This window comes from Thermobia domestica, chromosome 14 (genome assembly GCF_964235325.1).
Source record: "Thermobia domestica chromosome 14, izTheDome1.hap1.1, whole genome shotgun sequence".
Lineage (NCBI taxonomy): Eukaryota > Metazoa > Arthropoda > Insecta > Zygentoma > Lepismatidae > Thermobia > Thermobia domestica.
This window is the reverse complement of record NC_137467.1, coordinates 64,990,144-65,128,245: the sequence shown is the minus strand read 5'-3', so window position 1 is coordinate 65,128,245 and position 138,102 is coordinate 64,990,144. Positions and strand designations below refer to the sequence as shown.

Sequence of the window (138,102 nt, the reverse complement as noted above, 5' to 3'; positions counted from 1 at the left end):
CCACTAAACGAAGTTATGAAATGGTAGGAAAAATGTCGACGAATTGGAGATGATAAACGAAGTGAAAGTTTAAAAAAAAGCGATATACAAATACATGAATAATATGAAAGGAGCGCGGGGAGAAATACAACTGAATTTGTATCATGCTTCTACTGCACATACGACAATTAGAATATTTATAAACAGAAAGAATACCAATACTTCGATGGGTATGCAGTCTGTACTGTCTGACGTGGAGATAGTTACGATTGTCAAGCTAGAGCATGGAGAATGGAGTAACTGTAAAGACGATGGTGTTTTAAAATGCTAAAAAAACACGGCATGTTTCTGACCTGTGGAGACTGCAGGAAGAATGTTCCAGAAACCTACCTTGTGTACGCAGAGATATATCTGGCATGAATCACGACAACTTTTGGAAGCTCTTTGTGAAATTAAACGATATCGGAGGTGTAACACCGCGACAAAATGCGTGGATCCAGTCGGTTACAGGTGAGGAGTGTGCAACAAATATTTCAGCTGGTGTTGGAGTGAATCCACACCTAGATCCTTGATATTGCCAGGCGCGGTGACACGAGGCAGTCATAGGTCCATGTATCACGAACTACATGGGAATGATTTTGTGAAATGATTTCGGTCTTGCTCATGAGTGTTACGACAAAACATTCCAAATTTTTCTTGTATCCTATTTATGAATGAGGCAACTTTTACCAATCATGGAACCGTTAACCTAAGGAATATGCATTATTGGTCTATAAGAGATCCACATTGGCTTTGACAAGCGGAACGCCAACCCGCATGGAATGTTAATATCTGGTGTGAAATAGAACTGGTGTGTTAAACATGTGCTTGAACATGCTTTTTTCATATGGGAGACACTCAACTCTGACCGATACATATACTTCCTAGAACTTCCAACATTATCAAGGGACATGCTACTTCAGATACGGAGTGCAGTGTGGTACCAACATGACAGGTGTCAAGCTCACAGGGTACGACGTATTACAGCATGTTTGAATAATAATTCTTAGAAGCAGTGGAGAATGCTGGGATGACCTGTTAAAGGGTCGACTTGTTCTCCAGACTTAACGCTATTAGAATTTGTTCTCTGTAGAAACTACCAGAACATTGTCTACCAGGACGTGCCAACAACATCAGACGATATACAAGAACATATTACTGCAGAATGTAGGGCCAATCCACGTGGAGTACTACATTTTGTGAAGTGATCTTTGCGTATACTTCTCGAAAACTATGTCGCAGAGGACGGCCACCTTTTTCAACTTGCACTTTGACAGAATATTTTAACGCCCATTGCACGTTTCAGCCTCTATGTTTCTTCGACATAGAGTTAAACTCATTTTCAGTACATTCTGCAAACCATCAAATAAATTTTGGTGACGAGGTCTCAAGTTTGTTACTTCCCTCCCGAATGCTATATGTTCATGTTTGTCTTCTCCAATGATTTCTGACAGTTCACACATACCGCAATACTGGCGGCGAAGTGGGTGACTTGTCTTTCTGTTTACAACCAATACTTTGGTCATATCCCAGTTACTACGTACAGTAGATGCATCACACAACCGTCGTTGTATTTTTCTGCAGTACCCTTTCATGTTATTCGTATACCGTTTGATTTAAAAATAACTTTTTTTCTTGATGCCTCATTTGCCGATTTTTTCCTACTAGACACGCCTGTTTGAGAAGCCCCATATTGCTGTTTACCTGAAACGTGTATCGCTAGCGTTGTCTCTTTCTTCAATATTTCAGATGATTTTTTTAGATGTCTCACCACATACACACACAATACACCCCCCAGCCCCCATATATATATATATATATATATATATATATATATATATATATGTGTGTGTGTGTGTATGTTCCATTGTCTAACGAGCATCTTATATAAATGCATAATACATGCAAAAACATTATAATTTTGTTGTATGTATACACTCCATTATTTCATTGCACATATCATGTGAGAAAAATAATTTTAAGAAAAACTGATCGTGTATGAGTTATAAATATGAAATCAAGAACAATTGAAAGATAAAATTTGTGTATGTCTCTATTCTTCAGGCTATACGAGTTCATTGCCTTCATTCTTTTCTTTCTCCACAAAAGAAGCGTTTGCTTATCATACATTGATTTTTTTTAGTTTTTGCTCTGCATGTATTGGTATGTAAATTGTAGCAAATTAAAAATATCACAAACAAAGATTTGAACCCTGGTCTAATAAGTAGAAAAACATTGTATATGGGTCTACGAAAATACAGTAGATACGGATATATAGTATATGGATATACAGTAGAAATACGTTGTATATGGGAAGAAATCTAGTGTTTAATTATTCGTCACATACTCAGTCACATCTGACTCTAAATGAAGCTTAGTGTGGAAAAGAAATGCATTTTACGCTTAGAGCCGGGTTTGAAGTAGGTTATGAAATATTTGGGCAAACTGGGCAAATAACTTATGAATCGCCTTTTCAAACCCAGGAACATGTTTTACCTCCTGCTATCTTACCCCATACACTGACAACATTTCTTTGAATAATCTTTTGGTAACTTCCTTCTTTTCATATTTTATTAGGAAACAGTATTATACGAGTTGTGAAAGTGAAATACCATAACTAGAAATAAAAGTTAGAAAGTATTTTCATTGCTGTATTATTATCCTTTTAAGCGCACTACTGTATTATTAGTTTCGTTTTTCGATAGAAGTTCATCTGCTTCTGATTGCACGTTACATTATGTGTTCAGGTCTCATACAGGTTTGCTGGTGAAAGAAACGCTAACATGCAATTTAGCAATTATTGTCATGTGATTCGTACAAAAAACAATTTCGTAAGTATTTTTGAAATCAGAATACTTCATTTGTTAAAAGGTATATAGATTTTAAAATGACAAAATAAAGAAGTAATACTTACATTGCTCTCTTATAACTAAGTATTTGATTATTTTTGCGGGGGAAAGTTTGTTAACTTGAATTAACACTCGATTACCTTTACGTATTGCATTGTAAATTAAGTCTCATCTTCATAAAAAACTGGTGTTTTAAAGTGACATCAAGTGAAAACAATTAACCCATCAATGAATGTAATAAAGTGAAAAATACGACAGAAATAGTATTAAAATGCAATTAATATCCAATATACTTAACTACTGAACTTGGTAATAGGAAGATGTCCAAAACATTGAGATTTAAAGGCTAAAGCACACTTAGTGTCGTGTTTTTAACATTTTCGTTTCAAAATAAGTTAACAGCTTCGTGAAAATCTGCAGAGACCAAAACAAATGGTAGTTTGATGCAGCCAAATTCGGAATAAGCAGTGAGTTCATAAAATTAACACGACTGAGTTTTTTTCACTTTCTGAAGGATAATTTAAATCAATTGCTTGAGACGCTGCCATCGAGGAACTTGACACTCTTTCTTTTGAATAGTATTCGCAGTTTCCTGGAATTACTAGATACAATCGCACTAGTTCTTGACAGTCCACGTCAGCGTCTATCATACAACCCAGCGAGAGTAGATTGTGATATGTCGTGTCCTTTCAATTCCACTAGATGTAAAGCATAAGTTCCCAGGATGTCAGCGTAAGATTTGCCACGGACTGTGAGGATTCTTCTTAATTACTAGGTAATAAACCTCATTTCTAGCACACATTTCTACCTCATACATTTTGGATATGAAATTTCGCATAGTTACAGAACTAAGTGGTTGTACATTTTCCAAATGGATCTCTGTTTTAGAGAACCCTTTACATATGTTTTCTAATGTCATTTTATTTTCACTGTATACGGAAAGCGCATATTAATTTTGATATATATCACCATAAAAACTCATATTTAAAACTACATCTACTTATCTTCTTTCTTATAATGACTCCATGTCAGGGTATTTATCCAATCTTTCAAAACACATCTTTTATCATCTGTGCAACTTAATGCTAACTTACTTATTTCTGTACTAAATATATCATACTTAGAGCTCCTAATTTGGTTCATCTTATAATACTCATTTTGCTACAATAAACAGTCTATATGTTCATTACATGTGAGTTCTTTATATGCAATATTTTTCCTAATATCTTTCTTTTCATCGAACTTGTCTTTAACGTCTTTTTCTGTTAAATCGATTTGAGGTGCTTTTGCTGAGTACATCTTAAATCTTAAACCTAAAACATCCTCTAAAATTGTACATGTTTGTTCATCTTTTACCTTGCCAAGTATTTTCTTGTTTGTCAGTGGTATAGTATATATTATTTAGTTGATATTCACTTGTGTCGAGGAAATCAATATAATTTTCCGTATCTTGGTATACATTGTTTGTTTGATTATGATAAATATAGCTATCTGTATGTGTATAATATATTTCAAATTTATTATTATATTAGTGTTTCATCACATTATAATGGAAATCGTACATTAAATATCTTCATAGATCTAATATACTCATTCCAATATGAAATCGGCTTCTTAGAAGGTAATTGGGTTTTGTTCGTCATTATTGCAAATACAATCTAAGTATAACAATTCTATTTTTAAAATTTGTTTGAGCAATTAATTTCTCTACTCTTGCTGGGTTACATTCTATTTTTATAAGCTTACATCTTTTCCTTATATTTCCGTTTTCCAAAGACTGCTCACGAGCTTATAGAAGTCTTTCTCAAAATCATTTGTTGCTTTAGTTCTCATCTGTGTGTTTAAATCTATATAATTCTTTAACTAATCTGATTGCTCAAATTCTATTACTCGGTGTACTTTCTTTAATTTTAATCCAAGTCATAAACATTGTTTTAAGTTTCGATAGCAATTACATATTTTCTTTATCATATTCGGTTGTTAGTAGCTTGGATTATTTTCAGCCAAGTGGACACATATTTTCAGGATCTAATGGACAGCCTTTGTGATAGTCATGTAATTCTTTTGGATGTTTAAGATCTATTTCTAGTGCATAATCAGTATTGGAATGATCGAGTATATTTGTAAATTCTATTTCTTCTCTTGATTCCTTATTTAACCACTTAAATTCCTTATGCTGTAAATATTGATTCATTACCCACCCAAATAGATTATTTGCCTCTAAGTGCATAATGTCAGAATCTTCTTTATTCTCATCATCTTCCATATACCGGTATTTACTGTTTGCTTTTAAATATCTTTAGGAGCGTTGACTAATTCCACATCTTATACCAACCTAGATCAAAACCATATGCCTTAAGACACGTTTCTCCAAAATTCTCAAATACATTTACTAATGCTAATACATCACCTTTTAAATATAGCTCATGATAATGTCCGACATTAATAATTTTCAATGTTCCACACACTTCCTTTGCGCTTTCGTAGCCCTTATAACTAATACGTTTGTTAGTGAGCTTCTTGAAAAATGTATTCTTTACGCTAATTTCCTATTTCCAAACTTTTTCCAATCATTAACATCATCACATTGATAAACACCTTTTCTTATTACAAGTTAAAATTTTTCATCATCAGAATGGAAGTGTTGTGTATGTGTCATTTGTTCTCTTGTTAGGTTTGATTATAATTTGTCTAAACTACATGCCATAAATCTAAATGAATTTAAATTTTTTATTTGATAGTCCGAACTTTTTTCCGAACGTTATGTATATCGTTGCTCACTGTTAGATATTAAATCTATTTTTATTTATTACATACTAGCTTTTTGATAAGCAAGTGAGAATCATATGCTGTTAAGTTAGGTATAATCACTGGTACACATTTAGGTACTTTAAATTTTAAATTACAATTATTACATAATGTAGCTAGGAATTTTCCAGTTATATGATCAGGATGGTTAACTTTATGATTTTTTCAGTATACTGTACACTGCAGTAAGAATAGTGTTCAGATTTATTGAATTTTTAATCTGTTCATGTGCTAAAGGTAATTTGATATGTTTTATATGTGTTTGATATTTGTTTGGCTTCTTTCTTTGTTATAAATTTTTAGCTGCACTTTTGCTTCTATATATCTGTATCTGTTTTAGTTTCATCAGTTTTTACAACATAATAACAGAATCGGGATGGCTTATGCTGTTGAAACTTTTCGTATATGATTTACTTTTCCCGGATAACATTCTTTACAACCCATAGCTTTATGCAGTAAACATTCAAGATCTGCAGAACTCAGAAATGGCATTCTCATCATATATTGATATATATTGAATTCAACATAGGTATCTATTTGTACCATTCCTATTTTAACAGTTTCGTGACTATAAAAATATTTTTCGTGTTTATATAAGGCATGTTGTGAGTAAAAATATAATAAACGTCTATCACATAAGTATTTTCGAACTTTTTCATTTAGTCATTTCGCTGCTAACTAATCTGCTTAAATCTACAATACAACAATATAGTTTCATTTTCTTCGTTTTATATAACACATTCAAATGGATGTCTTTTTATTTTGAGTGTGATACAAATGTACACCATATATTTTTCGTTGTATCTATACACATTAATTGATATATCCAACCTTTTTCCAATCAGTTTTACTGGAAAGTAATATCTTTTACTTTTTCTTTCAAGTCTGTAAAAACATGCTTGTATTTTGATGGTCGCTGTGGATCTTTTTTAACAGGATGTAATACAAAAGCAATTGAATATAAAAACGTTTTCATCCTTGTTTTTTACACTAATAACATCTTTCCTCTTTCTAATTTTATCTGGTAGATATACGTATGATAATCCTCTATATCGTGCATATGTTATAAGTGCTAATTCTAAGTATTCAATATTCATTAGAGCCCAACCATAACCTGTAGGTTGAAACTCATGCATTCTTGTTCTTAATATTTTTTAGCATTAGGTATGAATTCTTTTGGGTTTGTAGATTGGTATACGTTGTTGTTATTAGTGTTAAAGTTCTGTTTCTTTTCCTTTCTTATATTGAAAGTTTATGAAAATATTAACCTTAAACAAACCATGTTTCTTTAAGGTGATATTTAGTCTATTTTTTTTCTTGAAGTAATATATTCTAGAGGATCATGTGCTTTATAAAGTGTTTTAAATTTCCATCTTTCTAATCTTGATTTAAATTCTGAATCTTGGAGCTTTACATCTATTGATAGCGATCCAGGTTTTATTGTTGGTTCTTCAAATATTTCTTTTTAAAAATGGAAATAAGTTTGGCAGTTGTGATCTTTTATATTCATCTTAATATTGTTTAATTATGTCAATCAATTCCGCTTTCCTTAGTCGATGATATCTTCTTAATCCTCTTTCATTGCATATTATTCTTAATTCTACTGCAGTATACTTACTTAAATCTTTCCTTTTCTGGTTTTCTATTTTCACCGCTTCATTTAATTTCATTTTAAACACTAATAAAACAGCTAATATTCATGCGACCAGTCAAAATCCTTATGTTTACTACCTGTTATATTAGAAATTCAACTATTATGGGAATATTCTAACAAAATCACAAATTCTTATATAAAAAATTTCAGTTTTCCTTTATTCAAATATACTATATCATGTACGGTATCTCGTACGACCTTATCGTTACATGCTTTATCTATTCCAATATAATATTCTTCTAGGGTGTCATTAGTATTATTTCTTTTTCATCGTGAGAATCATTATCACTATTTTCTCTTGAAACATTTCTACATGAAGGACAAGAATTATTTTCTCTCAACCAACAAACTATACATTCAACACAAAATATATGATTGCAGCTAATTTATATATTTCAGATTTCGATTTCTACATATCGAACATTAACTTTCACTCTTTACAAAATCGAAACGGCCCACAATGAATATCAATTTATCGTTAGAAGATTCACTTAACTCATTATTTACTCATAAGAATCTAAATACATATTTTTGTCTTTAATTTTCATTATTAAGTCTTCATAAAATTTTCTACCAAACACTGTATTGTCGAATTTAGGCCTATACCTTTATGATGATATTTAATAATGAATTTTTCGCTATTATCATGAAAACTAACATTTGATCAAATAACATTATCCTGATAGTTCTCAATCAGAGATACATCGAACAAAAAGCAACAGGCTCCTAATTTATTAAATCACTAAACTCGTTTAAAAAGTTCGCGTGTTCATATCCTCTAAATCTGTAATTCATTTAAACCAGACCACAATCTAATTAGTGTTTAACCTTTATTTTACGGCTGTCAGTACACTGCCAGAATAGTAAATCCCTTCTTTCCCGCGTGGCACTGTACTGACACAGGCGAAATGTTTACTTTGACCCGCGAGCACACATTTTTTTAACTGATGTGCCTTATTGTATGAAGAGATAGTCCATAGTGAAAGGAACCAAAAACGTTGGTTCTCAACCGGTGTGCTCGCGGGTCAAAGTAGACCTTTCGCCTGTGTCAGTAAAGTGCCACGCGGGAAAGAACTTATTTACTATTCTGGCAGTGTACTGACAAGCCGTAAAATAAAGGATAAACTTTCTAAAAATGAGGTCTTAAATAAAATTGTCTAGGAGAGGTAACATTCCAGTCTAATAAATCTTTAAACTCATTAAGAAAATCAAGCGGCATATGTTGAGCGTGTTTAATTTTATATTGTGACAAATTAATGTGTTCTTTACATAACTTTTATATTCGAATACAAGCGGAAATATAATGTGAAAATATTGCCTGAAACAGTACGTATTTTGTTCAAGTATTCTTTTTCCAGTTTAACTTATTTTCATGCATTTTATGACATAGTAATGAAGCATTAAATTTCTATTACAAGATACGGCTTCCCAATTTATATAATTGTTAAAATGCTTAACGAAGGAAAGCGTAAGTGGACGTTGATACGAAATGCGCCTACAATTTGTTTTTTCTCTAATGTAATAAATAAACTTTTAAAGAAGCATTGTGTAATTTAAAATCCTGTTTTCATGTTTTATTGTCTGATACATTAAGCACTTCAATAGAAATATGTCTTCAAATCGGGTTTTCCAAATATTCTACTACATGTTTAGGATCAAATTTACTAATCATATCTTTCATAATATCATCTTTACTTTTGGCTTTCAATTTTCATCTTGACGTTGTTCAATAAGATCGATTAATTCTGCTTTTCTTAGTCGGGAATATCCTTTCTCTCCCTTTCCCTTACATATTGTTCTTAATCCTACTGTAGTATATATATTTCTCCGATTGATTATAGAAATACTAAAATAATAAATTTCATTTTTAAATAGAAAACTTTTATGGGATAACCCATCAAACTCATTAATAATTACATTTTAGAATATATATTTAAGAATCTACTTCATCATGACTTCTAGTATAGTATTTGATGTCAATTTATTAAATTTTTATGATTATTATTCATTAATTTACACAGATCTGTGCTTGTTAAAATATTTAAGCACATAATCAACTATATAAGTACTCAAAGTTTTTAATCAAGTATGCTTCTAATAATGGTGCCCTAAACTCATTACCCTTATCTTTAATAATATCAGGTTCTTGTTGCATTACATTAAATACCTTAATGCAGCTACGATCTCTAAACTATCGGTATATTATCTTGAGGTTAGGATATTTATCGTATGCATCAGTAAGGATTTTACATAGACTTCTCTTTTCACATTGAATAGCATAATAAGGAAAATAATAATTTCGTTTAGGGTTGCCAATTCAGGTACTTTCTGGCTAGGTCTCGCCACTTTGAGAAGCTGGCTAGCCACAAATTAAAAAAAAACATTGGTAGCTTTTCTAGTTTTAGCCATTTCTAGCTATTTTATGAGATAATTCACTTGGTATATATTCTGTGTGTTATTTGTCTATTTTCTAAGTATTTAAGATTCGTTCTCTAGGAAGTACCATTTTAAACCTACTGCTAGAATTGGCCCAACAGAAGGTAACCTTGATGGTCATATTGGTTCCTCCCCCAAGTCTTGCATATAAAGTAGAGGAGCTCGAAGCTTGTAACTTACCAGTAGACGTAGAGAAAAGTTCTCGGAGAAATTTAATTGTGAGTAAAGAAAAACGCCTTAAAGAAATTCAGAATACTTCCTGATTATATACACGTCCTGCAGACACGTCCTTTTCAGTGTCAATGAGGATTTCAAGTCTGTGAAATAGCCTTTTACTGACTTAGCTTTAGGTTTTACTTTCGAATCTCCAGATAAGGTCGATAAAATTGAAAATCAATGGAGAACATAAATTTCATGAAATAGATAAATAGCATCAGGGTATTGTATTACCACATCTTTTCGAATATTTGTCAAATGGTAAATATTTGGTCAATACTTGATCGGTTTCAACTAAATCAACAGTGCGTATGAGGTCATCCTTGCTAATAGAATGTTTGAAAGAATTTTATAGGACGCTGACAGAAGAGAAATGCATCGATAATTATTACAGTCTCTTTTGTCTCCTTTCTTGTGAATTGGAACATTGATTGATTCTTTCCACTCTTGTGGCAATTCTTCCTTGTTTTGTATGAGGAGAATGAGTGTGTATCTTTTTCCAGAACATTTCGTCTCCAGCTAAAATTATCGTTTAAATACATAAGTGATTGTTAGGTTTAAAATACAACATATGAGATGTGACAGGTGTTAACACATCTCAGTATATTATTTGTGAATTTTTAATACAAATTAAGTAAAACGTATAATGGTAATACGTAAGTGTCTGTAGTATATTTGTCTGTACCTATTTACTTCTCAATATTCAGATTACAGTATGGGAGTTACGTTCTTATAGATAATATTATAATCGTAAATAGGAGACATTTGCATCTGGCGTTTATTTAAGTTATTATTAAAGTTGAGTATTATTATAAATGCACTGTATTCGTCTAATTCATAACCTAAGTTACATTAAGTAAATCGATGTGTTCTACTCTTTTGAAATTATTAGCATTTCTAGTCTCACTTTACTCGATATACTGAAGCATATGCAATTATTTTTTATTTAACACACCCAATCTGGGGTATAGTAACATATCTTGTGCAAGAACCAGTGATGGTCGAATAGGTAACATTAGGAAGTAATTAATCCAATTTTCTAATTCCGCAATATGGAAATTTCTTTATTTGGGAATTTCGCTATTCTAGAAAATGAAAATCCCATAATCGAAAATATAAAATCTATTAATAAAAACTTGACAGGATTGTAGAGAAAGAAACAAACAAATGCAAACTTTCACAAATTGAGCAGTGGAAGTAATTTAGAATATGTTCATTGTCATTTGTTGTTTAACATGTTCATTCATTCGCTACACCGAGTCTACGACGTTATGGAATATCTTAAGTTCAATAATATATTTTCAAAGGATATGAGTATTCTTGTCGTTGAAAAGCAGTAATTCAAAATCAAGTGTTATTTTTACAATGCATTTAGACGCTCATTTGTAGAGGGCTGGATTCCGAATTGCCAAGTTTGGAGTTTAAATCCAAACGATGCCTTTTCTTTGTAAGTAGAATTACAGGGACAAATAATACAAGGAAGGGTAACTAAGAGAGAAAAAAATCAGAAAATTACTGGTAGTTCTAAAGTGGTCTTCTGGGAGTTAGAGTGGTGACACTAATACTGTATTCATGAAAGACTCTCATTCATGAAGACTCTTATGCATTTATAACACTTTCGATTCTTGTTGACGTAGAATAATTAGATGGCCAACAAATATATTCCCTTTTTCTAGCTGCAGTCTTGTCCTGGAAACAAAATCCTACAGATCATCCCGTGCTCTTGATTAACCTGCCTCAGCCCAGCTGTGCTTTAACCCACGATATTTCTCATGGGGTTGATCTCTGCTACACGAGGCGGCAAGTGAATTAAAATCAATCTCAGACTACTCTGCGAATTATTCCTTAATTAGAGGATATATATATTGGCAACTGGTCTATTTGCAACGTAATGACTCCGTAAGGATGAAGTCCTCGTACTTCATTACGTTTAAGTACTGACCACTGTTCAAGTATCGATCAATTCCGTGAAGCACGCGGCTGGAAATCATATCCCACAACAATATATATATATATATATATATATATATATATATATATATATATATATATATATATATATATTGTCTCTGCGAATACAGGAAGCCCATATTCAGTGTCATAAACGTTACACCTTTGACTATACCTAGGTGCTAAAACGGTGCCTCTCATTCGATTTTGTGAATATCGAGTCCTCTTAGAAAACTACATTTTCCAGTTGCGATCCTAAACGGCATTTGCAGATATTTTGTTCGTCTGAGAAATCTTCCTTCACCTCAGCAACACAGCTACCTAACTGAGCATGACAAAAGCTTCAAATCGCTCTCTGGTGTTACCAGGTAAGTGAGAAGCTTCACTTAGATCTCAAGATCTCTCGTGTGTTTAACCGGGTTTCTTATACAAAGTTCACACCTTTCATGATAGAAACATGAGGACTACCAGGAGATCGTGAAAGAAACAGTCTGATCGTAGTACGATATTGCCGAAGTCAACGCGGGACTGTAGATTCCGGAGTAGACATTCGTCTGCCAGCTCCAGTTGCAGCATAGGCCTCCAACTCCAATAAGGTTATAAGGACTAACTATCTATGCATGAACAGCAATGCTTTGACCTGTAAGACACAAAAAGTCTAATCGAGAGAACAATAAGTATGATGCTTCTTATTGTTCTGTATATATGTATGCATGTTTCAGTATACTAAGTACGATGTAATATGGTGGTTAAGGTTATGAATTTTTAGTCTCAGGGAAACTACCATTTGTTTTTTAAGTTATATTGTTGCGTCAGTATCATATTATGTTAATGAAATGCAAATCATTTTAGAATCGAGAGAATAATAAGTATGTATGTTTATTACTTGTTCCGTATCTATGCATGTGTGTTACAATGTAATTATTCCATGAACAACGTATTGATTTTCATTTTACTTCAAATTCTTCAATTCTTAAATCCTACGGTGTTTGTGTTTTCCTTTAGTTTTGTTTTCCTCTGTGTCTTCATTTGTTTATAATAAAATAGATAGAGAGCGTACTAGTAAAAGTGAAGAGAGAGAGATAGAGGACAGGGAAAAGAGAGGCAAAGAGGAAATGGAACCTCTCCTTTTTGTTTTGTTTTCTCTCTCCCTCTGCATTGATGTATATAACTATGTGTGGCGCGTAAAGAAAGACGATTTACAGCATGGAACAGGGGATATACAATGTAATAACATAAATATTATCTTCGAAATAACTATTATAGTTCAACTGCAAATTAAAATTGAATTGTTAACACATTTCGTTTAAATGATTTAGATTCGCAAATGCGATAACTATTGTTAGTCTGTAATATTTAACGACGCATTTTATATAGGAAGATATTCTAAATCTTTTTCTAACGTAATTGTAAAAACTGGTTCTGGTATTGTTAACCTATTATTGACATTCTGCAAACATGTAGAATTAGGTAAAGAAAAGAAGGAAAATTAGGTAAGTGAATGTGATTTAATCAAACAGAAAATGATTTCAATAAACTATAATAAATGTAAAGTGGAAGTAGGAATTGGATAATAAACAGAGACCAAGTCACATTACACCAAAATCTTTTAACTGTGGAAGAGACAATGTTGTGTAATGTCAGGAAGCAGAATATCACCACACACACACACACACACACACACACACACATATATATATATATATATATATATATATATATATATATATATATATATATATATATATATATATATATATACAGGGTTTTTCAAACCAACACCGGCAACGTTCGGGAGGTGTTTTCTGACAGCAAGATAAGACAAAAAGTATAGACCAACTTTGGTGCACAAACACTTCCTTTCCGAATTATAGGCTACCGAAATCATGAAACTCTTTATGTCAAGTCATGAATGTAACGATGCATTATGAGACGTACTTTTATAGTAGTCTTAAACAGAGTTTTCAGAAGAAAGTAAAGATTGATTAATTCACAGCTATAACTTGAGTTTCTGATCAAAGAGTAACATATTCTTACCTTCCGCGAAAAAATAGAAATCAACGTTAGAAGAAACGCAGTAGAAGATAGAAATTACAAACACAGCGTACATGCTTTGCCGAGCTGGGAGCGGTCCGCCAACATTTTGCTCATAATAAACGTTTCATAAAGGTCATAAGTAATTTCAAACTTCTATCAGTATGGATTATGACAGTGTCTGGTTCGATTACCATGAATTCCCGTGTGGGATAAGCTATTCTAAGACGGTATCGGGTTTTATGTACAGATGAGGGAAGAATACACTATCACGGTCTATAGGTTCGGGTGCTATCGGATCAATAAAGAGAGACTTAGTCGTGTACCCACCGTTGCTGACGGGCCAATCGCACTGCAGAAGAAGGGTTAGAACATTTGTTATCAATAGTCTTATATGAATTATTTTTATATTTTTGATCTTCAGACTATTATTTTCTAGAAGGCAACTCATGACTAAGTACAAAAGTAAAATAAGCACTGGATTGTTGCAGAGAAGACAAACCTTGCACTGCGCTACGTTAAACCATTATCAATACGGTAAAAATGAAATATTAAAAGATGCATTTAGTATATGATAATACTTATCCTGTTAAATAAAAAATATCACTATGATATACGCATAAATTGCACTATTGTGTTATCAGTTGATTTAAACATCAACACTCATAATAAATAATTTTAAGCAATATATTTTATTCTTTAAGAAATCACAAACACATTTATATATATAGCACAAACAACCATGTATTCTCGTAACGAAATAGTGGCCCAAGATTCCGGCTTTAGCGAACGCGAATACGATGTCGGTAAGGACGCAAGCATGTTACGACTTCACTGATTTATTGAAATACGCAATAATTCTTGAAGACAAAGTACGTATTCTTCTTTCATAGTTGTTCGGAAAACCAATTCCTTTAGGAGGGTCTTTGGACGCTCTTCCATTGTTATATGGCTTTTCACGTCGCTGAACGAAAAAGTTTATTCACTTTTCTTTTTCAAATGGCTTTTAGTTTCACTTATACATTTTAACTCTAATTGTAATTAAAATTTTTGAATACTACTTGGAATATATACTTCTACACTTCCGATAACGAGTTTTAATATTCTAAACATATTTGCAATTTTGTGAGACAGTTGAGGCATTGCATGTTTTGCTGTGTATTTCCAGGGTGTTACTTCTTACGCCTCTTCTGCGTGTTACGCCTCATGGTCGCTCTGAAGGCGTGTGGATACACTAGTATAATAAAAAATAGTTCCCACACAACACTTAATTTTTAAGCAATTTCTTTCCTGATAAAAGTTAATTGAATATTGCCCCATTGGGAACAAATTAATCACATTAAAACACATAATAATATAAGTAATAACTAATTATTGTAAAAAACTACACATTATGACGTATAGTTCACCACTGCCTTTTAGCTTCGAAATTCAGCTTTGGGTAGGAGGGAGAAGAATGTTAAGTTGAGTTGAATGTTTTGTCCATATTTGCTCAGACGAAGAGGAAAGTAAGTGGGTGGATGCACACACACACACATAGAATGTATGAGCAAAGGAATTCGCAGAATCTCGGTTTCTGAGAATTTTTGTTCTGGTGCGCAGCAGTTCCAACAAATCTTCTTTGAATACGAGAGCTGATTGAGAAGTATATAAGGATAAAGTTATAGGATAAAATCTTAGATGATGCCTGTGTAGAGCAATAGTGGCTCAATGGTAGAGTTCAACTCTGGTGCTATAGATCATCGGTTCGACCTCTGCTCATGGCATGTGGACTTTGTGAACACCATGTGTTTATTAGAGGTTCTCCTGATTCCACCCATTCTCTTCACACCTCAAATTAATCGCCCCAATTTTCAATCCTTTGAAACTTTGTTCACACGACGCGAAATTGTCAGATCAAAGTTGTAGTATTCGAGTTACTGTATATTTCCGCTGTGCAATAATATAACCGTTTCACTTTCATTATCAGTGTCTGTTGACGATTCCAAAAGTGGGTCTTCACAGACTTCTGTGATATTCTGGAGTCATTAGTTTACACCATTACATAAGTGTCTTTATAAATTTCCGTTTTATATGTAGTTTTGAAATAAGTATTAAATCACATTGACACATTATTATCCAAGTCCTACTTTCGCTTTACATTTATTATAGTTTATTGAAATCATTTTCTGTTTGATTAAATCTCATTCACTTACTTAATTTTCCTTCTTTTCTTTACCTAATTCTACATGTTTGCAGAATGTCAATAATAGGTTAACAATACCAGAACCAGTTTTTACAATTAGGTTAGAAAGGGATTTAGATATTATTCCTATATAAAATGCGTTGTTAAATATTACAGACTAATAATAGTTATCGCATTTGCGAATCAAACTCATTTAAACGAAATGCGTTAACAATTCAATTTTAATTTGCAGTTGAACTATAATAGTTATTTCGAAGTTAATATTTATGTTATTACATTGTATATCCCCTGTTCCATGCTGTAAATCTTCTTTCTTTACGCGCCACACATAGTTATATACATCAATGCAGAGGGAGAGAGAAAAAAACAAAAAGGAGAGGTTCCATTTCCTCTTTGCCTCTCGTTTCCCTGTCCTCTATCTCTCTTCACTTTTATTCGTACGCTCTCTATCTATTTTATTAGAAACAAATGGAGACACAGAGGAAAACAAAACTAAAGGAAAACACAAACACCGTAGGATTTAAGAATTGAAGAATTTGAAGTAAAATGAAAATCAATACGTTGTTCATGGAATAATTACATTGTAATACACATGCATAGATACGGAACAAGTAATAAACATACATACTTATTATTCTCTCGATTCTAAAATGATTTGCATTTCGTTAACAGAATATGATACTGACACAACAATATAACTTAAAAAACAAATGGTAGTTTCCCTGAGACTAAAAATTCATAACCTAAACCACCATATTACATCGTACTTAGTATACTGAAACATGCATACATATATACAGAACAATAAGAAGCATCATACTTATTGTTCTCTCGATTAGACTTTTTGTGTCTTACAGGTCAAAGCATTGCTGTTCATGCATAGATAGTTAGTCCTTATAACCTTATTGGAGTTGGAGGCCTATGCTGCAACTGGAGCTGGCAGACAAATGTCTATCCGGACTCTACAGTCCCGCGTTGACTTCGGCAATATCATACTACGATCAGACTGTTTCTTTCACGATCTCCTGGTAGTCCTCATGTTTCTAACATGAAAGGTGTGAACTTTGTGTAAGAAACCCGGTTAAACACACGAAAGATCTAGAGATCTAAGTGAAGCTTCTCACTTTCCTGGTAACACCCAGAGAACGATTTGGAGCTTTTGTCATGCTCGGTTAGGTAGCTGTGTTGCTGAGGTGAAGAAAGATTTCTCAGACGAACAAAAAATCTGCAAATGCTCATTTGGATCGCAACTGGGAAATGTAGTTTCCTAAGAGGACTCCATATTCACAACATCGAATGAGAGGCACCGTGTTTGCACCTAGGTATAGTCCAAAGTATAACGTTTATGACAAAGAATATGGGCTTCCTGTATTCGCAGAGAAAATATTACATACATACATACATACATATATATATATATATATATATATATATATTGTGGTGGGATATGATTTCCAGCCGCGTGCTTCACGGAATTGATCGATACTTGAACAGTGGTCAGTACTTAAAGGTAATGAAGTACGAGGACTTCATCCTTACGAAGTCATTACGTTGCAAATAGACCAGTTGCCAATATACATATCCTCTAATTAAGGAATAATTCGCAGAGTAGTCTAAGATTGATTTTAATTCACTTGCCGCCTCGTGTAGCAGAGATCAACCCCATGAGAAATATCTGAGCAGATGAATATCGTGGTTTAAAGCACAGCTGGGCTGAGGCAGTTCAATCAAGAGCACGGAATGATCTGTAGGATTTTGTTTCCAGGACAAGACTGCAGCTAGAAAAAGGGAATATATTTGTTGGCCATCTAATTATTCTACGTCAACAAGAATCGAAAGTGTTATAAATGCATAAGAGTCTTCATGAATGAGAGTCTTTCATGAATACAGTATTAGTGTCACCACTCTAACTCCCAGAAGACCACTTTAGAACTACCAGTACTTTTCTGATTTTTTCTCTCTTAGTAACCCTTCCTTGTATTATTTGTCTCTGTAATTCTACTTACAAAGAAAAGGCATCTTTTGGATTTAAACTCCAAACTTGGCAATTCGGATTCCAGCCCTCTACAAATGAGCGTCTAAATGCATTGTAAAAATAACACTTGATTTTGAATTACTGCTTTTCAACGACAAGAATACTCATATCCTTTGAAAATATATTATTGAACTTAAGATATTCCATAACGTCGTAGACTCGGTGTAGCGAATGAATGAACATCTTAAACAACAAATGACAATGAACATATTCTAAATTACTTCCACTGCTCAATTTGTGAAAGTATGCATTTGTTTGTTTCTTTCTCTACAATCCTGTCAAGTTTTTATTAATAGATTTTATATTTTCGATTATGGGATTTTCATTTTCTAGAATAGTGAAATTCCCAAATAAACAAAAATTTCGACATTGCGGAATTAGAAAATTGGATTAATGACTTCCTAATGTTACCTATTCGACCATCACTGGTTCTTGCACAAGATATGTTACTATACCCCAGATTGGGTGGGTTAAATGAAAAATAATTGCATATGCTTCAGTATATCGAGTAAAGTGAGACTAGAAATGCTAATAATTTCAAAAGAGTAGAACACATCGATTTACTTAATGTAACTTAGGTTATGAATTAGACGAATACAGTGCATTTATAATAATACTTAACTTTAATAGTAACTTAAATAAACGCCAGATGCAAATGTCTCCTATTTACAGATTATAATATTATCTATAAGAACGTAACTCCCATACTGTAATGGGAATATTGAGAAGTAAATGGGTACAGACAAATACACTACATACACTTACGTATTAAAATTATATGTTTTACTCAATTTGTATTTAATGTTCACAAATAATATACTGAGATGTGTTAAAACCTGCCACATCTCATATGTATTTTAAACCTAACAATCACTTATGTATTTAAACGATAATTTTAGCTGGAGACGAAATTTTCTGGAAAAAGATACACACTCATTCTCCTCATACAAAACAAGGAAGAATTGCCACAAGAGTGGAAAGAATCAATCAATGTTCCAATTCACAAGAAAGGAGACAAAAGAGACTGTAATAATTATCGAGGCCTTTCTCTTCTGTCAACGTTCTATAAGATCCTTTCAAACATTCTATTAGCAAGGATGACGCATTGTTGATTTAGATGAAACCGATCAATTATTGATCAAATATTACCATTCGACAAATATTCGAAAAGAAGTGGTGATACAATACCCCGATACATAAACTATTTATTTATTTTAGAAATGCTTACGACTCAGTTAGGAGAGGAACATTGTACAGCATTCTTACAGAATTTGGAATACCGAAAAACCCAATTAGATTAATTAAGATATGTTTAAATGAATCCCAAGGTAATGTCTGGGTAGAGAAATTTTTGTCCATGAGCATTCACGTCGAGAATGGCCTAAAACAATGAGATGTATGATCACCCTTGTTATTCAACTTAGTCCTGGAATACCCCATATGGAAAATCAAAGGTAGCAAAAACAGCCAGTATCCAATATTTAAGCGTAATCTGATAATGTAAATTTAATAAGGGATGATAAGAGAATAATAGAAATAAATGCATAGGTTTTAATAAACTCTTGCAGGAACATGGGTTTAGAACTAAATGTAGATAAAACTAAATACATGGAAGGTCGTCGGGATCATAATACGGCAAAAAATTAACTGTCGACTAAAATCAGGAAATTCAGTTATTATTCAATCCAAAATTTCTTTTAGTTGCGATTTCTGTCGAGACATTTGAAGCTTAAATTATGTATTATGATAATCATTCCTGTTGTTCCGTATAGTTGCAAAACGTGTTCGCTTATTCTGAGGGGAGAACATAGACTGAAAGTATTTGAGAACAAGTTCTTGAGGCGAATATTGGGACCCAAGAGGAACGGGAATGAGGTGGAAACTTCATAACGAGGAACTATATAATTTATACGGTTTTCCAAACATTGTTAGAATCACTAAGTCTAGGAGGCTCAGTTTTGCAGATCATGTAGCCATCATAGAAGGAAGTAGAAATGAAATGAAATCTTTGAGTTTTACGTCCCACGGTTATGCCGGTTAGGCTGAAGGAGACGGTGATGATGAGAGATGAGTGAAATGGTGGAATGAAGAAAGTGGGAGGAAACGGGAGAACCCCGAGAAAACCCACGAGCACGGTGTTTGTCCACCACAAAGTTCACGTGGCGGGGGCTGAGATCGAACCCGGGACCCCAAGCACCAGAGGTGAACGCTCTACCACTGAGCCACCGCGCCCCCACTAGAAGGAAGTATTAACACTTTCAAAGTCTTATCTGGAAGATCAATCGAGAAACAACCATTAGCAAGACCTAGGCGCAGATGGGAGGACATTATTAACATGTTTCTCTGAGAAATAGGAATAGAAAGTAGAAACTGGACCTAGTTGCCTAAGGATAGAAGTCAGTGAATCGAAGTCATGATCTTACAATTAGAAATCCCTGAGTAACATGAACATCACTTCGGCATTCCTTTTGAAAAAAAGAATGACATTTATAACCGTCGTAAATGCTGTGGTTTTCTTTTTGGTCTTTTTCATTCTACTATGGATGCGAGACTTATGTCCCTGTATTCCTTTCCAGTAGATATGTCCGTTCATGTATGGAAGCCTAGGTGACAAAACCAATAAGTATTAAGAGTATGTATAATTTCGAAATACTGTATCATTACTTCTTTCAATGAATGTTATTTCTTCTACAATTAACATTTCAATATGTCTTATTACGTTTAAAATATATAAACTATATTTGCACAAATCCATTCCCAATTACAAAGCTTTTGTTGAAAACTCGAACCTGGCACTTTTGGTTTACTATTTCCTAAGATACTCGAAGTTGGACTTAGAGGATTTTTAGTTCAAGACAACTATAATCAGTGTAGTCATTCTTTTTGGAATAGTTGTACAAAATGTTTCGGTTATTCGTTTTATTCTGATATGTAATAGAAAACTCACTGGTTATATTCTCAGTAACTGCTTTGGTATAAATCGATGGACATTTACAGTTTTAGAAATTTGAATTTCTATAAGATTCTATAGTGTACGTAAATAAAATGTTCGTAGACATGTATACTTGTAATGTTTCTAAAATATATTATCAACAACGTATCTGTAATGTATTACTTTCAGCAACAATTATTTAAAAATATATTTACCTTTTAACCTTTCATCGTCCTGTACAAACCTCCTATTTCTAGACTTTCTTCCTCCACATTCCGCATTCGTAAGTATGTAGTATACCAATAAAATTTGCACAAAAAACATTCGATTCATCCTTGCTGGAATAAGTATGAAACGAAATTACAGTATATAATTAGAACTATTTTATTACAACTCTTACACACACACACACACACACACACATATATATATATATATATATATATATATATATATATATATATATATATATATATATATTGGTATTTTGAATTATATTTAGTAGCAGGAAAGTGTAAATAGTTAATTATACTTTTATTGATGATGACTAAGGATATACGATTCTTAATTTTAAAGTAAGAGAATACGTATTGAAGTTCGGAACATTTGTAACGTGAAGGCAATCATACTGAATTTACTACAAATGATCACGTTGAACGATGGACATTTCACAAGTGACGACAGAGCTGTACGCTATAACCTGAGTATTGTATCTTACTTTAAACATCCGGAATTCAACACAAAATATTTCATATTTTTCTTAATGCTACGAATATAAGCTTAAAAATATGTTGTACCACTTTTCAATATGAATGGCCTATACTCATTACAAATTACAAGAAATATGTAAGGACACTCTTCATTTTAATTGTAGAAAACTCTTTATGACTAAGTTTTTTTTTGAAAGCAACAAATTATTATACTTTTTCTGAGTGATTCATCTCTGTTGAGGCAACAATAAGAATGATAATTTCTAAAAATGTCATAGACGAAACTATGGTGGTTGTAAAAGGAGTATGACACCATCACTGTATCGTGAACAATATTTCTTAGTGTACACTTGACTCTTCACAAGTAGCCTTGACTATTAACTTTTCATGAGGAGGACTCTTGAGGATATGTCTTACATAGACTAAAAATTTCACGATAATAAAATCGTATGACACCCTCATTACTCTAAGCACAAGTATGTTAAATATTATATAGTTACTACAAGTTATTGTGAACAACACTTGATAACATTTCGCATTCTTAGTTACAATAGGTCATTATAAAATATTAAACTGTAGTTAATGAACGAAGCAAGTTGTTTCACTGTATATTTAAACTACAAACAAATAATACGTAAGTCAGTTTATACCTCATTGCTAGACAATTCATTATAGCTGCAATGATTATACATTAAGTAACTAACGCAAATTAAACAATCTTGGCATTGTTCAATAAAAATCCAATTTTAATAAAACCTAAAGCTAAATTATTAAAACTAAAAAAAACACGAAGAAGTGATGACATATATATATATAATGCTTCTCATTTCAACAATATATTATTTTTCCTTTCAACATGTTACATTTTTCACAACTCAGTGTTTTGTAAAGAGAAATATGACGAAGCTTACGGATCAATGAAAATTGCTATGGGATTTTACATTGATTATCAACTAATTTTCCTTGTAAATATTTAATTATTTGTTGTTAGTGTCTTCTAATTTGAAGCACATCCACTCACTGGGGAAGAACTACGCGTCGTTTAGGACAAGGACAGATTTGGTACCTCCCTTCTGAGCAGAAGACAGAGTTTCATATTTTTCATTCATTACAAGTGAGTCTTTTGGTTGAATACTGAGTCAGTTTCTTTACAATGTTTGTTTGATATAATGTTAATTCTATTGAATTTAGGAAACCATTTATAATTTAGAGGACCAACACATTGACTACAAATTTATAATACAAGTAATTATATTTTCTATGTTCTTAATTTTTTATGGTAAACTATTTACAAAGAAAAGAGTAATGTGTTTTTTTAGTTTAGTGCTGTGTTAAAATGTAACCTTTTTGCAATGTGTTTAAAGATCCTGTTGTTCATTGGACAGTCATGCTTTTTACGTCAACACTGTGTCGTAATTCGGTTTGTGGAACACGTGTTACCTGTATTTAAATGGTTTTCTGGATTTACGGATTACTCCAATCTTTTATTCAGTTTGTGGTATTGTAGTAATGGTTCATGTCAGAAGAAAAAATATATTGTTTGGAGTCAACTTAACCTCAGATATTATTGGTATAAAGAGATATATTCATGTGGTTCCGCTTCATTTCTAGCTTCAAGTAACGTTTGTTTTTTTTTTCACATTTGAGGCACTTTCTTTATCTTGAAATATTCTCGCAATATTAACACCTTATGTTGTTCTAAAGACCAGTTCTCAACATTGTTTGGTGACTTAATAATGACTGATTGAGAATAAGAATTTACTTGGAGAATTATTATTATTATTATTATTATTATTAGTATTACTTTGCATTTTCAGAGTTAGGTAGTAAACTAATTTGACATCTCGTGAGGATAATAAAAGGATTCTGAAGCAAATAAGGCTTATGATACCAGTGGTTTTTGGTGCTGTCTACTCCACGAGGATCCTATGAAATTTAAGATGTCAACCTAAAATCTCGCAACATAATATAACAGGTAAGTAATTGATATCCGATAACAAATTCCGCTTTTTGATCTAACAGTAAGCTGTACGCTCTACAAGTCTATTAGTGTATCTGACATAAAACGGGTATGTTTCGGTTTTAGGTTGAGAAAGCAGAGTCCTGGCTTGGTGAGCTTTCATTATTGTAGTATATATTACTAGTTACACCAAATGGAACATAGTGGCTCACGTTACTAAAGTCATATCTAGATCGAACTGATGTATCAGAAAGATAGAGAGGGAAGTGGAAGGAAGGAAACATGTTTATTCACGTTCTTCTTAATATGGAACCAGCTACTGGTGTTTTGCAAATCGTTATTTATATGAAATTGTAGGTATTAGTTCACTGCTTCTATTTTAGTAGTGCTACCTAAATAAGTCGTGTATTGCTTGCAAAGTTATAATTTTCAAATTGTCGTGCCAATTCGGAAATCCCAGTCCACTCTATTTCGTCGCCTTCGCAAACTTCGGTAAACCAGAAGGAAATATCGTATTGAGCCACATGAGTTGTTGACCCCAGCTCAGGTACAGAGGAGAATGGATATATAGAGGCAAGTGCTGCATCATTAGTGGAATGTTTGTTTCTTGATACACCTTATAAAATGCGATGAAAACTAGGTGTTTTTTTCGAAATCAAAATGCACATAAAGAGTGGTTGAGCAAGGGTCAACGTAGAGAACCAGTCGTCAAAGAGAAGCGTTTTGAGTGAGAAGTGTGTGCGTGGTGAAATAACGAACACCCACTTCATTTCGTTCCTGATGGTTCTAGATCAATGGTGACTTTCCTTCGAGTAGTTGCCGTGAATGTATGCTTTAGTATCTTATAGTGGTAAGCCGTGAGTGTGCTCTTGCGCAACAGGATAAGATATATTCTGTCTCAGCTTCAGAAACCAAATAAACATTGAAGGAAATAACAACATCGAATTGATATCATACGCAGAATATAGTGTAGGTACGACTAATAAACTGATGATGTGAAAGATGTTAAGCAAATGTGCTCCGTATTATCTGTGTTTTATATCTGTTAACGTAAACAGGAGATATTGCAAGGGATGTATAACAGACAGTAAGTAACAGTGGTATATATTTTGTTATTAGAATTGAGTTTGTTGAATATAAAATAATGAAACAAATTGTTTATTGCAAATTGTGGACTAGTGGTAACGTAATCAAAGTAGAATTTCACCAAGAAAGATGTATTAGCAATAGTACCAGTCACCTTAGTATATTCGGAGTTGACAATTTATATGTAAAATTAATTGGGATATAAACACTAGATAATTTGATTTAATTGAAATCGACAAGAAATATAGTTAAGGAAGCTAGAAGTTTCATAATTGCCAGTTCTGGTAGAGGAAGAATCTAAGTAATAACATTAAATAATCATGAGTGTTTGTTTTTAGAGTGTAATAAATCAGTTACGCAACAGGATGTGTTGAAAATACAGTATGTGAAGTACCTAATTATGCGAACTTAAAGTGTGTTAATTTGAAAGAAGATGTGATGTTAATGAGAAATGGCGATGTAATAATTGTTCGAAATTAAGACGTAAGACTGTTAGAAAAAACTGTATCCAAGATTTAAATAGGAGATCGAAAGCTTCTGAACTTACTGCACGAGTTAACCTTCGAGTAGTCGCGCCGCGGTCAAAAGCACCGCAGGGAAATTATTTTTTATTGTGTGCCCATTCTGTTTGTGCGGCAGACTCCACCGTCTAGCTAATCTTACCCCTCACTTTCCCAAATATTCCTGCTCAATCACTCCGTTATCCGTTTAGTTTAACTACTAGTGATTGTTTAGTGACTCTGCGGTGCTTTCCACCGCACAAGACTAACCGTGTAATGTTTTCTCTCAGTGTTTCGCTCTGCATGTGACCTTTGGTTTGGAAATGTTTTAAGCTTTATAAACATAAATATTATTTTAATGGACGGAAGAGAGATCGACAGAGTTAACAAACTGATACCAAGTGTGAAAAAAGAGGAAATTAGAAATGAACAGCTTAAAAGAACGGAGGGAAATGATAGGAAGGGACTATTTGGATAAATCACCTGAGATGATCTCGTGGAAGCTTTGTCTGAGGAAGATCATAACAAAGAAAATGTAGAAGTAAGTGAACACGAAAGATGAAATGAGGAGTCTGCGAGCGAGTCATAAGATCTTAAACCCAGAAATGACCAGCGATTCCCCGAATGTAGTCAGAGCAGGAGAGGACGTAATAAACGACGACGAAGCGAAGATCAGTGTAAATTTGAAGATAACCTACAATAATTCAATGTAGTGCTGTACAGATGTTGAAGTTTCAAAATACCAGGAAAGTAAAATAATTCAATGTAAATTTGATTTGATTTGATTTCAATTTAACGCCCCTTTCAGCATCAAGCCTATGTAAGACGTGGACTTACTGCTTAACGTGAGATCCGAACCACATGACCTCCCACCGGGAATCGAACCCGAAAATCCCACGCCAAAAGCGCTTATGCTAACCGCTTAGCTACGAATGAGCTCGAATTGAATGTAAAATGCAATGTGAAGCTTTGTTTTATTGTTATGTTTATATAGTATTTATTTTACTAATTTACTATTGCATTTTTAGTTTTAGACGAACCAAAGAGTTGAAAAAACAAAAGATCGTCATCAGATTTAGAATTTTCAATAAAACCAGTGCGTAGTTATCTATCTAAAGAGATATGTAACGAAAAAAAAACATTTTATTCCAAATAAGAAATAAAAAAACAGTACATGTCTAATTGTAGGTTCCGCTAATAGTTATTACTGTAAAACTTATAATAATAATAAAAAAAATATTCCCTCTTAATCAGAAAATATACAAAATTACGTTTCTAATACAAGAAAAATGTTAAGAACGATATTTGCAACACATTATGATGGTGCGGTCCTTTTGACCGCGCGCGACTCCTCACTTACTTTTTCAGCGCGACTTCTCGAGGGTTAAATGAAGAAATAGCATATTTAGGAAGACAGAAAAGAGAAACTGAACGTATCTTAGGAATCGCTGAATATTTCTCATGGGAAGTTAGATGAATCTTCCCATTAGAAACTTAATGAAGAAACAATGAGAGAAAGTTGAATTTATGTGTAGAAAAAAAATAAGTTTAGGGAGTGAAGTCGCAATATTAAAGAAGCAATTATCTGAAACCCATTAACAATTAGATTAGATTGGTTAACACAATAGACATAATTCTATTGAAATTTATAGCGTACCAAAATCCTATTCTTAAAATACTGTTGCAGTTGTTAGGAACGTCTGCAAAGCTTCGGAGATTGATGTCAGGGAGGAACATCTCAGATTTTGAATGCAAAAGTGCCGAATCTAAAAGAGAGGTATAATTGCTATATTTGTTCGGAAGAAAATTTAATAAAAAGTTATTCAAAGGCTTAAGGTAAAGAGAGATTTAAACACAACTCGTTTTGGTTTGAATGTTATGCAGAAAATCTATGTTATATTTTGATGAACACAATGTTATGCACACATAAAATGAAATGAAATCTTTAAGTTTTACATCCCACGGTTATTCCGGTTAGGCTAAAGGAGACGGTGATGATGAGAGATGAGTGAAATGGTGGAATGAAGAAAGTGGGAGGAAACGGGAGAACCCCGAGAAAACCCACGAGCACGATGTTTGTCCACCACAAAGTTCACTTAGCGGGGGCTGGGATCGAACCTGGGACCTCAAGCACCAGATGTGAACGCTCTACCACTGAGCCACCGCGCCCCCGTTATGCACACATAGTATAACTAATTTGGACTATTTTGGGACAAGCAAGGAAAGTAAACAAGAAAAAGATTTTGCGTTTTTTAAGGTTGATAATGCTGGAGTGGCAAAATTAAAGAAAAGATACAGTGATAGAGATATTGTATTATTAAAGACAGTGGATTTTTTTTTAATTTTAAAATGCACACTTCTCAGACACGAGTTTGGTAACACATACTAATGAAAAAAACGATAGTAGTATTTTAATATACTTCCAAAATATTAGGGGACTAAGAACAAATTAAACGAATTTTATGTTAATAGTGTCGGTGCTATGTATGATAATGATACAAAGTTGTCAGCATAGTTATGTTCATAGTCGTCGAATTTACTTTTTTATAGAGATGTGAGAATGAATAGGGTTAGGGAGTCGTATCGGTGATTAGTTAAGTGTCTTATGGACATATAAGGATGGATAGGACTAAGGAGGCCAATTGGTGGTTATTAACATTATTATATGTGTAATGACATAGAGTTTAAATGTAACACAAATAGCCTATTAGTCAAGGTAAATATAAATTGTGACATTTGTACTATATTATTACTCGTACAGCCATCAGCAAAGTATGTCCCCCTAAGTGCTCTAATTCCATTACTTGGGTCCAGAAATTTTTCAGTTTGCAAAACGCCTGGGCAGATGCAAACCAAATTACACGAAAATTTTCTCGGCATTGACAGCAGTTGGTACCACTGAATCAGGTCTTTATGCATGCAAAATTGTGAGTAGACGTCGCATGAAACATTTCTCCATTCTGAGATGAATCTCCATGGTTCAGAGCGTGTTTTACAATGAACACCATATATTATTCTCATCTCAATATTACTGTGTATTAATGTATTATTTCATTATATACTGTATGTTCAAAGAAATAAAAACACTGACTACGCATGAATCAAAAACTGCTTGAAAGTCGGTAAAAATATCAAATCTAGAGCAACTGCTGAAAATAAATTTGTAAATCAATGTTTCCATTAACAGAATTTCAATTCTCACCTATCCCAAAATATTTTTCTTTCTGATATTCATTGTCACATTAAATATGTATTGAAATTGAATTTAAAGCATTTTAAAAAGTTGAACCTGACAAGGATTTAAACCTGGGTCCGCCGAATAGAAGTTCAATGCGCTAACCACTTACCTACCGCGTCATTGTATCTATTATCTAAACTTTTAGCTAGTTAAAATTGTTGCATGTAATACTATACAAAATACTAATGCTCGCATAAGAAGAGGTTCCTTACTCGAAATTTCCTTCTTTAACTCAAAAACAAGTTATATAGCCATTCGTGAATCAGGAATATATCAAAACATTTTTCAAATTGAAGCTACCTCATCGTTTTTAACGATGGTATCGATTTGCATTACTATTCTTTGTCACTGTAACTTCTAATTTCCAAAGAAGGAAAGACAGCAGACATTATTTTCGCATTCATTGAATTGTATCAAAACGTGTAGAAATAGAACGTTCTATTTGTATCTTCCGTAACTACTAGCTTAATTTCTCATCTTTGTATGACGAATTCGTGGCATATTACTGACGATTGAGAGGTGAAGCCCTTTGGGGTTCGAATCACTCTGAAGAGCAAGGTCCGAACTTAAAATATGCTTGATATTTCTGTGTTTGTATCCCTGTCGTGTTTGGAATAAGTCGAAAGGACCTGAGGTGCCACTGGTGAACAATACAACGATAGGGACGAATTTAAAAAATAACAAAGCATTAAACTCGTAAGGCAGAGACACGGGTTCGAATCCCATTGTGGGAATTATTGTTTCTTTATTGCAAGGTACTGTTTACGTAATTGGTATTGTGTTATTTGTTTATTATTATTATTATTATTATTATATTACTATTATTTTAATAATAGAAAGTAGAGGGGACTACATATTTTATATTATATGGAGTCTTTGATTATTCAATTCCAAGTCTTTTTATAATATAGAATTTATCTGAAATAATGAATTGCTTTAAATATTAATATTTCAAGCACTAGTAGTAGAATAAGAAATAGTAGAAACATAAGGAATTGCTGCCAAACAGTAACTTTTGTTTTTGATCAGTCATATTTTTTACCCATACTAACGATATGCCTCACGTATTCATCAATTTTTCGGTAAGCACGTTATGTTTCCAAACAGTGTGAATCAAAGTTGATAAGGCTGACGCCATCTTACGTAGTCCACTCTTTTATTGCACGTGGACTGAAGAAAGTTGTCTCAACACTAAGACCGAGAGAAATTGAATAATTTTCATGTTATCTTACATTGCAAGTATCAACATTACAAATGATAAAAATTTCCATTAATTACCGAACGGGAATCGAACCTAGGACCTCCGGGATATAAAACCAACGCTTATTCTACCACTCTAAGATATCGCAGTTAAGGGGGGGGGAGACGGATTGAAGTGTTTTCAGCAAATTGAACACTTTTACTATTTTAACGTCGTAAAACCCATGTTTCGGTCATAATAAAGTGAAAAATGTTATGCACAAACAATAGTCAAGAACGTTTTATTCTAAATTGTCAAAGTAAATTGTTTGAAATGAATGATAGAAGTAATATTAGTGGATGTTGTTGTAACATTTAGACATGACGAAGTTTAACGCTTTGCTTGAGCATAGAGGCTAATGTTATATTAAACTACAGTTTAAATGTATCTCTTGGAGTATTTCTTTAAAATTATATTCTTTTACGAGCCATTAATATACATTGTAGATGTCGAGTCAACATTTTATCCAGTTTACTCGATATTGCGAAAATAGAAGTCTCTAACCATTGGCTGTGAAGATATGATGTGTGGGCCGAGCACTCAAACGTACTTTCTATATATACATATATTTTCTGTTTATTAGGTTATTTTCTATGGAAGTTTTGTTTTTGTTAAAGGTAGAAAAAGAAAACTAATAATGTAAACAACCTGAAACACAAGCTCATGTCGAAAGCGTCGGTGGACCAACGATGAGCAACCCGCGACCTCTCGGCAAAAATTGGATGCCGCGGAGCGACTATCATCTGTAGACTCACTTCCGTGTTGAAAAGTACACCACTAGGTTTCTACCAGCGGCAGAGAGGCGACGAAACACTAATGTCCCATAAAATTACTCCCCCAAAATGTTAAATTGGCTACATGTGTGCAAGGGCGCCGATTTCTCTGTAAATTTGGGGAGGGCCATTCAGATGCAGAAGACATATATATATATATATATATATATATATATATATATATATATATATTAGGGTGGTCCTTACTTATATGGGGAAAAATAAATTTAAGAATTTCCTTGGACGAGCCCCCTAAAATGGTTAAATGATTCTATATGGGAATAAATTAAGCCAGAAGAAAAATTAGATCCATTAAATAATTTTAAATGGTGCCTGAAGCGACCTAAAATTTTGAATTCGATTACAATACATAGTAAAGGGGAAAATCTGGAAGAAACCTTTGTAATTTAGAAATGGCTTAAGAAAATGGGGGAATACATTGGATAATGGAACTAGATAAAGAGACCAATGTAATCTTGTATAACGTTATCATGGCGGCCATCTTGAAGTTCGCAATCTTAAATTCAGGTAAAAATTTTCACATAAGGAGAGGTTGATGTGGCATATCGTTTTGACGTAGCATTTCACCAGCAGCATAAATCTGGCCTTGTTTTCAAGTTACCTATAATCATGTAATAGTTATTACTTGAGAAAAACGAATTCCTTCGCTTTAATGTTATTTTATTGTTGTTATGAACATCAGTTTTGTAAGAATGTATGAAGTTTTATACATGAACTGAAAGAAACTGCTAGAGAAAGCTAAATCTTTGTTTCGCTATGAACTGCAAATAAGTTTTCATCAAGATGATTCACAGCTAGGGATGCACACGAGACGAGTCGAGATAGGATTTTTTCTGACAAAATCGAGTCGAGATACGGCTCTTCCAATAGAGAAATATACATTTTTCAAGTCGATACATCACTTTTACAGCACATTTTGGAGAAGAGACAGCCATAAATCTTGTCTCGTGCGCAATCCACTTCATAGTCCATTATAACATAAGAGAAGAATTATAACTTGGAAGAAATTGAAATATCTCTTATTTGTGTTCTAGGTTTATGGTAAATTTTCAATCTTATTTGCTACATAGTTCACTTTTGTAACATTTAGGAAAATATTGTCTGTTGGCCTTCACTATCTGCAAAAGAAACGGTTTCTGCTCCTCATTTTTTGTAAGAACGTTGTAATATATTAGTTTCACTCCTATTTCTGCTGCATCGTTTGTTACGTGAATAAATTTAACTATTGCCTTTCCTTGAAGATAGTCATTATTAACTGAAAAGGAAATTGATTCAAACTTAAGAAACCCTTTGGGTATTTTAAGTTTCTCGATTAAAATTTCTGTGTTTGTTGTAACGAAATCACTGATTTCTCTTTTCACAAGACTTTTTATCATATCACCTCTTGCGTCAAGCTTCTTTGCTGTTTCAAGGTCTCCCGTTACAGTTTTAATTCTTTCGATTATTTTTTTTCCATAATGCTAACTTCATAAAACAAACGCTACGTGTTCCTCCACCAAGTACCAGAGATGGCGAGAAAATTTAGAAAGAGCCACTTCAGACAATTTAACATCTATTTGTCTATAACTGTACAAACCTTTCAAAAATTACAGGTCTTGTAATGGTGAATGGAATGCTGGATCACATTTAAACCAACCTTCCACATATATCAGAAAAATGCATACTCTCCGAAGATCCGTTTCTATTTGCTTTGATAACAAAATTGTTGGCGAAAGGGAAATGTTTCTAAACAGTAGATTGCTTTTCCCATTAACCGTGCATGGTGAATTGCTCCAGACAAACGAAAGAAAACGCCTCCGCAACGTATGCCACTCAAGAATATGATGACCAGTCCTAAAAAAATCCCTGTAATCTTCTTTGCGGTGTCCTGCTTCTACAAGTTTGATAGCAAAATTCAACACTTCATTTCTTACATAGGAAATATTGTTCCTTACATCATCATCACCAATTCCTGGAATAAAGTTAGTGCAATCTATTTTAGACCACTCTCTCTGAAAACGCTTAAATAGAGGAACGCCTGGTCCAGCTACAAACCAAACACAACACTTATCAAACCAATTCATAAATGGGGTGTCTTCAGGGAAGGAATATATTTTTTTTGGAGCTTCTTCTCTAGCAGAACGCAAGCACCGTTGACATGACCCATATTGCACGGAGTAGTGTGACAACAAACTGTCTGCATGAACTTTACCAAGTTCCATTCTTCAAGTGAATGAACTATAATAGAAACAATGTGTTCTCTTGATGATGACAAAATGGGAACAGTAATTAGACTCTCATGACGATGCTGTAATAATTATTGATAACCTTTCGACAGTGTCTTTTGTAGTCAATTTCGGTAGTAGTTTTCCGTCCCAATGCACAAATAACGCACTTTGTGCACTCTGAAATTGTTTCTTGTAGTCATGTGCAACTCGCTACGGATTTTCTATCGGCATTAGTGAATGGAAGACGTATTTATTTTAGCTTCTATACATCATGGCCAAATGCTTCTGCCACCACCGTCAGATCTATCAGTGACCTTGTATCCATCAAGAACAGCAACCAGTCTTGGAGTAATAAAATTAGTTTTTCCCTTTTACATCTCTTAGAGGGTCCGGGCACACATGCATCCATTTTTATATCTTCTCTAACATTCTCAGGTGGGTTTTTCTCTTCATTACTTGAACTGTTCACCTCCATGTCTTTTGGTGTGTAAAGTTCAAACAAATCATTTTCAGAAGTGGCTTTTGTTTTGCGTTTCTCTTTCTTTTAAAGCCGTGCATATCTCTTTGGTTCTTTTCGTGCCAAACTCATGTCTTTACCAAATATGTTACCATTTCGTCCCTCCTGTCTTTGATAACTCTCTATCTGTCTTGATTTCAATAATGCCTAGAGCATTAGCGTGTACTATATCAAATAAATCAAGCAAGATTTTTGACAAAGCTTCTTATTTTTTGCCTTTGCACTTCACTCGATATTTCATTGTTCTTCTGTAATGCTCACTATTTCTCATACAATACAATCAGTTTGTCAGCACTGCGTTGGGTATTCTTTACTGGGATCCTTGACTTTTACAAAAGTACCTCAGTTTCTTTAACAGCTTATCGTGCACTTTCCCTAACTGTCAGATTTACTGTTCACAAGTTGTACAAAAGGGCCATCAACACTTACTTGATTGACGGTAATTTACTTTCCAGAATCTGTTCATTGGCACTACGAATTAAATAAATTCTCTTCCGATACATATTGTATCCGCAGCTTGCATTTTTCCATTAAAATTCGCTAGAAAATTGAAATATCCAACTGTTAATCCTGACATTTGAACTAAAATAACTTTAAGAAAAAAACAAGTTTCATTCCCATCCGAACATGGGTGGGCCGTAAAAGGCAATACCTTCTCTGTGACCAGAGTTCAATCCTTTCCTCTGTAGCTTACAAATACTAAAATAGATATAAAATATTTTGATGAGCTTCAATTTAATATTAAAAATCGAATGTCAGGCAGCAAAACTACTGCGGGCAAACTAAACTTTTTGAGTACAAAATTATAATTAAAATATTTTCTATATTTATGCATTTGCATTTTAAAAAACTTACAAAATACAAACACATCATTTGCTACTGCCATATATTGACCAACTAAAAAACCAAATTAAGTAGGAAGTAATTACATTGTATTTGATATGACGGAAACAAATATGCTAGTCCAATAATTAAATGCATGAATCCAATTATGATTGTTACGGTATTTACTAAAATTAATATAAGATTGAATAATAGTGCCAGAAGCACAACTTTGGCAATTATCTGTGAAAAGGAGAAATCTTTTCATTGGTAATAATTCTTACAGGACTAAAGCTATCTTTAAAATAGTGCCAGATTTGTGCTTGTGTTGAAACGCTACCTCAAAATGACATGTCACATGCGTCATGTGACATGACCCCAGTAGTATTCCCCCGTATATTAAACCGACTCAGCAAAATTTTTGTGACGTCATAAGTCAAAGGTCAATGACCCCGGGGTACTTAGACCACCCCTCTAAGTTTTGGCAGGTTTTTTTTGGCCCATTCTCTAAATTTTGTCATGAGTACATAGGACCACCACACAGATTTTGGAAACTGCAAAAAATCTAAAACTTTGGTGTGGTAGCCTATGACCATGGCTTGTACCTCTATCAGTATTGGAGCTCTATCTCGTTCTCTTTTGTGCGTAGAAAAATTGCAAAAAAAGTCATTTTTTGACAATTTATCCAATTTGATTAGGTATAATGAACTTATAAAGTTATATGGGCGAATAAGGGGGTCATTCCCGTTCATAAGACATGGAAATATTAATGCACCCCTTTAAAATTTTGGGAGGGTTAATTTGTCCCACCCCTTCAGTTTCGCAAATTGCCCAATTTAAACGATTGGTGTCATAGTACAGGACCTTAATATATGTTATAAATTTGAGTGGTCAACCTCGTTCCCTTTTAGGGGTACAAAACTGCCAAAATATAAACTTAAGCAATACGTTGCACCACGTGTTTCGTTTACGGCCCATTTTATCACCCTTGATGAGGTCGTACTACCTTATAAGGTTATATGGTCATGTCTAGGGGTCCATTCTCTATCATAAAACATAGGTACCTTGGTGCACCCCTTTTAAAATTTGGGAGGGGTACCTTGTCCCACCCCTTCAATTTTGGAAGTTGTTTAATTTAAACTTTTGGTATAATAGTACTGGACAGTAATATGTATCACTATTAATTACGTGGTCCACCTCCTTACCTTTCATGGATAAAAAATTGGTAAAATATAAACGTAAGCAATACGTTGTACCACGTTTTTGGTTTTGTCCTAAGTTATCACCTTTTATGCGGTTTTATTATTGTATATGTTTATATGGGTATGTATAGGGGTCAATTAACTTACATAAGACATAGGTATATTAGTGCACACTTCTTAAAATTTTGAGGGGTACCTTGAGCCACTCCTTAAATTTTCGAATTTGTTTAATTTAAAAATTCGGTATCATAGTATAGGACCTCAATATGAATTACTATAAATCTGGGTAATCCAGTCCGTTCTCTTTTATGGTAAGAAAAATTGCTAAAAATCAAATTTCGGAGGTTATTGATGCCCTTTGATGAGGTCTTATTACCTTATATAATTATATGGAAATGTATAGGAGTCTATTCTATTTCTTAAGAATTTCTTAAGAATATTTCTTAAGATGCAATAGATACCTTGGTGCATCCGTTGAAACATTTGAAGGAGTACATTGGCCCCACCTAAAATTTGGACACTAATAATATTAGTATAAATTTGGGTGGTACATTTTCTTCCCTTTTATGGATAAAAATGTTAAAACTTCAAATTTCCGAGGTTATTGACCCTTTGATGCGGTTTAATTATCTCTTATAAATATATGAATGTTTTAGGGGTTTATTTTCTTTACAAGACATGAGTACATTGATGCTTGCATCTTAAAATTTAGTAGAGGAACATTGGCTCACCCTTAAGATTAGGAAATTGCCCAATTTGGTATAATGATATAGGTTCTTAATATATACCATTATAAATCTCGTACCCTTTCATGGGTAAAAATTACCAGAAATTAGTATGACCACGTGTTAGATTATTGACTCAATTTATTCTCTTTGATAGGGATTTAGCACGTTATATGGGTACGTACAGAGGTTTGTTACCTTTATATTTTTATGTTCTCTTCTAAATTTGGTTGGGGTTCATAGGACGATTTTCTATGTGGAAATTACCAAATAAAATTCGGTAATCGTTCTCTAGGACCCATTGTAAATTTTTGTGTCCCTCTTATGGCCAAAGATTTAAGTTAGAAGGTTATTGACCTTTCTTGATACGACTTTATTATTGAATGAGTACAGGATCTATTACTTTTTCATAAGACACAGATGTATTAGTGTACTAATCTTAAATTTTGGGAGGGGCACATTTCTTATTGTTAAATCAATAATTGGTAATTGTTCTTAGAACTCAGTGGTATCTCATTCTTTGGGTAAATTATTGTCAAATATTAGTCTGGTGATGTGATCAGTTATTAACCCATGATAGGATTATGGGTCCAGGACATTAGTACATTTATTCTTTGTAGGATAATTTGAGAATTGTCAAAATGAAATTACGTGATTGGTCTTGAATATTCCCGCCTATGGACTAAAATATAATCGTAAGCAATACGTTGTACCACGTGATTGTCCTTGATAAAGTAGTGTACAGCAAAACCGTATAATTGTTAATCGAATAGTTAAAAACGGCATAAAGTTTGACGGTTAACCGTGAAATTTTTAAGTTTGAACATTTTGTTTTCAAAAATTTTAGTTTGAAAAATTTTGTTTGAAAATTTTTTGCTTGAACTTTTTTGTATTTTTATTTTTTTAAAATATTGTTTGAAAACTTTCGTTTGGTAATGTTTTCCTTTGAAAATTTGGTATATTAACGACTCAGTATATTTAAAAGTGAAGTAATACATGCAATCAAAGACGTGCAAAGCAGAAAAGTCACTGGAGACGACGACGTACCAGTAGATTTGATCAAGGGATTAGTAGAGAATGCAGAGAAAATACTGACTTTCCTGAATGGAGAACGGCCAAAGAATTTTCTTGATAATACAATAATTTAATTACTAAAAGAAAAAGCAAGTACAGGCGTGCAGCGATTACAGAACCATTAGCCTGATTTCCCACACTGGAAAGATTATTGTACGCATACTGAATAGGAGGTTGGAAAATAAAATAGATGAGAGGTTAGAAGATCAATTTGGAATTCGCAAAGGAAAAGGCACCAGAAATGCTTTTGGATTGATAAGAATTATATCAGAAAGAATGCTTGATGTAAAGGAAGAGTTAGTTGTGTTTGTGTTTCATCGACTGGCGAAAACATTTCCACCAATTAAATTGGAGGAAACTTCTGAAAATACTTACAGAAATTGCAGTCAACTGGAGAGATCGACGAATCATTCAAAACCTGTACATAGAACAACGAGTGAAGTTGTGTTTGTATGAAGCAGAAACCAATACCGTTAAGATTGAAAGAGAAGTCAGACAAGGATGTAGTATGTCGCCCCAATTATTCAACATTTACGGTGAATGTTTAATGGAGGAAGCATTAATGGGAATTGGAGATTCAAGATTGGAGGGCAGATCATTAACAAGATCAGGTATGCAGATGATACGGTTATAATAGCTAAAACCGATGAAGAACTACAGGTGATGATTGACAAACTATTTGACACATGAAAACTATATGGAATGGAATCAACATCGTAAAGTCGAAAGCAGTGACGACGCCAGATTTAAGTTCTTAGGGGGAAAGGAGGGGGAGATACATTTTCGAGGGGCTGCTATTTGCATACCAAAAATGACATATTTGTTACGTTTGACTTATTTTACATTACATTGTGTATTTCGTTGCTGTTTTTATATTAGACCTATATGATTATAAATTAAACTTATCTCAAGTAAAATTTGTAACTAACAAATAAGTAACGTCTGCACATGAAATATTTTTTCAATGAAACTTTTGAAGCCTAAACATAAATTGAATTACTTCGCGTCTGCTAAAGTAACACATTCGTCTAGTAGTATATGATACGTAGATCTCTCTGTCTTTCTTTCTCTCTCTCTCTCTCTCTCTCTCTCTACACATACATACATACATAGAGAGAGAGAGAGAGATAATTTACGAGGAGCTGCTGAAAATGTCCTAGTTCAATCCAGAAGGAGTGTAGGTACTAGGTAGGAAAATGAAACCGTAGTTTAGAAAAACATATCTCTGTATGTACAAATACAAATTTTCATAATAATGAAATTCTTATTGTTTGTCAGGCCTCTGAAGTGATTATGTGTGCCCAAACAGCGAATTTCACGAACATCAGATTCTAACTGTTATAACATTTTTGTTCCAGCAAGGAAAGTCACCGAAGTAAATAAAGTAGGAAATCAGTGAAACATCACGGGACTCTCCTCCGTTATATACAGTGGTGAAGATGTAAGTGGCTTAGTATAAACGTGGCGATTTCTCAACAAATTATGCTTTACATCCAAGGTGATTAAAAGCAATGAATCTTCCCGAAATCATGGATGCAATTTCTGACATTATTTTTGAAAATTGCAGCATTTCAGCCAGTGGTGGATATAGCCCGGTGCCGGAAGGCCTAGGCCACCCCAGTTTTTGAATGACAAAAATAATTTAAGATATTATTTACATAGTTTTTAAAATGTATAGTAAACTCACGATATACTTAGTATAGGCTGAGGTCTGGCTGCAGCCTGCTTTCTCAGTTTTTACCTTGTCAGCAAAACTTGTGTCAGGGATACTGGGCATTTCTTTGGAACTCGTCGATAGCATAATTCAGAATGGCATAGGTGTGCGCCAATTCTAGGCATAATGGGTTCACAAAATGTCTGTCAGGAGAATAAAAGAGTGACGGCATTAAGAGAATTCTTCCAATTTGACCGTAATGCTGATCAATTTCGCTCACAAATAGTAACCATAGACGAAACATGGTTGTACCACTATAATTCTGAATCGAAACAACAGTCAATGGAGTAATAACACTCATTTCTCCATCACCTCAAAAAGTTCAAGTACAGAAGTAGGTTGAAAAACTGTTTGCAATGTTCTTCTGGGATAAGTGTGGAGTCGTACTCATAGACTACCTCTTCAACGGTCAGATATTTAATCCAGAATCTCTACATTACTTACAAAACTGGAAGAAGAATTCAAAGTTCAACGCCGCGGAAAATGAAAAGGAAGGAATTCTGTTCCTTCAGGATAATAACCTGTCCATCAAGCCCCTGCGAACACAACTGACATTGCATAATCTAGGATTTCAATGTCTAGATAACCATTCTTATTCCGCAGATTTAGCTCCTTCTAACTATTACGTGTACTTATATCCCAAACTTAAATAGCACTTGAAAGGACGCCATTTTAGATCTGATAGAGGTAGTGCTACGAACAGTGGTTCGAGGAAATCTTCAGATTTTTTAACTTTTCTGCAAAAACTGGAGCACTGCACAATGTAGTATATTGACTCTCTGGGGAAGTGTAGAAGTACAACTTCACCATTCCACGTGCACTCCTTCTGGGTTGGGCTACGAATTTTTCAGCGGTTCCTAGTCAATATGGTAAACGTCACGCCAATACTTTGAAACAAAATAAGTAAGGGAGCACTAGTATATACTAATTACTAACCAAAGATCAGCACTCTGACAATACGTGTCATTGGGAATCAATTTAATTCCATAAATTTATTATTATCATTTCCAGGAAGGGAAAACAACTCTTTTTATCCCCTTCAAAAAATTAAACCCTGGTAATTGCAAACTAAGCTGTTATAAGAGCATCCTCTGAATATTGAAAGCCGAGAATGTTTCAGAAAAAAGAAGTATAGAACCTGTAAATAAAACAAAATATGAAACTGAAAACTTCAAACCTGGATAAATACAAACAAGATACGTAACTGGTTTTACCTTTCTATTGTTTCCAATCGAAGTTGATCCAATGAGAAGAAAACAAGTCGATCAAATCTACTATTGTTCGCTAGGCACACTAATTAAAAATTATAAAAAAGAAGTATAACTAAAAATTACCTGAAAAGGCGGTAAATTAGAAAACAGAAATATGGGTGCATACCCAGACGCTCAAAGAAGTAAGCTTGAGGACTGATCTGCCACATAGTAAAAGCATGGAAAGTATACTACAATTTGACAATGAGATTGCTTATGACATTGATATAAAATACTACACGTAGAATGTTTAAAGATTGTAGGAGTCTGTGGGGCAGTCTAGGTGGCAGTCAGCGGGACAGAAGTAGCAACTAGGGGGGGCACTAGCGCCCCTTGCCTCCCCTCTGGTGTCGTCACTGGTCGAAAGTCATGAGAATACTTCCATGAGAATACTCGTGGAAACATGCCATTATGGATCAGAGTAGAACAAAGAGAGCTTGAAGAGTTCGATAATTTCAAATATCTGGGGAGTATTTTGACGAGAAATGCTTACTGCACCAAAGAGATCAGGTACGCAATTCCCATGGCTAAAGAGGCATTCAACAACAAAAGATCACTCTTAACTAGCAGGCTCAATATTGGACTTAAGAAGAAATCGGTCAAGTCCCATATATGGAGCATTGGAATTCTATGGTTCAGAGACTTGCATATTACGGAAGTTAGAGAAGAAATATTTGGAGAGCTTCGAAATGTGGTGTTAGAGGTAAATGTAAAAGATAAAATGGACAGAGAGAGTAACAAACTTTGATGTTTTAAACCAGAGAGGAGAGAAGATGACACTTCTATGAAGTATCCTTGATAGGAAAGCCAATTAGATTGGACACATCTTGCGAAGAAATTGTCTTCTTCACACCGCCATAGAAGGAAAGATGGAAGGGAAGCGAGGTATAGGAAGAGGAAGAACACAGCTGGTGTGATTGAAAAATGGAAGAAAATATTGGAAGTTAAGAGATGAAGCTGAAAATCGAGAAACATGGAAGAAATATTTCCAGGGCCAAATCGAAAAAATTAAAAAATAACTCTCATTATTCCTTGACCTGCCGAAAGGCATGCTTAATAATAGTAATACACCATTGTTATATTGTTCTCATTATACAGTAATAAATTATTTGGTAAGAACATCATTTTTTTAAAAAAAATATAATAAGTAAAGGTCTCCTATTATTGTTTAATATATTTCATATTCAGAAATCATGGAACCTGAAAATGTATTCAGTAATATTATCAGATAAATTTTATCACAAATCAATAGAAAATGGTGGAATTGTCGTTACTATATGCAGGAAAAGTATATATGAAGACTTTCAACGAAGCGGAAACGATATCATAATTCTTAAATGCTTCTTTACTACTGTCCTTGAAGTAATATTAGAGCTTACTGAATACCCTCCCACTCGAACCCATCTATTGTTTTAATCATGTCTTAACCAATCCTAGCTAATAGGTATCTCACAGTAGTAAGAGAGATCTTAATGCATTTTTGAGTGCATAGCAAATGATTTTCCCCATATTTGAGAGAATCTAATGCATTGCTTCCTTATACGTTCGACGGATATTGGTCACATGATAAAGGGATCTGATTTCTGTATGAGAAGTGTGTCGATATCGCAGTCATAACATCCAAACGTGAATCGTATGCTGCAACCAACAGATGTTCGTGTTCATACGGTCATTAAAGGACACTGGAAGAAGTTACAGAGATACTTTATTTTCAGGCCAGTCCGAAAGGTAACGTTTAGAATATAGAATTGCCACTTGTAATAAAAGTTATGAAGCTAAAAGCTACTCTCGAAAGCATTTAAAATATTTTCGAGTGTTTGATCTTTCCTTCTTGATCTAAAGGCTGTAGATTAAAATAAGAGCCTGAAACAATATGTGAATGAAATGGAAATAGACAATATTAATCAACAGATAAGTGGTATAAGCCTACTCCGAATACGAAAAGGAGTGTGATGTGAAATTATTATTTTCTTTTTCTACAACAAGTAAATCCAACACCAGAAATGCTAGAAAGTTCATACAAGTCCAACTGTCAAAATTAGACGTGTGCTAAGTGTGAATAACTACTTAAATAAAATCAAAATACCACTTGTTTCAAGTAAAAAAAAAATGTGTAGATAAATTGCGAAGTGGAAACAATAACAGAGCGTCTTCTGCCTTAATGATTGTATTTCAACAGAATAGTTTTCGTACAAGATATACTTCGGTATGCGGGACAGTTATTCAGTTACTTTACATATCTTTTGAAAACATACACTTTAGTAAACATTTCTAAATATATACACATGCTACAGTTTATTTAACACAAAAATGATGATAAACCATCTTTAATTAATTTATTTTGACCTTGCTTTGTTACATATCAAGACAATCCGATTTACATTATTCGGTAATTAAACATTATAGAAACTTGTTTAAAATAGACCAAAATTTAGTGACATTTCAACTCTAATCATTTATGAAAATATAATTTATTGGAATATAATTAAAATTATTTAATAGTTTTATTTATGTTTAAACAAATAAATAAATAATCGTAGCAATCATGCTACTATTTATATTGTCAGGGACATTGTGAAGGTATTCTGCCGTCACAACGAAGTGTTTATAACAATAGCAATAATAATTATAAATGTTGGGCACGACAGGTTGGACTTAAATTTTGCAAAATTGATAAATATTATTTACTTCAAATTATGGACAGAAATGATCAGATTAATATTGAAGTTATATTTTAGTTTCCACTTGCTTCCAGTGCGACAGAGTTGATTTATATTGCAGAGAAAGAAGAATTTGTATTTTCTCTTAACTGGTTGTTGTGTATGTATTTCTCAGTCAATAATATTGTACATTGTTTCCTTTGTTCACGCGTTAGCAATCACCTAATATAACGTTAATCTACATAACTTGGATTTTCATCAACCACATAGAGATCCATTGAACTGTAAGCCGAATAACCAAAGAGACCAAACAAAATCGACTGAATGATGTGGAGACAAGAGAGTTAAAGACTAGATTTGCTACGACAGGATATAGTCTTGCCGTCCACGATTTAGAGTTTAGAACTCCCAATCTTACCCCTGTCAAGAAGGGGTAATATCTGTTTCTTACGTAGTTGAATGTCTTACAAGGATGTGTCAAAACTGGGGAGAGTGTTCGTATTTCGATAAAGTTCATCGTCGATGAAACGCCAGTTTTTCTATATATCAGCGTTTGACTTCTATTCGAGTCTTCTGACGAACAACTATGTAGACGAGATGTGTCAAAGGGAGAATAATAACCCATCAGATGAGTCATTATTTAAGGACTGCCGAGAACGCCATGCAAGTGCCGAGAGGATTAATCCTATCCTATCCTTACTTTGTCTTTCTCTTTATCGCTCCTAAACGTCACATTGTGCTTATAATTTAAGTGTTCTGTTTCACTTACAAAGCAACCCAGGTCTCCATTTCACAACTTTTGCTCTACCAATTTTAGTTTAGAAAACTCCTGGAACAGCTCGTCAGTTCTAGTCCCCAACATTGGTAATTTGAGCTACCCGAACTGACTACTGTACTGCACAGTAACTGCGAGTTTCGGAGTAAAACGAGTTTTAAAAATGTCTATGTATTGTGATAAGAACTGACATTTTACGCACAAATTTATATTTCAAGTTGTAAAATCTATATTATTAATAAATTATTATTATTATATTTGCTGGAAATAAAGCACATATTTTACTTTTGGTCAGGACAGTGTCAGTAATTAGATTCAAGTAGGTAACAACTCATGATGAAAACAATAAACACGATATGAAAGTTATAAATATAATAGTTTGTGCTCTGCAATATGAATTTTCTTTCATGTATGAGAATAACACATTTAAAACCTCGTTTTCATTTAATATTTTGCTCTACAAGAGTTTTTTCAATCTCATCTTTTAAATTGTTCCAAATCAGAACCGAAAACCTCATGAGAAACTTGCTACAATTACATAATATTAAACGGTAACTCAAGTTTCTTTATAGAATAGTTAACAGTATATAATATGAGAAAAAGACACCAATAAAAATTTGTAAGTTTTGACCGGCTGACACGATTTAATAAGTTAATTTGAATGTGAGTAATTGAGGTATCATTATGATGTTATCTTCAAGTCCATTATTTTTAATACAGGTTCACTTTTTTGATAGGAAGAAGTCATGTTAAACATTATTTTGGAATGACCCAAATTATAAGGACGCTTTTGGCCATGGCCGTACGCAAGGGGGCCCTCACGTATACATCTGTTCGCATAGAATTAGTTCTACTTTAGTGGTAGTATGTGATAATAATAATAGTAATAATAATAATAATAATAATAAGTTATATTTGTAATAATAATGATTATTATTACTAACTCAAGGGATTCAGGCTGGAATCCCCGCCTTTCCGCCCGGGCCAGTCCGCTCATGGCACTCAGAACTTCATTTTGGCCGCACTCCTTCGATTCATCTCGAAGAATCAAGAGGGGCCAAAACGAATTATTGCCAGTCATGCGCATGCGGTTATTGTTATATATTATTTTTTACAGACGACTTGTTTCTAAAGTCAGCTCCGTGGGTCAAGAGTAACCCCTGCCTCTACATCTTGAAGTCAAAGATCTTGAGATGAGTACGTATAATTCTATGAATTTGGATGGCGACTGTCCCCGATCATTAGAAAGTGAATATGGGAGAACAATGAAATAAGCTAAATAGTTTCCCGTAATTTAATTACAAAATTACAAGGCAAACGCATTTTACCTGATCCCAAACAGATAGCGACGAATATAGAGGATAAGAGGAGCACACTGATGGGCCAAATTATAAAGACCTTCACTATTTATCCCTGTATGAGCAACGTTTCCTTCATTGGCTCCCTGGCGAAGTCGGAAGAACACGAGCCTACGGATCATAAGATTGGTGGTTCACGCTCACCGTAGGATATTTTTTTAGTGTTTCTTAGACTCAAATAAGACACTGTTCTGACCAGAGCAGAATGAAATATATTAAAAACTATACTTACAATGTGTTACAGCTTCAAGGACCTAACGTCCTTTTCATCAGACACACCGTTAGGTCCTTGAAACTGTAACACATTGTAAGTATAGTTTTTAATATATTTCATTCTGCTCTGGTCAGAACAGTGTTTTATTTGTTACTCTACTTATCCAGAGCCATGGAGTTTGTTCTTAGACTCACTTTAATGTAAACAAATCGCACATGCAAGGACGCAGATCCTGGGGGGCCGAAGGGTCCCGGGCCGCCCATAGCTCATGTCGGCCCCCCTAGTTTATTTGTGAATATACAATATTTGGCATAATTTGAGTGCATTTTGTCTTAAAATCTTCATATATATATATATATATATATATATATATATATATATATATATATATATATATATATATATATAGTATTAGGTTGGTCTTTAATTTTCCACTTCCAAATTTATTTGGACGAAGCCCCCAGAATGGTTCCGTATGGGACTAAATTAAGCCAGGAGAAAAATTAAATCCATTGAATAATATTAAATGGTGGCTCAAGCGACATAAATTTTGAATCCGATTACAATACATAGTATGTGGGAAAAATCTGGAAGAAACTTATGTAATTTAGAAACGCCTTAAGGGAATGCGAAGATACCATGGATAGTCATTTAGAGGAAGACACATGCCTAATGTTGTATATTATTGGTATGGCGGCCATCTTGAAGTCCGCCATCCTGGATTCAGATCAACATTTTTAAATAAGAAGAGAGTAGTAGTACTGTCCCCGTATATTGAGCCGAGTCAGCAAAAAATTTGTGACGTCATAGGTCAAAGGTCAATGACCTTGGCCGGGGTCAATGACCTAGGACCACTCCCTTAGATTTTGGAAATTGCCAAATCTAAAAATTTGATGTGGTAGCCTAGGACCATGGTATGTACCTCTATCAGTGTTGGGGCTCTATGTCGTTCCCTTTTATGGGTAAAAAATTGCCGAAAAGTCAAATTTTTGGGCGTTTTGACCAAATTTATCCTCTTTGATGAGGTTTAAATACCTTATATAGTTATATGGGCGTATACAGGAGTTCATTCTCTTTCATAAGACATGGGTATATTAATGCACGCTTTTAAAATAATGGGAGGGGTAATTTGGCCCACCCCTTCAATTTTGGAAATTGATCAATTTAAGCATTTGGTATAATAGCACAGGACATCAATATGTATCATGATAAATTTTGGTGGTCCATATCATTCGCTTTCATGGGTACAAAATTGTCGAAAATTAGTACGACAACGTGTTTAGTTTTTGGCCCAATTTATCTCCTTTGATGAGTTCCTATTACCTTATATGATTATATGGATATGTATACGTGTCCATTTTTTACATACGATATGGTTATATTGGTGCACCCCTTTAAAAATTTGGGAGGAGTACCTTGTTCTACTCTTTCAATTTTGGAAATTATTTAATTTAAACTTTTGGTATAATAGTATTGGACCTTAATATGTATCACTACTAATTAGATAGTCCATCTCCTTTCCTTTCATAGGTAAAAAATTGCCAAAATACAGCGGACTCTTTTTAATTCGAACTTGGATAATTCGAATTATTCGATAATTCGAACATAAGCTTATTCCCCTTGAAAACTGTATTAAAAACAATGGTTAAAAAATCGTGGGTAAATCGAACATTTGAACTTTCTGTTTGGATAATTCGAAGTATTTACAGTGGAAAATTTGCAGTGTTCGACAAACTGCAAATAGAACAATGTAATTTCAACTTGTTTTTATTTATATGTTATTTTATCCAGAAGTGACCATGGAAAAGATACATTTTTTTGATACCACCTCAGCTGGACTCCGTCCCGCTATAGAGAATCCGGCAGAAGATGGTACGCATCTCTCCACCTCCTCAATAACCTGGAAGTGTCCATCCCTTCTGTATAAATGTCAATGACCTTAAGCCCTGTCCTCCAGCAGCAAATGACTTGCAAGAACGAGATATTTGTGATATTATTTTTAACTGAACTAAAAGAGTGACAAAAAGGTATGTAGATTCGTTTGTGATCTACCGGTGTGCATTATGGTAAATGTCAAATAGCGGCGCCTATCCTTACGAAAATGTGGTGCTTTATAGGTAAGGTGCATTGCATGTTAAGTAGTTTTTCATATACAGTACAGTTATTTTGTTCCCTTGATTTTACTTTAAAATGAGAGTTTTTTGTTCATTCGAAGTTTTGATAATTCGAATTTTTTCTTGTCCCCTTGAACTTCAAATTGAAGAGACTCCACTGTATAAAGGTAAGTAATACGTTGTACCACGTGTTTGGTTTTGACCTAAGTTATTCCCTTTTATTTGGTTTTATTATCTTATATGATTATACGAGTATGCAAAGGGGTCTATTCTATTTCTTAAGATATAGATACATTGGTGCATCCGTTGAAACATTTGAAGGAGTACATTGACCCCACCTAAAATTTGGACCCTAATAATATTAGTATAAATTTGGGTGGTACATTTTGTTCCCTTTTTCGGATAAAAAATGATACAATTCAAATTTCGGACCTCTTTGAAGCGGTTTTACTATTTCTTATGAATATATGAATGTTTTTAGGGATTTATTTTCTTTACAAGACATGAGTACATTGATGCTTTCATCTTAAAATTTGGTAGAGGTATATTGGCTTACCCTTAACGTTAGGAAACTGCCAGGTTTGATATAATGATATAGGTTCTTAATATATACCATTATAAATCTCGCACCCTTTCATGGGTAAAAATTACCAGAAATTAGTATGACCACGTGTTCGATTATTGACTCAATTTATTCCCTTTGATAAGGATTTAGCACGTTTTGTGGTTATGTACATAGGTTTATTACTTTTATATTCTTATGTTCCTTTTAAGTTTTGTTAGGGTTTATAGGTTTTGATCATATTTATCAGTGAATGCAAAATGTTGAACGAGTGTTCAAACCAAGATTTTTAAACAGTAATCAATAAATGTTAAACAAAACTTAAAACTGAATGCAGCAAAGATTTGAAAATCATCCGTCAATCAGATTGCATGAAAGATACCTATCAACCAATCAGATTGCATGAAGGAGAGTGATCAGCCAATCTAATTGCATGAACAATAACTTTACTAGTGGTCAGACTACGACACTTTAGTAGTTATGATTAAATTTCAAAGTGTTGTAGCATGTATTATGTCTATGAGTCTATGAGTCATTGATTCAGTCTATGAGTCATAAGATTCAGTAACGTTACCTATCAGATTTCTGAAAGCTCAAGGTAAAAGCCAACCACCAACAATGACCTTAGACTGTGAGTTGTGACTACTGTTCAAAGTATTGTTTTATATCGATTGATTATTGAACGTTCAAATTTCGAGCCCCATACTAAAATTCTGTTTATCACAACTCCCAAATTTAAAAGAATGGTTCTACGTACGTCTCTCGTTATACCTAAATCTTAGAATTAACCATTTCATTATATCGATATTGCAATAGACCTTAGAAGACTTCAATTGGAATTAAAAGTATACGATAAAAACAAACTAGTACAAGAAGTTATAAGTACATTACATCGACAATGTCCAGATCTTTTATCTGATATGGACGTATGCGATTATCCAGTAAAGTGTAATAAAATGATCCATTTCAATGATTTGTGTTTTTCATTTCAAGTACAACCCCATGTTCTAACGTGTATTATTGCATCATGATAAACAGCGTTCCCAGATGTTTTTATTCTAAACATTTCCGGTTCTTTACCAAAGAGTCCACAAATTTTAAAAAAATTCAAACCCAAATTTTCCAAGCAAATATTAAACAAAAAATTTTCAAACTAAAAATTTTAAGAAAAATTTTCCACAAAAAATTTTCAAACAAACTTTGGAATTTTTGAAACGAAAAAATTTTCAAACAAAAAGTTTCAAAAAAATTCAAACGAGATTTTTCAATCTAAAAATTTCAAAAAAATTCGAAACAAAAATTTCAAACGTAAACATTTTCGGTTTTGAAAAAAAAAACAAAGTTTCAAATTTCAAACTAATATTTTTGAAAACAAAATTTTCACGGTTAACCCTCAAACTTTATCCGGTTTCTTACTATTCGATTAACAAATATACGGTTTCGCTGTTCACTATCTCATGAAGAACAATCACATGGTGCAACGTATTGCTTACGTTTTTATTTTGGCCCATAGGCGAGAATATTAGAGACCAATCATGTAATTTCATTTTGACAATTCTCAAATTATCCTACAGAGTTTAAATGTACCAATGTCCTGGACCCATAATCCTTTCATATGTCAATAACTGATCAGATGAACATACTAATATTTGACAAATAATTTACCCAAAGAATGAGATACCACCCAATTCTAAAAACAATTAAAAATTTTTGATTTAACAATAAGAAATGTGCCCCTCCCAAAATTTAAAATTGGTAAACTAATACACTTGTGTCTTATGAAAAAGTAATAAATCATGTACTCGTTCAACAATAAAGCCGTATCAAAAGAAAGGTCAATGACCTTCTAATTTAAATCTTTGGCCATAAGAGGGTCACAAAAATTTACAATGGGTCCTAGATCTCAATTACGAATCTTATTTGGTAATTCCCAAATAAAAGAATATCCTATAAACCCTAACAAAACTTAAAAGGAACATAAGAATATAAAAGTAATAAACCTATGTACATAACCACAAAACGTGCTAAATCCTTATCAAAGGGAATAAATTGAGTCAATAATCGAACACGTGGTCATACTAATTTCTGGTAATTTTTACCCATGAAAGGGTGCGAGATTTATAATGGTATATATTAAGAACCTATATCATTATATCAAACCTGGCAGTTTCCTAACGTTAAGGGTAAGCCAATATACCTCTACCAAATTTTAAGATGAAAGCATCAATGTACTCATGTCTTGTAAAGAAAATAAATCCCTAAAAACATTCATATATTCATAAGAAATAGTAAAACCGCTTCAAAGAGGTCCGAAATTTGAATTGTATCATTTTTTATCCGAAAAAGGGAACAAAATGTACCACCCAAATTTATACTAATATTATTAGGGTCCAAATTTTAGGTGGGGTCAATGTACTCCTTCAAATGTTTCAACGGATGCACCAATGTATCTATATCTTAAGAAATAGAATAGACCCCTTTGCATACTCGTATAATCATATAAGATAATAAAACCAAATAAAAGGGAATAACTTAGGTCAAAACCAAACACGTGGTACAACGTATTACTTACCTTTATACAGTGGAGTCTCTTCAATTTGAAGTCCAAGGGGACAAGAAAAAATTCGAATTATCAAAACTTCGAATGAACAAAAAACTCTCATTTTAAAGTAAAATCAAGGGAACAAAATAACTGTACTGTATATGAAAAACTACTTAACATGCAATGCACCTTACCTATAAAGCACCACATTTTCGTAAGGATAGGCGCCGCTATTTGACATTTACCATAATGCACACCGGTAGATCACAAACGAATCTACATACCTTTTTGTCACTCTTTTAGTTCAGTTAAAAATAATATCACAAATATCTCGTTCTTGCAAGTCATTTGCTGCTGGAGGACAGGGCTTAAGGTCATTGACATTTATACAGAAGGGATGGACACTTCCAGGTTATTGAGGAGGTGGAGAGATGCGTACCATCTTCTGCCGGATTCTCTATAGCGGGACGGAGTCCAGCTGAGGTGGTATCAAAAAAATGTATCTTTTCCATGGTCACTTCTGGATAAAATAACATATAAATAAAAACAAGTTGAAATTACATTGTTCTATTTGCAGTTTGTCGAACACTGCAAATTTTCCACTGTAAATACTTCGAATTATCCAAACAGAAAGTTCAAATGTTCGATTTACCCACGATTTTTTAACCATTGTTTTTAATACAGTTTTCAAGGGGAATAAGCTTATGTTCGAATTATCGAATAATTCGAATTATCCAAGTTCGAATTAAAAAGAGTCCGCTGTATTTTGGCAATTTTTTACCTATGAAAGGAAAGGAGATGGACTATCTAATTAGTAGTGATACATATTAAGGTCCAATACTATTATACCAAAAGTTTAAATTAAATAATTTCCAAAATTGAAAGAGTAGAACAAGGTACTCCTCCCAAATTTTTAAAGGGGTGCACCAATATAACCATATCGTATGTAAAAAATGGACACGTATACATATCCATATAATCATATAAGGTAATAGGAACTCATCAAAGGAGATAAATTGGGCCAAAAACTAAACACGTGGTCGTACTAATTTTCGACAATTTTGTACCCATGAAAGCGAATGATATGGACCACCAAAATTTATCATGATACATATTGATGTCCTGTGCTATTATACCAAATGCTTAAATTGATCAATTTCCAAAATTGAAGGGGTGGGCCAAATTACCCCTCCCATTATTTTAAAAGCGTGCATTAATATACCCATGTCTTATGAAAGAGAATGAACTCCTGTATACGCCCATATAACTATATAAGGTATTTAAACCTCATCAAAGAGGATAAATTTGGTCAAAACGCCCAAAAATTTGACTTTTCGGCAATTTTTTACCCATAAAAGGGAACGACATAGAGCCCCAACACTGATAGAGGTACATACCATGGTCCTAGGCTACTACATCAAATTTTTAGATTTGGCAATTTCCAAAATCTAAGGGAGTGGTCCTAGGTCATTGACCCCGGCCAAGGTCATTGACCTTTGACCTATGACGTCACAAATTTTTTGCTGACTCGGCTCAATATACGGGGACAGTACTACTACTCTCTTCTTATTTAAAAATGTTGATCTGAATCCAGGATGGCGGACTTCAAGATGGCCGCCATACCAATAATATACAACATTAGGCATGTGTCTTCCTCTAAATGACTATCCATGGTATCTTCGCATTCCCTTAAGGCGTTTCTAAATTACATAAGTTTCTTCCAGATTTTTCCCACATACTATGTATTGTAATCGGATTCAAAATTTATGTCGCTTGAGCCACCATTTAATATTATTCAATGGATTTAATTTTTCTCCTGGCTTAATTTAGTCCCATACGGAACCATTCTGGGGGCTTCGTCCAAATAAATTTGGAAGTGGAAAATTAAAGACCAACCTAATACTATATATATATATATATATATATATATGAAGATTTTAAGACAAAATGCACTCAAATTATGCCAAATATTGTATATTCACAAATAAACTAGGGGGGCCGACATGAGCTATGGGCGGCCCGGGACCCTTCGGCCCCCCAGGATCTGCGTCCTTGCATGTGCGATTTGTTTACATTAAAGTGAGTCTAAGAACAAACTCCATGGCTCTGGATAAGTAGAGTAACAAATAAAACACTGTTCTGACCAGAGCAGAATGAAATATATTAAAAACTATACTTACAATTTGTTACAGTTTCAAGGACCTAACGGTGTGTCTGATGAAAAGGACGTTAGGTCCTTGAAGCTGTAACACATTGTAAGTATAGTTTTTAATATATTTCATTCTGCTCTGGTCAGAACAGTGTCTTATTTGAGTCTAAGAAACACTAAAAAAATATCCTACGGTGAGCGTGAACCACCAATCTTATGATCCGTAGGCTCGTGTTCTTCCGACTTCGCCAGGGAGCCAATGAAGGAAACGTTGCTCATACAGGGATAAATAGTGAAGGTCTTTATAATTTGGCCCATCAGTGTGCTCCTCTTATCCTCTATATTCGTCGCTATCTGTTTGGGATCAGGTAAAATGCGTTTGCCTTGTAATTTTGTAATTAAATTACGGGAATCTATTTAGCTTATTTCATTGTTCTCCCATATTCACTTTCTAATGATCGGGGACAGTCGCCATCCAAATTCATAGAATTATACGTACTCATCTCAAGATCTTTGACTTCAAGATGTAGAGGCAGGGGTTACTCTTGACCCACGGAGCTGACTTTAGAAACAAGTCGTCTGTAAAAAATAATATATAACAATAACCGCATGCGCATGACTGGCAATAATTCGTTTTGGCCCCTCTTGATTCTTCGAGATGAATCGAAGGAGTGCGGCCAAAATGAAGTTCTGAGTGCCATGAGCGGACTGGCCCGGGCGGAAAGGCGGGGATTCCAGCCTGAATCCCTTGAGTTAGTAATAATAATCATTATTATTACAAATATAACTTATTATTATTATTATTATTATTACTATTATTATTATCACATACTACCACTAAAGTAGAACTAATTCTATGCGAACAGATGTATACGTGAGGGCCCCCTTGCGTACGGCCATGGCCAAAAGCGTCCTTATAATTTGGGTCATTCCAAAATAATGTTTAACATGACTTCTTCCTATCAAAAAAGTGAACCTGTATTAAAGATAATGGACTTGAAGATAACATCATAATGATACCTCAATTACTCACATTCAAATTAACTTATTAAATCGTGTCAGCCGGTCAAAACTTACAAATTTTTATTGGTGTCTTTTTCTCATATTATATACTGTTAACTATTCTATAAAGAAACTTGAGTTACCGTTTAATATTATGTAATTGTAGCAAGTTTCTCATGAGATTTTCGGTTCTGATTTGGAACAATTTAAAAGATTAGATTGAAAAAACTCTTGTAGAGCAAAATATTAAATGAAAACGAGGTTTTAAATGTGTTATTCTCATACATGAAAGAAAATTCATATTGCAGAGCACAAACTATTATATTTATAACTTTCATATCGTGTTTATTGTTTTCATCATGAGTTGTTACCTACTTGAATCTAATTACTGACACTGTCCTGACCAAAAGTAAAATATGTGCTTTATTTCCAGCAAATATAATAATAATAATTTATTAATAATATAGATTTTACAACTTGAAATATAAATTTGTGCGTAAAATGTCAGTTCTTATCACAATACATAGACATTTTTAAAACTCGTTTTACTCCGAAACTCGCAGTTACTGTGCAGTACAGTAGTCAGTTCGGGTAGCTCAAATTACCAATTTTGGGGACTAGAACTGACGAGCTGTTCCAGGAGTTTTGTAAACTAAAATTGGTAGAGCAAAAGTTGTGAAATGGAGACCTGGGTTGCTTTGTAAGTGAAACAGAACACTTAAATTATAAGCACAATGTGACGTTTAGGAGCGATAAAGAGAAAGACAAAGTAAGGATAGGATAGGATTAATCCTCTCGGCACTTGCATGGCGTTCTCGGCAGTCCTTAAATAATGACTCATCTGATGGGTTATTATTCTCCCTTTGACACATCTCGTCTACATAGTTGTTCGTCAGAAGACTCGAATAGAAGTCAAACACTGATATATAGAAAAACTGGCGTTTCATCGACGATGAACTTTATCGAAATACGAACACTCTCCCCAGTTTTGACACATCCTTGTAAGACATTCAACTACGTAAGAAACAGATATTACCCCTTCTTGACAGGGGTAAGATTGGGAGTTCTAAACTCTAAATCGTGGACGGCAAGACTATATCCTGTCGTAGCAAATCTAGTCTTTAACTCTCTTGTCTCCACATCATTCAGTCGATTTTGTTTGGTCTCTTTGGTTATTCGGCTTACAGTTCAATGGATCTCTATGTGGTTGATGAAAATCCAAGTTATGTAGATTAACGTTATATTAGGTGATTGCTAACGCGTGAACAAAGGAAACAATGTACAATATTATTGACTGAGAAATACATACACAACAACCAGTTAAGAGAAAATACAAATTCTTCTTTCTCTGCAATATAAATCAACTCTGTCGCACTGGAAGCAAGTGGAAACTAAAATATAACTTCAATATTAATCTGATCATTTCTGTCCATAATTTGAAGTAAATAATATTTATCAATTTTGCAAAATTTAAGTCCAACCTGTCGTGCCCAACATTTATAATTATTATTGCTATTGTTATAAACACTTCGTTGTGACGGCAGAATACCTTCACAATGTCCCTGACAATATAAATAGTAGCATGATTGCTACGATTATTTATTTATTTGTTTAAACATAAATAAAACTATTAAATAATTTTAATTATATTCCAATAAATTATATTTTCATAAATGATTAGAGTTGAAATGTCACTAAATTTTGGTCTATTTTAAACAAGTTTCTATAATGTTTAATTACCGAATAATGTAAATCGGATTGTCTTGATATGTAACAAAGCAAGGTCAAAATAAATTAATTAAAGATGGTTTATCATCATTTTTGTGTTAAATAAACTGTAGCATGTGTATATATTTAGAAATGTTTACTAAAGTGTATGTTTTCAAAAGATATGTAAAGTAACTGAATAACTGTCCCGCATACCGAAGTATATCTTGTACGAAAACTATTCTGTTGAAATACAATCATTAAGGCAGAAGACGCTCTGTTATTGTTTCCACTTCGCAATTTATCTACACATTTTTTTTTACTTGAAACAAGTGGTATTTTGATTTTATTTAAGTAGTTATTCACACTTAGCACACGTCTAATTTTGACAGTTGGACTTGTATGAACTTTCTAGCATTTCTGGTGTTGGATTTACTTGTTGTAGAAAAAGAAAATAATAATTTCACATCACACTCCTTTTCGTATTCGGAGTAGGCTTATACCACTTATCTGTTGATTAATATTGTCTATTTCCATTTCATTCACATATTGTTTCAGGCTCTTATTTTAATCTACAGCCTTTAGATCAAGAAGGAAAGATCAAACACTCGAAAATATTTTAAATGCTTTCGAGAGTAGCTTTTAGCTTCATAACTTTTATTACAAGTGGCAATTCTATATTCTTAACGTTACCTTTCGGACTGGCCTGAAAATAAAGTATCTCTGTAACTTCTTCCAGTGTCCTTTAATGACCGTATGAACACGAACATCTGTTGGTTGCAGCATACGATTCACGTTTGGATGTTATGACTGCGATATCGACACACTTCTCATACAGAAATCAGATCCCTTTATCATGTGACCAATATCCGTCGAACGTATAAGGAAGCAATGCATTAGATTCTCTCAAATATGGGGAAAATCATTTGCTATGCACTCAAAAATGCATTAAGATCTCTCTTACTACTGTGAGATACCTATTAGCTAGGATTGGTTAAGACATGATTAAAACAATAGATGGGTTCGAGTGGGAGGGTATTCAGTAAGCTCTAATATTACTTCAAGGACAGTAGTAAAGAAGCATTTAAGAATTATGATATCGTTTCCGCTTCGTTGAAAGTCTTCATATATACTTTTCCTGCATATAGTAACGACAATTCCACCATTTTCTATTGATTTGTGATAAAATTTATCTGATAATATTACTGAATACATTTTCAGGTTCCATGATTTCTGAATATGAAATATATTAAACAATAATAGGAGACCTTTACTTATTATATTTTTTTTAAAAAAATGATGTTCTTACCAAATAATTTATTACTGTATAATGAGAACAATATAACAATGGTGTATTACTATTATTAAGCATGCCTTTCGGCAGGTCAAGGAATAATGAGAGTTATTTTTTAATTTTTTCGATTTGGCCCTGGAAATATTTCTTCCATGTTTCTCGATTTTCAGCTTCATCTCTTAACTTCCAATATTTTCTTCCATTTTTCAATCACACCAGCTGTGTTCTTCCTCTTCCTATACCTCGCTTCCCTTCCATCTTTCCTTCTATGGCGGTGTGAAGAAGACAATTTCTTCGCAAGATGTGTCCAATCTAATTGGCTTTCCTATCAAGGATACTTCATAGAAGTGTCATCTTCTCTCCTCTCTGGTTTAAAACATCAAAGTTTGTTACTCTCTCTGTCCATTTTATCTTTTACATTTACCTCTAACACCACATTTCGAAGCTCTCCAAATATTTCTTCTCTAACTTCCGTAATATGCAAGTCTCTGAACCATAGAATTCCAATGCTCCATATATGGGACTTGACCGATTTCTTCTTAAGTCCAATATTGAGCCTGCTAGTTAAGAGTGATCTTTTGTTGTTGAATGCCTCTTTAGCCATGGGAATTGCGTACCTGATCTCTTTGGTGCAGTAAGCATTTCTCGTCAAAATACTCCCCAGATATTTGAAATTATCGAACTCTTCAAGCTCTCTTTGTTCTACTCTGATCCATAATGGCATGTTTCCACGAGTATTCTCATGGAAGTATTCTCATGACTTTCGACCAGTGACGACACCAGAGGGGAGGCAAGGGGCGCTAGTGCCCCCCCTAGTTGCTACTTCTGTCCCGCTGACTGCCACCTAGACTGCCCCACAGACTCCTACAATCTTTAAACATTCTACGTGTAGTATTTTATATCAATGTCATAAGCAATCTCATTGTCAAATTGTAGTATACTTTCCATGCTTTTACTATGTGGCAGATCAGTCCTCAAGCTTACTTCTTTGAGCGTCTGGGTATGCACCCATATTTCTGTTTTCTAATTTACCGCCTTTTCAGGTAATTTTTAGTTATACTTCTTTTTTATAATTTTTAATTAGTGTGCCTAGCGAACAATAGTAGATTTGATCGACTTGTTTTCTTCTCATTGGATCAACTTCGATTGGAAACAATAGAAAGGTAAAACCAGTTACGTATCTTGTTTGTATTTATCCAGGTTTGAAGTTTTCAGTTTCATATTTTGTTTTATTTACAGGTTCTATACTTCTTTTTTCTGAAACATTCTCGGCTTTCAATATTCAGAGGATGCTCTTATAACAGCTTAGTTTGCAATTACCAGGGTTTAATTTTTTGTAGGGGATAAAAAGAGTTGTTTTCCCTTCCTGCAAATGATAATAATAAATTTATGGAATTAAATTGATTCCCAATGACACGTATTGTCAGAGTGCTGATCTTTGGTTAGTAATTAGTATATACTAGTGCTCCCTTACTTATTTTGTTTCAAAGTATTGGCGTGACGTTTACCATATTGACTAGGAACCGCTGAAAAATTCGTAGCCCAACCCAGAAGGAGTGCACGTGGAATGGTGAAGTTGTACTTCTACACTTCCCCAGAGAGTCAATATACTACATTGTGCAGTGCTCCAGTTTTTGCAGAAAAGTTAAAAAATCTGAAGATTTCCTCGAACCACTGTTCGTAGCACTACCTCTATCAGATCTAAAATGGCGTCCTTTCAAGTGCTATTTAAGTTTGGGATATAAGTACACGTAATAGTTAGAAGGAGCTAAATCTGCGGAGTAAGAATGATTATCTAGACATTGAAATCCTAGATTATGCAATGTCAGTTGTGTTCGCAGGGGCTTGATGGACAGGTTATTATCCTGAAGGAACAGAATTCCTTCCTTTTCATTTTCCGCGGCGTTGAACTTTGAATTCTTCTTCCAGTTTTGTAAGTAACGTAGAGATTCTGGATTAAATATCTGACCGTTGAAGAGGTAGTCTATGAGTACGACTCCACACTTATCCCAGAAGAACATTGCAAACAGTTTTTCAACCTACTTCTGTACTTGAACTTTTTGAGGTGATGGAGAAATGAGTGTTATTACTCCATTGACTGTTGTTTCGATTCAGAATTATAGTGGTACAACCATGTTTCGTCTATGGTTACTATTTGTGAGCGAAATTGATCAGCATTACGGTCAAATTGGAAGAATTCTCTTAATGCCGTCACTCTTTTATTCTCCTGACAGACATTTTGTGAACCCATTATGCCTAGAATTGGCGCACACCTATGCCATTCTGAATTATGCTATCGACGAGTTCCAAAGAAATGCCCAGTATCCCTGACACAAGTTTTGCTGACAAGGTAAAAACTGAGAAAGCAGGCTGCAGCCAGACCTCAGCCTATACTAAGTATATCGTGAGTTTACTATACATTTTAAAAACTATGTAAATAATATCTTAAATTATTTTTGTCATTCAAAAACTGGGGTGGCCTAGGCCCTCCGGCACCGGGCTATATCCACCACTGGCTGAAATGCTGCAATTTTCAAAAATAATGTCAGAAATTGCATCCATGATTTCGGGAAGATTCATTGCTTTTAATCACCTTGGATGTAAAGCATAATTTGTTGAGAAATCGCCACGTTTATACTAAGCCACTTACATCTTCACCACTGTATATAACGGAGGAGAGTCCCGTGATGTTTCACTGATTTCCTACTTTATTTACTTCGGTGACTTTCCTTGCTGGAACAAAAATGTTATAACAGTTAGAATCTGATGTTCGTGAAATTCGCTGTTTGGGCACACATAATCACTTCAGAGGCCTGACAAACAATAAGAATTTCATTATTATGAAAATTTGTATTTGTACATACAGAGATATGTTTTTCTAAACTACGGTTTCATTTTCCTACCTAGTACCTACACTCCTTCTGGATTGAACTAGGACATTTTCAGCAGCTCCTCGTAAATTATCTCTCTCTCTATGTATGTATGTATGTGTAGAGAGAGAGAGAGAGAGAGAGAGAAAGAAAGAAAGACAGAGAGATCTACGTATCATATACTACTAGACGAATGTGTTACTTTAGCAGACGCGAAGTAATTCAATTTATGTTTAGGCTTCAAAAGTTTCATTGAAAAAATATTTCATGTGCAGACGTTACTTATTTGTTAGTTACAAATTTTACTTGAGATAAGTTTAATTTATAATCATATAGGTCTAATATAAAAACAGCAACGAAATACACAATGTAATGTAAAATAAGTCAAACGTAACAAATATGTCATTTTTGGTATGTAAATAGCAGCCCCTCGAAAATGTATCTCCCCCTCCTTTCCCCCTAAGAACTTAAATCTGGCGTCGTCACTGCTTTCGACTTTACGATGTTCATTCCATTCCATATAGTTTTCGTGTGTCAAATAGTTTGTCAATCATCACCTGTAGTTCTTCATCGGTTTTAGCTATTATAACCGTATCATCTGCATACCTGATCTTGTTAATGATCTGCCCTCCAATCTTGAATCTCCAATTCCCATTAATGCTTCCTCCATTAAACATTCACCGTAAATGTTGAATAATTGGGGCGACATACTACATCCTTGTCTGACTTCTCTTTCAATCTTAACGGTATTGGTTTCTGCTTCATACAAACACAACTTCACTCGTTGTTCTATGTACAGGTTTTGAATGATTCGTCGATCTCTCCAGTTGACTGCAATTTCTGTAAGTATTTTTAGAAGTTTCCTCCAATTTAATTGGTGGAAATGTTTTCGCCAGTCGATGAAACACAAACACAACTAACTCTTCCTTTACATCAAGCATTCTTTCTGATATAATTCTTATCAATCCAAAAGCATTTCTGGTGCCTTTTCCTTTGCGAATTCCAAATTGATCTTCTAACCTCTCATCTATTTTATTTTCCAACCTCCTATTCAATATGCGTACAATAATCTTTCCAGTGTGGGAAATCAGGCTAATGGTTCTGTAATCGCTGCACGCCTGTACTTGCTTTTTCTTTTAGTAATTAAATTATTGTATTATCAAGACAATTCTTTGGCCGTTCTCCATTCAGGAAAGTCAGTATTTTCTCTGCATTGTCTACTAATCCCTTGATCAAATCTACTGGTACGTCGTCGTCTCCAGTGACTTTTCTGCTTTGCACGTCTTTGATTGCATGTATTACTTCACTTTTAAATATACTGAGTCGTTTTTCACCATCATCCACCTCTTCCTCTGCTTCAATCGCAATATCTGTGGGGCTGTTCTTCTGATCATAAAGATCTCTTATGTATTTCTTCCAAATTCTAAGGATTCTTTGACAGTCAGGGATTACATTATCTTGTCGATCTTCGATGCCAAAACTTCGTATATTTTTGTTAGCCTTCCTTCTTAATTGTTGTGCTTTCTGGTACATCAGATCTATCGTATCTGCCGCTTCGTTGAAGTTCCATTACTTTTTTACATATCTTCTCCATACACGTTTCTTTGGCTTTGTCCGTTTCTCTTCTCAATTCATTATTCAGCCTTCTGTATTCTTTGATGTCCGTGTTTTCCGCCCTTCTGCGTTCCTCCATCTTTTTAAGCATTGTTTCCGTTATCCATGATTTTCTCGGTGCCCTTTCATCCTGCCAATGTTATTGTGGAGTGTGTCAAGTAGAATCTAACTTTTCCCTAGCTATTTTCTATATTGTCGACCATATCTACCATTGTACAAAATTATTCTCCAGTCCCTTCTTTTACATCATCGTCGATGTTTCTTGGTCGCTCTAAGTTCCATTTTCGATTTCTACTCCTATTTTTCTTAATCGACTTTAACCAAGTTTGCACTTCCACCACTAGGATATTGTGATCCGAATCAATGTCCCCTCCTGGAAGTGTCTTCATGTCTGTTACGCTATTCCTGAAACGTTGCTTCACAGAATGAAAGCGATTTGGTATCGTTTCTTATCTCCTGGTACAATGGTGTACGTGAACAATAATAGCAACTAAAGATAGCTGTGCATATCTCTTCTTATCTATATCTAATACGTAAAATATATTTATTTAAAATCAGGATTCACTAAATTAATCAAACCACCACTGACCAAACCACTGTCTTTCTCTTACGGTGAAAGAATTTAATGAATATTTTGCTAGCAGTTTTGCTTCATCCCCTCCCACCTCTCCTTCCTTCCCCTATCCTCTCCAACCTTTTTTTTCTGACAAGGGAGGGTCACGCTATGGCTCCGTTGAGATCCGATCGAGACAATCGTGTTTGCATTTGCTATGTTATAACTAGACGAATCCCAAAGTTATACGTGCCACCAGGAAGAATATCGTGAGTTACAACATATTTTGTAATGTAAAAGCTACAAAAGCTGGCATTATAATTTGAACCGAGTCATTTGTCGGAAACGGTTGGGTAAATGGAAAGCCTGGCCAACACATATCCCATCACTTTCAAGTACAAATTTTTTGGGATAAAAAAGTTTGCCCCAGGGTCCCCCGCAGAGTCCCAGGCGGGTCGAACTCAAAATTTTCAAATGACAATTGGGGTCAAGTAGTACTGTAGTAGTAGACAGTAGTAGTATTATGAATTTAGAAACAATAGGAAGACTAAAGAACAATTGGATTTCTATTCGCTTCAATTATTATTTCATTCGGCAACAACACACATATGTTTTGTTCCTAATGCACGTTCGTCATGATTCCCTCGCTATTATTTACGTGAATATAACGAATATGAGACAAACACACAACTCTGACCTTCTATTCATAAATAAAAATTGAATACCGTCGGGTATTTTTCCAATTTTTTCGTACGTAATTCATACATAAAGGACTTGCTGCACCAGTCAGGTTGGGGGCTCTATTGTACGTGCTCGTGATGGTTACATTTGTATGTCATTCATTGGTTTGATCTCAATATTTCAAGCAATACCAAATATACAAAAAAAAACACACACATTTACAAGATTGGCGAGCAATACCAAACCATGCGTATATCATTTCACTACATCGAGCTGCATCAAACTTTGTTGGTTTGGTCACAATATTGCGAGAAAAAGCATATTTATATACGCAACCTCATTTTTCACGCTGGCAACCATATTGGATTACAGATGATACTCTTTGATATATTTTGAATGTAAATACCAATTTTGTTTCTCCAGCAACAGTGGTTTGAGCTGGGCATGCGTTCGATACCTAGTCCGGCATTTTGAACTCAAGATGTCGTGTTTTTGAACATTTCGCATATTTTCGTCAACTACTAATCAACACTAATGCCAAATTTGGTTTTGCTAGCTTCAGCAGTTTGGTATGCCTATCCTTTCTATATAGGTTTTAAGCAGACATCTTGGATTCAAGGTGTCAATAGATTTTCAATTTAGTTTTTGACCCGCTGCAATTTTGCACAGGATTATCGTAGAAAGTCCAGACGTGCTCCATATTCTTTCATTTAGCAAGAGCTTTCAAACGATGTGCTACTTAACCCATCTTGCCATCGGAAACTTTTTAGTTGGACCTCACCTGGGACCCTTTGGGAGTCTGGGGAAAGACTATTAAAACAAATCGCTATGCTTTGAAAATAATGCCACACTTCCTTTCCTGTTTTCACATTTATCTCACCGTTTCCGGTTTGTAGGGGTGGCCATGGACTTTTCAGTTGCTTTTGTTTACATTTTGACCCGCCGCCATTTTGCACAGGGCTGTCGTAGAGTCGAGACTTGCCCCATTTGTATCATCTTACAATAGCTTTCAAAGGAAGTGCCACTTATCCCTACTTGTCATTTGAAAATTTTGAGTTCGATGCCGTCTGGGACCCTGCTGGGGACCCTGGAGCAAACTTTGTTATCCCAAAAAGTTTGTCCTTGAAAATGATCAGATACGTGTTGGCCGAGCTTTCCATTTACCCAGCTGCTTCTGAACAAATGACTCGGTTCAAAGTATTCTGCTCACTCACGATATTCTGCCCGGTGGCACTTATAACTTTGGAATTCGTCTACATATAACATATCAAATGCAAACACAATTGTCTCGTTCGGATCTCAGCGGAGCAACTGCGTGACCCTTCCTTGTCCTTGTTGTGAGTCTTTGTCTTCTATCAGTATCACACCGACTGAAGTTCTCTGTCTTCTTTGGTCGTTGCCCCAACAGCGCCCATTAGGACCAGATACAATCTATATTTCCTTCCTACTATCACTCCTGTTCATACGTCTGGTAAAAATAAAAATGATGTGTCCTCCTACCGACCTGTTTCCTTATTATCTCCACTCTCACTTGTTTGTGAAAAGATAATCAAAAACAGGTTAAAAACAGGAGAAGATAATCAAAAAATTCCCCACAACACGGCATTTTGTCACGAAAATCTTGTCATACTAATTTGTCAGTTCTTCTGTCCGAAGCTGTGGACAGCTTCTCAGAAAATTCTCAACTCGACTTTTTGAATTTGGACCTGTCTAAGGCTTTCGATTCTCTTCAACACCATTTTCTTTTATACAAACTCAGTTCTAAATTCAATATACATGGTAAATTACTTAATCTTCTAGAAACACATTTCAGTAATAGGACACAACGAGTTCCAGTTTCAGGTTACTTTTCTGGCTTTATTCTAGTAACTTCTGGAGTTCTGCAAGGCAGTGTTCTGGGTTCACTTCTATTTTTATTATACATGGACGATCAGTCTTCTTCGTTCACAAACAGCTCTACCAATATTCTTCTATTGCGGATGATTGCAAACTCTAAATACAAATTAAATCAGAGTACGATGCTCTTGCTCTTCAGCATGATCCTTCTATTCTTCTCAACTAGTGTAACTCTTGGAAACTTAGTTTAAACATCGAAAAATGCGCTTTTCGTACGATTTCTCTAAAAAAGGAACCTATAAACCACATCTACAAAATTGGTCATCAGAACATAAATCCTGTTACCTCGTTCAGGGATCTTGGTGTTATTATTGACAGTAAGCTTACTTTTGCGGATCATATAAGCACAATATCTTGTACTGCTATGAGAAAACTAGGACTCCTTTATCGCTTCACGGACATAAAAAATCCTAATTCCTTAAGCTTGTTCTATAAGTAATATGTTGCTCCCACTATTGAGTACTGTTCTCCTATCTGGTCTATGGCCTGCCCTACTCATCTGAAAAAAATTATATTCTGTAATTTAATTCTTTTTAGCCATTGTATCCTACCGAGTACCTCACCTCCGAACACTTCCAAAAAATGATGTTTTAACCTTTCTCAATATCAAACCTCCCCTACTGAGAAACAAAATTTCTGATTTAATATTTTTGGCAAAAAATTGTAAATGGCCATATATCATGTGAGGAGTTACTAAGTTAGATCAATTTTTCCGTACCCGCTAGAACCGGTCTAGTGATCTCTTTCACACTCAAGCTGTAAGAGTTAATATTGTCCAAAGGTCTCTTTCAAAACGATTTGTAAGCACGTATAATCAGATACCAGAAATTGTAGACGTTTTTCAAATGAGCATACCTTCAGATCTTTGTAAGTTGCCATTGTAATGTGCCGTCTTGATTTCAAATTGTTATTCTATTGTTACGTTACATAATCGTTAAAACGTTTCAGTGTAAAATGGCCTAGTACTGTATATGAAACCTATTATAAATAAAGAAGTAATAATAAGAATTCTTTGATTGTCCAATTGTATTTTTTCCGAACCTTTCTGTTTATTTCGTTGGACCAAGTCATTCGAGAAGCACCTTAAAAATATCGATACTTTTCCATACTTTATCTGGGTATTACAATGTGTTTAGTTCTTTACCAGCACATTGCTAATTTGCAACGTAATAAAATAATGTAATTACTACGTATGAAGATATACATAGTACTAAACAAATCATTGGTACTTATAGTTGACACATACAAAATCATTCAATAAATTTTGCTCCTGTTTCCAGTGTGTTTAATTAACTATTGAATATGCATAATAAGTAAAGCAATGTTCGCTAATTAATAGCTGTGCTCATTGGACGTTATGCACAGTATAACAGACTTCAACCGTATTATATCCTTTGGAAAGTATTCACGTATTCGAAACAAACTTGTGTATACAACCAGAATAAAATATATGCTTAACATGAAATACAATCTATTATAAATACCAATTGCAGTCATACATGACCAAATTAGGAAGATATAAACTATTCACATATTCTATTCGTCACTCCCGTTAACATAGTAAAGTTTCATGCAATTGTTTCACAATTTTAGTAATAGGCAGGCGAGAGTATAAAACTCTCACAGCATTCAACTTGATAAAATCAAAATAAAAGGAGCTCATTACCGCTTTCTTCGATTCATCTCGTTTCCACTCTTGACACAACACATGATACATAAAGCAATTCGGCCGCGGTAAAAGAGTTGACTTGACTTTGAGTTTAATATCCCTTTCTACAGCGAGACTAAATGAGATTTGATCTACTGATTCACGTGGAATACGATCTACATGAGGAGCCTCCGAAAATGGAATCCGGGTCTCCCACACCCAAAGGTGCGTACGCTAACTGCTTATCCACGAAGGAGCTAATCGTGGTAAAAGAAATACGAAGGTCATACTAACTAGAACTGCAGTTATATAACGACGTGATGTTATACAAAATCATCTTACACTCAAATTTACACGAACCATTGAAAATAAGTGGTACAATGATATTAGGCGTAACTACCGTATATACATATTTTTAGGATAATGGATCGACAAACTTAATGAGCTAATGAATGAAATTAGGGAATAGTGTCTTATGGACAAGGATCTGAAGGAGTAACATATTTACCGTGGGAGACCCTCAGAAAATGACGAAATCACTGGTATAATATCCAGTATCTTGTTAAGGGAAATGGCAACACTGTCGGGTGAAAATATTACACAAGAAAGTCGATCTAGACTAATCCAATGATGTATCGATAGAAGCGGAGAAGTCGTTGAACTAAAGGATTACCACTGAAGGGAATATGTCTGAATGTTCCATCTGTTTTTATGGGTGCGCATAAAGGAGTAACCACTCCTTTTTATCGTTTCATTTATCGCAGTTCACTTTATGTATAGTATTTAGACCCGACACAAATATACTTCTGCGTTGATATATTTGGCATTATATCAGCGCCCTTGAAAATTTTCTAACTCCTTCTACCATAAAGAGGATACCGCTTTTGAACCGTCCTAGACTTATCGTACAGCCTATATGTATATATATTTCAAGAAGAACGTTAAACTAGGGTAAACTATATTCTGAGGATTTTTGCTAATGTATTACTTCATTGGAGAGTCCAATAGAAAATGTTTCTTGGTATGTGGCTTCATGTTAATTCATATTTTCTGTAATTTGTCTTATTTATTATTGTGCAACTCTAAAGTATAATTAATAATTATATTCTTGGACTTATCTCTTTTGAAATTATGTATTATAAGGTTAATTAATACATATGTATTACTTACTGACATGCATATTAGATCCCTTACGGGCAATAACATTAAAGAAAATGTAAGTAAGTGAGTTGAAACAAACTTGCATCATGGATGTCATTTAGGGAGGGCAGGAGGGGGCAACTGCTTCCCAAGAGGTAAGGAATACATATACTTTAATCGATTGACTACTAACGTACTGGTACAAAACGTGAAAGTCTTATGCCGATGATGCTCTCGGCACACTCAAACGAAGCCTGAAATGACGGTTTTGAATTGCATATATATAAGGTAGAAGTAATTATGTATTGATTAACTGTGAGGGAAATTGAAAGAAAAAATATAATTAAATTTCATATTTATCAAGTGTATTTAAAACAAAATATTTGAAAACAAAACAATACTATCAGGAGCATCTTCGTATATTTTGATATGATATTTCTTAGCTACGCTGTTTAAACTTGTATTTATCCATTCAAATATCTACGGCAGAATTTCAATCTCGTCGCCTTTGGTTTCTAATTTCAGGGCTCTAGTAGGTTATTTTTATTAATTGATAAACAATTGAAATTAACTATTTAAAAATGTCGTATATTAGTAATCTGTTGGCAGATAAATTACGTGCTTTCTAATGAATAATATTTTGTTTAATTGCCGAAAGGAGTAAGATGTCTGATTACTCGTACGACATCCTTCAAGGACTAGAAATAGAGGGAAATGTTTTCAAAACTGCATGAAATGAGATAGTGGAATGTGAGAAAATGTTTTACACGGTATACTTGAAGAAATTAGTGCGATTTTGCTTCTTCTTGTGAATACTACAAGTAAATATAAGTCTAATTCTGCATTGTAATTAACAGTTATCTCATTAACCCTTTTAATAATTGAAGACTACACATTGAAATTTACGTTTATTATATTTTGAGAAAACTGATAATATCTATACGACATTTTATTTGTGAAAACTGTTAAAAGAAAAAAAGATTTGATACTTTAACTTTGATGTCGGGTATTTTCGTGTCTTGGTTTATGCTATAAGATATAATAAGAAATAAATTGCTGAATGATATTTCGAAATGACATATGTGAATGATGAGGAAATATTAATTGAATAGCACAACTGTCTTCTATCTACAAAATGCTTCAGTTCTAAAAGAAAGTGGTGCAATAGTTAATCCGTATGTGAACGACACATCAAAATGGATATTTTGCAATAACTTGAATTGAGTTATTCTAGTTGTAAAATAATACCTTATTTAATTCTCAGTATGTAATGAAAAATTCTCATTAATACTTTACCTGAAAAATTTGTTGTATTCAGGTATTTTTTCACCAATATATATAAAAATCCTATTTGAAGATGAGCTCGAACGCTGAATTCTCGTCCTTAAATAACGTATGTGTTAATAATTGAAGTGTAAAGCTGTGTAAATGTTTAATTCACGTAAGGCTGAAACAATAGAAGGGCAAAACATTATTTTGATACAAACATTGTAAATATGAAGAATAGTTACATATTAACCAGTTGGTACAATACATGGTTTACACAGTTGGGAACTGTATGTTTTCTGAAACTGACAATGCTAATGTCTACTTATCACAATATGAAAAGAACGATATGTATTTGGAATTCAAATAGACAATAACTTATTCTATTGACTTTTTCAAGTATGTACACATTATAATTTTTATTTGAAAACAATTATGATCCAGAGAAGCAAGCCAATATAGGAAAAAGAAATGCATGAAATAAAAAGAGCAACGTTTTTAATGATTATATATAGTTTTACATGCTCTGACGTGAGATAAATGGAAATTACTGAAGCTAATGTATGACCCAATTCGCATTTTTGGAATAAAACAAATGAAAAATTTTGGTTCTCAACAAGATATAGTACATATAGTACTATACTAACAACATATGTGTATAGGGATTTTTTTTTGCAGCTTTTATGCGGCGTAATCCCACAAGTTTTGTTACAAAAACTAGGTGTATGTAGTATAGACCTTTGGCTCCGCTGTTACTCGGTGCCAATCCACCAAAATAGTTATGACGTACTATCTGTGATCTTATCAAACAGTATGGGATCATTACTTCGAAAACTACACTATTTCACTTAGAAAGGATTTCGAGTGAAGAATAACTTTCTATGTCTGTATAGCTCTTTTGCACAAGAAATGCTAGTACGGCAACTCCTTTTCCGTCTCTTCCTTGCAGCTGACGGGTTTGAATAAGACTCTATTAGACTGACCGTCATAAATTAAGGAACAAATGGATACTCAGGAGTGTAAGGAAAGGAAACGCATGGTGGTGAACAAACTATTATTTTACGCCATACAGCAAGGAAAATTACCAAACGAAAATACGCTCGTGGAGAAAAAATGATATTCGACGTAGGTGGCACTCAAACTCAAAAACACTGAAGCCACAAAAAAGAAGTTTACTGACACCAATAAGGTATATACTCACCGTGCATAGCAATACAGGATTCACAACGTTGTCTTATGCCGGCAATTAGTGTTTGTACCAGTGCATTTGGTGTCTGGGTGCATTGTTCACAAGGGACATTGTTGACAAACGGATATTTCGATCATCCTTTCTGATGTCACACGACCAACACTGCAACGTATCGGAGCAATTTGCTTCCTTTGAAACTTGCTCCATAACCTGGTGAACACAGCTCGATCGATAGTGAGCCACCGGGCCACGCCGGCCTGATGCTGCTCTGCTTCCAATCGAGCTATGGTACGGTAGGGTAATTCATTCGGCAAATGATGCCTCGTTGTCATATTCGCGTGTTTCACTCCACTAGACTTGCCTCTGCACTCTACACACACTGTCAGCCAACAAGTCCGTGAGTTCATGCAGTCCTTGCCCGTATCTAATACTTTAAGAAGTCGTGTCAAGACAGCATAATTGAAAGTTCTTCCACATAATCTTTCCCTAATCATCGTCTATGCTCGTTATATTATGACATCCAATCTCCCTGCATTTCATCATCCCCTACCTCGTCATTTATTTTTATTACAAATTTTGTCTTTGTTGCTTAATTCATGACGGGCAGCGTAGTTTCAGACAAGAACACCTTCATTAGTTCGCAGGTTTGAAATTGATCTGAGATATCTGGTACCCCAATTGAAGAGAAGTCTCAAGGGGATAGAAGTATCAGAAATGAGATTCCCGAAAATTCGGTACTAGTATCTACTCGATTTGTACACCCTTTACTGCGAACAACAGGGATTGGAATATGAATTCATTGAGGTGATTTGTAAGCTATTGGTATGTTCTTTCTGTTTCGGCCTCTGTGGCTGCTGCGCACCTGCTTTTTGAGCACAGTAGTTGAAGTGATCGAAGAACCGTTTCAAGTCCAAATCAACCTTCTTTTATAGTGTGCTACGTCCCATTATCTGGACTTCAAGGAGGACTGGGAGATTGTTCTGCGAAGTTCGCTTCCTGCACCAATTGCAGCCAGGTGGAATAATGCCTCTAGTGGACTTTTCGCAAGTTTTAAGATCACGCTGGGAGATTTGTTTTAATAGTAACATTTATTTCTTCTCTCTCTCTTTTTCGTTTGCAAATGAGACTGTAGTTCAAGTTTATTTTCTTTTTATATACCAATTATATGCATACAATTATTTCCAGATCTGTGTCTGTGAAAAACTGCCACAAAGCTTCTATTCGCGGGGATGGTGCAGGATGAGGGGTCAAAATTTCAATTCTTCGAAATATGTGTTTCCTGGACGTACGTAACTTCCACGTTTCAACCTGTAAATTTCACAGGAAAACTTTACTTCGTATGAGTAAAGATGTGAGATTTCCAACGAATGTAAAATTTTCACTTATGTCCAAAATTGTTATCACATGCCTTTAGAAATAACATAAATAGAAATCTCTCTTTCTTCTGATAGAAAATGTAACATTTCTTCTTGGAAATAAACAGAAAAACAATTTATAATTTAAAATTATGTCTTTAAAAACATTAAAATTGACAAGAATTTTATAAAAAGCGGAAGCTTCATTTATAATCATTTTCAAAACCGAAATGAGAAACTTGAAAATAGTGGAATTTAATTAAGATATGACTAAACTTTTATAAAACAGTAATTAAATAAAACATTTACTCCCCATAGTTCCTACAAGTAATATGTAGGAAATAGACAGAAATAATAAACGTAAACTATTAGAAGTCGATTAAAAATTAGTAAGGGTAGTTCTTAAGCCAAGTAGAAAATTATCTCTGCTTCATGAAAATATTAAACATTTTACAAAAATAATGGTATTTTTGCTGTATCTGAAATTTGTTTAGTAAATAAATAAATAAAATACAATTATATAATTCAATCACTGTGACTCGATAGCTTGAAGAGACACTGTGTCGGCGCGATCCTTCGGCTTTCTTCGTAGCACACGAAGGGACACGAAGTTGATACGAACCAAGGGAAAGGTTGTAGAAAGAAGTAATGACACTCAGAGCCTGATAGGTATAGCTTGTCACATGTTCTTCGCAGGATAGTATCTGTTGCTTTTTGGCGCGATGGAAGATACGAGAAAATCGGTTCAGTTAATGTAATTGACCATAATAATTTTTAAAAGCAGCGGATGCTGGTAAATAAACATAATAAATTATATAATGTAATACGTATAATTATATAATGTAAATTACGTTTGGAGATTCAATTCCCACAACAAATAACACGAATAGTGTGATAAACAGGGAAAGTAGAGAAACTGTTATATGGTAAGACAACAGAAAAAAATCACAAACTGGATGTTTAGAGTGTATAGTAAAAAAAAAGCACCTGAGTATGTGGCATAGTAGACAACGTTCTATCCTACCAGTCAGGTGATCCATGGTAGATCCGGTGATCCGGTGGTTTTTTCTCGCCGAAGGAACAGACATTACTTGTAATATTTACTTTTTATCTTTTCGTCAGAGGAACAGCCGTTACTTGTATTATTAGAGTTTTATACAGGATGTAATGAACTATACCGAGAATCAACTCTAAGAGGTGATTCCTTATATCAAAATAAGAGAAAAAGTTCATATGGACCTATGGCAAAAAGTGCATAGTTTCAGAGCTAGGACTGTCAAAAATCGCGAAAAAGCAGACCTTCAATATGTCCTATTTCGAATTCCAGAAATTGTGGATGGTGGTCGTTATCAGGTAAAGGAAGTCACGCATACGCAATCCAGAAATGCATATTTCATTAATTTTCAGTGGGTGTACAGAGTATTCCATACAGGGTGAAATTCCCAGACATACCATCAACCGAATTTTGAGATACGCTCTGACTTCATGATCGGTCCAACGTAAGCAAATGATAAGACTTGATAGCAGTGAACACAAAAATCTTTAGCGCGATGTCGGAAGTGTTAAGGATCGTCAGCAGCACGGTTTATCGTATCGGGAAAACGCATGCTGCAATGTTTTCATTCACGCTTATAAGTGAAAAGAACGTGAAATATACCGTGACGAAATACATTGCATCACACATTATTGCGAATACAAAAAAACATGGAGCTGCCGGTTTCTAACACTTCCGACTTCCCTCCGAAAAATTGGATTTTACAACTGATTTGATTATTTCTATTGTTTTATGTATTAAAAGCATATGGTGAATTAATATTTTATTGCTACTTTATTGGTTAAAGCAAAAAAGAAAAAAAGTTTAATCCAGCGATAAACCAACCCGGAACCATTTGCACTGGGACGTAGATCCTCTTAACTCTGCCACGTCGTCACTTGATAACTTTACGCGTCGCATCATGTATGCGAGGGTCGGAATCTTTAAGACGCTATCCCAGTTTGTAATATATACATTTAAATGTGCATTACTACCTTGCGGAAGTTGAACCCGAAGTTCATTTACGAAAGTCTGCTTTCCCCTTATTAGTCTCGTGAGCAACTGTTTTTAAGCATACATTTTTACACCCTCTTTCTCTAAGGACTTTAGACGAAAGTAACTTAATAAAGCCTTCGTTCGAAAACGGTGATAATTGTGTTTAAAAACAAACTTGAGACGGTTGAATTTTTTTTTGTGTGATGATGCAATAGATAAAAAAAATATATGAGTAAAAGAATTGAAAAAATCTCCTGTACTACTTCTTACAGGTGGAATTTTCGAAAATGTTAGGATATATGTCTACTTATTTGTAATAAGACATTTGTATCGAGTTTCACGGGCGTGATTTGAGAGGCTGTGATGTATTTTATTATTGGCCTATTTATTTTAATTCTTAATCAAATTTAATATACGCGCGTTAATTAAAGTAAAAAATACAGAACATAGTTAAAAATTACCTATCTTAATATTTTTGTTTTATTGGATCAAAAAGTTGAGTATATTTTAGGCAAAATTTTCTTCTACGCCTTATACCTGGAGAACTACATGTAGTGTAGCCAAACTCATACTATCATTTAACTCATTATCATTTGCTTACTTCGCAAAAAAAAAAAAAACTCGATTTAGGGGCCGATTATAAATGTTGTGACCCTTGATGAAAGAAATCTAATATATTTCATTCAATCAAAAATTTTTCTTCTACTCCTTATATCTTGAGTTCTACATATAGTGTAGCCAAACCCAAACTATCACATAACTCGGCGTAATGCGATTATTCCTTCGAAAATACGAACACTTGATTTAGGGACCATTCACAAATTTTGTGCCTGATTCAGAAACTAATTATTGGCCAAGATCGCAATCTTTTGATAATTTTTTTTATCATTAATAAAATTCTTGGCCAAGATCGCAATCTTTTGATTCATGTTTTTGATCATTCCTAAAATTCTTCTTTTTTTACGTTTCGACTATATTGTCAAGGTTTATTTCATTTACTCAATATACTAGTGGAAATGCCGGTTCTCTTCACGGGAAGATTAGATGTATGGAACATATTTGAAAGGTATATTTGGGCACTCTTTCCCCTTGAGGATGCTAGTATGAATTGTCACAATTCTCGGTATCGCGGTCAGAATGTTTCCTGCATCTATTAGCTGAAATAGTTAAAAAGGAAACTAAATGTGACCCCGAGTGACTTAACCACACCTGATTGGACAAATCCTGTAAAAAAGATATTATTATAGCAAGTAAATAACAACTAGTACCATTCACACCAGCACACAATCTTACTCCCTAAACTGAGTTAAGGTGGGTGATTAGAATTACAGATTTTATTTAATGAAATTCCAGAAGTGTTAATTTAAAATATTTAATGCAATTCAGATTCCTTCAGAGCAGTTATAACAATTAAACAAATTCTTAATAGGTTCTTATTTTCGAAGGAGGTGTTCAATATTTTAATTGAAAAAAAAACTTTACTCTAACAACTACAGTTAATTTTTGAAAGGCAGAGATCATTTACAGTAATTAGATTTTGAATGAAGAGAACACAATCAAAACTCTCAATTCATTAAATATTAAACGCTAAATTGAATTCTATAATTCATAAACAGCAAGGTAACAACCACGTCAATCAATTTAATCTAACTGTAACAAAAAGATATCGTGACTTTCGAAGTAGCCTCGTATAATTATTAACAATTAACCTTTGAACTATTTATCTCTTTAATTCTCTCAGTATTTCTTAATTAAGGAATGTTCGCAGTGCTTGTGCTACTATGAACTTTTAAACTAACTACAATACTTTTAACTAGCATTACTACTTCAAACTTACCGTAATACAGCAGGAAATAATAGTGACAGTATAGCAGAGGTAGTTACCATTTCTCAACTCCAGATCCTCTTGGGTTTAGAGACTGTTCCTTACAATACCATTCCATACAATACAGTGCACGCGAATATTTCAAGCATTTAAAAATTAAGCAAAAAAAATTTATTCGGTCGGAAAGCACGTTCTAGATTTAATCAAAATTATTCATTTTACTTCAAATTTATGTTTGAAACCTAACCGAGATATTCAAGAGAACTAAAATAGCAATATATGCGTTTAACAGCAGTTAATTAATGAATTAGGTAATTAGTGACGTTTTCATTAACAGCACTGTAAATTAGTTAACCTATTTCCACAGCAGGAAATACCAATTTATGTTTTACTTTAGTTCTTCAACACTTTATGCACGTTATTAGAGACTGTTTTAGATTTTAAAGTTTAAAAGAACGAAAACAAAAGTAATTAAGAAAATTAAATTACTATTAATTACCGACAAAGTTTAGTAATGAATGAAAAGAAGTTATGGAAAGCCTTCTTATATTAGTTAACACGCGAGTATGCAATTTAAAAGTGGAATTTTAATACTTGATTTTACTTTTTATTTTTCTTCCCCCATTTAAAGTTACCCAGTTAAATTTCTTACTCGACCTTCAGTGGCACAACGAAAGCAAGAAACGCACTAGACTCGATGAAGTAACACACGTGTTCCGTCTCTCACAAAACAGCTTTAGGAATTTAACGTAGTTTTCAGCTTCTTTAAAAAGGGTTTAACACGGAATTATTATTAAGAGAAAATTTAGACCTTATTAATTTCATTCACTTGCAAGATACGTCTTCTTTTAACACTACTTCACACACTAGAAACACAAGTAACTTTTTCACTTTTAACTTATTTAACTTTACAGAACTTATTTAGACACAATTTAATTTTATATTTCTGAAACTCTTAGTAATTTAGAACTGAGTTTTAGAATCACAGTTGTAATTAAGACACACTTCACATAGTTAAACGAGGCACAGCTATAACGAACTCTCGACCACGTTTACTAAAAAGAGCAAATTTCGGCGCGAAGTAATGATGTCTAATACTTGAGTCCAACCCGTGTTGGCTCAATAAACTACAATACAGTTATGAAGCGCAGCGGATCAGAATGCCATATATAGGAGCAAGACTCTCGCTACTGCGCAGCGCCCAACTCATTACATACGTCATTCCTGAATACTGCGCTAAACTGAAGTGGTTGTGTATTTAAAAAAAAAAAAAATAATTGATTCTCTGCCGTATTACAAGTATTACCAGTTTAACATATACACATATATATATAGTTTTAAAGCTTTTTTCACGCTCTTTTCAATGAAAGTATTCTCATTTCAATATAACAAAGCATATAACAAAACAATTCTTCAAAAACAAAAACAATAAACTTCTTATTTTTTTTAAAAAAAAACAAAAAAAGTAATTTCCATAATGAAACTATTACAAAAATGTAACGATTTTGCAATCGTTACAAACACCACCTCCTTGTTAAATATAAAATTTTAAGGAAAAAAAAATTTATATACAATATACAATTTTCATTTTAATATTTCATTTTATCATTCCATTTAACGAAATTCTCTCAAAATGTCCTTTCTGAAATTTTTGTCATTTCTGTAGAATTTCCATTTCAGATTGATGAAACATTCCACTCAAATGTAGACCAATTTTCCATGTCTGGGTTTAAGAACATCCAGCCAGATAAGAGATTTCCAAACTTCCAAATTTACAGCTTAGGTTCCATTCGAGACCATATGCCATTCTACAGGATGCGTTGACCATTTTGACATGTCTCCATAAAAATACATCAATGCAAGGAAAACAAAAGGCAATCTACAAATATAAATAGAAACGTTAAATTCAGGCAATTACAAGATGTTAGTCCTGTAAGGTAACAAAGGATTTAATTTCAAAATGAGAAAAAGATCTTCGACATTTTCCCTTTCACATGTAGATTATATTTTATTCAGATGTTATACATTTAAATTATTAACACTATAAATGATATAAATCTACCCTAATGCATGATTTACAAGTGAAAATTTTTAATGAACATGAAAAAAATGAACGTGAAACGATTATGATCATATCTTAAATCTACATGACATCTTAATTCCTACCTTAACCTACTTCTAAACCTAACTTAAATCTAAATTTTTCTTAACCTAACCTTACATAACTAATGAAAGTTTAATTTCTTCTAGTTTAACTCTACATGTGTAGGATTCTCATTTTCATCTGTTCAGTTGGTGTTTGCTCCATTCCTTCTCACAAAGTATTTTTTAATATCACTTACATGAGCTCTTTTAGTATTATTAGCATTGTTTACATCTTCTAATAACACGGAGTTATAAGTTAAGAATTTCACAATTTTGAATGGACCAATCCAATGATACGTTAAACTCTTAGTTACGTTATCTTTCAGAGATGATTTTTCGTGGTTTTTAACTAACACAAGATCATCTACTACTAAATTTACATCCTTTCGTTTACCCTCAAATAGTTTACGACGTTTCTCCCAAGATTTTACCATGTTGTCCATTGCATTTTTCCAAAGATCTTGACTATTCAAACCTTTAAGATCAGCATCCATAACCTTCCATTTGATCTCTAATGGACTATTTAACTCTCTACCAAAAAATAATTCTGAAGGTACAGCTTTTAGTCCTTCGTGCTCACACAAATTAAGATTAAACTGGAGCTCACGAATAACCTTACTCCATTTGTTTTGTCTTTCAGCAAAGTAAGATTTCAAAGAGTATTTCAGAGTTTTTATGAACCTTTCTGCAATGTTTGCCTCCGGATGGTATGGACTCAGTTTTATATGCTTAATACCCAAACTATACATAAATCCCTGAAAATACTCAGATGTAAATACTGAGGCGTTATCACTAGATATTGATTCTACAAAACCGTAACGGGAGAACAAATCATACAATTTGTCACAAATTAATTTAGAAGATAATCTCCTTAGTTTTTCAAGCATACAATATCTAGAACAATTATCTACTGCTATTAGAAGATAAGTATACCCTTCAGAAGAAGGTAAAGGCCCAATAGTATCAATCATCCAGTTTGAATTTATTCTATTATTTACATGAGACCCTAGTCTACCATATTTTTTAGTGTTTAAGGGTTTAGCCTTTTGACATTCTGGACAAGACCTAACAAATTCCTTTACGTACTCTACTAAACCATCAAATGTAAATCTCTTCATAATTTTACGTAAGGTTTTATATATTCCAGAATGACCACCTGTAAGATATTCTAAATGGTAGTATTCGACCAGACTTCTTCTAAGATCTTTTGGAACAACGATTTTCCACTCATTGTTCTTTGCCCTAGTCTTTTTTAACAAAAACCCATGTTTGATTTGATACTCATTACTATTTTCACCACCTTCTACCTTACCGATTAACTCATTTATTTCAGGATCTTTACGTTGTAATTCGATCAATGGTTCACTTAGAAAAGGTAATTTCCAAAGATTTGTCAAAACTAAATATGATTTATCATTACCTTCTTTGACTTTAACACTATTGTCAAAATTAAACATATCATACTGCCTAGAAAGGAAATCTGCTACTTTATTCTCATTAGTTTTTAAATGGTGGATTTTAAATGAGAACTGAGAAAGTTGTTCTATAAGTGAGCCGTACTTTAGAAGTCTTTTAGAGTTATTAATTATCCAACTTAGGGCCTTGTTATCAGTATACAAATCAAACTCATTAAACAAAAAATGTTTGAATCTTACTATGGTTTTAACTAGGCTTAAAAATTCAATCTCGTAGATTGATCTATGCCGGTCTGCCTCACTTAGTTTCTTCGAAAAGAAACCCACAGGAATTAAGTCACCTTTATCATTTTTCTGTGAAATCACGCCTCCTAAGCCTCGCGAGGACCCATCGACGTGTACTACAAACCTCTTTGAAAGATCAGGTGTTTTTAGAATAAGCTCTTCTGAGAAAATTCTTTTTATTTCTAAAAAGGCGTTATTTTGGGCTTCCCCCCACTCAAACTTCTTTTTAATAGATCTTAACTCAGATATAGGACCTATAATTTCTTGAAATCCTGGTATAAACCTTGAATAAAAATTAACTACTCCACAGAATCGCTGCACAGCCTTTCTGGTCTTAGGAGGTGGAAGATTAAGAATAGACTCAACTCGTTTAGGATCCATGGCGATATTATCCCCATCGACTATAAAACCTAAATATTTAATCCGTTTTTTAAAGAAAAAACACTTATCAGGAGATATAGTCAAACCATATTCTCTAAACCTATTTAACACCATTCTAATCGCCTTTTTATGTGACTCCTTATCCCTATTTGCGATTAAAATGTCATCAAAGTATACATGAACACCATATGGTTCAAGGTCACCAAGTACATCTTTCATACATTTAGATAATACACTACTTCCAACCTTAATTCCAGCTGGGAGCTTCTTATATTGGAAGGTACCAATCGGAGTGACTATCGTAGTTAAATCTCGACTCGCTTCATCAAGCTCCAGCTGAAAATAAGCCTTCTTTAGGTCACACAATGATATATAGGGGCACCCAGATAGGTTACTTAAACATTCTTCCATGTGAGGTGTCGGAAAAACATAATCTGACAACATACTATTCAATTTTACAAAGTTGGCAACTAATCGATATGAACCATCTCGGTTTTTCACAATGAAACATGTGCTACCAAAATTTGAATGATCTGTTTCAACTAACACATCTTGTTCAACTAATTCTTTAATAACATTCTCAAAAATCTGTCTCTTTTCCCTGGGTATGGGAAAAGGTTTTTCTCGAAAATATTTTTGTTCCCGAAGGTACAATTTACATTTAAAATCTTTGAGGCAGCCCACCTTCTCACTCACAACATCAGGAAAATCCTGTTTGAGAGATCGCACAAATGACTCTATATCTGGATCAATCCAATAATCACTATCATCTTCCGAAGAACTACCAATAGGAGATTCATCCTCAGGTTCATGAAGTTCTTTGTTATCCAAGTTAATTTCAGTTTCTTCAAGTGGTGGTTTCTCACAAACTATTATGTCACTCGAAGATTCCAGTCCAAGTTGTTGTTTTAACTTCTTAAATCTTTCACTAAATTCTTCTTCAAAGGATTCACTCCATTCGTTAGTATTCTTGGTTTCACCTGAATCTACCAGTTCTAACACTCCATCCTTGTCGGCGTACACTTCACCAGTTGCTAAGACGATTTTAGCTATTTGGTTCTTTCTAGCATGATCACGAAGTCCATTAACACGTCCAAGTTGATCCACAAGACCAGAAACTGATGTTGGAAAAGTGTTAACTATTGTATCTTCAGGTTCCGGATAGTCCAAATTAGGAACTGGTTCACACTGGATTCCAATCTCCCTAGCACCAGACACCACTGAAGAAACGGAAGGGATGAAGTTGTTTCGACGACGGAAGCCATGTAGATAAATACAAACAGGCTTCAGACCCTCATCCTTCAAGCCGCTCGAACCATGGATGTCATCTACTTCAAAGAAATTTTTTAAAGTCTCCATTGATCTCAGAGGAACGTATCTTCTTTGGTTTCGAAAATAAAGTTTATTTCCAAGTACGTCAAGCATGGCACCAGTTGAACGCAAAAACGGAGTACCCAAGATCGCATCACAGGGTAAAGAAGCTATCACTACGAAGTCCACTTCAAATCTGAATCCACCTAAGTTTAAGTCCACAGTGACTTCTCTAGGTTCTGTCACATTAGAACACATCATTGAATTCATTTTCATCGACGGAATCGTCCGTTGCCTCTTAATCAGATGACTAATTTGATTAATTAGAGTCGACGATGCTAAATTTACAGAACTCCCGCTGTCAATACAAAGAGGAAGTCTCTTATCACTAATGGACCCAATCACAAAGGTTGCAGAACAATTATCTCCACTAGAAGGCACTCTGTACGTAGGAGAAGCATTTACACACTTTTTGTCATTTATGGATTTCCCAGGACTTCCTGTGTTGGGACTGAGTTGGTTTGACTTACCTGAGTACAACCTCACATTATTACCACTTACACATGTTATACCCTGTTCAGATTCAAAGTTTTTCTTATTGACATTATTTGAAAAATTATTTTCAGAAACTTTTTTAGAATTATTATTAGATCTATAATTCATGGTATCCTTAAACCTATTCCCTCCATTAGGACAATTAAGCTTAAATCTATTGCCTTTATAAGCATTCTCAGCTGATGGACCACTACTGGCCACCCTTACCTCCTGATCTTCATTTGCAACAAAACAAGTTTTTAAGTTTCTGTTTTTAGATGAATTAATTTCTAAGTATTCCCTTTTTGATCTTTTGTACAAATCAAGTTGCTCAATTATATTTTTCATTTCAGTAAGGTTTCGTGGAATCCTATCTGAAAAACATTTATACCTATACACAGGATTCAAACCATGAATGATAATTTCCAAGATTTCAAACTCGCTTGACCCTACATTTAAGACCTTGGCTGAATTATACACGTCATCTATAAATTGCATCACATGTTCACTAGGTTTCATTGGCCTATATACTTTAACTCCTATTAAATATCCCCTAACATTTAAAGAAATAAATTTATTCAACAAAGTCATCCTTAATTCGGGCCAAGTTTTATTTAATGTAAGACTATTCATTATTTCTGTATACAACAACCCTGAAGTTTTAACAGAAACTGCATACAAAATCATTCTTAAAGGGAAATTGTAATTTAAAACAAGATCGTTTAAAATAAACATCAATTCAAATACTTGAAAACTATCATTACCATCAATCTTTTTCAAAGAACTAAGTTTAGTGTCAATAAGAACACTAATCTTATTGAAAACATACTTATCAATTAAAGGATCAAAAGATTTCCAATTATCCCCACAATTTGTTACTACCGGAAATCTCTCAGGAACACTGTATGTGTTTAAAGGCATAAAGGCTCTAGGAGGTTCACAATATTGAGACCTTACTGATTCTTGACTATGTCTATACGTATTAGGAATACCATCAAACACTTGAGCTCCCACACTATCTACATACTGAGGCGGTTGTTCAAGGTTCCCTGAATTTTGTTGGTTAAGTACCCTTTGTTTTACTTCGGTTTCTATTTCAAAGTCGTTTTTACAAATATTGTGACCACTAGACTTCATTTGAGACCTAACGTCTCTTACCTTAGGGATAGCACCCTTATAATACAAGGGAGGAGGCGGAACAAAAAATTTTCTATCATTTCCCTGACTTTCTTGATTTAAATTATCAAATTTTATTTCCTTCTTATTTAAATGTTGATTCTGATCTGGCATGTGACAATAATCATTTACTCCTAAACCACTAAACGCCACTGGTATATTAGGATTATCTAAATTATGACCTTCATCAAATGGTTCTTGATGATTAACTTCAAACGACCTACCAGGCTCAAACCTTACCGCCTGTTCGCTTCTATGACTAAGATATTTATCAATAAAGTTAGGTTGTACTGTAAAATTTCTATTCGCATAGCGATGAGAATCGACAACTCGACTAAAAGGTTCAGAATTTTGCGGTAATTTACTAGAAGCACCTAATCCTGCAAAGCACCTGTTTGCGCCTTTACTATTACCCCCATTTTCTATTTCCAGTTTATCCAATTCATCGCTTAGTTGGTAAACAATATCATTTTCGAACCTAGGTGGCGCTACAATATTCTCCTGTAAAAACTGAGTCGACATGTCAGCAACCTCAACTACTTCTATCATAGGATCTTCAATGTTAACTGAATTAGCATTTGAAACATCAGACCGATTGTCAAATTCCATGTTTAAACAACAATAAATAAACAAAATTTAAATTAAACACACAATACAAATTAAATAAGGAAGTAGTAACACAAAAATAAATTCAATTATGACAATATATAAATACTCCAATTTAGCTACACTACAACTACTTCTACAATGAAACTCATTCATTCAATCTCTAGCACGCAAGCCAATACAAATAAAGGTTGACAAAATTTTTATTAAATTTCACTTTATTGAACAACAATTGTAAATAGAAAGCATCCACAGCTGACAGCTTGTGTAGATGCAAGTCACTCGTGTTTTTATTATTAATGGAGCTATGAAACTTCAAACTGTTTCTCAAAGGATCTAACTCTGATAATTTTTAATAAATTCCAAGTAATTTCTCTGAAATTTTCAAACTCTATATAAGCAAACCAAATTTTTAGCAAAAATATAAATGCAATCATCAACTGAACTGTGTTTAACCAACAATGACTTCAAAAAAGCAAACGCGGAGATTAATATTAATTTAGGACCTAAAAATCCTATCCCCCAATCAAAATTCCGATAATGACACCCACAATGAAAGATCCTACACACCTTAACTTTTAAATCCTTAACTTCGTAAATCCGAAATTTAACTTCAATCAGGAAAATATTAACAATTACTGTAATCCTATTTACTATAGTCGGTGACCTTACAATAGGCTTAATCTATAGGCTAATTTATGAATCACCGAAACCAAAATATATATAACTGTATTGTAGTTTATCTTTTTTGTCACAATTCTCGGTATCGCGGTCAGAATGTTTCCTGCATCTATTAGCTGAAATAGTTAAAAAGGAAACTAAATGTGACCCCGAGTGACTTAACCACACCTGATTGGACAAATCCTGTAAAAAAGATATTATTATAGCAAGTAAATAACAACTAGTACCATTCACACCAGCACACAATCTTACTCCCTAAACTGAGTTAAGGTGGGTGATTAGAATTACAGATTTTATTTAATGAAATTCCAGAAGTGTTAATTTAAAATATTTAATGCAATTCAGATTCCTTCAGAGCAGTTATAACAATTAAACAAATTCTTAATAGGTTCTTATTTTCGAAGGAGGTGTTCAATATTTTAATTGAAAAAAAAAACTTTACTCTAACAACTACAGTTAATTTTTGAAAGGCAGAGATCATTTACAGTAATTAGATTTTGAATGAAGAGAACACAATCAAAACTCTCAATTCATTAAATATTAAACGCTAAATTGAATTCTATAATTCATAAACAGCAAGGTAACAACCACGTCAATCAATTTAATCTAACTGTAACAAAAAGATATCGTGACTTTCGAAGTAGCCTCGTATAATTATTAACAATTAACCTTTGAACTATTTATCTCTTTAATTCTCTCAGTATTTCTTAATTAAGGAATGTTCGCAGTGCTTGTGCTACTATGAACTTTTAAACTAACTACAATACTTTTAACTAGCATTACTACTTCAAACTTACCGTAATACAGCAGGAAATAATAGTGACAGTATAGCAGAGGTAGTTACCATTTCTCAACTCCAGATCCTCTTGGGTTTAGAGACTGTTCCTTACAATACCATTCCATACAATACAGTGCACGCGAATATTTCAAGCATTTAAAAATTAAGCAAAAAAAATTTATTCGGTCGGAAAGCACGTTCTAGATTTAATCAAAATTATTCATTTTACTTCAAATTTATGTTTGAAACCTAACCGAGATATTCAAGAGAACTAAAATAGCAATATATGCGTTTAACAGCAGTTAATTAATGAATTAGGTAATTAGTGACGTTTTCATTAACAGCACTGTAAATTAGTTAACCTATTTCCACAGCAGGAAATACCAATTTATGTTTTACTTTAGTTCTTCAACACTTTATGCACGTTATTAGAGACTGTTTTAGATTTTAAAGTTTAAAAGAACGAAAACAAAAGTAATTAGGAAAATTAAATTACTATTAATTACCGACAAAGTTTAGTAATGAATGAAAAGAAGTTATGGAAAGCCTTCTTATATTAGTTAACACGCGAGTATGCAATTTAAAAGTGGAATTTTAATACTTGATTTTACTTTTTATTTTTCTTCCCCCATTTAAAGTTACCCAGTTAAATTTCTTACTCGACCTTCAGTGGCACAACGAAAGCAAGAAACGCACTAGACTCGATGAAGTAACACACGTGTTCCGTCTCTCACAAAACAGCTTTAGGAATTTAACGTAGTTTTCAGCTTCTTTAAAAAGGGTTTAACACGGAATTATTATTAAGAGAAAATTTAGACCTTATTAATTTCATTCACTTGCAAGATACGTCTTCTTTTAACACTACTTCACACACTAGAAACACAAGTAACTTTTTCACTTTTAACTTATTTAACTTTACAGAACTTATTTAGACACAATTTAATTTTATATTTCTGAAACTCTTAGTAATTTAGAACTGAGTTTTAGAATCACAGTTGTAATTAAGACACACTTCACATAGTTAAACGAGGCACAGCTATAACGAACTCTCGACCACGTTTACTAAAAAGAGCAAATTTCGGCGCGAAGTAATGATGTCTAATACTTGAGTCCAACCCGTGTTGGCTCAATAAACTACAATACAGTTATGAAGCGCAGCGGATCAGAATGCCATATATAGGAGCAAGACTCTCGCTACTGCGCAGCGCCCAACTCATTACATACGTCATTCCTGAATACTGCGCTAAACTGAAGTGGTTGTGTATTTAAAAAAAAAAAAAAAAATAATTGATTCTCTGCCGTATTACAAGTATTACCAGTTTAACATATAGACATATATATATAGTTTTAAAGCTTTTTTCACGCTCTTTTCAATGAAAGTATTCTCATTTCAATATAACAAAGCATATAACAAAACAATTCTTCAAAAACAAAAACAATAAACTTCTTATTTTTTAAAAAAAAAAACAAAAAAAGTAATTTCCATAATGAAACTATTACAAAAATGTAACGATTTTGCAATCGTTACAGAATGGAAGTGAGATGATAAAAGCTCAGGTAGACGCAAGTCACAAACTCAATTTAAACGATGTAACCATTTTCACATTTTGGTTATTTTATGAATAGATTATGGGAAACTAGAATAATGTGGAAATTGATATCCTCATACCCATAAATCGAAATGTTCGAAAGCGCTTGGACTCATACCAGCTTAGATTTAATAAGGAACTTATATTCTGAGTTTCATCTGTTAAAGTTGAGTGATTTCCAAGATATATTTTTGCATACAATTTTAATATCTCTAATCTTTTAGCAAACATATTTTAATGAAGGTAACATGATAATAGTTAGGCATAGTTAGCACTGTCTTCCACCTCAATTTTTTATTCACTTGTTTATTTATTTTACTTTAATAAGGACGGACACATATACTAAGAAGGGAAACATGATTCAAAGTATACAAAAAAATAGAGTATCTTACGAGATCTTTAAGTTAAGAATATGAAAGTCACCGTATATATCCCTAATTTAAAATATATAGGCATTCGTTCTAGTATTTTGAACAATTCCGTTTTCACATAGGAGGAAAGGAGCAATTTCTACCATTACTTTTTTCGCATTCGAATTCAATACAGCCTCATCATGACACAAACATTTCTTAAGTTTTAAATTGAAGTTAGGAACAGTTAACTCGACATTGCTTTTGTCATGTCAATCTAATTAAAATGCTCTAGGGGGATAGTCGGTTTAAAAATTATGCAAATATATATATATATATATATATATATATATATATATATATATATATATATATATATATATATATATATCATGATCCGCAAATGGTTGGAATATGGAATCAGGTATATAAACTTCTTGTTAAAACACGATGGATACAAAATCCAAATTTTCCGAAATTTTCCCTTTTAGGAGGAAACCCAACTATTCCCCTAGATTTTCTCAATAAACAGTATAAAATTGCATCGATATTTTTTGTTTTACTACGAAAAACGAGTCAACCATTTGAAATGAATTTGTGAGAACAGTAAGCACTTGAGTCGAGCTTAGATTCATCAGTTCACTTCAATTCAAATATGCATTTTGAGAGGAGGAAGAAGGTCCAAACCAACCTTCAAGATATTTTTCAAATAAAATTACTCTTTCTGTTCAATGAACGGAAATCTTTGCTATTAAAGAAATAAATGAAGAAATTTTACGTTTTTCTCTGAAGCCATCAGATGCAGGTTAAAACACAAGCACGAAATGCACCCTTGATATATAGATTAAATCATATTTCCTAGCGATGACCATATTTTTCGCGATCCGGAATCCAGAAAATTTATTTTCCGGAATCGGTAAGTTTACTTTCAGGATTTCGGAAAAATTTCGATGTCGGAACAACTCCGGAATTTTAAATATTCCGGACTTCGGAAAAAATACGGAATTTTTCGGACATCGGAATTTTACTGAAATACGGAATATTTCCGAATTCCGAATTGTTTCCAAAATCGAAATTTTCCGAAATCTAGAATGTTTCCGATTTTACTTTCCGGATTCCGGGAAGTAAAAATTCTGGAATTGGCTATCGCTCTTTCCTATTTCAGTTGTACTTATTTTACCGGTAACTTGTATACATACATTAAATAGAATTTATTGTTACGAAGTAAATAATGAATCAAATAGGGTTTATATGTGATTTAAAGTGGTTCAAGTATATATAATTTAAAGGAATGTTGCGCTCACATGCGGCTAAGGGGTATTATTGTGAAAGAACTGGAGGCACTTTGGATTCGATTCAGGCTGTAGCCGGCGCAAAAATGTGGTTGGATCGGGACCGGCTGAAGTTAGGGGAGGCCCGATCGAACCATTTTATAATTCTTCACCATATTATAGTTCATTTGCAAGCCTACCGTCAAAATTTTAGGAGGCAAAAAAATTTAGGGGGGTCGGCCTCCTGGACCCCTGGATTCGATTATCGGTGAATGCGCATTTGTTCAAATTAAACGCTAGTCTGTAAGTCTACGTCTTATATAACCTCAGTGCTGTAAGAAGTATTCAAGACGTCACTGAATGAAACTGAGGTATATACATATATACTGTTACTAGTTCTGAAATTACGTGTGTTTGGTTATTGAAATGCCTGGAAAATCCAAGTTACATTATGCACATTCAAAGGTAAAGCTGAAAGAAAACGCCTCTCCCTGTGTTTCGTGTGATACTGTAGGAATATTAAGTACGGACTCAATACACACTACCAAATATCTGATATGACTACCAATCAAAATTCGATAAAAGGGAGTTCGTGTCTACTAAATGCCACGTAATACATCAGATTTCTTGTAGATAAACATTCACTTACATTTGAATGTTTGGCGTAATGGAGGAAGCAAGAATTTGTTTCATAACGCTTCTTGACGAAGGTTACAGTGCTAAGCAAGCCGCGGAATATGTAGGCATTCACCCTAGAACCGGTCAGCGGTGGGCACATAAATATCGTGTTACCGGAGAAACAATTCGTCGTCGTGATAATGGAATACGGCGAGTTACCACAAACGAGCAAGACCGTTGTCTAGTTTAAGAAGCCGTGGAAACTCCCCATTCAAATTCGCATCAAGTGCAACAAGCCGCTGACTTTCCTGGATCACGTCAAAGAGCTATTAGGCGACTCAAGGAGGCTAATCTCTTCGCTTGGCGTGCAGCCATTAAAGAATATCTTTCTGCGGAACACATCAGACGTCGAAGTCAATTTGCAGAGGAAAATATGCATCGGAACTGGACAAGTGTCATTTTCAGAGATGAATGTATATTGTCTTCTGCAAATGATGGACCAGGCTATGTCTTTCGTGAGAGAGATTTCAGGTTTGATCCTCGATACATATGGCAGAAGCGTTCCAACGGACTCATATTAGTGGCTGTCTGAGGCTGGATCACTGCAGATGGATTTGGGTATCTTCAAAGGATTGATGGGTGCCTTATAGGTGCGCAACATAAGTTCATCTTGGAGAATATTATGGTGACATCTGTTCGCGAACGTTATCATGAGGGAGCAATCTACTCTCAACACAATCGGTCACCTGTCCATGTGTCACGAGTTGTCCAAGAGTGGCTGGCAGAGGAAAATGATGTAGAGTTATCAACTGGCCTTCAAGCGGAGCAGATCTTAACCCATTAGAAAATGTCTGGGCAAAGGTAAAGAGGTGTTTGAAGGACAAATGGGCTAATGAAGTTCCTAGAACTTCCAATGAGCTCTGGGATTCGGTCGTTAATGCTTGGAAAGATCTTGCTGCGAATGGCACGGGCTATGTCCGTCGAATGATAGAAAGAATGCCTCGTCGAATGTTAGCGGTTGTTGAAGCAGGTGGTGACTGGACATCATATTAAGAACGTGTTTAGTTTCAAACAGCTCTTTTAAGGGCTACATTTCATCCATAAAATGTTATGTGTATACGTGATTAACAACGCAGAAAAAAATGTGATGGAATCATCGAAATATATTTTCAAAAAATTAAATGTGCTTTGAGTGGGATTCGATCTCACAACCCTCACTACGTAAAGCCGAAATGCTACCTCTACTCTAGCCTCTCTCTAGCGATTACTGCCTACCAATACCTTGCACAATTGCTGCCAAGCCGCCACAATTCCATACGTAACATTCCTTCGTAATTAAAAATTCTATACAAGAGAGAAACCTAATTACTACCATTATTAAGAAGACGTCTCTTGCATTGAAAACGTAAGGCTTCATTATTGACTGATGAAAAGGAAATAAAATAGTCGAAAATTGTATTTTCTTTGCAAGTGATTTAATACAAATTCGTATTCATAGCCAAACTTGAAATGAAGTTGGGTTGAGTTGAGTTGATTTTGAGTTTAACGTCCCGTTCAGCAGCGAGGCTATATTAAACGTGAACCTACTAACTCATGTGGAATCCGAACCAAATTAGCTCCCACCGTGAATCGAATCCTATTGCTCTACGAGGGGGGCACGGTGGCTCAGTGGTAGAGCGTTCACCTCTGGTGCTTGGGGTCCTGGGTTCGAACACTGCTCCCGCCAAGTGAACTTTGTGGTGGACAAACAATGTGGTCGTGGGTTTTCTCGGGGTTCTCCCGTTTCCTCTCACTTTCTTCATTCCACCATTTCACTCATCTCTCATCATCACCCACTCCTTTAGCCTAACCGGCAAAAACGTGGGACGTAAAACTTAAAGATTTCATATCATCCTATTGCTCTACGCCATTAAAATGAAGTGGAATCGTATCTCAAAATTAAGATAAATTTCTTAAAGTTGTCACAACTTCACGCATTACGTCTTCGAATGATGAGGAAGTGTAGACTAAATTTTTAATGTTCAGGATATCGCTTTTCCAGATTCCCTTAATGTGGTTTCCTGAATGTCAACGGTAATCACTTCATACTTTTCTTTCCTTTTTTTGATACTTAAACACACACACACACACACACACAGACACACACACATATATATATATATATATACAACTGATGGTGGCTGACGTAATTTCAAACTTCAAGGAACAAATAATCTCATCTTAAACTGAGGACAACTATACAGACAATGGAGACTAGAGTGTGTGAGAAACACCATACATCATTAAAGCATCTAGGATTTCACATTAGCAACATAGGTAACATTTATCACTGGCGCCACAAGCATGATTGCTCATGAAGGATTCAACTCACTTATAATTACATATAAGAGGGTTCGGCATTTACTTCGCTCTAACTGCCCATTCACAAATCAGTTTTCATCCATAGTATCACCATGATTATACAGAAGAACGACCCGCGTATATGTGTCCAATTTTACACCCGTACCCCTGACCACAGAAGCGACCGAACCAAGTGGTTGAACGCGTGTGCTATACCTGGAGGTCCATTCTATCGTCTGCCAAGCGAAACTGTGTATCGTGTGCATCATGGCTCCAAAGATGTACCGTTTTTGGAAGGGCTACGTAATCGGACTTTTCCACACCAAATATTCTGTTTCTAAACTTCAAAAGCAGTGCAAAGAAAATGGTTGTGCATTGGGTTCGACGACTATTAAGAACCTAATAAAAAAGAAGACATGCCATGTAAGCATTCATCCACTAAGGGGTCGAGGAAGCAAACGTGTACCACAGTGACTCCACAAGTAGCTCATCAGTTGCGGCGAATGGCCTTACAAGAAAATCTCCCTCCGCAACGTGTGATGGCAGCTCGACTCCACATACCACAGTCAACTGTTAACCGTGCCCTGAGTGATAAATTAAACCTCCGGAGGGTCTTTAAAAGTCATGGACATTACCTAAGTGCGGCCCATCGCCGTGAGAGAAAGACCAACAGCAGGCGCCTCTATGAACGCAATCTGTGTGGGAAAAGTGGAAGTTTGTGGCCACAGTAGATGAAGAATGGGTGTATCTATCAGATTGTGCCAAATTCGCTCGATAACTTACACTTCGCGAGATGCAAAAAGCTGTCCTGCAAAGCAACTTTCTCGAAAGGATTTATGGTTGTCGCTGGTTACTCTTATCATGGCAAGTTAACAAAATTCGTCAGGCCCTAACAACTGTAAAATCAACCCTGCATTCTTTCAGCAACATATACTGACCCCAATTTATACAGAAGATCTGCCTCGTTTGTATGGGCATGCCATACAGCAAGTGTCTGTGCATATGGATAAGGCCTCCTCACATGCATCTCGTTCTACCCAGAACTTTCTGAAGCACATGGAGACAGACACTGGTATCGTGCTATTCCATTTCATGATATACCAGTGAAATCACGAGATGCCAGTCCCATGGATTCCTGCGGGTTTGGTCTACTAAAAAGGGCACTTTCTTCTCGTCGTGTCACAACTCTCGGGGGCCAGTGGAAAGCCTACCGGGAGGAGTGGGAGAAAATTCCACTTCCTGTACTTCGTCGTAGTCTTCTACAGTGGAAGTTACGGTGCAGGGCTATTGCCAGAACACATGGCCATCACATTGAGGCCAACCGATGGTGGTCCGATGGATTTTCATAAGGTTCGTGCTATTTCAAAATTGGACACATATACGCGGATCGACCTTCTGTATTAACTATCCATTTACCTGGTTATGTACAGATGCGAATTTATCAGGCACATTTACTCATACTTTGTCAATAAACAGATTATAGAAGAATAACTATTAAGCATATCGTCATCATCAGTAACTTTCAGGCGGATTAAATATAATTGGCTCAATAAATTACTCGGTACCGAACTTTTAAATGATAAAAGAAGGATTATAGCATATTGTAAGGTGAGATCGAATCATTTGAGGGGACCCTGAACTTGTTTTAGTTGTACATAATTTCTATAGTACACATTGCAAATTATACTTTAAATTCTTCGCAACAACTTCAAAATTGTTAAAGGAAGAGTTTTAATGATCTTTAATTAACTTACAACACATCTATATTTCACATAAGATTACCAAATCACTGAAATCAGTATCACTTAATTCGTAACTTTTGTATAACATCACAAGACAATCTCTATACTTTTCTTTTTCCTCTTCTTTACATGAATCAAATTTCCGTTTACATTCTGTCGAAATCAATACAAATTTAACATATTGTGCATATAAAATCATTCTAATTAACGATATAAATTTATAAGACGTATTTTCTGAACATTCAGTGAATTACACACGCTCAAATATAATAATTAATAAATCATAAAGATACAATATAGTATGGTACAAATATTTAAAATTTTACATTAAACAAAAGACCATCTTATGGTATTCCTTAGCATAAATAATCTCTGACATAAAATACTAAATTCAACATTTTTTTTACTTTTCCGGCACGGAGCTACTTAAAGTGATGTCAGAGTTTATTCTTTCTGTAATAAAACAAATCTAAAATTTGGTTCGTTACAAAGTACTTTTGAAATTCTTAACTAGATTTTCACGTGTTCGCAAAGCAAATTTGATAACCCTTACTGAATTTTGATTATTATCTTTTTTATACTTCTGAACCATATCTATTATTTGGTATCAAATATGCAGAATGTTTCAAAACAACACCGATACCGTTTGGGAGATGATTCCTGAACCAAGAAAATACAAAAAATATGGACCAACCTGGATTCAAAAATGTTTCCTTTGGGAGTTATAGGCTGCCAAAAACATGAAAAAAATGAATTTTATTGGTTCATAGGTTCAAAACTATGGGACCTACCGTAGTCGGGTCAAGACTTCACTCAGAAACTAATATGTGCGTTATCCAAAAATACATGTTTCAGAATCTTAAGGTACTCACGCAACAATTTTTATACATGGAGTTTGGCTAAAGACATATAATTTGAAGTACTCACACACTACCTCTATAAAAGTTGTTCCCGAAGTACCGCAGGATTGTGTAACTTGGATATTTGGAGAGAGCACATATAGTTCCTTAGTGAAGTCCTGACCTGACTATGGTGGGTGCCACAGTTTTGGACCTATGAACCTTTGAAGTTCATTTTTCATAGTTTTGGCAGACTATAACTCCGAAAGGAAGCATTTTTGCACCCAGATTGGTCTATACTTTTTGACCTATCTTGGAGTCATTAATCACATCCCAAATATTGTCGGTGTTGTTTGAAACACCCTTTATAAAATCATCAACTAGAAGGATTGGACGTGCTAATATTTTACCTTATATGAATAACTGAATATCTGAAATTAGGGAAATTATTTGATTATCAGTATACATATAATATGGTACTCACATTTATTTTAAACGTTTATTTAGAATAAATAATTTATATTTACTGTCTTCATTGAGCTGTATAATGTTTTATAAGAGTATATTTTAACTTCACTTTTGTATTCAATCTGGGATCAATTTATGGTGATTGCGTTATGTGTTTTATTTATTTAAAAGATTTTAGATAGAGTTGATAGCCCAAAAGATCCAGGTGCACTGAAATATTAACCAAAGAGAAGAGAATATTTATTAATTCAGCCATGGCCTATATATTAAAAATATGTATCCCTGCCTCCGCGTAATGAGATTGAGAATCTCTAGCCAAGAAAGCATATTGTAAAACTTTATGTAATTTCGTCTCATATAAGGAAGAGGTAGAGCAGTTAATAAAAAGAGTGTCCGGAATTGACTCCCACTACCAGTTTTTATTATAAAAATCCACTATAAGAGTATTTGTACAAAATACTATACAATTTGTTCTCTATTTTAAAGGGTAAGTAAAATGTAGTCTTTGACCATAAGGTCGCAGACAGGATCTCCAACAGAGCCCCGAAGCATGCAAAGTGGAGTGGAATTAGGTTCCCAAAGCTCCGAAGCAAGCAGTGGGTAGGTTAGATGGCCAACAGAGCCCCGAAGCACGCAAAGTGGCTGAGGTTTGGTGAGAGGAATTTGTAGGTATTTGAGTTTGTGGTGTAGCTTGTAATTGTGTTGCAAAAGGTGCAGGGAACATAGGAGGAGGTTGCTGATATTGACTCCAATTATGCGCTGGATTATATAACGGATGTGTGATTTGTTGTTGTTGCTGGTGAACAGGAAAGGAAGCGCCAGCGATTGGTCTTGAATGTAAATTGCTGACTGGTGTATTTTGTTCGCACAGCGAGTAAACGGCCTGCTGAAGATCAACATAATCACGTTTCTTCATCAAGTCATTCGCTTTTTCTAAATTATGTAAGTGAGTCTGTAGAGCCTGAACAGTTGTAAAGGATTCCAATGCAATTTTTGTAAAAAAATTTTTTTGCAAACCTAATGATAAATAATTGATTTTCTGTTCCTCGGTGGCCTGAGGTAAAACTTGCCTAATTACTCTTAATTTCCTAAGAAAATAAGCATCTATATGTTCATTTTCCCCTTGCTGAACCTGGAAAATTTCAAATTCCGCCTTATACGCTGGAAGTTTCGGACGTACACCTTGTTGGACGCAAAAGATCCAGTTCAGATTCCCCGTGAGAGCGCATGTGTTTCGGTACGCCATTTAAGCTGTAGATCTTCGTCTCATATAGCCTCAGTGCTCAAAGAGACGACAAACTCAAGCTCAGCCATCAAACCGCAAACGAATTTACGTCGCCTTTTCACACTCATCAACGAGTATTAAGCGCTTTTTTTAAATACGGCAATTACAATCAAACAATTTAACTTGGAGTGCTGTATTTAAAAATATTTAATTTTAATTTCCCATATATATTATACAACTTCGCGTACAATGATACTTGTAGATCTTCACGTTGACGGACACTTTTTTAAATCGCCAATTGATATATATATCAGGCCCGTGCTGGCCCATCGGGACACCGGTACATGTCCCGGTGCGCCCTCTGAAATATCACAGTATAAATAAGGGTACAAGTTTTTAGTAATAAAGTCTTACAGTTTTATTGGTAAAGAACCCGTGGAAGGTGCAGTGCGCCCTTTACATAAGGCGCCCTTGCGAGACCACATCAAAGATGAACGATTATATTCACTCTTCTGTATACCACAGTTCTGTACAATAAATACATACAGTTACTATTGGTAAAGAACTCGTGAAATTTACAGTGCGCCCAATACATAAGGCGCCCTACGAAACATCACATTATAGATAAGAGGTTTTGGTTATCTGTATACCAGCTTTGTATAATAAATTCAAATACTGACTGGTAGTACAGAACCTGTGAAAAATACAAGGCGCCCTTTACATAAGATGCCCTGCGAAATATCACACTTTTTAAAATTTTATTCCTCTGTATTTCAGTTTTGTATTACGAATTCATACAGTTGCTATTGGCAGAGGACAGGTAAAGAGTATAATCACTTACAAAAATATTATAAGGTTATATAACTATAAAACTAAACAATGTGATACATCAAGAATAGTTCGGATAGTCAAATGTATGATGCATTTATGTAATATCACACTAACACAAGTCTCTAATTTACGATTTTTACGGCATCGAAGCTTTCAGTCTTAATATGCATCCATATATCCCAGCATATTGATTGTTATTGTGTGTTTTAAAGCAGTGTTCGGATAATCAGTACCTGTTGTATTTCTGAAATATAGCTGTATTAATTTCCGTAAAATGTGGTCTTCCTGTCACCTTGGCACGGCGCGTCCTCAGGTTGTGGATCGAGGAGGAGACGTCTGGGATATAGAGGTTAGCTGCGAATATACTGAGAAAGCAGTCGCGGACAGACAAGGGATGATAATCCAGCTTGAGAATTTGGTGTGAGGCTAACAACCTCATCCTGTAAAAAAAAAAATGTTCAGATAAGTTCGCAGAATCCTCGGATCAGAACTGATAACTTGGCACGAACTCAGGAAAGTTAAATCGACATGAGATTTTGAACATGGAATGTTAGAAGTCTCTATAGGAAAGGCGCGTTAAAATTGTAACGAATGTATTTAGAAATTAAGGTTGGACCTAATGGGATATCAGGAAGTTAGATGAGAAAAAATGGAGGAGTCGAGGAGGGAAATTTTACGTTGTTTTACAGGGAACAAATTAAAAATTACCAACAAGAAACAGGGCTTTCCGTTCACAAACGAATACGTAATATCAGCAGTTACATAGGTTGAATTTGTTAATGATATATTTTCTTTTACTTCTCCTAAGGGTCGGTGGTATAATATTATTGTTTTAAATGCACATATCCCAACAGAAAATAAGGATGGCGATAAAAAAAGACAGTTTTTACGAAAGAACAGAACGGGTATTTGATCATGTCCTGCAATACCATATGAAAGTTCTGTTAGGCAGTTTCAATACGAGGGTAGGAGGAGATGGTATTTTCAAACCGATTATAGGGAATAAATGTTTGCATAAGGAAGGTTGTGACAACGGCGTTACACTCGTGAACTGTGCAATATCCAGAAACCTTATTGTGAAGATTACAAAATTATAACATCGCGAAATTCATAAATATACTTGGACTTCATCAGATGGAACAACATATTCAAACTGATCATGTTTTAGTAGACAGAAAAGAAGAGTCTCGCACAACTGATGTTCGGTCGTTCAGAGAAGTTGATTGTGATAGTAAGAGAGAGACTATCGTTGAATAAAGGAAATATTCAATATCTGAAAGCGGTTTATTATTATTATTATTATTATTATTATTATTATTATTATTATTATTATTATTATTATTATTATTATTATTATTATTATTTAATAGAGGAGAGTCAGGTGGGAGGGGAGCCAGATTGAAGTGTCGAATAGATTTAGGTTTTAGAAAGTTCGAGTGCACTAGTGTTAAAGATACTTGGTTGAAATTAGAGATAACATTAAAATTTCAGCAAAAGAAATATTCGGGCACGCAGAAATACGTAGGAACAAACCATGGTTCAACCAGAAATGTACTAAAGTAGCAGAGAAGAGAAAACAGAAGAAACAACGTTGGCTACAAAATCCGAACGAAATAACTGCGTAAAATTTCATTGTCATCTGGTAGAAAACTTCTAAAAGTTTTAGAACAAAGAAACACGACTTTTGAAAGTTAAAATTAATTAACTGAAGATAATAGTAAAAACAAAAACATCCGGATGCATCAATAAAAACATTCGGATGTATAAATGCATCAACGAACTTAAGAAAGGCTATCAACTATGTGCTTATATAATAAAAAAACCTAAAGGAGCAGTTCTCACTGATACAGACAGCATCTTAAATAGATAAACAGATTTCCTTGACGATTTGCTTAACACATAGCCAAAACCTAATGCGCGTGGAGAAAGTGAAATGCTTGCAGCATAACCGTATATTCCAGAACCTAACCAGACAGAAACAGAAATCGCTATTAAAAAAATAAACACATATCTCCGTGTTTAGACGAAATTCTGGTTGACTGAATTTTAGCTAGAGGGGAAAAATTGTATAGCAAGATACACAAACTCATTCTCCTTATCTGGAACAAGGAGGAATTACCACAAGAGCGAAGATAATCAATCATTGTTCCAGTTCAGAAGAAAAGCAACAAAACAGATTTAAATAATTATCGAGGCATTTCTCTTCTGTCGACATCCAATAAATTCTCTTAAACATTGTATTTTGACTCCATACGCAGATGAAATTATTGGAGATTATCAGAACGGATTTAGGTAAAATCGATCAACTATCGACCAGATATTTACCATTCGACTAATACTTTGAAAAGAAATGAGAGAATACAACATCCTGGCACATCAATTATTGACTTTAGACTTTGGTAGAAGGGAAACATTGTACAAAATGCTTACAGAATTTGCAATACCGAAAAACGTAGATTAATTAAGATATGTTTAAATGAATTTCAAAGTAAGGTTCGAGTAGAGAAATTCTTGTTCACGAGCTTTCACGTTGAGAATGACCTGAAACAATGAGATGCGTTGTCGTCATTATTATTTAACTTTGTTCTGGAGAAGACTATAAGGAAAATGAAAGACAGCAATCAGGTCCTAGAGATGAATTGTATTTACCAATTTATGCTGATGATGTAAATTTAATAGGGGATGATAGAACAGTAGAAAGGAATGCAGATATCTTAATTAACGCTAGCAGGGATATAGGCTTAAAATTAAATGCAGAGAAAATTAAATAAGTGGAAGTTTGTCGGGATCGTAATAGTGCATTTTATGGATGCGTTAAAATACCAAATAATATCTTCTTTCGACAAAGTGGATACTTTCAAATATCTAGGATCATTATTAACAGACCAAAACCAGAATCACTAAAAAAATTGATGTCAACTGAAAGCAGGGATTTCGTGCTATTATTCAGTTAAAAATCTGTTGTTGTTGCTAATTCTGTTGAGGAATTTGTAGGTCAAAATATAAAACGATAATCATGCCTGTTGTGCTGTATGGTTGCGAAACATGGTCGCTGACTCTGAGGGAAAATCGCAGACTGAAAGTATTTGAAAACAAGATTCTTAAACCAATATTCGAACTCCAAAAGGAACGGGAATGGGGAAAGGGGGAAACTTCATAAGGAGGAACTGCAAACTTTTGTACCGTTTACTAAACATTGGTAGGATCATCAAGTCTAGGATTCTCAAATGGTCGGTTTATGTAGCGAGAATGGAAGAAATTAGAAACGTTTTCGAAGTTGTAATTAGAAATGAAAATAGGACAATGACCGTTTGGAAGACCGAGGCGCAGTTGGGAGGACAATATTAAAATGGTTCTCGCAGAGATTGCAATATAAAGTAGAAATTGGGTTCAGTTAGCTAAGGACAGAAATCAATGGAGAGCTTTTGTAAACGCGGCAATGAACCTCCTGCGTCCATAGCCGTGCTATATTAAGTTGTTGATACATTTAGCTTCTTTTTATTTGACAGAAATGTTATTACAGGAACTAAAAAGTTTTTCCGTAGTAAAGAGGATTTCGATTCGAGGTTAGCTATTTACGTTAATACTAAAACAAATTTGGTGGTGATTTTGATATAAAATGGTACCTCTCTCTCTCTCTCTCTCTCTCTCTCTCTATATATATATATATATATATATATATATATATATATATATATATATATTCCCGTTTGTATGGGCGCCCTTTTAGTAGACTTGTCCACCGCCCTCATTAGTATCCCAGCACGGCCCTGATATTTTATATTATATTAATTATTTCAACCACATTTACGTATAACTTCCCAGACAACACGTACGTGTACGGCACATGTGCCCTATCCATGCATAAGCCGCACATGTGCATTTGTGTGGATGATGAACACATACATAACCGGTGCTTAAGCCGTTATGTACATATGTGCATTTGCGTGGATGCAGCGCACGTACATAACCCATACTTGAGGAGTGCATGTACATATGTGCATTTGCGTAGATGAAGCACATATAAATTACCGGTGCTTAAGACGTTGTGTGCACATGTGCATTTGCACGGGTACTGCACGTGTGTATGAGACGTCCATAATATCGTGCAGGTGTATACTTTTACTTTCATTCTTTTACTCTCATTCTCATCAACAATCTAAAGTAACCTCCATTTTTGCAGGTGTCGTGTCCCTTCAGGCAGTGTTATAGAGACTTTTCGACAAATGACAGCTCTATGATTGTAAAAACTCCATAACGTCCTCTGAGCTAGGATGCAAGATCAAAAGGTGGCAGCACTGTACCGTTGTAACTACTGTCAGACAGTTCATAGGTTTATAAAATGATTTTCGGGACCGATTACAGCGGAATATGTTGCGTTATTTCTTACTTCGCAAACATGTCAAAGATACTACTTAAATCTTTGCTCGTTGCAAATCATAAACTCCAAAAGTAAAATTCTCACTGACAATTATTAGCTACTTGAGAAATACTTTGAAGGTGATGTCTAGACTTAAGAACTGGCCACCTGGAATCTCTAACCAGGTAAAAAAATAGGGTATCCGTAGCTGGCGGAGAAAAATAAGCGAGTCACTGAATTATCCATCCCCATTGGTTAAATCGCGAACTTCTGAAATACGGTTGGATTACTTACCTCTCTGAGGATTAAGGAAACAACCGTCGAATTGGTTTAAGCCTCTACGGAGGCTAACACATCTAATTGACTTTATTGTTGACGAACTTGCAATTCTCTTGGGCTAACGATTTGTTTTTGATATTCTCCTCTTCGGAGGCCTATATCACCGAAACTAATTGACGACATTGGCACCTCCACCGGATACCGATTTTATTAGTGCTTCCTCTTCGGCTTTGACCCTAGGACTTCTCATCCCTATGGCGGACTCTGGCAATGCTTCCGGTCCATCGACTCTTGTTCAAACAACTCCATTGAACATTGGCCCACATGGTCGCCAAAAAACGCAACCGCGTATTGTTACCGGCACTACACGGCTAGTACCAACTACCACCACGGTTCCTACCACTTATGCAAACTGTGTCACTACCGGACAACGAATTCGATCCAGATCTCTTTCTGACGGCGAACAAACCTTAGATCCCAAGAAACAACGGCTTACACCAATAACATATCCTACTGCTACTAATGTCAACAACAATATGGATTGTTCATCCACATCCAGTGGAAATCAATCAACTTTACACCAAGAAACAATTTATAACTTCCTACTAACTGATTTCGATCCAAAATACGACACAGTGCGCGCTGTCTTTCAACAACTAGTAAAGTATGTTCCTCGTCCAGAAATACGAGAAATGATCAAGACGCGCCGGGGTATCATTCTGAAATCGACAAATCCGAACTTCGCTACACATGTCCGCAACAAAGCTAGTTTCGAAATTTTTGGGTTAAAAGCAAAAATATCAACTTTAAGTTCCAGCGGACGAAAAACACCGCCTCCACCACGGCGTCCTCCAATGTTATCTGTCGTCACACGGGGAGTAGAACCTGAATTCACTGATGACGAAATTTACTCCGAATTACACCAAGAAGGACTACCTGTCAAGCGTTGTATACGTATCAAGAATAACCAGGGTCCAACATACTTAGTCCGCGTTCTTACTCATCAACAACAACTGATCGACCAACTGCTTCTCCACGGTGCATATATATACCGGCGTCGTTACAAGGTGGAACCATCTCGCACACCAGCACCTCTGCCTGTTAGATGCGAGAAATGCCAACAATACAATTCCCGTCCGACATCTGAGTGTCCGAACACCATCAAATGTGACTACTGTTCACTTGACCATCCCACAAAAAGCTGCCCTAATCTTAAGGAGCCACCACATTGCGTTCGATGTTCTGAGGGACACCCTACCTATAGCTACAAGTGTAAAGCTAAACCTAAACCCGATCCAGCTAAGCCAGAACTCGTTGTACCCATATGCTCTGTTGACACTCCAACACCGCCAGCAAATTCGCTGCGCCATCCAATAACTGTTGAAGACCTATTACGCTTCCTCACTATTTCTCTACAAAATATCCATCCTTTTGATCGCAATCATATCCTGAATCAGATCATGTATGCAGCCAAATTACTGTTTAACTTACAACTTCATGCTACATATTCCGGACCTACAGTTCACTTTCAAATTCAACCACTCGAAGTCTACGTTTAATATGGGTACTTCTGTATACGCTAGAATAATACGTATCATTATGGCTTATAACTTACTTTTTCTTAACATTCGATCAGTCTTAACACACCATGTGCTCTTTACACAACTTCTTCAAGAAGAACAAATTGCAGCCTTTGCACTTAACGAAACGTACCTCGCACCACATTTGAACTGTTACTTTCCGAAATATTACTTGCTCCGACATGATGCTCCATCTGGTCCAAGAGTCTACGGAGGTACAGCTATAGGTGTTAGCCAACGCCTTCCTTATAGAGCAGTCACGGTTCCACCTCCGCTCACACTCCACCTTCCTGAGCATAATGTCACGACTATTTATTTTCGAGGCCGCACTGTTACCTTCGTTAGCATATATTTTCGACCAGGCAAACCAATCAACTACGAATTCTTTCGTTACATCGATTCTACCTTTCGTCACTACATTATCATGGCGGATCTAAACATTTATAGTCGGTCACAGCGTGACAAAACTAACTTTTTAGACTTTCTTCACACTGAAACAGTTGCTGAGTTCCATGTTCTACCGAAACCTACACGCCCCGTCAGCAATACTACTCCTGATGTTGTAATCACATCAACATCTCTCTCGCAGAGTATTCATATCGATGTGCTTGATTCAATTGGTAGTGATCATGTGCCTATCAAACTTACACTTCACTGTTCTCCTCGCTCTCAATCTACCATACCTCCTCAGAAAGTATTCTGTTACAAACGAGCCAATTGGGAACAATATCGCTCCGATCTGGACACTGCTGTTAATAACTTGCTCATGCCTACTACACAATACGATCTTGATCACACAATTGCTAATCTTACTGAATCTATTCAAGAACCAGCACAACGCTCCATTCCAACAACAGAAATACAATTGCACAAACCAAAATTGCCTCCCCATTATTTACCTTTCATATCCGCTTCTCGTAGAGCACATCGCGAGTACCTCGCTACAGGTAATCTTGAAGCGCTTCGGCTTCATCGCCAGTACCTTAGGATTACGCATAACTATATTGTTGCATATAAGAAACGTCATTGGATTCAGACTTGTAACACACTTGCAAGTGAATCACACCCTAGTAAATATTGGCGCAAATTTCATCAACTCACAGGGACAGTTTCTCGCACATCATACCCCATTGTTCAAAATAATCAGGCAGTCATCACTGATAGGGATAAAGCTAATACGTTTGCTTCATTTTTTCAAGATATTTTTACACCTCTCCCAGGTTGGCATACATCGCAACGCCTACAAAAGTCAATAAACCGACTTACAGATCCCTCTTCTGCTTCTCTGCGCCCATCTATCAACCACTCTTTGGAACCCAATAATCAACTTACTACTCCGATTCAACCAGACGACATTCGCCAAACATTATTTCGTAAACGCAACACTGCCCCAGGATTTGATTCTGTTAGGTATGTACTCATCAGGCAAGCTCCACCTTCTCTTCTTCTTTTACTCAGCACCATATATACTTTCATCCTCCGAACTGGATTTTTTCCAATCGACTGGAAATACTCAAAAGTTCTTCTCTTCCCGAAACCTAAGAAACCTCCGTCTGACGTCCAGTCTTATCGCCCTATTCACCTCACTAGTTGCCTCTGTAAAATTTTGGAACGAATTCTAGTCCGCCGCATGCACGATTACCTTGCAACTCATAATCTACTTCCTATTCACCAAGCCGGTTTTCGACCTCATTTTAGTACGCTGGATCAATTATTACGACTATCCACGGCTATTTATAATCAATACAACACAGGTTTTCCTTCTTGTCTGGTAGCCTTTGATCTAGAGAAAGCATTCGATAAAGTCTGGCACCCTGGTTTACTTTACAAACTCCATAACTATCTCCTACCATCTTCATATATCAGGTTCATACATTCCTTCTTATTAGGGAGGCTAGCATATATCTCTATTAACGGAACACTCTCTCATCCGATCTTCCTACAATCCGGTGTTCCTCAAGGTTCCTCACTGTCTCCTCTATTATACTTATTGTATGTTGCCGACCTTGTTGTCCCACACAACATAAGCATATTTCAGTTTGCTGACGACACTGCCTTCTTCACGGCGGCCCGCACAGTGCAATCAATCAGTAAAACCATGCAAACGGCAATTGACGCATTCGTTCACTGGTGTAATATATGGTGGTTAAGTATTAATTCTACGAAAACTCAGGCTATTGTTTTCCTGCCACGTAGACGCCGTTCACGAGTATACAGGAATCCAAGTCGATTAAACCTTCACGTAGATCATACACCTGTACTGGCGTCAAATACTCTGACTTATCTTGGTGTCATATTTGACGCCAAACTTACCTGGAATCCACATCTCACCAAGATCGTACGCCAAGCACAAAATCGGCTCAACCTACTCAAGCGGTTAGTTGGTACAACCTGGGGGCTAAAAGCTTTAACAGTACTTAATACTTACAAGGCCTTTATGCGCAGCACATTAACATATGGACACACTGCCTGGACATCCGCCCCGCCAAAATTTTATCAGAAATTGGCAATCCTAGAACGTCATGCTCTACGCCTAGCGCATTGCATCACCTTACCGCATCCGACACGGTTACTTTACGAGCTGATTGATTTTCCACCTTTATTGCATCATCTCGAACTGCTTCGTACTCGGTACGTTTGCAAGCGAATTGACCAGCAGCATCCCATGTTACTTGATATAATACGGTACGATCGGGATCACGACGCACCTCCAACTTATGTCGATACTCCTCTCCAACATTTCATGACTTTCTATCATTTACAACTAGATGATGCTGCAGTGGATCCCGAAATCTTTCACTGAAGGGCACAGGGGAAAAACCAACTGAGTCACAAAACTGAAATTTTACAGGAGAGCAAAGACAAAGTTTAAAACGTTTTCACATAAAACACAGAATTTTTACGAAAATGGTTACGGTTCATTTTTGCATGTTGGTTCATTGTTATTATGTTTTTAAATAATTACTGCGTAAAATATATTAACAACATAATTATGATGGCTTTTATATTAGTGAACAGGGACTGAGTTGTTTTTTCCCCTGTATATTTATAAATTGTAAATGAGATTATGTTTTTAAAGCCTTTTTAAGTATTGAACATACAAAAACGAATAAGATACAGCATTACACGTAAAAGTTTCTACCTGATGAAACTAAAAATAAAACTGATCCCATAGTTACTAAAATTCTTGAATTTAGAAAAAATCTTGAAATTAGCGCTTTGTTTGTAGCATGCAGTTTCATTGGCAGCAAGGGACTCTCATAAAATTCCTTTGAACCTTCCTTCTCACAGAATTTCATTATCACTTTAAGATCATTGCACTTCTCTTTTGTCAAGGCTATTGGAGCTACGTACTTTGGGACTGATACAGTCAAAACTTCGACGGGGAGTACATTTTTTTTCTTTTTCTCTTCTTCTCTTTTTCTATTTCAACATCGGTTTGCCTTACGTTAGACGTGTAAAATGCTCCGTTGTAGGCGTTTCTATGCTCAACTGATAGAGACTTTGACTTAGTAAATCGCAGTTGCTTCACAGTTCTGACAGGAAAACAAAATTTATTTTTGTAGAATTTAGAAGACAAAAAGTTGCCCGAATCCTTGAATAAGGTTTGCTCACATTTTATGACTTCAAAAGGTCTTGGCTTCATTCGTGATCCCTCAAGAACTGTCCTCCACCCATTTGGTGTTTCGGCTCTTGCAGTTTTTGGTATAAGACCCATACTTTTGTCAGTCTCCATGTATGAGTGGCCTCGTACAGGAAATGTTACAACAACAGCGTCAAACTTATTTTGCATAACAGTAACGTAGTGCAAAAACTTAATAATGGTATGGTTTTTATTTTGTCCACCACATGAGTCTGCAAATATGTATAGTGTCTTGACAGATTTGCTTAAATAAATTTCAAAGAAATGGCTAAGCATCGACGCAACATCATCCGCACCTTTTTTCGCAGTAGTTTCGTCATATGTGTACATCACAGAAACATCATTCGACAGTACATGCACGTTAAAAATGTAAAATGTCAGCTGGCGTCTGAAGTGCACTTCGGCAGTTGATATGTTTGGGGTTGGAAGGTTTTTTCCAAAATCAATACATATAGCTTCCACTTCATTAGATTTTCTAGATTCTTGCTTAGCTTTATTTTTTAGCTTGTAAAACCATTCGGCTTGTTTCAAGTGAAGAGCTTTCTCCGTTAACAGTTTTTCCCTGTTTTTTAGTAGTGCTAGTTTTTCATCATTATTTCCACTGGCTGTTATTTTCCTATCAATTTCAGTTAATTTGGCTTTTTGCTCATCACACCAAGAACAGGTATCAGTGCGAGGATACCCGAATCCAATATTAAATTCAGAAACAAATATCTGACGAAAACTTTCATAAGACATCTCAAGACCCGGATATTTATTCAAAAACATTCCTAGTAAGACCTTAACATTTAAATCTTCAGACAAATATACTTTCTTGGTGTCATTTAAACTGTAGTGAGCCTGGCGACCTTTCAATGATCCTAAAAAATCAATTGCCAATTTACGTGTGTCCTGGGAAATTTTATGTGGTCTGTTTGCGTGTTTCCCTCTATGGTCTTTAGGGGCCTGGCCTGTTAGCATTAAAGATCTTTTATAGTGTGCAACTTAAAAGGTTTGACTCCAAAAATGGATTGAAATCCCTTGAAACAAACTGGGACTTCGACAGCGGAACCTTCCCGTGCGACCCTAACTTTGTAGGCAAAAGAACTACCATTTTGCCTAGCTTCATCTTCACACTTCCTAGGCCTCCTTTGACCAACAGGCAGTACTGGAATCAGGCCAGCAAGGTAGCTACTTTGACCATCAGCTCCTACTTGAGCTCCTATTTCGTTGAATTGTTTTATCAAAGATTCTCTTTGCTCAATACTGACATTTTTAAAGCACTCGTACCTTTTACAGCGGCAGTCAATTCCAGTTTCATAAGATGATGCTCTTAACTTCTTCATGACATCAGTTATTCTACCAGTCTTCCTACGTTTCTTTGTAGATTTACATTCACTCAGTGGAGTTAAATGTTCACAATCATTAACATCACTTTGAAATTCACCATCAATCATTTTGACACACTGTACGCATTTAAATCACAAGTAACGAAACACACAGTAAGCTCACAACACAGCACAGTGCAGAACATAACCTCAAAATGGGAGACCTCAGATGTTCGCGCATGCGTTAGTCGTCTGCATTTAGCTGACTGAGTTGTTTCTTAGCGTGTACCATCCTGACGTAGTTGTTTCTCCCCCTGTATGACATTCTTTTCGACTGCTATATCTCTTGACAGAGTTGTCTGTTTGCCTGCATGTTTCGGCATGTTAAAATATAAGCTATGCACTACCTGTTGCCAACATAACCTCATTTTTTGATTTTTTTGACTCAGTTGGTTTTTCCCCTGCACCCTTCTATGAACCACGTGAGCTCTCATCACTCATCTACCCATCATATGCACCGTAACTACCTATTAACATGGGCTTCTTCTATTTCCATCAGTTCCTGAATCGCCCCAGGACCTGAAGATAAGTTGCATTCGTCAGTGTGTGTAGCGTTCAGAGCACTGCATTTCGTCTTCATCTACTTCTCTGCCCACTGCATCCTGCACTACAATCATTCAGTTTTGCTTCGCCATAATTCATCACGACATGCTAATAAATGTATTATTTTCTACAGTATTTTTGTGGCACACTTGGCCTCCCATCATATTATGTTTGATTTTCATTATATGTTATTTTTCACCCTTCAATCACCTCTTTGTATGTATGTGTACTCAATAAATGAATAAATATTAAATATGTACAACTCTTAGACCAACCACATTAAAGTGCAATCAACCTTTCTATTCATGAAGCACTTACCCGAAGAAAGGGCAAATCCCTTTAAACGTTACGACGGACAAAAAAAATCTAGACTTAAAGAGCAAAGTTTTCAAATTATCATGTTCTTCGCCATGACAACACCATACCAGCCCGCAGAGCAAATGGTGGGGTAGCTATTGGTTTCCCTCGAAGCTTACCATATCTAGTGTTGTAAATAGAAAAAAAAGTTCGTATTTTTTCAGAAATGTACGTTTTTTAGAAAAAAAACATTGCCTCTCGTTTTTTTTTCTAAATTTCGTTTTTTTTAAATAGTCATTTGTAATGTATCTTAAGTCATTTAAGTCTGAAGTATTTTTATGTAGGTATAATTACCATAAAATGCAACATAAATTAAACACTCTAGATACTGATACAGTACAAATATTTTACAATTTATATGAGTAGCGCACCTACTAATAATCCGGGTTTCTGTACTGTTTCACCAATATCAACGAAGAAATAAAAGTATAAATGAACATTTGTTTTTTTCGTGGAAGTAAGCCTTTAATAAATACGAAAATAATATCACGAACAGTATAAAATGCAAATAACTTGTCTAAAGGTAAAAACTAATACTAATTTGCCTACTAATATTTTCTGAATATCATATATAAATAATTTGTCGACTAGATATATGATATGCATTGCTGGCTCTACCATATGTGAAACACGTGCATTTGCACTGGGCTGCAATATCTGTCATAAGTATTTCATTTAAAATAAATATTTCATGTTGGAGACAGACTTCATGATCATGGTAGCTAAATTTACCAATCTGACCTATTTGAATACTACATTTATAAATTATGTTTAGGTCACATTAGTTTAAGTCACATGATCAGTGCTAAAGCAAATGGTAAAATAAATCCCAGCATAAATTGCTTGATTGTTGTCAAATACAGGAACTCAATTCTCGAATGCCTGTCCCCTTTGATTAGTTATCCAAGTTCTGATATGAAAGCTTCTCTTGTCTTTGTCGCAAGTAAGATCGTTATCACTGAAGGTGGAAATACTATTAAAAAAAAACAAATGTAGAAGGAAAATCAAGAAATAAAGGTAAAAGAGCTAGTTGCACTATGATTGCAAACTGATATGTTGAGATTGAAACTCGATATTGAATTCTATAAGAAAAGGACGTATTTGCTTATCTTTCACTAACATAATAGATTAACATTTAAAGAAAAAAACAGACACAACAATATTGTATTTGTAGTAAGTATTTAAGCCTTTCTGAGTGCGAGTGTAGTTTCCTTCCCTTTTGTTTTTCATGCTGGAGTAGCATACTTAAAATAGTGACTTTTAAGATTTCTTCTTTCTGGAGAAAGATTTAGGCGGCAAATTACGTCATTGCGCGGGCGACAAATTGCCTAGGGCCGGCCCGATGATATGTACACTCATGTCCACAATGATTGTCGCATATCTATAACGGTCTTCTTGTAAGAATATAATTTGATAATGATTTGGAGGGTACTTTTAATACTGATGATGTGTGTATAATCGGAAAATGTATATTTGTGGTATGTTTCAAAGGAAAAGAATTATAAATACGAAAATGAGAAAGAGTAAAAGAAACTGTTGCTAAATGGACAAGAAAGTTTTATTTTCGTTTTATTGTTCTTATTTACTGCTCTTTTGACACGAAATTTGCCACGTACATGTCTTTGCCGATTATACACATACTAACATTATAAGAAATACTGGGCGAATTCGTTATCAAATTATGTTCCTACAACAACATATTTATAGACATGCGACAATAATCTTGGGCATAAGTGTACATACAAGACATGAATATAGGATGACATAATTTGAAGTAATGCAGGGTGTTTCAAAATGAATATTAGGGTTTTGAAACTTTGTAGGTATCTATTACAATTAACTTACAATTATAAGCATTATCAAATAAAAGAGCAACTCAAACAGTTTTGTACACACGCATGCACATTCATTGTTTCCTCTGTCTGCCGTTACAAAGAGCAAGTAGCAAAGGTGGAGACTAGAGACCAGAAAGCTTTGTGTGTTTTAACTTTGCAAAGACTGAATCTGTAGTTACAGTGCAACCGTCTGTGTGAATTGAATGTTTTGTGCCATATGGCGGAAAGTTTATGGGCCTTTCTCACCTATTGACTCAATGTGTGCCATGTGATGAATGAAGCTCACATCGAACACTTGAAGGAAAAACTGTTTGAGGTGTTCTTTTATTTGATGTATTATTTATAATTGTGCGTAAAATGTAATAAGTACTACGAAGACCTGCATTTCTCAGCATCAGTATTGGAACTAAGATGTAAAAAGGAGAGGTTGTGATTGTTTACAACAACGATATTATTATTAGTCAAGACTATAATTACTACAACAACACAAGTTAGTAGTCAAAACAATGCAATTAAATGTACACTCGTAACCCTTTCGGACACAGGTGGCCAAAAGTGGCACATACGGGTGTGTCAATTTTTTAATCCGCTCCTGTATGGTCACTAATTAAGATATCGGTATATATATTTTTTGCCAAATATAGTTGGCCCATAGTTTATCATTTTAGTTTCTTTTTCTTCTGTGTGTCGAATTTCCCTCACAAATTTCACCCCAGTCAAAAATTCGAGAATTTTCGAATTTTCTTTATTACTTTGCCCCTGTAGCTTCATTCGCTGTAGAGAGACCTCCTTAAGACTTGTCAAGTAGATACGTCGGATGGATACCTAATTGTTGACATCAATTGGACGGGCTTGCGCGTAGTGTTGCCAAATACGGAAATTAAAATCTCCTAAAATTTTGGCAAAAAATTCGAAATTTTTGTTATAAACCGTACCTATATGTCCGAATGCAAGTCAATTTACGCCAGTCGAACATTTGTTCTTACTGAACAAACTCGGGTACGTATCGTTACAGTGGGGTAATTAGGGGACGCACGAAAAATTCGGATTTAGGTTCTAACTCTTGATTTTCCCCTACTTTTCTGTTTATCGAAATATATTTTTGGTAATTAAAAGCATTGTTTCTTAAATATCGTCATGATACTTGTAGGATATATTAGTAATGTTCCAGTGTTTATTTTAAGACAGTTTTCGTCTGTCTGGTAGCAGTGTTGCCAGCTACGGAAAATTTTAATTCGAGTTGTTAGGGGAAAATTACGTGTTTTGTCTATTATATCTCTCTTGTTGGCTACCTAGGAACAGAAGTACCACTATCTGAAAGTCTTGTCTTTACCCTTCACAACGCACTATAGAAAGTTTCAATAGGATAGTTAGGGGAAGTACAGTTAAGGCAGGGGTGCCCACAAGGGGGGCTATGACGCAAACTGCGTCATCAAAATATTTGGGGGGGTTAAAAATCTATATAAATATGTTTGGCGGGGAGGGGGTTAAATTAATCAAAAAGATTTTTTTTCATGGAAGAATACCTATGGATAGATAATTGCGGGGGGGTGCGTCATGGACATACGGGGGGGTTGGCACCACTGGTTAAGGTTTACAGCAGACCTTGTTCTCTAAGTGGAAAGATAACTGTGATTTTTTTAGGTAGATTGAAATATTTTTAATGACCTCCTTACTTTATTAGATATCGTCACAATACTTGTAGGGTATATTATAGGGATACCAAAGCTTCTTTTAAGATAGTTTGTGTGTGTCTGCCAGCACTGTTGCTAGATACAAACAAAAATTAATTTCTGATTTTAGGGGAAAATTTTAAAAAAAAATCCCTTTTTGTCTCTATTATTTCCCTCTTGTTGGCTACATTCGAACAAACGTACCACTGTCTGAAGTCTCGTCCTTAGCCTACATAACACACCATAAAAAGTTTCGGTAGAATAATTAGAGGAAGTACAGTTAAGGCTTATAATAAACTATGTTCTGTAAATGTTAAGAAAATTGTGAATTTCTGAGGTAGAATGAGATTTTTTTTTAAAAAAATCATGCTTACTTTGTTAGATATCGCCATGATACTTGTAGAAAGTATTCTTGGGGTACGAAGGTTTACTTTCAAATAGTTTACGTCTGTTTTATGGCAGTGTTTCCAGCCAAAACAATTAATTCCCGCACTTGAGTAAAAAATTCTGCAAATTTCCCTTTCCCCTCTATTATTTCCCTCTTGCTCGCTACGTTGCAACAAATGTACCACTATATGAAAGCCTTCTCTTTAGCCTACAGAACGCACCATAAAAAGTTTCAATAGGATAATTAGAGAAGCTGTAGCCCCGGCATATCTGTTGGTTTTTGCTTCTGAGGCGTAAAAAGTGTCAAAATTTCATGTGTATGGAAACAGATAATTTTTTCTTTCTCTCTTTGAATGGAAGCCAGCAACTTTAGGTTTTCACTGTACCTTGTCAACGCACCAAAGAATTTTTTTAGGTGACTTAGACCCATATGGCAACAGTGGAGCTAGATACAAAAAATCTTGAAATTCGGTTAGGGATTTTTTGTAAATTTTCACCCCTACATTTCTCTCAGTAATTTCCCACCTGCTCGCAACACTGCAATGTAATGTACACCAAAAAATAGCCACATTCCTTTTCTAAAAAACAAGGTTTTAACCATATCAATAGGGTAAATGGTTTTTGAGCAATAAGTCACTAACTGAGAAAGTAGGAAAACGCCAAAAATGATCTGGGTCCGAAAAGAATAATCACACGATTTTACTCGTATAGGTACAAGGAAACAAACGATTTGTAAGTTACGAGGGCTTCCACTCAAGTTCTATTGATTATTTCAATAATATTCAACATAAATCAATAAATAATAGCTGCCAGAAAAAAAAGAGACATTTGAAAAATAACATGAAAAAGAACGATGTTTTTTATTGAAAAAAAACTTCACAGAAAAAAAAACCGTTTTTTTACAACACTAACCATATCGCATCTTTCATCCTCCAATACAAAATCTGTCTGGAAACTTGGTTGTTACGCTCTATTTTTCAAGCCTTTATGTAACCATTGCCACAATCTACATTCGCCCTGGTCATGAGCTTCCTTATGGGTTTTTTTCAATATATTTCCAATAACTTTAGAATGTTTGTAATCATGGCTGACATCAATTTTCACAGCCGTACCGATCGTCAGAAACGCCATTTCCAGGATTTCATCACCACTCACACTACCGGCACTATTCTGCAACTACCCAAACCAACTCGACATGTTTCCAACACTACACTAGATGTAGTCATAGTTTCGCATAATCTCATAGACCGATGCACTGTGCACGTACTCGATCCGATGGGCAGTGATCACCTTCCCATTAAACTCTCTAACACACGCCGAGTCTCCAACCTATCCAATTCTATTCCATCACGTGAAGTCCCACGTTTTGATAAAGCAGACTGGGAAGCATACCGCATTTCTCTTGCACGCAGTCGTGAACACTTAGAAGCCCCTACTACAGAAGAAGGTTTATATCATGCGCTTGACGTTATCACATTATCTATTCAGGCATCCGCAAACTCCCATATTCCCAAGTCAACTATTTCTCCTCATCATCCTCAACTCCCACCCCATTACCTTCCACTTATTCGTCGTTCTAGAGAACTCTATAGAGATTATCAACGCACCGGCAATGTCGAATCCTTAAGGCTTCATAGACAATATCAACGGACAGTCCGAAATTACATACGGGCATATAAACAACGGCGTTGGATAGACACTTGCAATAAACTTTCAGATACTGCTCACCCCACGAAATTTTGGAAAAGATTCAACATCCTAACAGGTAAAAAGACACATACGCCATATCCATTAATTCACCATGACAAAGCTCTTCATACCGATAAAGATAAAACGGACGCTTTTGCCGATTACCTACAAACCATTTTCACTCCTCTACCATCTACTATTCAGTCAAAAACTCATCCAGTCGAAAAAGTTAATTTTCAGTCCCCTCATCTTCAACCAAATCCATCCCACTCTCTTCCCGCTAACCATCCACTTACAGCTCCTATCACCACAGTCGAAATTCAAGACACCATAGCACGAAAACGCAATACTGCCCCTGGACTAGATGAGATCACATATCGCCATATCAAAGAAGGTCCGTATATTCTCCTACACCTCTTAGCTCTCATTTTTACATTTATACTCAGAACAGGTTACATACCGTCTCACTGGAAAACCTGGAAAGTTTTAATGTTTCAAAAGCCGGACACACCTGCCAATAGCGTTGCTTCTTACAGACCAATTCAATTAACATCCATCTACAGCAAAATTCTTGAACGTATTCTCGTTTACAGGCTCCACCAACACCTCTCTGTTAAAAACCTTCTCCCGAATCATCAAGCAGGCTTTTGTCCAAATTACTGTATCAACGACCAACTTTTACGAATGCTCACTATCATAACTGATCATTACAATACCATCAAACCATCCTGCTTAGTATTGTTTGATCTTGAGAAACCATTTGATAAAGTTTGGCACCAAGGTCTCATTGCTAAATTGTTGAATTTCAAACTTCCTCTCGCCTACGTCCGTTTTATTTATAATTTTCTCTCTTGCAGATTGGCCTATATCTCAATCAACAGTGCTCTTTCACATCCCATCTTTCTACATTCCGGCGTGCCTCAGGGTTCAGCACTTTCTCCTTTATTATATATTCTATATGTTGCAGACTTACCGCCACTTCCAGACAACATCCAACTTTTTCAATACGCAGACGGCACAGCCTTCCTAGCCTTAGGGAACACAGTACAGCAAATTAATACCGCTATGCAGTCTGCTATCAACTCCTTCGTCAGCTGGTGCAACCAGTGGAGGCTCAAGATAAATCCAGATAAAACACAAACATTATTTCTTCTTCCTCCCAGAAAACGTAGTAAAATTCAGAAAAATCCATCTTATCTCAATTTAACCGTGGACGACACTAGCCTGAAACCCGCTAATTACGTTAAATATCTTGGTCTCACCATCGACAAACACCTTACCTGGCGTCCTCATTTAAAGACGGTTGTCGCTAAAGCTTATAATAGATTGAATTTATTACGACGCTTAACTGGAACGACTTGGGCCCTCAAATCATCTGTCGTCCTAAACACATACAAGGTTTTTCTCCGGCCAATACTAACGTATGGGTTCGTGGCTTGGATTAACGCCTCTCCCTTTTATTACGAGAAAGTAAAAATTCTTGAACGACATACCTTACGCATTGCATTCCGCATTAAATTACCCAGCCCTACACATGAACTTTATGAGCGCCTAACTTTTCCCTATATTTTATACAACCTCGAAACCCTCCGACTGAAGTATATTACTAAACGGTTCGAGGAACGACATGCCCTCCTCTTAGATACTATGAAATTTGATATAGCTTATACCCCTTCTCACCCCCTTCATCATACTTCACTTTCCCTTCTATTTTCATTACACCATTACACTTTACCCCCTGATCATCCCGATCTTCATGCCGTTGCTGCTTATAAAACCGATTATTCTTCACCTCTCATCTTTCCATCCTATGTTGCACAGTAGTCCTTTTGTTCTAACAGGGTTCCCACTGTCTCCATCATGGTCCTGAGCCACCCCAGGACCGGAAGATAAACTCATTCGTCCACTAACATATCCCACGTGTTGTGATGTCCGATGCACTTCATTTCCATCTCATATATTCCCCTCATTTATGATTATAGCATTAAAGCTATAATGTCCTTCATATTATCTCATAACCAAATAAAGGCAATGCCATCGATAGAACTAGTACCTACTCCCCATCCTTATGATTATAGCATAATGCTATAATGCCTGCAGTTGTATCATACATTCACATGTATTTATCTTCGTAATATACCTGTTGTATATTATTTTTTTAATGTTTGTTATTAAACCCATTAATAAAGAATGCACTCATAGACCAGCATTATATATCTTCTACCCACAATCCTCTTCCTTCTCTTCCCATATAAAGGGCATAATCCTTTGGGGGAGCTAGCCATCAAGCTAGCATTAAAAAAAATAGACTTAAAGTCCGTTCTTTCATTTCTCAAGGGTTTTGAATTACGCAAAATAATAACGCATATTAAACGTGGTATAACCCGTTTCCGTCAAGCAGCAGACTCAGCTTCCAAGGCTGCAGCAGTAATAGAAAGAATAGCGGAAATGGTTGATGATGGCTGTTTCTAAATCCAGCGTATTGCATCACACACTTGTCCTTGGTACGTGGAATGCAGATGGTCTCGAGGGGCAAAAACAAATGCATATTAGATTTCTCACACACCATAGAGTTGATGTCATGTTTATTCAAGAAACACACTTCACTGCTCGTATCACTACTTGGCGACTACCCAATTACATTGGTGTATCGACAGGATGGAGTAGGCAGACAGAAGGGAGGATTACTACTCATAATCAAAAAGGCATTCCCCGTCAGGTACAATACCACCCTTACTAACTTTGGAGGCACTTGGTGTTGAGCTAATAACTCCAGGCGTTCCATTAATATTGGTCACCGGGTACAGGTCCCCGGCTACACAGCTAGAGCCCACAGACTTCGATGTCATTGCTAACTTAGGGCCCAAAGTCATCTTAGCTGGAGATCTTAATGCTAAACACGGAGAATGGAACTCTATTACCCCAAACACTGCTGGAGATACTTTACATCAATATCTACTCACGTCCAACTTCATCATCAGTGCTCCACTAGACCCAACTCATCATCCAAAATTCGGCGGACAACCCGATGTGCTTGACGTAACCCTTTGCAAAGACGTATCATTTACCGTCCATCCTTATGTCATTTCAGATTTAGATTATGATCATGATCCAGTCATTTTTCACGTCTCCCACCGCAGCATCGCCCATTCTGCCCCCATTTTCAAGCAAATAGAAACTGACTGGGACCTATTTAAACAAGAACTAAACACCATGATCGATCTACGAAATAGGCCTGCCACCATAGCGGACATCGATCAAGCGGTCTCTCACATCACGCTAGCACTTCGAACAGCAGAGGCAGCGAGCTCCACTACCATAAACTCTCCAACGCAAACCAGTCAATGCGACAGTTTTCATTTACAACTTTATCTTCATCTGAAACGTTGGGCTAGACGTCGATGGCAGCACACACTACATCCCGCATATAAGACTTTGTGGAACAAACTTTGTATGAAGCTCAAGATGCTCACTACGCGACAGAATCAACAATACTGGGAAGACACTTTTCGAAATGTCACACTAAATGACCATAAAATTTGGACGTACTCCAAATCATACCAACGTACCACAAATGCTTCCGAAGCTAGAGTCATACAAGGACCTCAAGGACTGACTCAAGATCCTCAGTCACAAGCGGACATTTTCGCTGACTCTCTGGAAGAACAGTTCCAGCCCAATAGAGCACGCCTCGATCCCTATCAGAAACAGCACATCCGAACCACATTATATAGCATAAGTACACAAAACCCTACACATGGCATCACTTTAGTAACACCCCGGGAAATAGAACGACATATAACATGTCTGCCGGCAAAGACAGCATCTGGGCCTGATGGGATTCGATCTGAGATTCTCAAACATCCAACTAGAAAACTACTGGTCTATTTAACTTACTTATTTAATGCCATCTTTCAATTATGCTACTTTCCCAAGACCTGGAAGGGAGCTCGTGTCATCACAATCCCCAAACCTGGCAAGAATCCACTGCTCCCGGAAAACTACAGGCCGATAAGTCTTCTATCGCACTTGAGCAAACTCTTCGAACGGGTATTTCTCTGGAGGCTGAAACATCACGTAGATAATAAAGACCTTCTACCTTCCCATCAATTTGGGTTTCGTGCTCAACATAGTACTACAACGCAGCTCGTACGAGTAGTGGATCATTTAACAACGGCTTTCAATAGGGAACAACACACCCTTGGAGTATACCTGGATGTGTCAAAAGCCTTTCATAAAGTATGGTTAGCAGGACTATTATATAAGCTATACACCCAAGGTTTTCCAGATCGTCTTATACATTTACTACGTTCATACTTTACTGAGAGAAAATTTCATGTGTCTGTTGACGGTGTCAAATCCACGTCTACATCTATGAAAGCAGGTGTACCACAGGGCGCTGTACTTTCACCGCTTTTATATAATCTGTACACGGCAGATCTCCCGACCTTACCACATTGATTTTTCGCAACGTATGCTGACGATACTGCCTTTTTTACGACCAGCAGCTCACTTGCACAGTGTTATATCTACATGCAACGTCAACTCAACGGCTTTCAGGAATGGGCAAGGCGTTGGAGAATTAAAATCAATACAGACAAAAGCTGTGCTGTAATCCACAGTCGACGGCGCATCCGCGCCCCTCGCAATTTAACGTATGAGAACGCACACATTCCTCACGCCGCACACGCTAAATATTTGGGTGTGACTTTAGATCATGGGTTAACTTTCGCCTCACACATCAAAGATATAAAGCAACGAGCGTTGTACCCCAAAATATCAGCATTGTACCCCATCTTTCGTTGCAGTTCAATTTCTCATGAAGTCCGCGTGCATATATTGAAGATGATAGTCCTATCAACACTTTCTTATGCATGCCCTGCCTGGCAACATGCTTCTAACAGTCATCTTCAAACACTTGAAAGTGTGCAAACGAGAGCCGGTCGTATCATCACCGGTCACAATAGATATACACGCAACAGCCAAATTCTGGAAGATTTAGAGATGCCTCCTGTTAAGGAAGTTCTACGGTATCTCCACCATATATTCTGGCATACTTTACCAAGACACATAAATCCAGCTATATCTACCATTGGAACCAAATGCGCTCTACGGAACGTTCATCGCACGCCACGCCTTTAATATCATTACTTAGATTGTAATGACTTCAACATCCGCTACTCTGCGACAGTTGCAGACGTAGCCTCAAAGACACAACAAAACAATAGTAATACCCAACAAGCCACCTGCACATCTGTACATATTCTTTCTGCCATCTTACTTATGAAGTCAGGGGCTTTGGCCCGATACACTTGACAAAAATTCAACATTACCGTGCCCGTGACCGTTGGTGCAATATCACTGGCCATAGAGAAAGCATAACCTTCTGCGGCCCGCCCATCTTATGATGGGAATGAAAGACAGAGGGAAAAAAAACGTTTGTGCTATAGATAGAGTTATTGCGTAAGGCACCAAATATATAAACTCTTTTTTCCGTTGCATCTCGATTATGCTTTTACATCACCTCTGCACTACGAGGAAATCACATGTGTCCTACATGTAAGTCATCTGGAGACTGCGTGTAAATCATCTCTGTCTTACATGTAAATCACCTCTGTCCTACATGTAAATCATCTGGGTACTGCGTGTAAATCACCAGTGTGCTACATGTAAATCACCGCTGTCCTACAGGTAAATCACCTGTGTGCTAAATGTAAATCAAATACGTGCTACTTGTAAATCACCTGCGCAGTAGGTGTAAATCACTTGTGCAGGACGTGTACGTATCCATTGCACATGGCCTGTGCACGTGAAGATGTTGAATAGAACTTGTGATGTATATGTACATCACATGTACAAGCGTGCATTTATACAGAAGATGCACATATTGCATCCGTGCAATTGTACATGTACTATACAGGTACTCTACGTGCACTGTGCTGTCTGGGATTGCAGTGCATATGTAGAGTAAACAAAAAAGCAATCCTATTATGGTGATTTTTATGCAACAAAACATTGAATGATGGTTTTAAAATATTCTGCGCTGAATAAGAAAAAAATTCGATAAAATAATTTAGATACTTTCATACTTGTTTATGTAATAATGTAACGATTTATCACAGCATTGTGTACAAAAGGAATTAACAAATATAGTTACTTTTTCTAGAATATTTAAATTAATTTGCATTGAAAAAATATACAACAAATACAGTTTGCACTACATGATGCATAATAAATAGGAAAGTAATGTTTTATTAAAGTTGCGGGTATATTGGCTAAACTTTTATTAAAGTTTCATTTTCAGGTTGTTACAATCAAGTTCCTTCTTTTTATTGAAATCTTGCTAAATTGTAATATTTGATAAATATAAAAGTTTGGAGTATACTTTACGCACATATTCAAATTTAAAAGAATTAAACTAGTAATATTGAGAAATATTTTTGGATTAAAAGAGATTGTTGAGTTGAGTTTAACTTCCCGTTCAGCAGCGAGACCATATGAGACTAGACCTACTGATTACCGTGAAACCCGAACCACATTTACTCCGGAAGGGAATCGAACCCGGGCCTCCTACGCTGGATTGAAAGAGAGTTGTTTAACAAAATATCTCTAACAAAATGTAAACATAATAACAAATTAAAAAAAAATAGTATACGGATTTGAACTGCCGATCATCACCAAACTTGAACATTTAGTGAGTGTTCACAAACTGACTGCTTTGCGATTGCTAGCTTATTAAATACATCTTGATAACAGATATAAAGAAATTACACGAAAAGGGATGGTTGCTTCATTTCTTAGTTTAGTTAAATGGTTTTCTGAACATAATTAGCACTGTCGTCTTGTCAGTGTTTTGTTAAAATCTGCATCCTAAGGGGAAAATGGAATTTTAAAATTTAGCTTATAAATAAAGTTTCTCAAAACTCCCTCATGTTAGATAGATGAAGTTTGATATATAAACTCCTCACTAAAATAAATGGTTCGGTGTAATCGAGTTTTCAAATATTTAGCATCTACAGGAAAAGGTATAGCCTAAAGGTAATTTATATAATACTTTCTCAACATATAAATATGAATCGAAGTTTTCTGGCTCCTCATCACAGCTAAACGCTGAACTAGGTAAAACAAATTTTTGAAAATCAGAATCGTTTGGCTAGACTTGAGTTGATTTTGAGTTTAGTGTCCCTTGTTTAAGCCTCAACAGCGAGGCTATATGAGACGCGACCTACTGATTAATGTGGAAACCGAACCACATGAGCTCCCTCCGGGAATCGAACCCAGGTCTCCCACGCCAAATCATTTGGCTAGATTCGTCTTTTCACGACCTCACTGTCGTCAAAATATATATCCTAAAGCAGAAGGAGACTCAAAATACATGACAAAAATACTGTTTCGTGCAAGTCCGTCAGTAGGGACTTCAATCTACTTAAAAAATTCGTCAATGAAGTAAGTAAAGACTTATCCCAGCGTTTACGATAGCTTGGCTTCTAAAAGGATAAAAGGAAATTTGCAAAAATTAAGTTGATGTTGATTGCCTCATCACCACGTACTGTCGATTTCAGGTGGTAGCACAGGGCCACATTTTCTCCTGAGACCAATGAAATTCTTATCACTTCCGCCCTAACTTCGGAAGAAACCAGTATTATTGCAGTGCTACTTTAACCCTGTGTATTGAAATTATCCCTCGAGACAAATAGTTTTTACTCATCACTTTCAGCACGGATAATGACTGAATCGTTTCAAATTAAACTTCGAAGATAGTCGAATCAGTTCTCTTTTCTATCATATTTCTTTCATTAGAATCAGTATCTTAAGGGAGAAATCGACTCCAAATTTGTGATAAAAATATAGTATCTTCCGAAACTCTTAAAATAGATAGATTAAGTTTTGTTTATGAACTCCTTTCGAAATGTAAGATGGCACTTGTAATAATAAAGGGGTACGACTGACATGGGAAATTCTTGGCTATCCTCTCTATAGCCATAGTTTAGCCCCTTCGTGATAAAATCGAAAGTATTGTTTTATTAAAATTAATGATATGTTGATTAAGTTTTATTAAAGTTTCATTTTCGCGTTATGACAATGAAGGTGCTAGTTTTTATAAAACTCTTGAAATTTTAACACGTTGAAAGGCAACAATTTGAATTGTTTGCCCATATTTAAATTACTAACGTAAAAAGAATAATATCAAATACCTCTTCTTAATAGAAGAGAACTGTATAACGAAATCTCGCGAACAAAATTTTAAAAAATTTTGTTGGCACGGAGCTGGAACTAATGATCATCGAAAAAAAGAGAGAGCACTAAATAATGCTTTAACAAATCATCCTACTACTTGTTGGATAACACTATAACGAATACAGAGAACAGGCGTTTGAAAAAAAAAGACCGTAGGGTATGTGATTTGTACTGGTGGATATGGGAAAATAAAGTATAAAGAGGAAGCGCTAAGTAACTACTCTACAAAGGTAAGTCAAGAACGGACTACTTGCAGGCGTATATAAGAAAACCACTAACACAAAATGCATGATCGTTTCTCATGTTTTGTAGCTTATTTCTATTTATTCCTTTGCTTACGTGTAAAATGTCTGATATCATTATCAGAGTTATTCCATGTGTATAGTAACTAACATTATGACAGATATTCTTTGTATTTTTAGCAATGTCTGAACATGAATCTTTTAACTTTATGCGCTCTCAATGGAGATTCAAGTAGAGATCTTAAAGATAAAACATGTCTTAAACATCAAAAGTGAACTTGACTCCCTTGTGCATTGAATGTGCCAGTTTTCAGTTAAAGATCAATTCACACATAGTGCATCATGCCCATGTCATTCCCCTGCCATGATCCGAAGGTGTCACTGCCGTGACCATTCACACATATCATGCCGTACTGTAACGTGCCACTATTTCTTTTTACACCCTTTCCCTTGGTTCGGATAAACTTTGTGTCCCTTCGTGTGCTACGAAGAAAGCCGAAGGATCGCGCCGACACAGTTTCTCTTCAAGCTATCGAGTCACAGTGATTGAATTATATAATTGTATTTTATTTATTTATTTACTAAACAAATTTCCAATACAGCAAAAATGCAATTATTTTTGCAAAATGTTTATTATTTTCATGAACCAGAGATAATTTTCTACTTGGATTTAGAATTACCCCTACTAATTTTTAATCGACATCTAATAGTTTAGTTCAATATTTCTATTTTCTACATATTACTTGCAGAAACTATGGGGAGTAAATGTTTTATTTAATTACTGTTTTATAAAAGTTTAGTCATATGTTAATTAAAATTCCACTATTTTAAAGTTTCTCACTTCGATTATCAAAATGATTATAAATGAAGCTTTCGCTTTTTATAAAATACTTGACTATTTTAATGTTTTTAAAGACACAATTCTAAATTATTTCGAAATATTCAAACAAACTAGAAGGAAGAGGATAATACTAAAGAGCATTATTAGAACCAAAAATTGATCCTTAAGGAATTCACAGAATCAAGCCTTTCTCAAAAAAAAAAAAAAAAAAAAAAACGTTACTATAGGGTGTGGGATTCGAAGTGATGATTGTGGAAAAATAAAGTATGTAAAGAACAAGCTTTAACCGACTACTTTACGAAGGTACGGTAAGGACTGAACATTGGCAGACGCATATAACGAAACCTTTAACACAAAATGCCTGATAGCTTCTCACATTTTGTAGCTCATTTATATTTAGTCCTTTCCTTAAATGTAAAATGTTTAATAGCAATGATTGTTTGAGCTGTGCCACATGTATAGTAACTACCCTTTTGACAGATTTACGTTGTATTTCTAACAAAGCATAAAATGTTCTCCCTTTTTGTAAATTTCGGTTCGCGTTTGCCACGTTTACGAAAGTGGAACATAGAATTTCTCGACAAGGTTTCGGAGATTTCTGTTTTAATTATAACTTGCTTATTTTTTAATTTTTTATTGAAATAGCTTTCGGAAATATGAGAGTTGTTCTTCTGCTTATTTCAAAAATGAAATGTGACATTTTATATCACAAGAAAAAAAATCTATTTATGTAATTTCTAAACACATAATTTTGGTTATAAGAGTACGTTTTATGTAATTTGCACCTGTGCTCAGTATTTGCATGGTTCTTTCCGTATATTATTTTTTTCTAATAAAGATGTATTTTTTACGTCTGTCTAGGGCTTGTTGATGTCAAGAACTGACAGCACGTTCATTTCTGCCTCTAGCCAGCGCGTTCTCATTAAAAATCGTATGTCATGTAGTGTTTCTTTCGGAAAAAAAATGTTCCGTTGGACACACACAGTATTCGGAGGGGCGTTGCTGGTATTATTCTATTTATTATTAAATTATAGACATGTTATTTTGGTCTCTTCCCGAGGTACACTCTCAGAGCTCCTGGGAGCAGTGCTCCCTCGCAAAAGACGTCACGAAGAAACACTGACTTCATGCATGTTTGCAACGAGCGTTAGTTTCCTTAGTTATACTCCATTAATTTTTATATTTGGCTGCTGTTTCCTTAGCTGCGGTGCTAGTTTATTTCTTTTGACTACGGGAAGAAGTGAAAGACTTTATATAAAACGTAAATTCAGTGGGAACAAATTTACATCGCATTTGGTAGATAGAACAGCGCCCAGAGGAGCTTTGAAACGAAAGTTGGATTTCGGACGTGCAAGTGCTTCCAGGAGTAAAGTTACAGCGTCTCTCGATAGTTGTTCTGGCATTTCTGATTGTTCTAAAATGAAAGTAATTTTCGGCTAACTGACTTAACATCGTTGTCTGCAGCAATTCGAAATGTATGTTCCTGTGTTTCTTGTGGTACCTTTGGTCAGATGTATTTAGTGGAGTACAATAATAAGCGTTGTGGTGTTATATTTTCAATAGAAATACATTGCCAAGCTTGTGGAGCCAAGACTGATTTCTAAGTTTGAAACAAGACAACATAAAGCCTTGAATCTAATATTATATTAGTTTAATGAAATGCATTGCTTAGGTAAAGGACGATAAAAAACTCAAATGTTTTTGCAGTTTGATGAATATATCTCCACCTGCAAAGAAATTTGACAAAATAAACAAATCTCTTCATTCAGCTCTTGAACATGAAGTGGAAGAAAATACGAAAGCAGTTCGCTCTGAAGCTGTAAAAGCAAATCAACCAAATGAGGATGTGGAATGTAGGACTGATGTTTATGCAAGTGTAGATGGGACGTAGATGAAAAGAGGCCATACTTCATATATGGTGTAACATCAGTTATCACAATTGATACAGGCAAGGTGTTGGATATGCAGTGCATGTCCAACTATTGTCATACATGTTCCACAACATCAAAATTGCAACCGAAAGCATAAATTATCAACCGAAAGCAAACAAAACTATATATGTGCTGTGTCCAAATGGGAAAAAAATTCGTGGTGTGGTTACAACGGAAACTAAGTTACAGGGGAGCATTACGAGCACAAACACTTTTTACCAGAAACAGTAATGAATCATATTAACCCAACCTTTAGAGCATTTGCTGCCCCACAGCTCATCAAGAAAATACTGTCTTCGCGGCAAGACCCAAAATCCGAATGAAAGTTTCAATAGCATGATTTGCAACGCTGTATAAAAACGCCATTTGCTAGTGCAAGATTGGTACGTATATCTGTGTATGGTGCATTGTAATGTTTTAATATTGGTTCTTTGATCAGGTGTTAGTTTCTGAAGAAGTTAGGAATAACATCAGGTGAGTAGAAGTTAGGAATAACATCAGACAAAAGAATCAGCAAAAAGGAAAAGAGCAGAGAAGGAAAATGAGAAAGACACAGAAGACAACGAAAAATATGGTTACGGTGCATTCTAAGTGCTTCAAGTAACCAGTAATTCATTTAAACTCTGCTAACCTTTACATACGTTTTTCCAAGAAGCACATTTTTTCTACGTACATGTACACTCATGTCCAAAATGATTGAGACATATCTAAAACTGTCTTCTTACAACGATATAATTTAATAGGAAAGGGATTCTAAATACGAAAATTAGAATGAGTAAAACAAAATGTTGATAATGGAAATTAGTGCGAAATGTCGCGAAATTAGTGCGAAAGTTTTATTTTCGTTTTATCGTTCTTATTTACTGCTCTTCTGACATGCAATTTTGCACATACCTGTCTCTGTCGATTATACACATACTAGCATTGTAAGAAATACCGGGCGAATTCGTTATCATATTGTTTGTCTTTATTATTATTGTGCAACTCTAAAGTATAAAGCCTAATTATATTTTTGACCTTTTTTGAAGTTATGTATTGCAACATTAATTAATACATATGTATTACTTAATGACATGCATATTAGATCCCTTACGGAAATTAACATTAAAAAAATGTAAGTAAGTGAGTTGAATCAGACTTGCATCATGGGTGTCATTTAGGGAGGGCAGGAGGGGAAAATTGCCCCCCCCCGCGATTGTCTAGTAATGTCCTGGTACAAACCGTGAAAGTGTTATGTCGATGATGCTCTTGGCCTCCTAAAACAAAGGCTCAAATGACGGTGCTGACTTGCATATATATATATAAAGTAGAAGTAATTTTGTATTAATCAACTGTGAGGGAAATTGAAAGAAAAAATATAATTAAATTTCATATTTATCAAGTGTATTTTTAAAAAAATAATTCTAAACAAACAATATTATCAGGAGCATTTTCGTATATTTTGATATGGTATTTCTTAGCTACGCTGTTTAAACTTGTATTTATCTATTCAAATATCTACGGCAGAACTTTAATCCCGTTGCCTTTGGTTTCTAATATCAGGGCTCTAGTAAGTTTCTTTAATTAATTGATAAACAACTGAAATTAACTATTTAGAAATTGTGTATATTAGTAATCTGTTTTCAGATAAATTATGCGCTTTCTAATGCTTCGTATTTTGTTTAATTGGCGAAGGGAGTAAGATGTTTGATTACTCGTGTTACATCTCTTAAGGACTAGAAAGAGAGGAAAATGTTTTCAAAACTGAATGAAATGAGATAGTAGAATGTGAGAAAATATTTTATATAGTATACTCGAAGATATTAGTGCGATTTTGCTTCATCTTATGAATACTATAAGTAAATATTATATCAAATTCTGCAATGTAATTAACAGTTATGTCATTACCCCTTTTAATAACTAAAGATTACACGTTGAAAATTACGTATAATTATTATATTTTGAGAAAACTGACAATATCTATATGACATTTTATTTGTTAAAACTGTTATAAGAAAAATGATTTGATACACTAACTTTGATGTCGGGTAGTTTCGTGTCTTGGTTTATGTTAATGTTCTACAACAAAGATATAAAATGATGAATAATATTTGGAAATGACATATGTGAATGATGAGGAAATATTAACTGAATAAAACAACTGTCTTCTATTTACAAAATGCTTCAATTCTCACAGAAAGTGGTACAATAGTTAATCCGTATGTGAACGATACATCAAAATGGATATTTTGCAATATCTTGAATTGAGTTACTCTAGTTGTAAAATAATACCTTATTTCATTAAGTAATAAAACATTCTCATTAATACTTTACCTCAAAAATTTCTTCTGTATGCAAATATTTTTCTCTTTTGCCAGTATATGTTAAACTCCTATTTGAAGATGCGCTCCAACGCTGAATTCTCCTCCCTATATTAATTGCGTATTAAATAATTGAAGTGTAAAGCTGTGTAAATGTTTAATTCACGTAATGCTGAAACAAAAGAAAGGCAAAACATTATTTTGATACAAACATTGTAAATATCAAGAATAGTTAAATATTCATCAGTTGGTACAATACATGGTTTACACAGTTGGGAGCTGTATGTTTTCTGAAACTGACAATGCTAATGCCTACTTATCACAATACGCAAAGAACGATATATATTTGGAATTCAAGTAGACAATAACTTAGTATGTACACATTTTAATTTATATTTAAAAACAATTATGATCCAGAACAGCCAACCAATATAGGAACAAGAAATGCATGAAATAAAAAGAACAACGTTCTTAATGATTATATATAATTTTACATGCTCTGACGTGAGATAAACGGAAGTTGCTGAAGCTAATGTATAACGCAATTCGCATTTTTGGAATAAAACGAAAAATTTAGGTTTACATCAAGAAATAGTACGGGTATGCTAACCTATTCGAACAAGATATCTGTATATCCTCTTCTGACACCGAGTAAAGAGTTTAGAAACACTGGTCTTTTGACATAGACCCAACTTCGTGAAGTTTTCAGTGTACTGTACTCGTTGAAAGAGGACGTCACATGGCAATAACAGCCTCCACACACACTTGAGTTGCTGTTACAGACCTGTTTTTTCGACCTATCAAACGTATATATCGATCATCCTTTCTGATGTCACACGCAGACGACCAACACTGCAACGTCTTCGAGCAATTTGCGTTATTTGGAACTTGCTTCATAACCTGCTGAACACTGCTCGATCAATAGTGAGCCACCGGGCCACGCCGGCCTGATGCTGCTCTGCTTTCAATCGACTATGGCACGCTAGCGTACTTCATTCGGCAAATAATCCCTCGTTGTCATATTCGCGTGCTTCACTCCATTAGATTTACTTCTGCACTCTACACACACTGTCAGCCAACAAGTCCGTCAGTTCATGCAGTCCTCGCCCGTAACAAATACTTTACGAAGTCGTGTGAGGACAGCATAATTGCAAGTTCTTTCACACAATCTTTTCCCGATCATCGTCTATACTCTTTATATTATGACATCCATTTTCCCTTCATTTCACCATCCCCTCACCCGACTTTTATTTTTATTAAACACTTTGTCTTTTTTGCTTAATTCATGACGGGCAGTGTAGTTTCAGACACGAACACCTTCATTACTTCTGGTACCCCAATCTGGTACCCCAATTGAAGAGAAGCCTCAGGGGGATAGAATTACCATAAATGAAGTTAACGAAAATTCGGTACCAGTATCTACTCGATTCCTACACTCTTTACGGAGAACAAATGGGCTTGGAATATGAATTCAATGAAGGGATGATTCATTTTCGTAATAAAGTAGATTTATTATCAAAAGATAGGAATATTTACATTAAGTTTAGTAAAAAATGTTCGTTACAGAATCTGCTAACTTACATAATTGATTGAGAATAACTCCCAGAGTAATATTGAGTATGTTTATACGCCAGACTGCCGAAAAACCAAACACGTGATAATATTTGCTTTAGTTAATAAGAACACACTTAGTTGTGAACGATGAAGAAAATGAAAGAGTAAGAACTCGAAAAAAGGATTCCAGACTCTAGTAGAATATTACGCTGATATAAGTTTCTAACGCTCATCAAGTCCAAGCTTTATGCTGCCGCCGAGTTCTGTAAGTTAACTTCATAGTACTAGAAATTTTTATAAGTTCTTTGTATGTTCTTTCTGCTTAGGATCTGTGGTTGCTGCGCGCCTGCTTCTGAGCACAGAACTTGAACTGACTGAAGAACCGTTTAAAGTCCAAATCCACCTTCTTTTATTATATGCTATACCCCATTCTCTGGACTTTGAGGTGTTGGAGGGAGAATGAAGAAACTGATTATTCTGCACCTTTCGCTTCTAGCACCAATTGCAGTCAGGTGGAATAATGCTTGTACCGGATTTTTGCAGGTTTTAAGATCACGCTGGGAGAATTGTTCTAATACTAACATTTATTTATTGTTTCTCTCTTTTTTTCTTTTCTTGAGACATTAGTACAAGTGTATTTTTTATATAGCCATTATGCATACAATTATTTCCAGATCTGTGACTGAGAAAAACTTGCAGAAAGCTTTTATTCGCGGGGATGGTACCCGATGAGGAGTCAAAATTTCAATTCTTCAAAGATGTGTTTCCTGGAAGTATGTAACTTCCACTTTTCAGCCTGTAAATTTGTCGATGCTATTGGGAGTCTGGTATAAGAATACTTTACTTTGTATGAGTAAATATGTAAGATTTTTAACGAATGTAAAATGTACCCTTATGTCCAAAATTTTTGTCGCATATCTTTAGAATTTACATAAATAGAAATAACTCTCCTTCTTGTGATAGAAAATGTCACATTCATTCTTGGAAATAAGAAGAAAAACCAAACTCATATTTCCTAAACTATTTCAATAAAAAATTAAGAAACAGGCAAGATATAATTTTAAAAAAATCTCCGAAACTTAAAACGAAAACTTCGAAGTTCCATTTTCGTAAACGTGGCAAACGCGCAGGGAAACATACAAAGAGGGAGGGAATTTTATGCTTTCTTAGAAATACAACGCAATCTGTCATAAGGATAGTTACTATACATGTGGCACAGCTCTAACAATCATTGCTATTAAGCATTTTACATTTAAACAAAGGACTAAATAGAAATAAACTACAAAATATACGAAGCGATCAGACATTTTGCGTTAATGGTTTCCTTATATGGGTCTGCCAAAGTGTAGTCCTTACCGTGCCTTTGTAGAATAGTCGATCATAAACATTGTTCGTAACATACTTTTTTCACACGATCGTCACTTCGAATCTCACAACCTATAGTAACGTTTTCTTTAGAAAAGCATGATTCTGTGAATTCCTTAAGGAACAATATTTTGTTGTAATAATGCTCCTTAGTATCATCCTCTTCATTCTAGTTTATTTGAATATTACCAAATAATTTAGAATTATGTCTTTAAAAACATTAAAATTGTCAATAATTTTATAAAAAGCGGAAGCTTCATTTATAATCATTTTCAAAACCGAAATGAGAAACTTAGAAATAGTGAAATTTTAATTAACATATGACTAAACTTTTATAAAACAGTAATTAAATAAAACATTTACACCCCATAGTTTCTGCAAGTAATATCTAGGAAGTAGACAGAAATAATGAACGTAAACTATTTGATGTCGAATAAAAATTAGTAGGGACAGTTCTAAAGCCAAGTAGAAAATTCTCTCTGCTTCATGAAAATAATAAACATTTTACTAAAATAATGATATTTTTGCTGCATCGGAAATTTGTTTAGTAAATATATAAATAAAATACAATTATATAATTCAATCACTCTGACTCGATAGATTAAAGTGAAACTGTGTCGGCGCGAATCTTCGGCTCTCCGTACCACACGAAGGGACACAATGTTGATACGAACCAAGGGAAAGAGTGTAGAAAGAAGTAATTGCACTCAGTGCATGATAGATATTGCTTGTTACATAAGAAAATGCATGTTCTCCGCAGGATAGTATCTGTTGCTTCTTGACACGATGGAAGATACGAGAAAATCGGTTCAGATAATGTAATTGACCATAAAAACTTTTAAAAGCTGTGGATGCTGGTAAATCAACCAAATATATTATATTTGCAGATGCAATTTACACAACAAATAACACGAATAGTGTGATAAGCAGGGAAAGCAAAGAAACTGTTATATGGTAAGACAACAGAAACAAAAATCACAAACAGGATGTTTGAACTGTATCGCAAAAAGGTACCTGATTATGTGGCATAGTAGATAACGTTCTAATCTATCAATCAGTTGATCCATGTTCCAATCTTCGTCAAGTGTATTTTGTTTTTTCTCGTCGAAGTAACAGCCATTAGTTGTAATATTTACCTTTTATCTCTATGTCAAAAGAATAGCCATTACTTTTAGTATTAGAGTTTTATACAGGGTGTTAATGAACTATACCGAAAAACTCTAAGAGGTGATTCCTTACATGAAAATAGGAGAAAACGTTCATATGAACCTGTGGAGAAAACTGCATAGTTTCAGAGCTAGTGCTGCCGAAAATAGCGAGAAATCAAAACTTCAATATATCCTATTTCGAATTCCAGAAATTGTGGGAGCCGTTCTGTAAAAAATGTTCTTGACGTTTCGTGTCTATATCTGTGAACAGTGTGCGAAATGACCGGACATTTGCAAGGGAGGATGGATTGTACTTCAGACAGCAAGACCATGGCAAAGTATGACAGTTGTAGCCAGGGGCGTCATTTAGGGAGAGCAAGAAGAGCAATTACTCATCAAGAGTTTGAGGAATATATATCCTATAATCGATTGTCTACTAATATACTAGTACTAAACGTGAAAGCGTTGTGTCGATGGTGCTCTTGCCCCCTCAATTGAAGTCTGAAATTACGCCGCTGATCACAGCATACATTCAGTATTACCAAAAGGAATTTATCTCACACCCCCTTGTAATTCGCACACTGTCCAGAAATATATATACGAAGCGACAAGAACATTTTTTGCACAACGACTATGCTAACAATAGTATAACGCGTGATTTAAATGCACAACGCGGAATAGGTTACATTTGATTGCTAGTTAACACAGAACATTGAAACATTTTACAACCGATTTGAATATTTCTATTGTTTTATGCATAATAAGCATATAGTGAATTAATATTTTATGTCTACTTTATTGGTTAAAGCAAAAATGAAAAAAAAATGAATCGATCGACAATCTCACCCGGAACTATTTGCACGGGAACGTAGATGCTCATAACTCTGCCACGTCGTCACTTGATAACTTTACGCGTCGCATCATGTATGCGAAAGTCAGAATTTTTAAGATGCGTTTTCTCCACTATTTCTGGCTGTTGTGCTCTCGCAGTTTGTAATATATACATTTAAATGTGCATTACTACCTTACCTAAGTTGAAACCCGAAGTTCATTTACCAAAGTCTGCTTTCCCCTTATTAGTCTCGTGAGATACTGTTTATAAGCACAATTTTTTACACCCTCTTTCTCTATGGACTTTAGACGAAACTAACACAATAAAGCCTTTGTACGAAAACGGTGATAATTATGTTTAAAAACTAACTTGAAACGGTTGAAATATTTTTTGTGATGATGCAATAGATAAAAAAAAAACAATATGAGTAACACAATTGAAGAAATCCCCTCTACTACTTCTTACAGGTGGAATTTTCGAAAATGTTAGGATATATGTCTACTTATTTAATATAAGACATTTGTATCGAGTTTCACGGGCGTGATTTGAGAGGCTGTAATGTATTTTATTATTGGCCTATTTATTTTAATCCTTCATCACCTTTAATATTCGCGCGTTAATTAAAGTAAAAAAATACAGAACATTGTTTAAAATTACCTATATCTTAATATTTTTGTTTTATTGCATCAAAAGATTCAATATAGTTCAGGCAAAGTTTTCTTCGAGGCCCTATACCTGGAGAACTAAATATAGTGTAGCCAAACTCAAACTATCACGTAACTCGGTGTAATGTGCTTATTCCGTCGAAAATACGAACACTTGATTTAGGGACCATTCAAACATTTTGTGTATCTGATTCAGAAATTAATTATTGGCCAATATCGCAATCTTTTGATAATTATTTTATCATTAATAAAATTCTTGGCCATGATCGCTATCTTTTGATTCATTTTTTTGATCACTCCTAAAGTTCTTCTTTACTTTTCTTCGTTTCGACGATATTGTCAAGGTTGATTTCATTTATGCAGTATACTAGTTGAAATGCCGCTCTTGTCACGGGAAGATTAGATGTATGGAACATATTTGAAAGGTATATTTGGGCACTCTTCCCCGTTTGGGATGCCCCTATGAATTAAAGTGAGATGATAAAAACTCAGGTAGACGCAAGTCACAATCTCAATTAAAACGAGGTAATCATTTTCACATTTTGGTTATTGTATGAATAGATTATGGGAAACTAGAATAATATGGAAATTTATGTCCTCATACCCATAAGTCGAAATGATCGAAAGCGCTGGGAAGCATACCAACCTAGATTTAATAAGGAACTTATATACTGAGTTTCATCTGTTAAAGCTGAGTGATTTCCAAGATATACTTTTGGCATACAATTTGAATTTCTCTAATCTTCTAGCAACAATACTTTAATGAAAGTAACGTAATATTAGTTAGGCATAATTAGCATACATACCAAACTATGTATGTGCTGTGTCCAAATGGGAGAAAATTAATAGTGTGGTTACAACAGAAACCAAGTTACAGGGGGCATTGCGAGCATAAACACTTTTTACCATAAACAGTAAAGAATCATATTAACCCAACCTTTAGAGTATTTGCTGCCCCACAGCTCATCAAGAAAGAATTATCTTCGCGGCAAGATGCAAAATCCGACTGAAAGTTTCAATATCATGATTTCCAACACTGTCCAAAAACGTCCTTTGCTAGTGCAAGAGTGGTACATATAACTGTGTATGCTGCATTGTAATGTTTTAATATTGGCTCTTCGATCAAGTGTGAGTTTCTGAAGAAGTTAGGAATAACTTTAGGTGAGTACATGTTAGGAATAGCATCAGCAATTTTACTCAAGAAAAAGAAGAGCAGAGAAGAAAAATGAGAAAAACAGAAAACAACGAAAAATATGTTTACGGTGCATTCTAAGTGCTTCAAGTAACCAGTAAGTATTTAAACTCGCCTTTACATACGTTTTTCTCAGAAGCACATTTTTTCTACGTGTATGTACACTCATGCCAAAATGATTGTGCCATATCTAAAACTGTCTCCTTGTTAGGATATAATTTGATAATGATTTTGCAGTGTAAATTTAATACTGATACTATATGTACAATCGGGAAATGTATATTTGTTTTTAAATGTCAGGAAAAGAATTATAAATACGAAAATTAGAATGAGTAAAAAAATGTTGCTAAATGGACAAGAAAGTTTTATTTTCGTTTTATTCTTCTTATTTACTGCTCCTCTGATATGCAATTTTTTACATACGTCTTTGCCGATTATACACATACTAGCATTGTAAGAAACACCGGGCGAATTCGTTATCAGATTATTTGTCTTTATTATTATCGTGCAACTCTAAAGTATAATGCCTAATTATATTCTTGGACTTATGTTTTTTGAAGTTATGTATTGTAACATTAATTAATACATATGTATTACTTAATGACATGCATATTAGATTCCTTACGAGCATTAAATCAAACTTGCATCTTGGATGTCATTTAGGGAGGGCAGATGGGATCAATTGCCCCTCCAAGAGGTTGAGGAATACATATACTTCAATCGATTGTCTACTAATGTAGTGGTAAAAAACGTGAAAGTCTTATGTCGATGATGCTCTTGGCCCCAGAAACGAAGCCTGAAATGACGGTGTTGACTTGCATATATATAAAGTAGAAGCAATTAAGTATTGATCAACTGTGATTGAAATTGAAAGAAAGAATATAATTAAATTTCATATTTTTCAAGTGTATTTTAAACAAAATAATTCTAAACAAAACAATAGTATCAGGAGCATCTTCGTATATTTTGATATGATATTTCTTAGCTACGCTGTTTAAAATTGTATTTATCCATTCAAATATCTACGACAGAATTTCAATCCCATTGCCCTTGGTTTCTAATTTCAGGGCTCTTGTAGGTTATTTTTACTAATTTATAAACAATTGAAATTAAGTATTTAAAAATTTCGTATATTAGTAATCTGTTGGCAGATAAATTACGCGCTTTCTAATGCTTAATATTTTGTTTAATTGGCGAAGGGAGTAAGATGTTTGATTACTCGTGTTACATCTCTTAAGGAGTATAGAGAAAGGAAAATGTTTTCAAAACTACATGAAATGAGACAGTGGAATGTGAGAAAATATTTTACATGGTATACTCGAAGAAATTTGTGCGATTTTGCTTCTTCTTATGAATACTATAAGTAAATATTATATCAAATTCTACATTGTAATTAACAGTTATGTCATTAACCCTTTTAATAATTGAGGACTACACATTGAAAATTACGTATAATTATTATATTTTGAGAAAACTGATAATATCTATACGACATATTATTTGTGAAAACTGTTATAAGAAAGAAAGATTTGATATATTAACTTTGATGTCGGGTATTTTCGTGTCTTCGTTTATGTTAATGTTCTACTACAAAATATAAAGTGCTGAATGATATTTGGAAATGACATGTGAATGATGAGGAAATATTAATTGAATAGTACAACTGTATTTTATCTACATAACGCTTCAGTTCTAACAAATAGTTGTGCAGTAGTTAATCCGTATGTGAACGACACACCAAAATGGATGTTTTGCAAACACTTGAATTGAGTTATTCTAGTTGTAAAATAATAGCTTATTTAATTAAGTAATGAAAAATTCTCATTAATACTTTACCTCAAAAATTTCTTCTGTATGCAAATATTTTACTCTTTTACCGGTATATTTTAAACTCCTGTCTGAAGATGCGCTCCAACGCTGAATTCTCGTCCGTATATAATGTACGTGTTAAATAATTGAAGTGTAAAGCTGTGTAAATCTTTAATTCACGTAAGACTGAAACAATAGAAGGGCAAAACATTATTTTGATACAAACTTTGTAAATATCAAGAATAGTTACATATTCACCAGTTGGTACAATACATGGTTTACACAGTTGGGAACTGTATGTTTTCTGAAACAGATATCGCTAATGTCTACTTATCACAATATGCGAAGAACGATATGTATTTGGAAGTCAAGTAGACAATAACTTAGTTCTATTGACTTATTCAAGTATGTATACATTTGAATTTACATTTCAAAACAATTATGATCCAGAAGAGCAAGCCAATATAGGAACAAGAAATGCATGAAATAAAAAGAACAACGTTCTTAATGATTATATATAATTTTACATGCTCTTACGTGAGATAAACTGAAATTACTTAAGCTAATGTATGACCCAATTCGCATTTTTGAAATAAAACAAATGAAAAATTTTGGTTTACAACAAGAAATCGTACATATATGTTAACCTATTCTAACAAGATATGTGTATAGATATATTTTTACAGCTTTTACGCGTCGCGATCCCAACAGTTTTGTTACAAGAACTAGGTGTATGTAGTGTAGACGTGTGGCTCCGCTGTTACTCGGTGCCAATCCACCAAAATAGTTATGACGTACTATTTGTGATCTTATCAAACAGTATGAGATCATTACTTGGAATACCACACTATTCCACTTAAAAAGGATTTCAAGTGAAGAATCACTTTCTATATGTGTATAGCTCTTTTGCACGAGAAATGCTAGTACTGCAAATCTTATCCGTCTCTTCCTTGCTGCTGACGGGTTTGAATGAGACTCTAGTACACTAACCTCATAAATTAAGCAACAAATTGGTACTCAGTAGTATAAGGAAAGTAAACACATGGTGGTGAAAAAACTGTTATTGAAATTAAAGAAGCATCTATTTTACACCCAACAGCAATGAAAATTATCAAACGAAAGTACACTCTCGGAGAAAAAAATGATATTGGACGTAGGTAGGACTCAAACTGAAACACACTGAAGACACAAAAAGATAGTTTGCTGACACCAATAAGGAATATACTCACCGTGTATAGGAATACAGAATTCACAACCTTGTCTTATGCTGGACTAAGTGTTTGTCTCAGATCATTTGGTATCTCGGTCCACTTTTGACAAGGAGCCCATTGAATATCTTGGAAAATTTGTGGAGAGCTATAAGGCTTTCAGTGCGTTGCCCCAGAACATCTCATACATGCTCGATCGGGTTAAGGTCCGGAGAACTAAATGGCCACTCCATTCGTTGAATATGGTACTGCTGGAAGTAGTGATCGACCAATTGTGCCCTATGGGTACGAGCATGATCGTCCATTATAATGAATTTCTGAACTCCAGTACGTGCGATGGGTAACCGTGACGATCCAGAACCTTATCATTACAGTGCTGAGCTGTCATTGTGTCACGCAAGAGAACGCTGTTCAGCACGTCGTCCAAGCGAGATGCCATCCCAGAAAAGCAAATATGAACCACTATAATTTTCCCTTTCAAGAATACTGGATGCATGGTAACGGGTTCCTGTTTCTCGCCAGACCAATCTCCGTCAACAATCACTCTCTAGAGAAAATCTACTCTTCCTTAAAGAGAACTGACTGCCATTGCTCATTTATCTAATTTACATGCGCTTTTGTTCAAATTCAATCGTTGCTTCTTGTGACATCGGGTAAAGAGTATAGAAACCACTGGTCTTCTGGCATACAACCCAACTTCCTAAAGTTGTAAGTGTTCTGTACTCGTTGAAAGAGGACGTCATATGGCAAGAACATCCTCCACATGCACTTGAGTTGCTGTTGCAGACCTGTTTTGTCGACTTGTCGAACGGTTATATCGATCATCCTTTCTGACGTCACAGGCAGACGACCAATACTGCAACGTCTCGGAGCAATTTGGCACTTGCTCCATAAAATGCTGAGCACAGCTCGATCAATAGTGAGTCACCGGGCCACGCCGTCTTGATGCTGCTTTACTTCCAATCGACCGATGGCACGCTAGCGTAATTCATTCGGCAAATGATGCCTCGTTGCCATATTCGCGTGGTTCACTCCATTAGACTTGCCTCTGCATTCTGCACACACTGTCAGCCAACAAGTCCGTGAGTTCATGCAGTCCTCGTCCGTACCTAATACTTTACGATGTCGTGTGAGGACAACATAATCGCAAGTTCTTCTACACATTCTTTCGCCAATCTTCGTCTATGCTCGTTATATTGTGACATGTATTTTCCTTGCATTTCATCATCCTCTCCCCGTCTTTTATTTTTATTACACATTTTGTCTTTGTTGCTAAATTTATGACGGGCAGTGTAGTTTCAGACAAGATCACTTTCATTAGTTCGCTGGTTTGAAACTGATCTGAGATATCTGGTACCCCAATTAAAGAGAAGTCTCAGAGGGATAGAAGTATCAGAAATGAGGTTCTCGAAAATTCGGTACCAGTGTCTACTCGATTCCTACACTCTTTACTGAGAACAACAGGGCTTGGAATATGAATTCACTGAAGTGATAATTCCTTTTCGTAATAAAGTAGATTTATTATCAAAAGATAGAAATATTTACATTAAGTTTAGTATAAAAGTTCGTTACAAAATCTGCTAACTTACATAACTGACTGAGAATAACGCCTAGAGTAATATTGAGAATGTTTATACGCCAGACTGCGGAAAAACCAAAGACGTGATAATCTTTGTTTTAATTAATAAGAACACACTTAGTTGTGAATTGTGAACATTAAAGAAAGATAAAGAGTTCGAAAAAAGAAATCCACACTCGAGTAGAATATTACGCTGATATAAGCCTTCTAATCCCTATCAAGTCTAAGCACGCTGCTGCCCGCCGAGTTTTCTAAGTTAAGTTCATAGTAGCCAAGATACTAAAAAATTTTGTAAGCTCTT

The 138,102-nt window shown here is 34.9% G+C and overlaps 1 long non-coding RNA gene across 1 annotated transcript; it reads right to left on the bottom strand.

The window, feature by feature from the left end:
* Positions 1-21,332: 21,332 nt before the first annotated feature.
* Positions 21,333-126,621, bottom strand: LOC145670610 (uncharacterized). The gene is made up of 3 exons (XR_014128358.1): positions 126,463-126,621; positions 68,232-68,382; positions 21,333-21,455 (listed from the first exon to the last, which is right to left on the bottom strand). It is a non-coding gene; the product is annotated as an uncharacterized LOC145670610 (long non-coding RNA).
* Between the last annotated feature and the right edge of the window lie 11,481 nt (positions 126,622-138,102).